The sequence below is a fragment of the Argiope bruennichi genome, chromosome X2 (assembly GCF_947563725.1).
Source record: "Argiope bruennichi chromosome X2, qqArgBrue1.1, whole genome shotgun sequence".
NCBI lineage: Eukaryota > Metazoa > Arthropoda > Arachnida > Araneae > Araneidae > Argiope > Argiope bruennichi.
The window spans coordinates 109,249,612-109,393,790 of NC_079163.1; the positions used below are offsets into that span (position 1 = coordinate 109,249,612).

Genomic DNA, 144,179 nt, shown 5'->3' on the forward strand with positions numbered 1-144,179 from the left:
TTTTCAAACCCTTCCAATAGTGAAATGTGATTGCCTTAAAACCAGTTTTTATATACAGTGAAACGTGACATGGAGCTGAATCCTGTTGAAATATAAATTGTTCATTATCTGGGAAAAGATCATATGAGGGAGACAACTTTAGACATTATTATTTCATTTATGTATTTATGAGCATTTAAATTTCCATTAATCACATAAATTCTCCCCATGTCTATAGTCATCATATATCCCAGATAATAATACTAATTTGGTGTTTGAAGGAAGGTGTAATGCAATCAGGAAGGAAATCTATCATCCTCATTACATATTTACCAAATAGTGAGATATTGATCTCGTCACTCCAAATCACATTGTTCCATTGTTTTGCTGTCTTAATTAACATGGGTTTTGTCCAGTTTAATCTGTTCAGTGTTTGTATAGGATTAAAATTTCTTTTTTGTAGAATCCATTTACATTTAAACCAGATTCCTATAACCCTCATCAAATGATTCCCGCACTCAACTTCAAATTACATTTCAACATTTCACTTTCTTTGCTTCGATTCGACTTTCTTCTATCACCCTTTCTTGCCTTCATTAATTTGATTTTGTAGTTACTGAGTTTCCTCATAATTCTTTAAAAATTTAGAAATACCGTCTTTAGTGAGATTTTCACAAATTTCTTTTTAATTGAAGTTTTTTTAATGTAATATAAAACTTTATATCATTTTTTGAGTGACCAGTCAACTCTTTGCGTCATTTTTTTTTTGACATTTCAACTGCTCACAAAATGAAAGAATACAAAAAAGTATCCCACTCGATAACAATCACAAAAACACGAAATATCTATTTTCAGTTCCAAAACATGGCATCAGTTATTGAATTCTGCTAATGTTCATTCACTACATTCAAATGAAAAAAAAATTATCTCTTATCAATTGAAGCAAATTCTTCTTCTTTCTTTTGGTTGTTTTGCTATAACTTCAAAACAAAAACAACTCTTTTGAGGGGGTTACATTCTTGGTTAAATTATTTTTAAATGGCTTATAGCTTTATGGTATTACTGTAAATACTGTTGCTGCTATGAATCATTGAATCGACATTGAACTGAATAATAAAATGCTTACTCAGTTTTGTTGCATGAGCAAAAAAACACCAAATTAAATGTTTTTTTTTTAATTATTTAAAAGAAAAAAATGTCAATATTAGTGCTAAAATTAATCCCTTGCCGATTCAGAGAGAAAGAAATTAACTGCTTTTATTCATTATAAATTATGCATTTCTTTATCAATATATATGCTATTCCTATCATCACTGCGTACATAAATAAACATGCAATGATACACCATTTTATTTTACAAGCATACAAAAAAGTAATGCATTTCCTTCACTGATAAATATAAATCATTTCCTTTCATGCTTTGCCAGCAACTTACTGTCCTGTGCAAATGCTTTTTGTTTGCCAAAGATTTCATTGTATGAAGTCATGTATGCAGTATGTATACGTGTTATAGGTGTGAAAAGTCACTTTATATATTCATTCATATCTCTAATTTCCTTTATTTTCTTTTATTCCAGAAAATATAGAGTTCGTTATCCATAAATTATTAAGAGAAATAATTCATCAGAGTGTTTGTAAAATTCATTATTGAAATTCTACAAAATTTTATTACAAAATAAAATTCCCAATGGAATTTTTTTTTTTTACTTTTATTTCATGATTTTTGTTGCTGATGAATTTTTATAATATATTTTTATATTACAACAAATTATAAAACTATATTTGTTTCAAGGAATGCATGTTCAGTAACATTTCATTGTCAAATAAAAAGTTGTTGGTATTTTGAAATTTGTGAATGCGCCCCTAAATGCATCGTTTTAAGAGCCATACAGATAGCTTAATGCAAAGGAGAAACTACTCGCAAGTATGAGTTTAAATGTTGCATGTCGCCATAAAACAGTCTTATCCTTAGATTTATGTCAAAACGTAAAGTGTGTTGCAATTTTAAAATTCTAATTTTGTAATTTTTTAACTTAATAAAAATCACTTTTCAATTTTTTAAAATATTTTTCTTTTATCTTAACATAGAAAGTTCTTAAGAAATTTTTAAAGATGTTTCTCTTTTATCTTTATTCATTTCAAATCCGTCGGTCCTTGCATCTGAAGCAAATGGAAGATGCAAACTCTGGTTACAACACTCGTACAAATGTTTATTTTGCGAGTTGTATCGTTATCAATATAGTCAAATCATTTTCCAGCATTTTCCTTGTATTCGTAAATAAATGAATTGTGTAATTCTTGAATTCTTGTATTTTATTCTGAATTAAAATATTTTCGTGTCTTAAATTTTTAAAGTAAAAAAGGCCATTTTATTAAATATTGAAATGAATAAACTCCTTCTATCACTAGAAACATTTTAAAAATCAAAATAAGAATATCAATTGAACCGGAGAATTCTCAAAAATTGCTGATAATTTTAAATTATTAATATTTGTTATATGAGGTATTTTAAATTTTTTTTCAATTACTGGAGTACAAGGGGATCGGCTTTAATGAATGTTTTAAGGCAATCAGTTAAGTAGTTAATATTTCATTCATTAAAAATATAAGAATAAACCAATTATAGAGTTGGTTTTGATGTAAACTAATATTTTATTACTAAATTTTTTCTTTTAGCGTACCTTCTAGAATTTTGCTAATGTGTTCTGACAATATTTTTGCTCTTCAAAATCTTCTACATATATTCAATTATTTATAAAATTTGAAGTAATTTATAAAAAGATTGAAAAATGCTCGAAAATGAAATTGATATTATTGAAAAGGTAAAATTTTGAATTTTTAGATGATATAAAAATATTTCTTTTGGAATAATTTCCTCCGAATTATTGCGAAAATCCTGCAAAATTTTGATTTGTTTCTAGTTAATTAAATTTTGAACTTTCAAAAGTTAAAAATATTCTTTCTCTTGTCTTAAATAACAAATGTGCAAAGTTTGGTTATATTCGGCCATGTTTCTTAAGTATATATATATATATATATACACTGGTGGACAAAATTAAGAGATGGAAGACATTTTCCCAAATATCTCAAAAAATACTGAATATAAATAAATGAAATTTGGTATGGATATAGCTTATACCATGATAATAAAGTATGCAAAACAAAAATGAAAGTGCCATTCACTGGAAAGACCTATTGTTAATAAATCCAATGTAGTCTGAACTTAAGGATAAAAGATGACAATAAAAGTGAGGCTTGTACAGTGTGTGTTGCCTCTAGTATGGTGTATGGTCACCCCTGACAGACAGACAGCATGCACAACGAGTATGCATGCTGTTAATAAGGGAGTTAAGGAGGGGTTGTGGAAGACCCTCCCATTCTTCCACCAGAGCAATTTTTAACTCTAGAATGGTTCTGGGGGAAGGTTGGCGCATCGCTATAGCTCTCCCAAAAGCATCCTAAGCATGTTCAATAGGATTCAGGTCAGGGGATTTGGCTGGCCAATCCATTCGTTGAATGTCCTCGCTTTCCAGATACTCATCAACCATGAGAGCCCTATGTGGTCGCGCATTGTCGTCCATAAAAATGAACTCAGGGCCAACAGCCCCCCTGAAAAGACGCACATAGGGCTCTAGAGCCTCCTGCCTGTACCTCTGGACATTCACGGAATCATTGTCAAACACATGGAGCGGTGGGCGGGTATCTTGCATGATCCCTGCCCAAACCATGAGTCCTCCACCAGCATAATGGTCCCTTTCGATAGTGTTGCTGGGATGGTATCGGGTTCCAGGTTCCCTCCATATCAATAACTGTCCAGAATCAGGTTGTAGACTGAATCTGGACTCATCGGTGAAGAGAACATTAGCCCATTGAAGCTGTGTCCAATTCTGATGTTGTCTGCACCATTCTGCACGCGCTCTTTTGTGGGAAGGAGTGAGTGGGATGCAAATAGCGGGCTTCCTGGCATACAGCCCTCTTTCGTGGAGTCTTCTGGAAACTGTCTTACTCGAAATTGATGTTCCTGTAGCAGCCGCGAGGTCCCTAGACAATTGAGTGGCTGTAGCGTCCTCTGGCGCTTAGCTGAAACGAACAAATACCGGTCGTCATTGGCCGTTGTAGCCCTCGGGCGACCTTGTCCTGGTCGTCTGCATACTGTCCTACTAGTTTTAAATTGACTCCACAAATTGGAAATGATGCTTGGTGTTATATCCAATTCCCTAGCAAACTGAGCTTGGGACTGACCTGCCTCAAGTATACCCACAATTCACCACCTCATACCGTCGTCTAAACGATGATGTTCACTCATTTCACCTAAAAACCAGCAAGAAACAACACGATTATTCAAAAAATGCACTAAAATCTGCAACTGTGTTGAAGAGTGGAATGAGATGAACAGCTCGATGTGGACTTTTATACCTCCTGCTGGCTTAGCAACGCCCACAAGAATACGTAAACTTATCTCAGGGCCAATAGCGCTACAGTGACCATATATGGCAATCAACTGTCCAGGTTTTGTGCGGTATTTTTAGAGAAATGTGCGAAATTGCTTTCCATCTCTTAATTTTGTCCACCAGTATATATATATATATATATATATATATATATATATATATATATATATATATATATATATATATATAGCCATTATGATTTTTATTTGCATTAAGGGTATATTTTTTTTTTTCAGATTTCCGTTCGTTTCCAGCTCATATATCTTCAATTCTAGGAAGTAAGGAAAGCAAGTTTCAGAAAGTTAACAGATCTCGTAAAGTCATAAATTGTTGAAATAAATTTAAAAAAATAGTAAGAAGAACTCTAAATAATACATTAATGATTTTTGTAACGAAAAATTCATGCAATCATAACATTTTTAGAAAACTTAAAACAAAAGGTTGCTAAACTAGATTTAATTTCCTGCTTTATAATTTATGGGAAATAAATAATCCATAACCAAGCAACTGTTAAAAATTTAGATATTCTAGAATACAAATTCCAAGGAAATATTTCCTTTGAAATTTAAAAATTTATTTTGGTAAACTAAAAGGTATCAGTTGTTGAATTTTATAAAAGAAAAATATTCAAAAAACGAGATATAAAAATTGTAAGATTTTCATTTAACATTACTTTCCAGGAGCTAATTAGAGATTTGTTTCATGAAACAAAATTTTATTAATTACGAAAAATAAATATTTTCAAAAATTTGTTTCTTTCATGAACAGTAAATATATATATATATATATATTTTCATTTAAAAATATGTAACTAACTAGAAACTTTGACTTAAATTGTCAGTGGCATTTTGAAAAAGATGAGAAAAGAATTCCCTCAAGCCAAGAGAATGATTAATAAAGATATTAAATAAAAATTGACAAAGATTATAATCTTCCTTTAAGCAATAATTATTCAAAATATGCTTATGTATAGGGTTTCTCCTCTTACCATGATCCAATAGCTAATTTGTAAACCGTTAGAACTAAGAACATATTTACAGCTGGGAAAATGATTTAAATTATGGGAAGAATTATATTTTACGTTGTTCATGTCGATAAATTTCTGAAAATGTTAGGAGTTCGAACTTTTTATACGGACCCATGGTTCTACCAGTCACAAGTAGTAAAAAACAAAGTTGTTGATACTTTTAGAAATATGATAAGAAAATTCGCATCGTTTTATGACTAAAATCGATATGTTAATGGCTGTTTGATTTTATAGGGGTTGCATACAAATCTACTTTACGGAATAATTTGAAAAACTAACACAATCGTGCATAATTACAGCTTTCAAATGATTTCTTAAGATCTTTCTTAAACTGCGGATTTAGATTCAAAATTCGTCTAAAATAGAGATTTTCAATGCTTTATAAATCAATCAGTTTTAATTGCAGGTATCATTTTTCGTTTAAAATGTTACAGTTTGTTTATTTAAAATGGTACAGTGCAAAATTGTTTGATTAATTATAATGTTACTACACACATACTCCTATGTATGTATAATATAGTATAGTGAACATTATTTTTAAAATGGGAAAGTGTTAAAAAAATAGTTGAACATGCATTCAGCGATTCTTTAATACATAGTAATTATGTAAACTGATTCCTTTTTCAGGGGCATGATCAAAGATGTAACTAATGTATAATTGCAGTATTTTATTAAAATTGCTCTTGTAATAATATTTCTCCGCATTCCTTAAAAAGCTGAAACTTAGACGAAATGGGTCTGGGTTGAAACTAGAAAATTCCCTGGTAAATTGTACTTTCGGGCAAGGAAATGGATGGCTTCCATAACCAACCTAATGATATTTCAAGTAGAGGAAAACTGCAAGCACTGAAAATGATGAAATTTGGGAAAAGAAATTTTCAATTGACTTAAGTATCCTTTTAAGATCGTGTCTCGTTATTTTTGATGAAAAAGTCTCAGATTTGTATAGTGATAAATTCTACCTAAAATTCTAAGAGATTTAGGTATAATTTATATATATTTTTTTTCTTTGAGAGCACTGAGTATTACAAGTTTGCAGGAAAAAGTAAGCAGGGGAAGATTGTTTCTTTGGATTATTACATTGAAAAGAATTCAAATATTAAATTTGGTAAAACATTTCACTAATTGGATAATTTTTCTTTCTTTATGAAACGAAAACAAAAATGTGAGGCTAAGAGTTGAAATGAGTCAGGTGTTGTCATTTATTTTTATACAGAATTTACTATTACCACTCCCAGTAAAGAAGATTTAAACTCGTTCTGGATTTCCTTTCGCAGCAGAAATTTCGCCAAATCACTTTTTTAGCGTTTAGTGCCCTCTAGTAGAAAGGAAATCAAATATCATGCGCAACAGTTCATTCTAATTTAGGAAAAAGCTTCCCCTGTTCTAACAGCTGAACCACTAAACACAGAGATCGTTCGAAACGACCAATCATTTTGAGAGGAGTGGTTTGTAAGGAAGCGCACTTTCCCCGCAAACGAGAGGGCGCTCCCGTAACTCGGCAGCACCTCAAAGAATTGGGGGGCTAAGTAGAAGGCGGAAAAATCAGTCGCACCGCTCAACTTCGTCAACAGCAGTCGACTCTTGTGATCGTTCTGTTAAATGGTCTGTACCATTCTTAACTGAGCGCGATGTTGAAAAAACTTCCTCGCACAGTACTTTGTACTTTGTTGCTTTATGTCTATGTGTTTCCGTTCACGACGACCAAGGGTCAGTCTGAGAAAGGGGAATCCAAATTGTTATCAAGTTTGAGAAACTTGGATAACTTTCACACCGAAAAAAGTTTGAGAGTCAATCCCTTTCTCTATCACCGCGCTCGTCATAGTAAGAGGCGGAATCGGGAAGCGAAAAAACCGAATAAAGTTTTGCAATATTTGCGTTATTCACCAGAAAATTCGAGACAACGAAAAGCGCTGGCAATTGATGATTATACTTGGCCAGTTAAACGAGTGGCCGAAATAAAAGGAGACATAATTTTAGGCGGACTCATGATGGTTCATGAGAGAGAAGATGAAAAAATATGTGGCCCCATCATGCCTCAAGGCGGAATTCAAGCACTCGAATGTATGTTATATACTTTGGACTGGATCAACAATAATAACTTTATACCCGGTGTAAAACTGGGATCTTATGTCTTGGACGATTGCGACAAAGACACCTACGGCTTGGAACAAGCAGTGGACTTTATCAAAGGTATGCATTTTATTAATTAACTTAATTATTGCTTTAACTGCAATTTATGTTTTATATCAGAGTTTTTATTTATATTTATTTTTTGATGTCATTTATTCACGTCCAGCCTTCTTTAGAAGAAAAGATTTTATTGCTACGTTTAAGTAACGGAAATTGTTTCTTTCACTGAAATGCACATTATAAGAAAAAAACAGTATTTTATGGTAAACTATCCGAAGTCCATTGTGATATTTTTATCGCAGTAGTATTATCCTGACAATGTTTTCGGAAGGGAAAAAGGCAATTCCTTTAAGTTGAAAGAAAAAAAAAAGGAAAGTAATAATTAAAATATTGCTTGCGATACACTGCTCTCTCAGCTGTGTTTGGCTCCCTTATAATATGTCAAAATTTGGACTTGCGATCGTTTACCTGCTACTTTTTAACATATTTGTGAAAAAGTTTTAACAGCATTTTTTTCTTCAGTTAATTTTCAGTTTTAAATTTAATAAATTTGGTATAGATATCCATTTGATGTCTGAATCTTTAATTTAGAAAACTTGGTTTATTTTAGTTATATAAAGTTAAAAATAAGCCTAGGTTGAACAAGACAGGGAATTAGATGAATATTATTGGTTTATACTTCAGCTCTTTTCATTACTTGTTGCTTTACGTTGTTTGATTTAAAAGTTTTCTAGATGATGCTAAATCTTATTTTAAACTGTTCTTCTCAGAGCATTTTTGTTTTAAATATTTTTTATGATAAACGAAATTGTTCATAACAATTTTTGTAGCGTTATTTATGCATCAGACATATTGTGATAATTAAGTAATAAAATCAGGTTGAGGAAAAAAAGATGATTTTTTTCAATTAACGTTTTTAATCATCAGATACAAGCATAAAATGAAACGAAAAAATCTGATTTGTTTTGTGATATCAAAGTGGCATTAAGTTAACATAATTAGGATTGTAGATTCTTTCCATTATCTAAGTAGAATTTTTGGAAAATGATGATTGGAGTCTTGGAGTTGAGATTACTTAATTATATATATATATATATTACAGGTTGTTTCTTATTTGAACCGATTTACTCGAGATTATTTTTTTTTTTTTTCAATAAACAATATTTATTTAACTTTATTATAATTGATAATATTTGATTTCCTTTCTAAAAATCTTAAAAGTATATTAATATATACAGAAAATTTTAAAATTGGAAAATTAATTTTAAATTCATATGATTTCTATAAAAACTTTTAAGTAGGAGAAAAATCGAATGTTCAGTTCTTTTTTATTATTATTATTAAATTCTTAAGAGGTAAATACGTAAAAACTGAATTTTATGAAGCTGTTCAAATATTTTCTTCATGTTTTGTTAATTTTTTAGTATATTAAGATTAGCGGTCGATACAATTGAAAATTACAAAGAATTTTTATTATTTTACTTAAATTAATTGTTCTTTCTGTTTTGATGAATTATATGACTTAATTCATCGGACAATATGTATCCGTTCTTATTTTTATTCATTTTTCATAATAATTAATTTATAATTGTGGTATTAAAGTAATTCGTAATAAAGGAAAAAATTTTTTAAAAACATTTTTCACTTTTTTTATTTTTTTAGTTATAACATATGAGCGTCAGAATCTCTACAACTGATGAAATTAAAAAATAGAATTTACATTTACATAGAACTTATTACTTAAAATTATTTACTACATAAAACACAGTTATTAATAACTTTTATTATTTTAAACCTTTTTCAAAAATGGTAGCTTTTGGAATTTTCAAAACAGAACGTATTTTATTATTTGCTTAATCTTGGACATATTTTTTATAAATTCTGGTTCTAATTAATTATCTTAATAATTAATTAAGATAAATGTTTGACTTCTAACATAAGAAATCATAAAGATGAGTCTGCTGTAAAAATATACATTAGCAATATCATACTACTTCTTATCTCTCTATTCAATGACATTTTGCGTTCATTTGTTGTCACTACGCAGCAACAAACTCGAGTTGGAGATCTGGAGATCTGTGGAGCATCAGAACCCAGATCTTGCCAGCTGGAAAAATCTTGGGATCTTTCTAGATGACAATAACTGTATCTGATATCCATTTCAAAAGATTTTTTTCTGTCTCTTCGCTTCTATGTTTCCTTCATTAAGACGATTTTTTTTAACATTTATTTTCAAATTTAACATATTCTCATTCGATAAAAAAAAAATGAAGCTTTTCTCGAACTGGTATTCTTATACGTTATGGAAAAGTTTCATTTTATCGATTAATTCCATGAGTGTTTTTATTAACGTTTAAATGATATTTCATGTTCGGTGAAGGAATCGTTTTCATTTTTATATACTGAAGTGAGCTTTGTTAATAATAATTATTAATTCCCAAATAATGTATTGTTATTAATTTTGTTAGTAATAATTTAATTTGTTAACGATATATTTGCTCTCTTATCATGATTTTGAAAAATATACTATATAATTTCATAATGTTTTTAAATATTAATAATCAAATGGTAATTGTTTCCTACTCTATCATATTGAATATTATCATAAACTTGATTTGCTTTATAAACAACTTTTTATATAATATATTTTTGTTATATTTTTCGATAAAATTATATTTTAAAATTGCATTACAAGATATTACATATAATAGTAGAGACCTACAAAATTGTTAGCTATAAGTTGTATCATTTGCATATTACTCCGTTGCCGGAGAATTGTCTAAATGAGATTACTATGCCACATTTGCGTTGAATGATGAATTGCGTAATTGAAGTTATATTTTAAGATATGCATTTAATTATGTGTAAATAAAATGAATATCCCTTAAAAACAACCAAAAATGATGCAGCAAATTTTATTTTCTACTGCAATGTAGACTATATTGTTTATTAATGTGAGTTGATACGGCAAGCAAAATGATAAGAAAAATGGCAGATGCAATAAGGTATTTGAAAAATGGTAGATGCAGAATGGCAGATGAAAGATGGCGGTTGTAGAATACTAGATGAAAGATGGCGTATGTAGAATACTAGATGAAAGATGGCGGATGTAGAATACTAGAGGAAAGATGGCGGATGTAGAATACTAGAGGAAAGATGGCGGCGGATGTAGAATACTAGAGGAAAGATGGCGGATGTAGAATACTAGAGGAAAGATGGCGGCGGATGTAGAATACTAGAGGAAAGATGGCGGATGTAGAATATTAGAGGAAAGATGGCGGCGGATGTAGAATAATATATATAAAATGGCGTAGCAATGCAGATATGCTGATGCATGACAGCATTCTGTAGAGATAAGACAATGGATAGAGATGATTTTTTCTTTATATTTCCTTCAATTTCTTGATGAACAACAAACACTGTGCTGGTGACAGTTAGGTACCCGATACAGATTCATAAAGCAATTATTTCCCGAGCTTTATGAATCAAAATGTCTTGTATAAATTAACTCAGGTATTAGAGACAAAAAACCTCCAATCAACGATATCTAGTATCTTAAAAAATAATCGTATTTGCTATAAAGTATTTTTATCTATCACAGACGTCCTATAGAGCTATGCATTGTACATTAAGTTCTTAACTCACAGAGTAAATTTTAAAAGAAATTTAATTATTCATTTCATTTAAAGAAAATATAATAATTTTTTTATATTTATATAAATTTATTGCTTAAAAATTTTAAATTATTTCGTTAAATTTATAATATGCATTAAAAAAATATATGATCTATTGGCAAAGGGGAGATTTCATTTTTACTTTTTAAGTCAATGAAACATTTGCAGACGTCCTATAGAGCTATGCATTATTGGTTAAGTTCGTAGCCCACAGAGAAAATTTAAATTGATAAATTTAATTATTTTTATTTTTTAAATAAATTATAATAAATTTATTTTTAACTAAACTTATTATTTTCAAGCAACAAATTTAAATAAATAATTTGAAGTTATTTCGTTAAATGTACTATCTGCATTTATAATACATATATATATATATACATATATGGTCTATTGGCAAAGAAGATATTAATTCTTTACTTTCAAGTCAATGAAAAAATAATCTGTAATCTTTGTATCAGTTGCCTTTTATTATTAATCAATGAAGTTATCTTATATGAAATTATATTGTTGGGAAAAAGAATAAAATTCTTTTTTGAATGATTAGATGTCGAACTTACTGTCCCGCTTATAGAAGGATGGCACCAAATTTTGTTAGACAATATAGAGAGAAGTTTAAGTAGTGCAGCTTCTATTCTAGTAGCATTTTTAATTTCAGATATCCGCCCCGATAAAGGAGAAGATTTTACAATCAGTATAGAGTTTTAAAAATTCTGAGGCATTTAAAAACTTCTACAAACGTTGACAGGTTACAAGTAATATTTGGATGAAGTATTGTCGCTCAGGAATCGGTGTTTTGTAGATGAGGAATAAGGAGAAGAATTGAATTGAAATATCTAGAATCTATTTATTCTCTGTTGCACTGTTTCTTTTGTGGAGCCCTGAGAAAAACAGACGCTTTGCAATAGATTCATGGAGTACTTGAACTCGAGTGTTCTAAACCACCAGATATAGCTATTGTTTGGAAGAAAGAGTTATAACAATTCAACAGCCTAATAAGCATGGAAATGTCTTTAAAATGTAAATAAGTTCATAAATGAGTTGATTTATTGAAATACAGAAAAACTGCTTGAAGAAAGTGCAATGCTGACTTAATAAGATTTATTAGCAATTTCATTTTCACAGAGAGACGTGTTGGTATGGTGGGATATCAAGTTATAAAGGTTGTAGTTGCAAAACATTCTTCCGGGCCTACTACCATTTTTTGGTTGTTTGCGTCACACATTCCGATTTCTTTAATAACAGCATTTTCGCTTTTATCCTAGTTTTTGAAAAATCTTGTTCAAATTTTTTTGTGTAATTTGTTCTTACTAGCTGTAAGTCCTTTAAAATTGAAGTATTTCAAACAAACAATGGCTTGTTTCCAATTTGTGTTTGAAGTTTTCTGTTTTCTTTTTATTTATTTATTATTAATATTTATTTTTATTTTTTATTTAATTAATTAATTATTTTATTTTATTTATTTTTTTCATTTTATATATGTATTTTATATTTTAATAATTATTTTTTGTATAGTTTCTGAGTGTTTTTTTTTATGCAGTTACCCAGAAGGAAACTGCAAAAGGGGTCTTGATATAGATTTGAAGACATGCATTTCGTTCTTTACTCTTAATTCAGAATCCGAATTAATAATGGGATAGTTTTGTTTTTGCTTCTTTGAAGTTACGTTTACTTTATTGTATACAACCTTTTGAATTCTAAGTTACACCAAGGTGGATATTCCATTGTTCCATACCCACAACTGAAGCACCTTAAAAATGAGGATGTGAAGCTTACAGATGGTGGCGGGTTCTCGCATCTCTGTTGAGTAAAACTAGGTACAGGATCGAGTCACCTATGCAATGATGTTGGGAATTAAATCTTACAGATGGGTTGTGGCTGTGTCGATGATGGACATTATCACGAAACTATATTTTCACCTTAGTGCTATCTTTATTCAGTGACCCCGGATGCTACAGAAGGATTCATACATAACCAAACTATTTTATTTTGTTACTGATTATTACTTGCAACAATATTAAACCTCTAACATTTTATAACTTGATTTAAAATGGAAGTAAGTCTCCCGAGATATTTATGCTTTGCTTAGTCTACAAATACACCAATTACTAATATGATATGAAAACAACTTTACAACAAAATTCCCTTCTACTCTATGAGAAAGTCAATCCAGTAATTTTGAGAATATTTCTGATCATTTTGATCTATCTCGAATTCTATATTCCATCATTTCAGAAATGATTTAGGGGAATCCGAACTCTGAGCAAGCCATTCGAATTTCTCCAGACCCATTTCAGCAAACTGGCTCCTATGCACAAAGAATGAGCTGTGCAGGCTATTACAAGGCGCAGACCTTTGCCCCCATAGCTTCATAAAACATGTTTTTTTTTCTACAATTTAAAATTTTAAATTCCGTAAATTTCACTTATACTTTATTTGATGAAAATACAAATAATAATTATGGCTTTCATTCAATCAATATTTAACATTTACATCCCTTTTCATTTATATTCTCTCAAAAATATGAGAAAATTTTAACTAATAATCACAAATTAAATGAATTATTTAATAGAATTAAATAATTCATTTAATTTTAAATGCTTTATATTAGTTAGAAAATTCTAAAAACTTGTATTTGCTGAAAAAGACAGTTTCATTCAGCTATTAAAGAAAAAAGAAATTGAAAGCATATCATCTTAATTTTTTGTTTATTTAGGTGAGATATTTCTTCGATCTGATACAGAACATACAACAATATATTTAAAGATTTAAAAGAATTTAGCAAAAGTTTAATGTATATCGTTTCTGAATTGCACTAAATATAATTAAAAATTTATTACATTTATTTTATGAATAGCATTTGAATTTAAAGGCATGATTAATCTATCTTGATCCAAATCCATTTATTTTGACCATAAATGGATTTGGACCAAGATAGATTAATTTAAACTAATTGCTTGTTGAGGGATTATTCACTCAGATATTGATAATTAATAAATTTTATGCAATTCCTAAGTTTATGTTTTAGTTTCTTAATTTTTAATGTTTGCCACTGGAGCAGTGAATGCTTTCTCTCACGATATTTAGACATTTCAAATAAATTACATTCAAGTTTACGCTATATTCATTAAATTCTGAATTTTTCATTTGAAAAGTTTTAAAATTTTATTTTTTTTATTTGAAATTTTTTTATTAAAATTAAATTTTGAATTTTTCATTTGAAAAGTTTTAAAAATTGAATTTTTTATTTGAATTTTTTTATTAAAATTAAATTCTGAATTTTTTATTTGAAATTTTTTTATTAAAATTAAATTCTGAATTTTTTATTTGAAATTTTTTTTATTAAAATTAAATTCTGAATTTTTCATTTGAAAAGTTTTAAAAATTGAATTTTTTATTTGAAAATTTTTTTATTAAAATTAAATGTTGAATTTTTCATTTGAAAAATTTTAAACCATAATATGATATTAAATTATTAATAAAGATTAAATTAGTAGTAATCTCAAATTAAACATTTTTAATTCTATAATTTTCACAAAATAGTCCATTGCTTTTATATGAGAAATTGAATTGTTATTTAAAAAACTACTAATTTCAACCTACTCTAATTACCCATTTTTCAAATTAAATCCAATTCTTTTAAAATCCATTATGAATATGAAATAACAATTAAATTTCTTTAAGAATTTTTTTAAAGAATAAATAATTCTAATTGATCGCTGCATAAAATGAAATATCGGGCACTTTTCAAATCCTTATTTTCTGAAATGTCAACATTTTGTCAACGTCATATCCATTGAATTCAAAATTTTAAGCCGTGCTTTCTGTACAATTCATTTTTATCACTGTAATGGATATAATATTTTAAAGCAAGAATTAGTTAAGCATTCTCAAAATGAATATATGATGAATGTTTGAATATGCAGAAATATTTCAACTTCTCTCAAAATATTTGAAGCAAATAATTGTTATTGTAGAAAATTGTTTTATTCAATAAAACGCTTACATTTTCCTAATATATTCTATCTTAATTTAACACATAGGTCTTCATGGTGACCAACATCTGATTATTTAAGTAGCAATATGGGGGAGGGGTCATAAGTAACGGGTAAAATAGAGTGATCTTTGAGCTATCTTTCAACGCTGTCTGTCACACTTTTTGAGTATAATATAAAGAGGGCCCTTCTACATATTGCTGTGATTTGGCCTAATAATATTATTTGAAAGAAACATAATATTTGTAATAAACTGTTTCTATTAACCGTATATAAAAAAAGCTTTAAATATTATTAAAAAGGGTACCAAAATATTAAAATACAAATTATGCTTATATCTTCTCACAGAATAAGCATGAAAACGAATAGTCATTTCTTAACGAATTTATACAAAATCCTATAGCAATCAATGTGTTAAATACCGTATTCACTGAATTATACAGATTTTACAGTTGATACTTTACTCTCTCTGTTTATTAACAATTCGCTTGTGATTAATAGTTAAGATTTTTTTATGCATTTCAATTTCAATATTAAATATTTTAACAGAGCTTTATTCTACACAATGGAATTGTTATTTCTACGTATTTTGCGTCCAATTGCGTGAAGTAAATACTGTACAATAGACACTGTACAATACACACTGTACAATACGGTTTAATAACATGTATGAGAACACTGTACAAAGTAAATTGGAAAAAAAAGTATTTTTCTGGAAACCCTCTTATCTGACATATTGGGGACGAACACTGGTGTTTTTGAAATTATTTTTCACACTGCACTTCCACCTTTTTTTTTTATTATTTCATTCGTTTTTTATAAGCTAAATCTTTCAGCCTGCGCTGATCTTGAAAGTATTTGTGATTACTTATATTGTTTTTTTTATCTCATCTATTGACATATTTTTGGGACATGAGACCCACTTTCAGCAACATCAATCAACAAAATGGGTCTTGTGATGACCGGTATGAACAAGGGTTTTTTTTTTCTTTTTTAAATGTAATTATAGTTGTCTTTTTCAGATTATCAGCACCTTTCAGCTTTTCTTATTCTACTTCCGTGACTGATCAATACAAAATTTAAAAAAACAGCATAGTCTACCCTTTGAATCCAGAATATTTTATATTACTTGAATTTTCTTCAAAAATTACCCTTATTCAAGATTAATTACCAAAAATGACAGATTATTTTCACCAAAAGATTAACAAACTCCAATAAACTTTATCTGAGGAATAAATAAAATGATTTCCACTGCTAATCGAAAAGATTATGAAACTATTATTACATAAAAAAATTTATTAAAAAGCATTTAATAATCTGTTAATAAAAATAAATGATTGGTTTGAAACTAAGATATCAAAGTCCAAAGAAAAGTATTTACAATTTTGACTTTAATTATAATCACCTATCAAATCATCAGTTTTTTAGCGAAATTAATGATGTTGCTGATATATAGGAATTAATGCACAGATTGATATAACAGATTATTTACTGTAATTTATGCACTGCAATAAATTTTTCTGAAAATTTGAAAATATTCTTATTTTTCAAACCACTAGAATCCTTCCTATTTCCAACCTTTTTAATTAGTAGTCGTCTTTTTATTTAATATAAGATGCAAAATGTATGTCCAGATAATAAAAATACCATTCATTATTTTCTATGATAATATTCAAAAATTATTGCACATTATCTTTGGTTCTTCTAAACTATATTGTTTCTAAACAAGGGTTGCGGTCTTACAATTAATTCTTACCAGGACTTTTTTTAAATAAAATTTTAATACATTTCATGCTCATTTTTAATTGATTCATTTCAATTGTTTCTTATTTAAAAATACTCCTTTCCTCTTATAAATTCTTTATAAATTATTTGTTTTACTAAAATAATGATCCTTTAGTGATTTATATAAGTTATTTCAACATTATCATCCAGCATATCTAAAATAACTTTAATTTCCAAAATATAGTCAACATTTTTGTAAATCACAAAAAAGAGGGGAAAAAATCCACAGGCTTTATAATGGAAAGGAAGAGTTACAAAAACTGTCCCTACAATACGATTTGTCGTAGAATTCTAATAACTTAGGAATACTTACATTGAGATTTCATTTCAATTTTTCCATATTATTTATTGTATGATTCGTCAATAGCGGTAAATATTTTAAGTTTAAACATTTGGAAAAGATGTAGGGAAAAAAAATAGTATCCTATTTGAATTTTCCATCAATCCGAATTTATTTATGAAAAATGCCAGTTTTAGTAGTTTTTATTCATTTGTTAGTTTAATACAATTTTGCAATGAAATTTCGAAACTACTTTTCAAAGAAAACATTCCTATCGATTCAAGTTAAATTATTTAAATTGCTTGAAAAGGGCTTGAATATTTTTTCCATCATGCGTATACCATAAGAATTTGAATTAGATACTTGTACAAAGAAAAAGACTTAAAAGCACAGAGTTTGACTTGCATGTCTAACATACTAATTAACATCATTTTCAAATTATATTTATTATCCCCATAAAATGTGTAGATTCGAATGAATTAAAAAGTATCTTTAATGATATCTTTTTCACTAGTTTTGGCATAGAAATATATTTGAACAAGATAAAGCAAAAGTTAATTACAGGTTTAGAAAAATTTTCTGGGAAATTTCAATGAGTTTGAAGATAAGGCCCTCATGTTTCACCCTATCAATAATGGTGTAATACGAAGCACGCCTTATGCTAAGGGGAATAACTTTTAAAATAAGATTGTGGTTTAGACCTTTATTTATAATACTTGCAACTTTCTAGAGCTGACAATTGCAGACATCATTAACATAGCATAATAGAATGAGATTCCCTGGAGGAGAAAAAGGGTGGTTAAAAGAAAATTAGAAACAAAATTTGCAATGAAAATCCAAGCAATTTATGATGAAATCTAAATGAGAGTAATTATACCATCTCCTCGGAAAATTCCAGGCCAAAGTAAATATCAAATAGAAATGACATTTTTTAAAGGTATAATTTCCTGCTTATTTGTCACAGAAAAGTCGACCTCTTAGTTCAAGATAAATTTTAACAGGCTTTATACATATTAAATTCATAATAACCAACTTATTCGTCACAGAAAATCGACATCTTAATTCCAGGTGAGTTTTAATGTTTGCAACAAATGGCTTGTTTTTTAAAGTAGTACCGTTTCAAAATTCAAAACACTCAACTGTTCTTTTTTTTCATTCGATTTACAATGATATGAAAACTTGTACTATAATCTACTTTTGAACATACATTATTTCCATCAAAATAATAGTTTGTTGTATCGTACAATAAAAGTTTGAATTGAATTCTTATAGAAATCTAAACCCAGATTTGATAACTACTGCAACTCGGATGTTTTGAGATCATCATCATTGTTTCAGTACTGACAACTAAGATGCTTTTTATAAGTGCAGGAACAAGTGGTAATTACTCCGGGCTATATCAAATCTGTACGGAGGGAGAAAAAATAGTTTCCAATCAATTGATAAGATAATATCTTGGATATTATTAGTTGTATGTATAGGGTATTAGCTGTATGCATGTAGCTGTATATTAGCTATATATATGTAACGTTCGTACCCATCCAAAATTTGCGGTCAATTGTGTCAGAGGTACAGAAATTACCTCTGACACAAAAAAGGTATAAATGTTTCTTTGAGGATATAAGAAATGCGTAGCACAATATCAATCAAGAGCTTATCTCAATGAAAAAAAAAACAAGTGATTGAAACTAAAGAAAGTTTAATTAACTATCAAAAATCGATTTTCGAATTAATGAACTTGTTATTTTCTTCTTTTCTTTTTCTTTTTTTTAAAAGTACTTTTAATCCTTTGAGTAGTTTAGAAATATGCTTCGTTTCTGAAATGCTATAAACAATAAGAAATTGTTCCTATTATAAAGTATTCAGAGATGAAATTAGAATTATTCGAGTTAATTAGTAATGAATAATACAAAATTGTTTCTGAAATTTACATATTTAGAAATAAATAAATTTATTTCCGATAGCATAAAATGCAAAATACCCATTGGTTTTCTAATAATTTTTAATACTAATGTATCTAACTATTCAGCGATTTAGATTTGCAAAAGAACAAAAATTTGGCTTATAAATTCCTACTGAACTAAGCTTTCTTGATAAGTATATTTTATCAAGCAGACACTCGAATTCTTGATACCTCTTGGCACTAAGAATGTTTTCTGTCCTTATTATTGACAGATAAACATAACTTGTTCTGATCTTTGCCATTTGAGATGCTAGGTTTATAGGCGTCCTAGCTGAGTGATGTCAGAAACCTTAATTAGTATTACATATTTCGTAAGAAATGTGAGTATAAAATCACCTTCGAATAGTCATAAATGAATAAAATAATTGCTACTCAGGCAAATGTTGAGGTTTTAAAAATATATTTTTTTTTTTTTCCGTTAGTTAGAAAAAATTCTACATATTTGTTTTTCCCTCTTGTCCCTTATTTGCAACCATCCACAATAAAAGTATTTTTAAAAAAAGGCATTAAAATCAAAATATATCTGATGAATTCAACTTTTTCCACTTTTTTATTATCAACTATCGCAACAACATTAAATACAATTTAATGATCATTCTGTGAGTTGTTCTTAATACAAACTATTTTCCTTCAAACTTCGAGTGCTTCAAATGTTTAGTAGTACAAAATCCAAGGAAAGCATTGTGTTTTACTGAAACATTACAACATGGGCATATTACATAAGGGAGCAACCATGTGAGTGATTAAAGAATAGCTTTTGAGCAAGTTATACGCAACACTAACTCCCAGTGTCATCAGCATAGGATGAAATTACACCAGGGCAACATACTTCGAGGGAGCTAATTATTCACTGAAACAGCGATGGCACTGTTTGAGAGAATGTTGCTTTTTTAATGAGAATCTAGTATCACAGGAATATAAATAGGCAGAAATACCTTTATTAGCAATATCAGTTTAAATAAGTTAAGAAGCTTACGAATATTTGAAGTTTAATCAGTGATGGTTTCCCATGATTTTGCTCAGCAGTTTATTTATGTAACTTTAGCGATATCGAATAAGAAATTTCTTAAGTATGGGTTTATGTCGTTCTATAAATAGTGAATAACATTTATTAAGGGCTAAGACAATAATGATAACTACAACACTCATTCTTATTAAAATACAACATTAGCATTTTACCTCTCTAGCATTGGCAGGAATTTGCGTTTGTTTCATTTTTTAAATGTCAAATAAACTATATTTCTGACCTGAAAAGGCTTATGCATTTCTCCGATGATATTATTTTAGGGTTTTCTACTTTTATCTTCAAATGTTTTGCAAAAAAAGAAAAAAAATTATAGTGCGTAATGATTAATTCATCAAATATAGATCCGATTACATGTAAGTGAAGTAATGCCTTCAATATCAAAATGGGACTGAAAGGCAGTTTTAATATATTTAATAACATTATCGTGTCGTGCGGGATAATTTGTTCTAGACAATATCACAATTACTTTAAGCTCCATCTCACATGGATTGGATTGGATTGGATTGTAATTTGGCATTTTATGGCACAAAAGCCGGTGTCGGCTATGCTGTCCCAAACACAAGGTTAAAATATGAAACAATTTAAGAAGACTAAAATAAGTAATGTAAATTACTATTAATCGAAAATTTTAAATAATGCTGTAGCTTTTCTTTAAGAAATCAAATGAAGCCCTACTGTTATAAAGCGTTAAAAAAAACATTGAGAATCTCAAAAACAGTAAACACATGAGTTAAAACCTAAGTTAGAGGTAAGATACCTATATTTCTTAGCAAAAGAAACAAATTTGGTTGGGGTCTTTCCCCCACTAAGTCTTTCAAGTCTAAAATGGTTGTTTTAAAATAGGCTAGTTCCCATCTCACATGGGAACTAGCCAGTTACATGACGGTGAAATAAATATGAGAATTACTTGAAGAAGGTGGGGAAGAAATAAACGTGGGACTTACGTAGCCAAAAATAACTTCTCTATTATTTACGGAATTCAAAAGAAAAAATATTAAAAAAAATGATGTTGCCAACAATTTTTAAAATATACAATAACAAAGGTTAATGTTGCCACCACTTTTTAAAATATTAATTAAACAAAAATTATTTAGAATAAAATACCAAACGACTATTTAGCAAATTAAATATATATGAAATAATTAAATTATTACCATTTAACTAAAACTTTAAAGGAACAATCAAATAATGAGGAAAACAGATATTTCTACACGACACAGCTGCAGTGCTGGTGAAAGCGAGAGTGATCAAGACTCCATTTCTGCTCACTTATAAATGTTTACACAAAAACCGTTACGTAGTGGAGAGCCGCCGCACTCGAATATTCATTTAAAAAGACGTCATTTTACGTCCTGAATGATTCTTCATTCTTTTAAAATCTGCTTTAACGCGCTTGTAATATTTATATATATGGTTAGATTATTGAGTCATGAATTTTTTTTAATTAGTATATATTTCTTTAAAAAATAATTATAAGGAAATATTTAAATTGAATCTATTTTTATTAAATGTAATTTTATATTATCCTATCATAGAACTACTCCAAATTATTTTATCATAAGGTTAGCAATGCACAATTTTGAAATGTAATGCAAAATAGTTCGATACGTCTGAAACATCTGTTTATGACCGAATAAAATATTAGAAATATGATTATTAAGTGATAAAACCACATTCTACAAAAAATTATTTGTAAGGCGTCCCTCATAAAACTTCGCAGCAGTTATTTTTCTGTATCTTCTCATATCAAAGGAAGCGGCAATAATATAATGAAGAGGTGAATTAAGAGAGAGAATTCTGATATTGAGTTAGAGGGGACTATGAGTACATATAAACAATCACAATTTCGTCATAATAAATACACATGTATTATACATTTAACTCCAAAATAAAATAAATTGCACTTACATCTGCATTAAGTAATTGTAATGCTGTTTACGGAAATTAAGTCTTAGATGAAATTTAATAGCACTAAACTTCTTATACAACATAATTTATATCTAAAAATATCTAAGCAATTAAGGATAAAAAATATTGTTATCCTTAATTAATAATTTATATATAAAATTCTTCACGCTGTAAAAAAAATTAATTAACAAAGTTCGATTATTTTTTAAAGGAAACATTTATTTTTATTCTCAACATATAAAACATTAGAATTAAGAAAACTTTTAATAAATTTAGCTATGCGAACTGGTTAAATACAAAATCCTAAAAAAACTGAATTTCTATCTCATAAATTTAAATTCATTTTTTTTAATTCCCACTGAAATATACTTCATTAATTCCACACGAAATATTCTAAAAATTGCATGCATTTTTCAGCATTTAATGTACCGTGGCTAATTAAAACCAAGAAGTCTTCTAAATTATTATTTAAAAAATATGGAAGAGAAAAAAAATGTCTATGAATTTTATTTTTATATAGGTGATCTCAATGGTGAAAAAGTGAATCCTGATAAGGGGAAAAGTAAATCCTGTCCAAAATCCTCAAAGGGGAAAAAGTAAATCCTGTCCAAAATCCTCAAAGGGGAAAAAGTGAATCCTGATAGATTTTTTATATTATTCGAAATTAGAATGTTCTTTTTAAAGAGCTAGCAAAAACAAACTTTATAGTCATGAAGAAGGAAGCATTCATTTTTTTATGATATGAAATCAACCTTATCCGATTTTATGTTTTCAGGCTTATGTAAATATTTTTACATAATGTTGAATATATCCGCTGTGTCACTATCACAAAAAGCGTGTTTTATGTCATCCAAATATCATTATAAATCGATTTTATCCTTATATGTTTAATAGGATACATAGAATATTTTTTTCTTTCATTAATAGTCAGTCATAATCTAAGGAAAACAACGTCTTTAGAGAGAAATATTTATTCAGATTACGTTATGCATCTGCTAATGTTGTTTTCAATTTTTTGGTACCGAATTGCTATAAAGTCAATTAAACCAATAGGAAACTATAGGAACTATATAAACTATAGGAAAGCTGCGATCGAAGCGAGACACAACGAAAGGTTAAAGTGACTATCAGCAAAAGCTAATATGATTTGTTCTTTGTAAAATAAAATATAGCTCTTTATTGAACCTTAATGCATAAATAAGAGAAATATAGCAATATTTATTAGAATTTTGAAGTTCATTTATACTTTATTCTGTTAAATTTCATTGTTTAGCAATGTTTCCCAGAGTTTTTGAAGTTCTGTGGAATACTTTTTAAAAAGAGATTTTCATGCAAATAAAGGATATTTTGAAAATATAAGAAACTTAAGTAAGATCACAATGGAGCATATGAAAACATAAATAAATTAAGACAAAATAACGAATAGTTTTGAAATTTACAACGAGAAAGATTACCTGAAAGATGTGGTGAATGTGGGTTTCCTTTATTTAGATTAATTTTTTTTTGTCCTAAGGAGATCACTAATGATGCGAAAGCATATTTACGCGTGTTAAACTTGCTTTGCCATAGTTACAATTGAAAAAATGCCTTAAGAATCAATAGCTAAGGATGAAAGTTTAATTAAAATTGTTCCTATCGTGCAGACACATTTATAAAGAAAATCCATATTTTCTTAATTAAACATGTTCAGTGAAATGTGAAAATTTTAATACATGAGCTGCTCAATTTAATCAGCTTTCTATGTAAAAACAATATAATAATGGCATTAAATGTGATAATAATTTAAAGCCAATGCTATTTTTATAATCATTTGAAATACATAGAAACATATAAGTTTGAGTGAGATTTTATTTTAACAATATTTGAAAATTTCCTTTTCCTAATAATAATAATAATAATAATAATAAAAATATTACAAGAATCTTTGTACGAGAAGGAATTATATTAAATTTAATATATTAATGATATTTAATTAAAAATTCTTTAATTTTAATTAATTATTTAATGAATAAATTTTTTTCATTTATGTAAGATTTTACATTATATACGAAGAAATATTTCTAAATTAAAATTCTCCAAAATTAAAATTAATTTGAGATAAAAAGATTTTATAGTTGCTGCAAATATATAACTGCATCAAGTTCCATACTTATAACAGTCCTTAACCAGTTATACAAATTTACCACTTCGCCAGAACAATAACACGAAAGATGATAAATTAATATACATTATTTAAGTGATGATATGTTTCTGTCATTCCCAGACTGGAAAAGAATATTATCAAATCATTCAGTGTTCCCACATCATATAAAAATTTATATCGGAAGTTCAAACAGAGATTGTGGTAAAAATTACAAAAATAAATAAAGTTATTACTCATATCCAGAAGTTTGCCTTAAGTAGACATTTTTATGTTTTCTGGCGTAACGTTTATCCATACATTTGAGAGTATACAATAGAAAATATCAATTATATCCATATGGGGGGGTGCAAAATCCTCAATTATGATTAAATAATACATTAAGACAGTTAAAGTTTGAAAGAAAAGTACACAATCATTATTATTTTATCTCATCCACATAAAAATTCGATGGTCTGATAATAGAGTGTTAACTTCGGAACCAAAGGGGATGGGATTCAATATAACTGAAAATCCATTGTGCATACAAATGTGATGCACATTAATCTCCTCGAAGGTGGTTAATCTTCGTCCCTTCTAATACAGTGCAATAAGTTTGGAGAGAGAGAGTTACTGGCTCAAATGGGATCTGATTATTGTACTGAATGCCTATACATGTATATGACTAAAAATTAAAATTTATTTTGTTCCGGTTTTATAAGGACTTCATTGCTAGGTTGCTATGGATTAAGAGGATAAAATTTTAGAATCTAGCCTTCTACTCGGAATACAGAAAACAGAAGAAATATATAGCCTCACTACAATACGAGAAAAACCTCATTCATCGGTAAATCAGTTCTTGAAAAGAAGCATTTTTTGGAGAAATATATGTTCTAAAAATATGAATTTCAGTATGACCCCTGTAATGTTAAAAATATTTCAAAAAATAATATTTTTGAAAATAAACTTAACATTTAGTTTCTCTATTACATTTTCTTGTTAAAATGTTGAAAGTTTTGTCTTATATATAAAATTGAGAAACATATGATTTAAAAATATATATTAGTTTGTAATAATATTTATCAAAAGTAATAAATTAGATTGCAACTGCATAGAATGAATATATTCACATAAGTTGAATACTTTCAACAAAAGCAGATTTTCCAAAATTTGGTCTTTGGGGTGCTCGTTTCTTTATTTTTATCATGCACACTTTTATGTATTTAATTGAATTTGAAGGAAATATATTAGATGCTTTTGAAAATTCATAATATACAAGTAGGCATCTAAATAAGCTGAGATTGGCATTTAAAATGAAAGTACTCCTTCAAAAAATGTTTAAAGCAAATGTAATTTTAGTAAGTTGTCATTTAAAGTCTGCCCATAATGTATACTATGTATTTAAAATAGTTACTTTTATACTAATTCACATGTGATTTGCTTATTATGTTACAGAATTTCCAATTCATTTCTAGACCTTGTCCCCAATTGTGAAGGAACATATCTATCAGTGGAATTACACTCTAAAATAATTATTAGATCACCATATCAACGGATTGCGAACATTAAAGAAGTCATGTTCTTAATATAATTTAATAAATAAGCAATATTAGACGTTTTGATTACTATTGGCATATATATCCCTTTCGTAAACATTAAAAAGCTTAACTGATTTGTATAAAAACGAACTACGCAAACATTATTAATTAGCATCTGTAAGCTGAAAAGTAAAGAAAAATCTAAGTAAAAAAAGCTGAAAGAATAAAATAATTTATAACTCAGAAAGAAAAGGTTATTTTAAAATTCCACTAATATAAAATGCATTCAATTATAAAAACGTAAAAATATTTCATACATCACATTTTTTTTAAAAAAAAGTTCGCTGAATATAACAGGTAAAATCGTATATCATTTTTTCCCTTAAAATTGCTTTGTTTTGAAAAACTTATATTGTACCAAGTTTAAATTCTTAGGATAACATTAGTCAAATTATTGACATTTTTTGCGATTGTTGATCAGTAAAACTGGTTTAAAAAGTGAAGAGGAAATATTTTTCAATATGTACGACGGAAAGTAGCATTACGAAAAATATTTTTAAAAATTATTGCACACATATATGCATTAGTCATCTTTTCATAAATGTCAAAATTTAATGGCTCATCTAAGGTTCGTGTAACCTTGCTTATTGGAAGGGGTTTAGTAATGGAGGTACAGTGTTCACTTGGTAAATAAGTAATTTTTCAATATTTTGACATCCTATCGTTTAAATTTTTTTTCTTTCGATTCATTAATTTATTATTTGTTTTGATCATACAAATTTTAGTTAATTCTAGCCTTTTCCTTGTTATCTATTAGCTTTGCAGGAAAGTCAACGTTTCTAGTTAATGTTTAACACTGTAATAGAGAGCAGCATTTTAAGCGATTCTTGGGACTTACCACCGATGAAGTTACTAAATTGTCATCATTCCTCCATTCCTTCATAAAATCATTCTACTAATAATTGTGAAAATTGTATTATTTTATAAAATATATTTTATCAAAATACTATAAACTAGTTGTTCAGCACATTGATATTTAATTGCTAATTAACTAGAAATCAATAGTTGAGACGACGAAATTCCTCTTTACGGCAATTTCTTTGACAAACACTTTTTATGTAGGGCAGCTGTAATATACCTTTTTAATGGTTGGAGTTATCTGTAGTTGAAATAATGAAACTAATAAAAATATTCTTCCATTTATGATTCCTACAAGTTTCTATTGGTTAAAATATTTATTCAATCCTATGACAGTCTAATCTACAGTCTAATATTTTTTTTATTAAACTTTACTTCCATTCCTATCGTGTACGACATTGCTAATGTTGATTTCTACCAATAAGTTGTTAAAAATTTTAGTATTTTTTAAGAGAAAAGTGATATTTGAATCTATTGATATCTGATACTCTTTCCATCATGAAATTATTCTTAGATATTTGGGAAAATGATGCATAGTTTCTGATTTAGTCGATTATTTCTACAATATTAGAAAGTACAGCGTTGGACGATATTGCACGTTGTCATATTATTTAATATTCAACACTAATATACAATATTGCGAATATTGTTTTGTATCATATTGTAAACTGGGGATACAAGAGCGTTCCTTAATAAGATTATTTTGTATAGTAGTTATTAGGGTACTTTATTTATATATTTTTATGGATTTGAAAAGATATAAAATGCTCAAAACATTAACTTTGAGTTATTAGGGAAATGTTGAGGTATAGAAACTTAATTTTATATGCATGAACAAATGAATCAATTATTTTTCTAACAAAAGTTCTTAATATACAATGCAAAAATTCTTCAATAGAAGTTTAAATTTCAGTATTTAGTATACCTTTGGACTCTAGATTTGTTGTGCGTATGTGTCATTTAAGTAAGAGAAATCTCAAATTTAATTTTATTTAATAAAGAAATAAAAAATATTTTGGGAATTTTAGTGAAGAGATAATTATATTATGATTTTTTTTATTATTTAGGAGTTTATTACAAATTTAATTTTATCTTCAAATTATGGCCATTATTTTCAAGATATTTTATAAGTTAAAGCAATTTATTTAAACTTTACTTAAATTTCATACATTGAATGAATCTGATATTCTTAACATAATTAAAAAGGATTGCTTCTTTTAATGGAACATACAATTTTCTAAACGGCGAAGTGTTAATTTTTTCTCAACTTACAACTATTCTGAATTAAACGCAATTAAATTTTATTGACTAACTGAAAACAGCTTGAGTTTACTGGTTCTTAATTCTCATTAGTAAATTTTATTTTTGAATGAAAAGTACTAATGCGTTAAACAATCTTGATAAATTTAAATTAATGATTATTTTAAAAGTACTTTTTATAATATACAAAATATTTTTCATTACAAATATTTAAGTGAAAAATATATAAATATGTAAAAAACTTAAGATAAAAAAATATTTCTCGTCGATAAAATAGAAGTTGTCTCACCTAAGGCTACGTTAGTTTCTTTTTATCTAATACTTACATAACTAATATTTAATCATTTAAATGTATTGTGAAGGTATTTCAAAATTACTTTTTAAGTTTAGTGAAATGATAATAAGTAATAATATGTATTTCTTGGTAGGAAAGAGATTGCATGTGCAATAAGAAGAGTAGGGTAAATTAATATTTTAATTTATGAATTGTTTCTGCTCATATATTACTAGGTTTCTAAAATATTTCGCATAATCTAAATGAAAGTTAAATATTCTAAAGTTATTGCACCTTAAATTCCATTCATTTTTTCAAACTTGTTTGATTTACAATTTGTCAAATCTCTTCAAGACTTATTTAATCAATAATATATCACAGAATATTTATTTTCTCATTTATAAATTAAAATAATTGCTATTTTTCAAAAGAATAAGATTTCATTGAATCTCATACTTTTCATAAAATTGAATCATTCATTTCATTGAATCTCATACTTTTCATAAAATTGAATCATTCATTTCATTGAATCTCATATCCATTTGCTTCATTGAATTTCATACCCTTATCTACATATACAAACGTTTCATCCGTAAACGCTTTGATAGTATTACTCTGAAATAGATGTCCATATTTAAAAACATTACTAAATACTATATTAACAGTGGATGAAAAATGTAAGTCCTCATATATGTTAAATGAGAAAAAAAATAATAATAACCAATATCAACCAATAAAATTTTCTAAGAATTTCTTTTCTTTGTACAGTTAATTTAAGTAAATAGTATATCAAGGTGTTTCTTAATATAATTTTCTTGTAATTTAAGAGCGGATAGAAAACAATTTCTTTGCCATGCTATCTTTTTTAGGTTTACCTACGTTTTGCCGATTTTTATGTTCCATTTAAATTAAAAAATTAAAAAGGATTGCTATTTGGGACTTAACACCTGGGGTTTTAATACATAAATATATTCTTTACTTCTACGATAAGAGACGAAAAAAATGTTTTGGTATTAAAAATAGTTGGAAAAAGTGTAAATTATTTCCTGTTCTAAATTACACCTCAATATTCTTAATTGATTCTCTACAAATTTTGAAACATTTTTAAACCTTCTTTTCAGTCAATCGTTTTTATAACTCCTGAAAAAATATTAATTGATGATAATAATATAATTAATTGTAATTATGCATATGGTATGCCGTATAAAAAATAATTAACTTCAATGCCTTTTTTTAATATGCCTCTAATATTTTATAACTCATATAATATTATTCATATACAAAACATTACGTAGTCGATAAAATATAATATTTAGACTGTTCTGTGAATTGAATTTAAATTTAAGCAAATTTGCCTTTTTTTATTGCATTTAAGTATTGACACGTATATCCGTAAAATTTATACATTGTAACTTAATTTCTTCTAAATGGGAATTTAAAAAGGATACGAATTAAGTTTATATCAAGAAATGTGTAAATAAATGTCCAAGTGCATTAAAAATAGATTAATAGAAATTCAAAAATGGCCTAAGTTAAATATATCAAATAAACAACAAATTAATCGCAGTAATTCACCGGTAACAAGGTTTTAAAAATCAAATTTTTAAAGGAGACGCAAGCTTAGCTGGGCAGAAACGTCGCCGTAGCACGCTTTTTCTAAAGCCTTTCTCCAACAAGAACATTTTCAATGCAAATTCTTGTAATAGTGTATTACAGTTTATAGCAAGTATAACGATTTGTCCTGCTTCCTATTGTATTATTTAATATAAAATTAACTATATAACTGAGTGATTACAGATAGTTTTACAATATTCGTATTTCATAATTTCTCTCGCTTCTAACACATTTTAATAGTGTTTCAGATTACACACTTCTATATGAAAATAATTTTATTACTTAAGATAAATATAATTATTAGATCAGTTCAGAAAATTTATAATCTACAAGTAATTCCGCTTAAGATTATATAGCCGCTGGGAAGTATCTAAAGAAAATATTACAGTGAAATCTTTAATAATCAAGAGTTAAAGTTATGACTGTTTTGAAAATTGATAATTTTCCAGTTAATGATTCCATAAAGTGTGATCATAATAATTATGGATGCAAATAAAAATTGCTTATCAAAAATATAAACTTCTAATATCCACAACTTATTTAAAATTATTAAAATATAAATTCAGTCACTTTAAATGCATTAGAAAGGGCTTTATAGAAAATGAACGTTTGGATATTGAACAAAAACATTACATATTTCCATTCTCATACATATCACTACATCAGTACGTTGTGATAAATTTTTGAATTAATAAAATAATTAAAAACTGAGTTCGTCTTTACGTCTTCAATTAAACAAGAAAAGAATGAATGCAATTGACAGGATCAATTAATTTATTTAATTATTAATCAATTAATTAATCAAAAATAAGTAATTCTGCTTAATATTCTTATCAAGCTTGAATTGTCTGAGAATAATTAATAAATATAATAGCCTAGATTATTTATTAACTATCTATGTAATGTGTAATTCGTTAAAGAGAATTTTGAATAAGGATGCCAATACTTCAAAAGAATTATACTCCAAATGATTATACTCCAATCATCATAGCTTGGATTTCAACTGTAAATAATATTTTATTTATTCAAATGCACATATGGAATTCTGCTCTCGTTCAATCTTCCGATACAACAGTCTGGACTTTGAATCCTGTTGAAATATTTGAATTTCAGCTTTTTATTGTCTAGGCTCATCAAAGGCTGTTCATATAAATTATTATCGAATTTAGCATCTTTGAATTTATATTAATTTGTCTTGAATATAAATTATTTGTCTCATATAGACAGTATTTACTACCATAAATTGAAATGTTTATTACCATATATTTAAAATAAAATTAAACAGTTACTTATTTGCCTCAGTGTTTGCACATTACTATGCTCTAAATTACTAAGGCACAAGCTAAATAAGAAGTCTATATATAACTTGATATTCTTTATTACAATAAAACTAAGAGGTATAATTCATACATAAATATTCAAATATAATTAATATACTTTACTCTGAAAAACTATGTTAAAAATCATTGCTAAACTGTGAATATTATCTCTATTTATACCTTAAATAGATCAAAAATATTTTGGCGATTCAAGAAAAGCCTCAGAAAAAGAAACTCAAAATTTAAAAGGACAGATTTATTTGGAGGGTGGGAGTGAATAAAGCCAATATTTCAAAGCAGACTTAACATTTAAAAAAATAAAAGGCGAAAGTAAGAATTATATTTTTTAAAAAATGTGGCTTTTATTTTTCGACATATATTTGATTAATCATGAATTATTAGTCAGCTAGAAAATTGATTCAGTTTCTGCGTCAGCTCTCAGCAAAGTCAGACACAATGGTACTTGTGAGTGAATAGCAATTAAATTCCAAAAGAATTCGCTTAATTTAGATGTTTACATTACTGCAATGCCAGGGTCTTCCATCATGGTCAGTCATCTATAAAGTCCTTTCTACCCTTATAATTATCTGCCCATAGAAACACATTGACAAGAAGTACCGATTCTAGTTGTCCGTTCTTTTCGGTCGAACTATTCGAGGTTCTCGGCAGCGAAAACAAGATCCGAATAAACCAGAAACCAATCTCGACTGCTCTATTTAGATTAGATAAGACACAACTAGTAAACCAGGTTTACTTGCATTGATGTATGAACGGGAATACGAGGCCTAAAATAATGAATAAATTCTGAATAATCACAATTAAAGCTATTGAGTAGTTAAAGAATATATTAATTATCTAAATTCTAGAAAAATCAATTTCATCTTTGGGTAAAAGACAAAATAAAAATAATAATTAAAAATTGGTTTTCAATAATTGTTATGTCAAACGTTATTGTGCAAAAGCTAAAACTATTCTTGAAATATTTCTTAAAAAATATTTAATTCCAGGTTAGAAATAAATCTGAAGAATCATTTCTTATTTAAGAAAGGCTCAAGATTTACTCTTTTATTACGGCATTGATTATTTTATTTCAGCATTTGTTAGTTTAAAAAATATTACTTTAACGAACTATGTCCTTATTGTTTCTTTAATTATTATGTAGCTTAGCTATAATCAAGAGTAAACTTCAATTACGATTTCTAAATCCTAAATTATAACGGAATTGTTTGGAAAAAATTTATATTTGTACAAAAAAAAAAGGAAAAATATTTAGAAGCCATATTTTTATTTAAATATATTTAATATTTATTGAAAACAATTTTGCAATCGTAATTTTTATAATATGAAGTATATGTGAGTAATATAGTCACACTTATTTCCAAAATTATTTTCTATTATTATTTACTAAAATTTAGATGGTTATGGCAATGTTGAAAAGTGAGAAACACGAAGCTATTAGCACTATCTGTCTTCTTTAAGTTTTAAGTGCACTTAAGAATTTTTGCTTTTAATTTCTCAAAACATCTTTCATTTCAATGTAATAAGGCATAAGTCAAGTGAAAGTAATTCAGCCATTTTTTTAAAAAAATTCTCAATAAAATTTATTTTAACCATGTAGAAAAGCAATGATAAAAAGACATTTTATTATTTTTATTAGGATATTTTATTTATTTCCATTGGAAACTATTTAAATGTAAAAAATGGAGTACTCAGAAATCAAAAACGTTCCAAAGCGCTCTCAAAAATCAGACGATCAAAAAGTTTGAAAACAACGCCAAAATCATGTGAAATTGGGCATAATAAGTATTTAAATTAAAAGTTTTAGAATTTTGAAAGGATATCAGCATGAAAGTATTACAGCCACTAGCAGTCTTATTATTTTTCTGCGGGTAAGTTTAAGAAATTTCTTGTGATTCATGCAAGAAACAAACATTAAAATAAAATCATCATATTTTATCAAGCAACTTTTAAAGTCCTTTGAAGTTCAACAGTTTATTACATTTATACAATACAATTTCTGCGCGAAAAAAGGCATCAAATAAAAAAGAAGAGTGACCATTTTAGAAAACAATCTGGAAACAGGTGAAAATAACGCCTGTATCCCTTTTGATATTTATGGGTTGTATCTTAATATGTAAAGAGCTTTTCTGTTAACAATTCTAACTCTCCCTCGAAATCTGAATCATATACTCTTAAAGTGGAAATACTCTGCCTAGTCTAGATAGATTAAAACTATTCATTCACATTAGTGATTAAAATATAATTTTAAATTTTAACTTTCTGGTCGAAAACATTAGCATATTAAAGCAGCATTTGTTAAAAATGGGCTTAACTTTAACTATAAAACAAATTATAAAGTAATTCTGTTTTCAGTACATCAGATAAAATATTCTTAAATTACAAAATAATTATAATCTCGTACAACCAGATTTGGCAAAATAAATTTTATGTAAGCATCATTTTACAATACTATACGGCATTCTGCGATACTCTCATAAAGGAATCAAAATATTCGAAATTATAAAAGAAATATGATTTACATGCCTAATATAGACCAGTCTAACATCAGGAATCTCAATTTATTATTTACTTGATTTTTGCGTCGCAAAGGATATGAGGATCTGATTTCTTTTAATAGCAATTCCTTTAACTAATTAGAATTCTTTAAGTTGTGGTTATGAAATTATTCACCGTGGATGGCATTTCGGATGCCTTTCCATTAATTAGTCTTTTTTAAAACAATTAATTAATTGTCGGTTGCCTTGTATTGCTTCTTGTTTATTCAAACCCTTTTAAATATTTTTCGTGATATTTATCAAGACTTTTAAGAAAAAACTGTTGTTATCGGATTACATTATTATTTCTTGGAAATGACTTTGGATAATTAATCAACGTATTCATTCAGACATATTTTTAAGGTTAACGAACTTCACAAATCTTGCTTTTGAATTTAAGAAAATACATAATAGTTGTTATTCTTATTAGACTTTTTTTCTATCTATCATAAAAAAAAAACTCCTTAGAATGTTACAGTATTCAAACAAATGTCCTTAATTAAATCTTATTATTTATTTTCTTCTTCATTCCGGTTTTACGCATTGAATTTTAAATGAATGAATGCAAAGCATTTTTTTTTAATTTTAAAAATTTCTGCAAAATATTCTATTATTCATATACTACCGGAATAAAAATTGGAAAAAAAATCAGCTGGCGTCATAAACTAAATGAACTTGTCGCCTTTTGCTGCTATTATCCCCTTAATTACTTTCTCTCAACAAAGTTATTAATATCTGCAAACATACATGCTCAAACAAACACCTTATCGTTTCAGACATGTGATAGATATTTGATTGGAGCAATGCTTCAGTTTCTTGAATCACTGATATTACGAAACTGTCAAGAAAGTTTGAAAAGTATTGTGTGATACGAAATTCTTGTAACAGTAGGGAAATGAAATATTTGAAGGTCTATGTCTGATATGGAAGAAGTTTACGTTGCTATTTTATTTTCAAATGTTTCTAATTTCTGGACGTTCCTTGCTTTAGAAATTATATATTTAAAAGTCCATATCTTAGCAGTGTTAAACTTTTAATTTATTTAATCTGAAATTTATTTCTCATCAAAAATTTTAATACTAATCATAGGACTTAATACTAGCTATTCTAAGGTCTATAACAATATCTTCAAAGCCATTATTTTTTGTTTATTAAATTTAATTTCTATTCCGCTAACGATGCTAAAAAGTAAGAAACAATTATAGGAACCCTAAATGAGTCTTTACAAGAGGGAATTATATAAACTGCTTCGTTTGAGAAAGCAAAGTATCTGCTAAAAGCATAAAGTACAGTAAACTGAACCTTTATTTGAAATCCATTTGCTGCTTTTATTATTAGAAACATCTCTTTTCATTCCTTATAATTAGTTATTTCTAATTACGAGCGACCGTAGTTCGACGTTCCTATTATTTGGTAACAAGAAATAATAAATTGACTATACATTATTCATAATGAATAGGATTAATGGGCTTAATATTAAACTTATTATATATGATTCAAAGTTTTATGTTCGCCGTTTCGTCTTTATTCCTAAATTGTGAAACATTCAGGAATAGTCGAGAAAATATTGCAATTCAACACTTAGTGGAGAAGAAACAAGCAAATCAAATCCAGTTATCTATTCTTAGAAATGAATTAGGTTTTACTCTTATTATGTGGAAATGAAATTTATTGAATTCTATAATTACTCTCATTCATTCATTAGCAGAACAAAGGGCTTATTTTATTTAACTCAAGTACATACTCCGATGCAAAAATTTCAATGATGACAGGAAATATTTTTTAATTGATTCATTGATTATTAAAGAAAGAGTGATTATAAACTAACAAGGCTCAAACAGTTTTTCTGCATCTTGAATTAATTTCAAATTCTAGATAAGGCATAGTTTCCTAAAAATATTTCTAAGGAAAATGCAAAATTCGGACTTGTAAAATCAATAGACAATGGTAAAGAGTATTCTATTGATGGCTGAAAAATATAACAAAATAATATATACTTAGGGTTGTTAATTAGTTTGAGAACTAAGGTACCCAGCTGTGCTTTCAAATGTATCTGCATATCCATTCGGTGCATTCCAGCTGCAGCGGCTTGTATGCTTTATTTTGATTTTGCTGTACTCCGCTATTTTTTATCCTTATTTTCATTCGTTTTTTTTTCTTTTTTAGTATTAATTATGTTCTTATGTGAGAATAATTAGTAATTATAAACTTCGATATTTTCCTAAGTAAGATTACTTAAATTTAGCTGCTAACTTTAATCATGAAATAGCTCTTTTCATTTTGTTAAATAGAAATAGTCCACACCAGCAATTAGCTACTAAATGTAAGGCTTGTCTTTGGTCATCTAAAATCCGTCGAATGCAACAGGCTTTCTTTTCATTTATTTTTGTATTTCGTACAGCAACACTGTTTGTGTTTTTCAGAACTGCCAGTGACCGAAATTTGCATAGCCATAAAATCGGTGCCGACTGTTTTTACTGCACCAATCAAAAGTACACATTTTATCTTACCAAATATTTATTTATGAGTTTTTAGGAAATATTACAATAAAATTAAAAGTGTTTAAAGAATAATATTTGTTGTTTGCAGTTATTTAAAATCTCTAGTTCTTCCAAAATGAACCTAAGCCATAAGACTTTTTATTAATGAAAACATAAAATTATATTAAATTATTAAAGAATAAGAATAGTTAATCTTTGCTGAATATCGCAGCCTCATGCTCAAATGACATCTGGAATCAATAAATATTGATTACTGAAAAACACTTCTCATTTGAAATATTCTCAGGAAACTTTCCTAAATAAACAAAAAAACATTTTCATGCTTCATTAATAATTAAGGACAAATTAACTTTTTGTTTCTCAATATTAATCTCGGAATTTAATGCCTACCATGACTGATATATTCTTTCTGGAAAATTATAAATACGCTCATCTTTCTTATAAAGTTGGTAAAATATTGTTATGATGATTGAAAGAACTATATCTATGGATAGACATTAGAATATGATCTTTGAAACAATTTAAACTATTGGGATTAAAACTGATGAAGTGATCATCGTGTATAAGAAACCAATTTTATACTGGTATATCTTAATTTTAAAGATATGCATCAGGTTTATTATTTTACATTACTTGAAAAATTTCATATACCTACTCAAGATCCTGATTCTACGAAATCTGAACAGAAAAACATTAATTTGTCTTTAAATTATATTATTATATTATTTTTATTAATTATATTATTATAATATATATTATTTTTATTAAATTCTGTCTTCTTATAACAGGAAATACTAAACACTCCTTTTATATAGTAAATTATTTCATTAGAAATATCTAATAAATTAATATGCAAAATAGTAATAATTTTACTAAAGTTATAGATGCATTAAAAATAATAATAATATTTTAACAATAGAGATAATGGAATGTCTTAGATTAGAAAAAATTATTTATCTGTAAAAGCTAAATTTAAAATTGTGAATTTTAAGTACATAATAACAAAATCTACAATTTAAATGCTTTGAATATTATTAGTTTACTTTAATAATGAAATTAATGAACTCAGTAATAAGGAATTAAATCTTTCTGTCGTATTTACTGAAACTTTTTTCACAATCCGTTTAATTTTTCTAAAATAAAAATAAATAAATAAATAAGGATTAATTTAATGATAATATTTCGAGGCTTTTCTTATGTTCTGAAAACTTTCCATCCCATGGTCTCAAAAATTTTAAAAAAGAAATGGAACTTTTTATACGTCTCATGTTTAATGAAGTACTTCAAATAATGTAAGAATAAACTATAAAAATACCCAAAACTATTAATTGAAACGAGCCTAACTTAAGAAATTGAAACATTAAATTTGTTCAAAATATATTTTTTGGTATTTTAAAAAATATTCAATTATATTTAGGAGTTATTATAAAAGAATCCTTTTACAGTTTAAAAAAAGCTTAAGAATGTTTTTTTTTTTTTTTTTTGAAAAAAAGAGATAAGAGTTCCTGTAAGTTTGCTTTAGAACTAAATAAAAGACTTCTAAGCTGAATGACAAAAAATTGCGATAAATATATTTTGTACATTTCAAAATATCTTATTTCTTACCTTTTTTTAAAAAAAAAAATATTTTTATCATAATCCTTAAGCACTCAAAATCCCAAGAGGTGTCGCTTCAGCTTATCGTTGTGAATTTTTCAAGCGGTCAGTTCTTTTTAAAAAAATATTATATGCACTTTACATGGAAATGCTTTCTTTACAAGTTTTGTGAATATCACATATGGGCTTTCACTGATTTCCCCCCCCCTCGATCTGATTTATTTTACTTTATATGACTAAAATTACTTTTTAGCTTATATTTAAATTATTACGAATTAAAAAGTTTTGAAATACTTAAAAGTATATAATTTTGGGATTCTTTTTCAGGCTAAAGATAGTTTTACTTACGGAAAAGCCAAACATTTAGGAAGTAATTGATTCGAATGTGTTTCCATTTGAATTTATTATTCTGTATTTTGAAGGAAATTTTTAAAACATAGTGTTTTAGTAAAAATCATACCTTAATTAAAATATATTAAAAAGAAACAATGAAACGAATTTAAATAATTTACTCTAAGTAGAAGGTAAGGCTTATTCTGATGGAATTATATGTTATCAAATTTGTAATCCATTCCATTTTTGCAAAACATGAAAAAATGTGTTGTAAATCAACAAAAACAATAAGAAAGTAGATTATTTTACATTTTTGAAACATATTCAGATCAACATAACTAATTAAAATCTAAATTATTTTTAACTAATAATAAATATGACTCGGATATTAGCCAATGAAATACTTTTTTTTGCCATTTTCTAAATTCTCTAAAAAGTAAGCTCAATGTTTTCGTTTTCATTTAATTCAATGAATTCTGTTGTATGAAGGAACTTACTAATCTTTTTTTTTTAGTTTTACTAACACCGTCAATAGCCACGTGATCTGAAGATGTTTAGTAATTCGACAAAATAGAAGATGTCACAATAGCTTGGAAGTACAAGAGAACGCTTTCAGATAATTCGGCGAGAATGTCGGATTGAAAGACATTTGTTACGTGCTAACTAAAAGATAAAAGAACTGTGACATTATCAATGGTTATATTATATTCCATTCGTCATAGAATTTGTTACAATTTTTTAATGAAATTTTAATATTAATATAACTTTACAGCACAAAACTTAGTTCTTTAAAGATATTGTATAAAATATTTTATAGATCTAAAAAATACATAAAAAAGAGATTTAGGCTGAGTTCCTTTGATTATTTTCGAAGCACATTTGAAAGTTCATAATTGAAATAATTTATACTTTATTTATATTTTAAACCTTAAAAATAACATGAAAAAGGGTTTTTTTTAAATTTTTTCCTTCTTTTACTGAATAATAATAAGAGCAATTAATTGCTGTTGATATAGAATTATTTTCTGACATTTCAAATTATAAATATAAAAATTTTCAGACATTTTTTCAAGTATAAATAAGAACCTAAAATATGATATTTCATTCTCTTTTAACAGTTAGGAATGGAAATGAGTGGTACAAAACAAAATGAAACTTCAAATTACTATTCAATTATAATTTAAGTAGAATTCGAATGTCAGGAAAATGAACTTAAAAAAAAAACAATTTCTTCTTTTCTAACTGCAATAATGAACCTTAAATTTAATTCATTTACTTATCGAAAGTGTTAAGATAAGGTGGTAACTAAGCTTATGAAATAATATACAAGTACACATATAAGCATTCAAAAAAATATTAAATTCAATTCAAATACAGAATAAACAGAATTATCTCTTTGAAATGCATATAAATATTGTTAAGACACTAATTTTGTTAACATAATAAATTCCTTTTTTTGTACTGAAAAGACGAATTTATATCATATTACGAAACTGAAAAATAATTTTAAACGATTGAATAATTGACTAAAAATAATGGTGGAAGGATTCTATAAGGAAGATATCAATAAACTAGTTGCTAATTGAGATAAATGTTTTAATTGTTAAAAAATTATGTAGAAAAATAAAGAATTTCATGTAGTAAGAAAGTAAATGATTCCTTGATTATTTTTGATACTTGCTTGACCTTTTTCACAAAACAGACCTCATTAAAAAAAACTTTAGAACTGATTAATTCATTACTTATTTTAGGAAAATATTTACGATGAAAATTCACGTACAATATATAGGCTAAAAAAATAAAAAAAAAGTGTTATTCAATCTTTTATTTAGTGCTATGTTGTTGAAGTGCTAACGAAGAAAGATAGGAAGTAATTTATTCTAGAAATGAATGTAATTTATCAAAAAATTCATATAACACATAAGAGAATTCTCTAAATGAATTAATAATTATCAAAAATTCATCCACTCAAAGTTTGCTGCATATTTTACGAAAAACAGCTATTACAAATATTTGCACGAAACGCCAATTCGCAACTGCATGAATTAAGATTATTCTTGCATAATAATTTCAGTTACGAGACATTGAAAGAAACAGAAACCTCCATTAAAAATAAGTTTAATTGAATTCTAGAAGCTGAGTGATAGTCATAGCCTCCTCGTCTATTAACTCAATAGCAGTCATGAATATTTTCTGAGATAATCAACCATATAATTTGTCTGAAATGAGAAAACACTTCCTCTTCCACCGTTTTCTGAATGTAATTAGCTACTTTAGTCCACAACTTATAATAGGTAAATGAAATTTCAACCGAGTAAAGGTAATTTTTAAATACAAAATTTTGTGGCTTTGCTTAATGTAAAAGTCTGAAACAAAAAGTTTACCAAAAAGTTGTGCATATAATATTTATTAAAGTACGATTAGTGCTTAAATTAAAAAGAAAAGAGCAAATTAATATTTCATATAGTAAGTCATGAAAGAAAAAAAAAAACACATCTTCAAGCGTGCTGAAAATATTTTTTCTTCAACTGTCTATGATAAATGTTAAAACCTGATTTGATTTTAGATTTATTTTTTTAATGAAGAAATAAATGAATTTGGAATTCACATTTACGTTTGTGAATACATTATCCTGTCTATCTGATTTAAATCCTGACTTTTAAATGGACGATGATATGTGACTGATCTTAAATATACTTAATATATTATATTAAATATATAATAATAAAATGTGTATTATTATATATCAAGTTTTTGATATACTTTATACATGATGCAAGTCATCAAGTCTCTTTTCACAGAAATTCATTTTTTCTTATAATTAATAAATATTCCGATGTGTATTCTATTTCATTTGAATTCTTTTCATTCATTTTCTTTTTCGAAATTTATGCATTAATAATCTAAAAAAGAAAAAGCATAGGTCTGAATAATGCAAGAAAATTTGTAAAGGAATCGGGGAAACCTTCGCAGCTATGCTACGAGACAGGAAATGTATTTTCTGTATCATCCAGTCAAACATGACTTTATTTCATTACCATTTCAATTGCACTTTTTATTATTAAATAACATTTTGACATTTTTCATAACATCTTTTCTTGCCTTTCCTCCCTAAACACTTACTATGAGGGTATTTTTGTACCACATCAAGCGGAGTGGCTGCAATAAATGATGGTAACCTGATCAGAAAACGAGTCAGGCCCTCAGGAGGGTTATTTATATTTACCCTACGAGAAGATAAAAATATAGTGGGGCTAAAAAAATTGTTCCTCAGGTGCAGATTGTCAAAAATTTTCTTCAAATCAATTTGGACAGATGAACCGATGATGCAGTTTCTGTTTCCTGCGCGATACTTTCGAAATGCTCGATAGGAAGCGAGATGGGTTTCTAAATTTAAAAGTAATAACAGATAAGGGAATAAACATTCCTCTGGCAAGAAAATAATCCTAGGGGATTTGTGAAAAGAGTTTTTCTTCCAATAGATTATTCCAATAGAATATGGGAAAATGTCAGATTACAGTGGTCTACAGCCAAATAAATTCAGAAATCAAAATAGTCAATATGATTAATTCGGAGATCCTGAGCAAATGTAAACTATAACAATTGCGATTTAACTCTAGATTTCAAAACTGCAAAAATAAATGTTCCCGAACTACTTTTAGATAAAAAGAATAAAATAAGGTCAAAAAACAGAAGCCATACTTTGAATTTAAATTAATTGCGTACTAAAATGCATGAAACTAGATTGCTATTAATCGCCGTGTGTAAGCTGATTCTTATAACATCCCACAAAAATATATAAATATTCAGTCATAATAACGTCAAATATACGTTGTTGTTTATTCATAGCTTTCTATCAGTAATGAAATTATGCAAGAATTTATCAATTTTATTCAACAAATTCAATATAAAATTCATTACGGCCTGAAAAGAGCGGCAACTGTTTAAATACAATTAGAAACTCCGGAAATTGGGCTGCCTTCAAAATTTGTCTGCTAACTTGTCCGGAATGGCGAGATGAAATGATTTTCCATCTGTTGCCAATACGAAAGTTACTTTTCATTTCATTATAATTCTCTGCGAAGTGTTAAAATAACAAATCTAACAAGAATGGTGAAAACAGTTTAAAACTGTACTCGTTTTAATTAGCATAATCGAATCAAGGATTTACAAGCTGCTTTGATGCGTAGAAGCAAGACTGGGTAAACATCATCAAAATTATTTACTTAATTGTTCATGACTTCTTATTTTTTGTATCATTATGCTATTTTAGAAATTACAAAATGTATAAAATGCTTAAAAAAATGAGAAGTAATCATTTATTTCTTATACATATCACAGTCATTAAAAAAAACATTTTTTTGCTAAGAGTCAAAATTTTTAAAAAAACGACAATTTTCTTGCTTAGTTACTAATAAATGCAGAAATATAATAATTCATGAAAATACTAAACTAACTATTAGTGCATTTCCTTTTAAACCTTTTCAACTAGGCTTAAATATAAATATTCTAAAATTACTTCTGTCGGAACGCGAATTTTTGTTGAAATCATTTCTCAGTTCATCTATACTAAAATTCCTTTTATTCCTTATTATCCTTGAAAGTTATCAAATAATGCGGAAATGCTTAATATTTGAAAATTAATTTTGGAGACGAATATAAAATTTAAAAGCAAAAATTAGTTTAATGAAATAAATTTATGATTAGAAATTTTACTTTAATCTTAAATTTAAATGGCTTCTTAGTATTTGTAGACACAAAGAACACATTACTAAACAACATAGTTCAGAAGCTTGTTTGAAATATAAATGTTGTACTTGATATCATTCCTTATTTGTTAAGTATTTTTATTTTTATTTTATTGTAGACATATCATTTATTATAAGCTAAACGCTTAATTAGAATTTAGAAAATATTCTTGAAGGAATGCCTTTTTCCAAAAAATTAGTTTGTCTGCATTTTTTAAACAATAGAAATTAGGGAATATTATATAGTTAGAAAGTCAATAAAACTTTTAACGCATGTATCATCAATCTTGAAGAAAAAAAAAGAAATCCAAATATGAAACAATTTTGCTCCTTTACAGTAATTAGATTTTCTTTTTAACGAGTTTATTTTCTTATAAAGTGTTATAAATTTCTTCTCGCTTTATAATTGATTAAAAAATTAGAATATGATTATGAAAATTATATTATACTTTCAACGAAATCATATCATATTTCATCTTTAATAGATATTTAAAATCCCAAAAATTAAAACGCTCATTAATGGCGATGCTTTCATAAAACTCAGAGTAATGGAAATAATGAATAAATAAGAAGTTAGAGTATTTAAAATTCATATTTATTTTTATTTTATCACTCGAACAAAATCAAAGGAATATTGATCATTTTTGGTTTATCTGTTTATTTTATAGTTGCACGCTTTCTCTGTGTAATAAAATAATATAAGAATTGAAAAGTTAATGTTTTGGAAAAAAATAAAATTAAAAAAAATACGGTTCATAAATCATATAACATATAAAAACTTTTAGAATAGCCTTTTAAATATAAGAAATCGTGGCAACTTTAAAATGTAAGTACATATATTATTTTAACTCTTTTGAATTAATGAAAAGAAGTCCATCAAAATATATTATCAGGTTTAGTAATGGTAGGAATCGTAACTAATGAATGCTTTTGATGCACATGATGGATCTGTTTTAAAATTAACATTCTTCGAATATATAAGGATTTCATTTTGAATGAATTTAAATGTAGGAAAAAAGACAAAAGCAAGTATTTTCTTCCTTCTAATAAAATAACAAATTACACCATTTTTAAAGAAGAAACATTTTAATGTTTAAGTCAAAAACATGTATTATAGTATTCTTTGGAAATATGTTAACTGAATGATTAAAATGATAACTTTTCGATTGTAATTTGGAATGTAATTAATTTTTTCAAGATTCTTGATTTATTAAAGAATGAACACACTCCGTATAAAGTAGCCCTCGAAATAGGGTGATAAATCCACTTATATCCTTACTGAACATAAATTTCTGCAATGTCGCAAATCAATGAGAAATCTGACGTCCTCAGGAGCAGATAATCGTTAAAACATACCGATGGGTTGAAAAAATTATTGATACAGAATAGTAAAGACTTTGACCTTTTAAGGTATATTTATAGTAATTTGGGATAAAAAGAAATACATCGAATTCGAAATTTTCTCAAGTGGAAATCTATGGATTTCTGGCATTCTCTCCCATTCAGCAGAAAAGATCAGTCTTAAGAAAATTAATGATCCACAAAAGATTTATTTTACGTCAGAAAGTTCCATATTTCCTATCTTATCATTTGTTTTTCTTTCAGTTCCATGTGCTTGGTTCTCTCTATAGATGTTATTGGATATCATTTAATATCAAAAATATTTTATTATGCGCATACAAATATAGTTGACACATTAGTTTGACAAAGTTTCTTCCCATTTTCTCCCAATATCGGTAGTAATTTTCGAAACTTAATCCAATTCTGTCCAATCCAAATACATTTTCTAATTGGTTATAATTATCTGAACATAGTTCAAAAGAAAAATAATAGTTGGGCCGTTTCATTTTTGAGAAAATAATTATTCTTTAAAGGAAGTATTAAATATTGCCGTAGAAAGATGAAAGTATTAAATTTGCATTAGATATAAAATTTGCAAGAGTATATTTACTTCTATATAATATCAAATGCTTTTTTATAAATTTATTAAAATTAAAAATAATTACCTACATCGATCAACCACATCAAGCAATTAATTTATATAATTATAAATAATACTTCAATTGTTTACATGAAATTATTTCAGCATTATCACTATTGCTCAATTTACAACATATTAAACTTTGGGAAGTAAATTATATTACCAATGAATTAAAAGTCTAAAATATAACTATGGAAACTTAATAAGAAAGTCAAACAATATACTTGATACTATCAGATAACCACAATTGATTATGTAAATAACATGACATGCAATTTGAATACAAAATAGTAAGCGTTTAAAGTGTATTTTAGCCTTTTTGTGAAGTTTAAGATACTTTAATGATCTTTAAAAGGTTGCAGGGCAGATAACTGTCTTAATGCATAGTAATAATCCAGGAATTAATTCAATATAATATAGAATTTTATTATGAAAACAGTGAACAGCGGACAGTATTATGCAATTGTTAACTAGTTCTGAAGATTTTTTTGTGAAATTTCCAAACGGTGTATGCATAAGAATCGATTTAAAAGACAATTTTTATTTTGAAGCGCAGAAATATATAAAATGTGTTTGAAAATAAATTATAGGTGCATAACCTTCAAATCATAAGCCGAGATGTTAGAGAAATTCCTATTCATATAGGCCGATACAGTTGAATACTTTACCCTTGTGCTATTGTTTAACCCCATTTCAAAGACAGACTTTATTCTGCATTTTCATAAAGGATTTTTATTGAATTTTTCGAAAATGGGGAGGACGTTACAAAGTGAGAAAATTATTGAATGAATTAAAAACAAAAGAATAGGTATTTTCAGCATTAGAATAATAATACGCTATTAATACAATGGCAATTTGCATATTTTTATTATTTTAAGAAACGATTCTGAAATTAGAAAGAAGAGCGAGATATATAAAATTAGAGAAAAATATTAAAAGAAGCTGAATTTCAATTTAAGGGAATATAGGACCTTTAATACTTCAATATTTTTAAAGTTATTTTCATGATTTCATTTGATAGCCGAAACCCTTTTAGATATTTTTTGATATTGCATATGTGTATACGTTAATTATTTTGAAAGATATAGTCAGAAATGTGAAGGTCATTGTTGACTTTTCACTCAGAAACGTTTACTTCCAATATTACGTTTTCACAGCCTGTGCGCAGGATTAAACAATATGAAATTTTCCAAGTATGCTTATACATACATAAAGATGCTTACACATACAAAATCAAAGGATTATTATGTATACTTTTTTTCAGTGCTTGCTAATATGCTAAAAATATTTTCTTTTAAAAATAAAATATGTTTTAATACCATAAAAAGCAAAATAACTTCAGTAAATCTATTAAAACATTTATCACTTTGCTTGCTTATTTTGTTCTTTGGGAGTAAATTGGTGTAATATTTGTTAATATAAGTTGAGTCTTCTTTTTGAATGAGAAAAATATTTCTAGACAAATATTCTCTGAAAATTTTTGCCGCTTCCATAGATTTGATATCATCGAGTTGGATAAAGTCCAACAGATATTTAAACAATTTTATTTATGTTATTGCATTAACAAAGAATCTAAAAATAAGTTCTTAGAACCAAAATAGTTTAATTTCATTTATTATTGCTTCATTGTTTATGAATAAGGTATTACTCATATACTGTCACATATTATTGTCTTTAAAATGGCCTTACGGGCTTTCAAATTAAAAAGTGTAATAATATAATATTGCAGGTGTAGAAATTGATATAAATCTTTTTTTTTTCATTCCAGGCTCTATGAGCAACATTGATGAAGGATCATACCGTTGCCCAGATGGATCTGCTCCTATGATCAGACACAAAAAAATTTCAGGAGTTCTTGGAGCCGCATCATCTGTTACTTCCATTCAAGTAGCAAATTTGCTAAGACTTTTTAAAATACCACAGGTAATGCAACTTTCCTCCATTTTCCTAAAACAATTAAAAATGGGGCTACTCATGCTTATTAGTACAAATACAAATTTAACTATTTAATATTATTCTTATATCTGCATTCTCAATTAGTTCCATTTAAATTCAGATGATCTTGCATTTTTTTTCAATATAAGTCATTTGAAATTCTAAATTTTTGGAGCTCTTAATGGTGCAAAAAGGCAAATAATTCTCACCTATTATAAATTTAAAATTAATCCACTATTATAAATTAAAATAATTTAGGTAATTTAATGAATATAATTAAATCACCAAAAATTAAACTTAAGTTAAAAAACTAAAAATAATTTTATATAGTTATCATCTTTGAATTTTTCATATTTCACGATCAGGAAAGAAATATGTCTCTGTACTTTTTTTAATAACTAGTAATTATGAGAAGAAAGTACCTAATTGTGAAATATTTCCTCATAAGAGTAGAGATAATGCAGATTAGTTTCACATCAATTAGAAATTGAATATATTTGAATTATCCTTATTTCGAGACCAAGAACTAAATATAAAGCATTTTATTTTAGAATTTAAAATTAGTGAAGAAAAGTAACTGAATTATGATATATTTTTTTTCTATAAAGTAAAGAATTAAATTAAAAAAATCATGTTGTGAAAACACCATGAATGCCGAGCCATTGATAGACGGGGAATCCCAGCTTAACCCTTAACTGGGGAGGTGAAATTTTAGGACTTAACTGGGGAGATGCTGTCTACGAGAGCGCATTTCATTTACATTCAAATTAAATTTTCTAATGAATGTATTAGTATGAAAAACTGCTAATATATTTTGCAGATATTTTTCTTGATATATAGATATGTTTTAGAAATTTTTCAAAATACATTATCATTGAAAAAAGTAAATGCGTTGGAACATGCATTTTCTTCTCAAATTAAATGTTGCAATAAATAATATTCTTGAAAAAACACATTACTTTTTACTTTTTAAATCATATTTAAATCTTACAGTATATGAAAGTATATAGAAGATAATATAATGCAAAATTCAACAATTATATGAAAAATAAAAAAATTAACAATGGGTAAAATAGGCCCTTTTTTCTATCGACGTGTGACTTTCATAGCACAGTTTTCTAGGGCATTTTAAACATACAGGTTAAGAACTAGTATAAAAACCAACCTATAAATTCTGTATATATATCTCTTGATATATTAATATATTTTATAAATTTTTCAAAATACAGTTTCACTAGCAAAATGAATTTTGTCTGAGCATACATATCAGAATTAGATGAATGCGAACTTTCATTGAAAAACTCTTCTGTACAATTATCCTTATCATTTAAATCACTTTCTGCTTCATTTAAAAGTATCTGGAGCACTACTTTATAAAGAAGATTAGTAGGTTGAATGATATTTCCGGCCCAAGTATTAGCGCCATCTGTTAAACCTTGTTTATAACTGGGACTCTAACTGGGAGGTGCCGTCTTAGAGACCGCGCTTAAAGAAATAACTGAATTATTTTAAAAAGCATCCACTGAAATCGGTTGAAAATGTGCACGTGTATTGAAGGTCACAAAACAGGGAGCTACAGGGTCAATCCATTCAAATGAGCTAAAAATAGAATAGGGGTGACCGAAAATCCATCGCTAGCGGTCTCACAGACCGCACGTCCCCAGTTAAGGGTTAAGTTGTTTATTTTGTAGATAATTAGATTTATTAAAATAATTTTTGAAGAAGAATTTTCGAAAAATGCCTCATTTTGATTTACTAGAATTAATAGCTTGTCGTGCAATTGACAGATACGTAAAGGGTGACTTACGAAGATAAGTGATCATTCCCTTTTATGCGTCTCATAATGTAATCTACTGACTACGGGAAGAATCTGAACTGGCCCTTTTCTTAGAAGATCAGATCATGGTTGTACACTTACTATAAAAACACAAGCTGTAGTTTGTTATCGTTTTTTAACAGCCTGTCGACAAAAGATCAGTTTAGTTGTATTAAAATCCCATTTTAAAGCAACACTAGGGCTATTATGGGACAAACCTTGTAATTTTGAATCGCAGTTAGATGACGAGATGATACCTGAGCTGGCACCCGCATCTCCAAACATTCATACCATACCAGCGGGAGGACATCTGGCTCCGACAGATTTAAAATGCACATACCCCCTTATACGACGGTTCTTCGGTGGATTCTGATCTCGAACATGGAACCTTGGTTCTTGAAGAACAGACCTTACCACCAAGCCACCGCGGGCGCTTGGTAACACAAGACAAATAAACAGAGATTTTTTTCCGATTAAAGGATGAGAATTGTCGAAACAAATGCAAAGACATCGCTTTCATCACTATGGAACGTATACTTATGGAATGCAAATTGCATGAAACACACATTCTCTTCTATGTCTCCTTAATCGCAGAAACATCGTAAGATTAAGAGAAACTCGAAGAATGAACATCACACTTTGGATAGCAGGCAGAAGCATCAAATTTTCTTCGCAAGACGTGTCAAGATTTTGTTTTGTATCAGTTTATCTCGTATATCCAAATGGAGATAACAGAATGGTATGAAAAATAATATGTTGTGGAAGGAAGGTCACGAAGTCAACGCTTTGCTCTGACAGTCTGCATCGAATTAAATACTTAGATGAATATACGGATGTATATTGTATCCAAAGTAATAATTTGACGGATGGTATTTCAGAGAAAAGTAACTTTAATCTTTTGTTACATTTCCTGCTGGCGTCATCGTCGGTATTTTCATTTCAGTGGACAACAACTCTCGATGTTACAGAGCTTTTCTATATGAAGAATGGATATTCAAACAGGAGGGGGGAGGGTCGAGCTTATGAAATATTTATACAACACGAGACTAAAAGAGCCTGTATAAGAAGCTGAATGGGGATGGGTTAATTTTCAGCCGTGATCTCGTCTGACAATTCGAATGTAAAATAATATATTTGTAAAGAAATGGGGAAAATGCCTCAACATTTACATGCAAATTCAAAGATAATTTTCAGTATTCAGCTATTTTAGCTATTAGGAAAGACAATAAACCCTAATTATATGATATTTCTACTGAAAAGTAAGTGATCCTTTCATTTTTTGAGCAGTGTTATTTCCGTTAGTGTATAGAGATGAGAGAAATTCAGAAACACAAAGTAAATATTTTTTTTTGATAGAACTGCTTAGCATCTGAAATTTGAATGTCAAACATCTGTCATATTCTTTTAAACACTTACATATCCGATTATTTGCAAAGGCATTTTATTCGGCATTGGTAAATATTTTCTACTAGTATAAAAACAAAATTTGCTATCAATTTTTAATACTATATTGGTTTTGTTCCTTTACTTTCCATATAACATCATTTGCAAATCGTTGAAATAAATAAAATCAGAAAATAATTAGAAAAGAGACTTAAATGTTGAAAATTATTTCGAAATAACGTTTAAATAATAATTTGATGCCAGAAACGGAGCAAAAGTCATGGCATCCTGAGATATATAAATTAAAAAAAAATATTTAGTGAAACCTTCGTTAAATCTCAGAAGAGTAATGTGCATATATTATTGCAAGCAACAATTTTTTGTAATATTTTGAATGTAATTTCATAATCACTTTTTTTTTTATGCCCATAGTTTATTTAAATTAAACTTAATATTTTCAGTGATGTAACTGTGCAAAATTTGATTCCAATCTTTCTTATTACATTGTAAATAAGGCCAAGAATCAGATTTCTTATGGGGTAAAATACACCCTATTAGTAGCATATTTCACAAATATTTTAGAAGAATAATACTTTAAAAATAGCCATTTCAATCCATTATGCATTAATTTTTTAAGGAGATGATATAATGCACAATATTATGAAAGTGCTTTTATACAATTAATATTAGTCAATTAATCAGCGAATTGATTTTCCTCAAGTTTAAACTCAAATTTAATTACTCTTAATCCTTTGTGAAAAGCCTGAATTTGGTCAAGAGTCAAATATAAACTTACCGCGAGAAGGGAAGTGAACGCATACTATTTAATGACATTTGACTTAAAGTTTTTAACGTTATATGGAATCAATCATTCCAAAGGAGGTAGATGCAAGGATTCCATTTCTCTCTTGTAAATTTGACCGGCATCTATATGACATATATTTAAATATTTAAAGTAAGTAATAATAATAAACGAGGCTAGTTTGAAAAAGACTCAAGAGAATTCTTTCAGTCTGTTTTCTGTTCAGACAGATGCCAGATGATTCTTTTAGTAAAAATAAAATATTAGAAACATTTATTCACAAAAGCAACGGAAATACAAAAAAAATATAATAAATTGCATAAATGCCAGGCTATAATCATCAATCCTAAATTATCAAATCCAATAAAATAAGAAGAGAGTTTTAGATATATTTCTGTGTAATTATTGGAAGATATATCATTAATAAATCTCTGTTACACCTTACTTCGTAAGATAAGCGTTAGCTATCATTTTAAGGTCGACACTTTTGACTCGAGCACTAGTATCACTCAATTGAACTATGTAAGCTGCAATGGTCTTTTTCTCCTTTTTGAAGAAAAGCAGAGACCTTATATTTTGCATACATAAAATAGCTTTTTTTAAAGGAAAGAAGTGAAGTTACCAAAGAAAAAAAAACAGCTTACGTATTTCTATGAATACACTATCTTTGTGAAATAAAAAAAAGCAATTTTTTATTGTCTTTGGAGAATAATTCATACCCTTACGTCCCCCCATTTATTAATTCCATGCATCATGGGTATACCTCAACAAATGTTATTTTTTTTCTAATCATTAATAATAAACATGATAAAAAAAAATTAAAAAACAACAGGTGATACAGCACACCGATAAGGAACTCTCTTTTTCGGTGTTATATTATTCACTTTGAAAAAAATGTACTACAAAATAGATAGTATGTACAAATGATTTTTAACACTGTAGAATGAAAATTTGTTATGTTGTATTTCAAACTGGAATGCAATTACATTCAAAATTGTGCTTTTTTTTTTCTCTGTAAACACATTTTTCAAAAACGAATCTTTCGCTATTAAAACTGAATGAATGCATTTCTCCGTCTGTAGAATCCTGAATCATTGTTTTTCACATTTAAACTTTGGAAACATTCCTCAGCCTTACACATAAATGTGCAAAACTTATCTCCAAACCAGTATTTATAACCAGTGCTCCCTATTAAACTTTTTAACATGATAGGCCAATGGATTAAAGTTACCTCCATCGCCGCAAAGTTATCTCGGATTATGGAGCTCATCAAGGCTAATTTTTATACAACTAGTAAAATAGTATGCCAAAACATCTTTTCTTTCAAATTCAGCAATCAGAATGGACGCTTCTTAAAAATTATACAAAGAATTTCTCTTTCTAAATTAATTCAAAAATAGCATTTTCTTGTTGTCAATAAGACTGTTTTTTTAGTTTTAGATAATACAAAACTTTCTTACATAGCTCCTTTAAATAAAATAGACATATCACCAAAATAAAACAGAACGTTTTTTGCCGTGTAAATTCAGAAGCGATATACACACGATGAAATATGAAACGACTTATAGATTTTTTTATACCAAATTTGAACAAAGGGATTCACTTAAACCGTGTTAGGGATAATAAAAGACAAAAATGTAATATTGTTACCCAAACCATCTCTTGTAAATATCTGTTTTATACACAGCTAGTTTTATATTCATTGCTTGTATCCATGCAAAGAACATTAGAAAAACATTTTCAACTTCAAAATGTAATACCTTTCGCATGAATCTGGAATTCAAAATTGTTCAGAAAGAAACAATGTTATATTTCGTGCTGGAAACAATTGAAATTCTCAAAACCTACTTAAATTCTTTATTTTAAATTTTATTACACTTTGTGACGTCATATAAAACTGAAAGTATTGCTTTCATTCTTGACTATTTTGTTGACAGCCAGATAATAAATAACATCTTTTCTTTGATTTAGTTTAACAGAATGCAGATACTCACAAAAACTTGTGCACAAAACGTTGAGACGCTAACAGGATTGGAAAAGGATTAGAGGCTATGAAAAGTGGGGGATAAGAATCCTTATGCAATCAAATTTGCAATACGTGCAATACAATTACGAACTAAAAAACAGTATGTAGTAGCTAATTCTATGTAATATAGAAACATGATTTTTTTTAATTTAATTTTTTTATTTAGGATTAAGTATAATTTGTATTGCATTTTTTGATTAGCTGCATATAAGAGGGATTTTCCCCTCAGCTATCTGACATCGTTACGAATTACTTTTTCTTGGCTAAAGATTAACAGAATTTTATATTTCATGATATACAACAACGTTTTCTACAAATATTTATTTCAGAAAATAAAATCCATATTTTAAGATTTCAGTGAAATTAGAATTATAGATGGATGGTACACAATATTATACATTTTTATCTTACATTTATGATTTAGTAATTCAAAGTTATATCCAAAATCCTAATTTTGTATTGCTTAATTAATTTGATAAATTTTCAATATCATTTAGAAACATCTAAACTATTGGGATTAAAAGAATACATTTATTGAATCCTGGAAGATATTTTCAAACTAAGTGTATCGCGGTACAGCAGTTCAAGTTACGTCATGCAATAAAAACACAAAAAACAATATTTATATGGCAACAAAATCAATACAAGATCATTTAATTAAAATTTGCTCTGTCATTCTCAAGAAATGAATTGAATATAATGAGTTTGATTTTAAATATGTGTTCAGCTGAGATTCTAAATATTAAGGGAAGATAAATTTTCAACTAATAAAATACAAAAGTGTGCATTCAGAATAAATGCTAATGTTGAAAATAAGATTTCCATGATGGTCCAATAATACTTAAATAACACGAAACCTGATAAATAGCACAGATATAAGAAGTATATAATTACTCAGATTTATCTAAGAAATTGATTTAAGACATAATTGATTGAATATTCCAACATCCACCTTATTATATCGAAAACAAATGTTTTAGAAGATAATAAACGACTAATATTTCTAAATGTGTTATCACACTAATGCTAAATATTCTGTTTTTCCGTTGATTTTTAATGATTTGAATGTATCAAAGTAATTAAACGTATTTCAGTGATATACAAATCGAAAGATCTGTAACAATGATTTTTTCTTTATTTTTTATTTTATTTATTAATATAAATTATTATTAATATAAAGCAAATAATTATATTAATATAATATAATTATTTGCTTTATATTTATAAAATTATGCGTAACATGCACAACAGTAGTTTATAAAATCTCAGAAAATTTAGTATAAACTATGTGCAAATAGTTGATTATTAAAAATTTTACAGAAATGACTAGCATATTTTCTCACTAAAGAAAATTCGCTTCAAATTCGCTAATTTTTATAACAAAAACTCTCTGCAGTTTATTAATGACTGTGTTTAATTTAAAAAAATGAATAATGTATTTATTTAAATAATTGTCATGTTTTCATACAAAAAAGAAAGAGGCTATATATCAAATCAATTTCTTATATATATATATATATATATATATACAAAAAGATCCATTTTTCAACTTTACGGATTTACACGAGAAGACTTAGCATGCTATTCATTTTCTAGTTAAGAAAAACTTTTACTTAATATTAGCAATATAAAACAATTTTTAAACATGGACTGAAGTATTTCAATTTCTTATTCTGTTCAAATCGTATACTAGTCAGTTTTGTCTGATCTTGGACCATATAGCTTGAATGTTTAATTCTCGGTATAATAATATATTCTTAAAAATAATTCAATTTTACAATAAAAAGCATATACATCACTTAATAATAAGCATATATGACTTAATAATACGATTAACAACGACATCCTTTAATTCATTCACGCTTTTAAATTAATCTCATGGAATCCATCAAAGAAATACATAGCAGAAACTGTAGGTGGGAAGATTCTTAAATAAACATTGCACTATCAAATTTAATAGCCCAGGCTCTGTTTAGAGCTGCATAATAAATGTCAATTTTTACAATTATTAATTTGTAATAATAAGACAAGGTGCAAAACCTTTTGAATTTCATTTGCTCACTTTCTAATATTCACGTATGAATATGAAAATTCTTCTTCGTATGGCATTGTGTACAGTTCAATTAACACCATCCCGTCATGGCACTTAATTAAGTTTTCTGCATTAAATGTAAATTAGCTTTATTCACGCTCATCATTTCGCAGAGTTTTAATTAAGCTTTTTTGGAGGGTACAACCTTCCTCCCACTTATTCTTCAGCGAATTATGCGAAACATTCTTCTCGGCACCAAAGTTCATTACCAATCGCAATCATTTCATTAAAGGACAAAATTTTGTGCTTTGAAGTTTAATGGACCATTAAAGACATCCTTCTTTAGCAGAAACCAAGAATCACTGGTGTCATTTTTTCACATACCTTTCATAACAGCATATTTCAAACAAATTTCGTTTATAAAAATTTCTTTTTAAAGAAAGCTAGACATTTTACTGTCATTTCGAGATTCTAGCTTTCTTCCGAAGTAATACTGGCAAGAACAAAGTGTCGAGGAGAAGTTATTCGCTTATGAATTTCTAATTATATTCTGTAATGAATCCATAATTGAATTTTAATCATCGAATAACGAGATTTGTTTCTTTCATAAATTAAATTAGAAATAGAAATGGCACAACGAACAAAGAATATTCCAACAACTTCGAAGTGCAAAGGAAATTATTTATTGCACAAGGAAATTATGTTATGTTAATTATTAAGAGTTACTAACTAGCCGACTCTTTTCAGTTACTATAAAATCCAAGTACCAAACTTATCAATCAGATGTTAAAACATTTTGCAATTTCTTCTGTGGCTAAATTAGCAAATCAAGTCACATGTTGCGATATTTAAAATTCGCATTCCTTTGAACATGTACTGTACCCTTTATATATATATATATATATATTTGAAAAATTCACTGGAAAAAAGAATCTACTGCAACGACCATTCTTTGCGTTCACAACCAGTTCCAACAGTTTAAAAGTTATCCAATTGCATTAAAAAAGGACTTGCTTCTATATCGATTTAAGATTAAACTTTAGAACATAATTTTATAAAGTTCAGATCAGAAGATAAGAACTTTGGAAAATGAATTACATTATAAAGTAGTATTATCTGACTTATTGCCCAAATCTTGAAATTACTATATTTCAGTATAAAACTATCATAAATAGAAGTGTAGATATAAAATATTATCAATCAGATTCATCTTTCTCTACATAAAATATGAAAAACTTTCTCACATTAAATTGATTAGTAAATAAAGTCATACACAGTTATAAGTTATATGCTAAATATGTTATAAAATGAAAGCACTGTATAAGTTTGTATAATCGTTAAGTACTAACGAATCACTAAGAAGGCACTCTTCTTCAAAATATTTTGTTATTTTTTAGGCTTACACATAGAAGTAATTATACATTTCGGTATATAAATTTTAGTTATCGAGTTATTTCTTTTTTGAAGGTTCTAATATTGAGATGCCTATTTCATTTAAAATAACAACATTGTCGACCTAATTTTTTATAATATAAATTAATACTTTGACTTAAAATATTATTTTTATTTTTGACTTTTTTTCCCATTGATTAATAAATAAAGAATAAAAAATTCATATTGCAACATTTCTTTCGACAATTGATCGCCAATTAAAATTTTACAAAAAATTAAAAAATATTCCGTAAAATTAGATTTATTTAGTGAAATGTAACATTAAATAGTGAGATAAAACAGTTAATGATGAACATAAAATAGGAAAAACTAAACTATTCTAAGCATCAATTTAAACTCCATGCTTGTAAGTATTTATATTAGAGAGAATAGAAAAAAAAACTCTCAAATAAGTTTAACCATCATAACCTAGTAATGTAGCAATCAAGACCAATTTTGATCGACAATTTGAATTACATAATGCTGTATATCAAAAATGTCGGCATTCATTTCTACGAAATGTGACAGCGTGCAAGGAAAGGGAATAAACTTTTCGACAATAATAAGTTTCGAACGGACCTAAATGTTTACTGCATGACCATTTTTTATCACTGAAGACATGAATTGACATTTCTGAAAGTATGAGGAATATGTTTCATTGGAAATCTCACAAATTTAAAATGTTTATATTTATGTACGTACCATTTATATAAATTTACAGTTGAAAATATACATATATTTTCATATTGCATTTTGCATATTTAATATTTATCTCTTAAATATTAATTCTCAAAATGAAGAAAAATTCAGATGAATTTTATATATTGTCTATGTGATATAAATTTTCTGCATACTGCAATATTCTAAGATATCTTTTTAAATAATGCATTAAAAATAAGTTTGAGCAAAACATGTTGACAATATAACAATTTCAAATAATAAAAACATCTGCGTTGAAAAGCATTGGGAGATTCTAACATAAGAATATTTTAACACATGAAACGCAATTAATTAAATATTATAGATTTATATAAGTCATTTTTGAATTTTACAGAATTTGGGTATTTGCATAGTCTATTTATATAAACGTTGCATTTTAAAGTAGCATTAGGGCTATTTTGGGGTACCACGTAATTTTGAACAGCAGACAGATAGCGAAATCGACATTTGAACTGGTACCCCATCTTACAACTTCCCCATCACACCAGTGGGATTACATTCGGCCCCCAACAAACAAAGCTTACTACGGTTCTTTGGTAGAATTGGGTCTCGAAACCAGTCTTCACCATTGAACCACCACAGCCCATTGGAAAATACCTTTGTTTGGAAAAAAAATATTAAAAATGTGACAAATTAAAAATGTTCGTAAAAATTATTCTTTTTGAATTCAAATATTTTCACATTGACACCATCTAAGTGATGATTGTTCCTGAATAAGAAGTTTCAAACATTTAAACTAATTCTCAAAATAAAAATTTAATAAAATCACAATATAATATTTCTTGAAGTTTGAAAATCATTTTTAATTTTGGTGGATTACTTAAAAGCTATGCAATTTTAATAATAAATCCGCCATATTAAAACATTGTTGCCTAAATGCTAAATACGATTATTATAACTTTCAAACGATTTAATTTGTAGTCATGCAATATTGAACAATAGCTTTAAACTTTAGCGTATTGTAAAATGTTGAGTGCTAATTTTAAACTATAATTATGTCCCAAGTTTGTTTTGCTGAGACATTTTAATTTATTTGTTTTTATATAAACTTGCTGAAAATTAATATATCTTTAAGAATATTTTCATCACATTGAGATGCTTTTCCTCTTTTCCTTCTATGAAATAATTCATTTAGTACTTAAATGACGGCTTGTAAAGTACCGTCGTTTAAACGACGGCATCAAGTTAGGAATTTCTAATAAACTATACAGAAATGCAGAATGAAAGTAATATTATCTTACCATTTCTTACAGTTCTATGATCTCTGATGTAATCAAAAATTTAAAAATATATTTTACCAAGAGTCAATAGCTGATTTTTTTTTAAATTTTAAGCTTACTTAATGTGTTATTTAATTTACTTTTATAGGTGAGTTTTTTTTCTACAAGTCCGGAGCTCAGCAACAAAAACCGTTTCGAATACTTTCTCCGAACGGTTCCGTCTGATACAAATCAAGCTGATGCTATGGTGCAGATAATTACCCATCTGAACTGGACATATGTCTCAATATTATATGAAGAATCAGCCTATGGAATACAGGTTAGTAAATATCTTTTAATACATTTTTTTAAATAGAAAATAAGTTTTTTTTCCAGGAAGGTTAAGAAAGCTCTTTTAGAATATTTTAGATTCCCAGCAATAAGAGTACGAGTGCGAATTTTCAGTAAAGGTAAGCATGAATTTCTTCCATATTTGTGAGTTGTTCTTGCTTAAATATGTTTGATTGTCAGCATATAAGCAAATTTTAGTAAACAATTTATAATTTTAGAATTTTGGATCATATATGCCACTTTCTGATCCAAAGCAAAGTAATTTACCATCATTTCTCAAGTACTTGTTGCTAAACTATAATGTCTCTCCTGATATTATGCTGAGTATCCCCTCTAATAATGGGCTTATAAGCAAGTTCTACATCATTAGAATGGCTTTTGCGAAAGAAGCTTTCTATGACGTAAAGATTTATATTTTACTTTTTTTCATTCAGTAAATGTAATACATAAATTACTATTAAACTTAAATATGACAAATATAGTTGATGTAGTAGACATTTTTTCAAGTTTCACATCTTTCATTAATAATTTTATTTCACCTTCAAGTGAAGCCTTTTAAGTTCTAAGATGCTTTATCTTTTAAATTGTGTTTCTTTTCAAAATGAATGGATCAGAATCTGTTGATAAAATTATGACAATCTGTCTGTAATTTAAAGTTTCATGAAGCCATCTCTTCATTAAATTTAGAACTTCATTTTCTTTTAAACATTTATTTTCAATTGATATAAATTTCATTATTATGAGCAAAAAACGGGATTGAACTATTTTAATTTGTCTAAAATTAACGGGTAAGTATTCTTATCAGCAAGCATAATTCATATTTTTAGCCTTAATGCACAGGTAAGTATGTTTGCTCTGAATGGTGGTAGGTAGATATATTTACCACCTCTAATGTCCTAAAATAATCAGTTAACGATGAAAATATGTTTCCTATGTTATTAGATTAGTTAATCGTAACCACCCCCTCCAAAAAAAATTCTGCAGGTATCCCAGCGATATAATTTAAAAGAGTTAATTGACTTAACAATAAGGCTTGTTAGTCGCTTTTGAATTTTTATTCTTTTTTACGGTTGCATATCTTCCGAGGTCAAATAATATCAACCAAGACGTGATAATGTATGATTTCAATTTTCTTATGCCCTTGATTCTCTATAACACGGAATTCAACTGTAAAAATCTAAAATAGCAATATTCATAACTCGGTTATATCTCATCAATTAATAACAAATTGGCCAGTTTTAATCGAAGAATGGGACTACTTTTGCTTAAATTGTTAACGAGGGAAAATATTTTAATAAATATAAATAATATGCAGGAAAACTGTATAAAAGTTTAAATTTTTATTTATTTATATTTTTTTTTCTACTCAAAGTAACATACAATTCTTTATATCGTTTAAACTATTCTTCTACTTGTTTAGATACATTTAGATAAAAAAATCTGATGAAATATTTAATTACTTTATTAACTAACAATATTTATACACATAAGATTTAATAATTGTCAACTTTTGAACAATAAAGAACTTGACACGTCCATGATACGAAATTTTATAATTTTTTAAGAAAGTCTGTTATTTTCGTGTTTGAAATATTCAAATCATCTAAGGATTAAAATTGAAACCATAAAAACAATATTTTAAGAGACACTGAAATTTAAGCGATTATCTCTGTGACGTTTATTGGTGTAACTTCATTATAATATCTTTGAAAGTATATCGATTCCGATAATTTTTCTATTAAAGATCAACTGCCCAAAAAATTTCGAAGCTTGGGTGGGCACATCATCTTTGATGTTCAAGAATAAAGATGCTTACTTTATAGATGTTTCTTAAAATTGAAAACAATAGATTTTACACTGTAGCACCTCAAAAGAAAATGAAAAGTTCTTGATGTATCAATAATTATGAAGTTTAATGATTAGGAATCCATCTTCATGAAGAATTCATTTTTTTTTCTTTAAATCATATTATACGCTAATTATTTTAATTTATATTTAAATATGTTTATTCTAATCTTAATTTAAAGTAATTATTATTCATAAACTGGTCAACGGTTAAGGATAAAAAATGAAATGACAAATTAAGACTAAATCAATAGAATTTTTTTTACATCAGAAGATTCATTATATTTCTTCTATTATTCATAACTAGCCGGCTTTGGCAACTAATTATTGACTTTAATGGTTTTTATAAATTTCGATTTTTGACGTTTAGTCTGTTAAAGATTAATATGGAATACATTGATTTGATACGACTAGAAAACTTCAAACGAATTATACTGAAATTTAAAAAGGTGTACATATTACGCAATAAAAGTAGAAGAGAAAATTTTATTGCTAATTAATGATTGGCAAAAGCGCACGAATGAGTGTTTTGACGGATAAGTTTGAATTCCATTATGACATATAAAAATATCAATTCAGGTTTTGTATCAAATTAAATTAAAAATATTATTAAAATTAAGAGAAAAATTATAATAATGTTACTTATTTATTACATTAAGATATTTATTACATTTACTTATAACAATTTATAATTATTTATTTTTATTGGTTACTAATAGTAAGTCATTTTTTCTTACTTCTTTATTACTTCTTGAAATTTACTTTTGACTACCATCCAAGTTGAAAATGATTCTATTTTGAGCATGAAACCTTATTTTTTATTTTGGAAAACAATAAATTTTTTCTAGTTTTTCTTCCTCTAACAAAATCGTTGAAAAAGTTTGTTATAGAGATAATATGTAGGAAAAGAAAACGTAACAAAGAAAACTTTTCTTTTCATTTACTCCTTGATTATTTTTCAAAAAGAAATTTCAGTTAAAAAAAGGGAAAATCTTAGAGATTTCATGCAGAATAAACAACTATTAAATGCTCATTTTAAAGAAGTGTCAACATCGTAAGGATATGGTTTATCCTCCTTTTAGAAAGTAAACTGATTGTGAAAACATAGTCTAAACTTGTGAAGACAGGCCATCAATGGTTTTTGTCCTAATATAATTGATAAATTTGATAAATTAATTTTGATAAATTTATATTGATTGATATTTAATATTTATTGAATATTTGATAATATGATATTGATAAATTTAGCCCGATATACCAGTATCACCGTAAGTGGCATTTGTGTGATGAATTTCCTGTCTTTTGAATCATATCTAATAAAAATAGAAACTGATAAATTAGTGAGTCTATCACGCTGAATAAATTGTATAATTTTTGAAATTTCTCATATGAATTAATTTTATTTCTCGACTTCCTATTTCACTACAAATGTCTTAAATTTCGATAAATATATGTAATTAATTATGAAAAAAAATTATTGAATTTTTATTTTAAATTATTAGTAAATTTGTTACAATAAAAATTATTTTTGAATTTAATATTATTATTTGTATTAATATTTCATTAATTTCGAAAATAAAAAATAATCAAGAAAGAAATAAACAGATAGGGATAAAAACAAGAATCAACGTACAATGTTCGATTAAATAACCTGATTTCTAAATATTTGGTAAATGTTAAAATGCGATAATAATTTGGAAAAAAAATTTCTACTATTGTGGTGCTGTCAATATGACGGTGTTCGTAGCGAAATAGCATTAGTTCGGCTTACATGGGCACTTTAAAAAGGGAAATTATTCTAACTAAGCCAAACCCGATTACTTGATTCGAATATTTTTCATTTACTATTTAAAGAATTACAAGAGGTCTACTTTGCCACTTAGAGCAGACCAATCATTACAAGGAATTTTTTCTAAGAGGCAATTGCTCTGCAACTTGAAGTCTCCTCAGTCAGTTCACCACCCGGTCCGGTACACTAAGACCAATTTTCAGTCAATTAAGCTCGAAATGCGATTTCGGTGCATTTGCTAATTTATTATTCTAAAACATATTAACATTTTAAAATTCAATACCATTATATAAAAATGCATACATACCAAGAAAAATAATTTAACCATACATATGTAAATGTAAAAGCAATTTAATTACAATACGTTTCATAAATAAACGATCTATTTCAGCTGTCAGGTTACATTTAACAAATATATCAGTTAAAATTTCTAAATTATTTTTAACTTTAAGCATCTGACATTTAGTTAATAAATTAATATAGCTAAGCTGTTAATTTTCATTATTTTGAAGAAAATCCATACTTGAATAACATCAAATTACGGTGTCAATTTAAACACACACACACTATAAATATATATATCGGAAATTACCCAGTAATTTATTTACTGTAATTAAATTCAAGATTATGAATAATTAATTCGTCAAATATTTGTGATTAATTAATTTGAAACCTTTTTCTTTTTCTTTCATTATTCATTAATTAAATGGTTTAAGCATTAATAACTTACAATAATAAATATTATTATAAATTAAAAAAAATAAATTCGATGAAAATTCGCTCTTTATTTTTTTTTAACTTCAAAATCCATATTAAGTGCCGAACAGTATAAATTAATAAAATGTACTGAAAAGCTAAGTAATAATAATTTTGTAGTAATTCAGACGCCTCATACGAAAATAATATCACTTTTTATGGTAAATAAAAAATAAATATTAGTAATTAAATCAAATGTTACAAAAATATGCAGTTTGGGTTACGAGACATAGCTTTTCTTGTTAACAAATTCTGTCATTTTTATCTACTTTGAACGCAATGTATTTTTATACCTGTATATTTACATAATTATTTTAAGCTCATAGCTAATAAAAAAGAACTAAACTTTCGCATTAATTCTTTTATATAGCTATGAAACTCTGAAAGCATGGTCAGGTACATTCATTCGTAAACTAGGAACGAAATGTTTTCGTAAATCTGTAATTAAATTCCAGACTTTTCCTTAAAATGGGAGATGATTTCAATTACATACTTGTAAAATATTTTCAGCTTACTCCACAGGTTTTAAATAATGCATCCGTATCTAAACTGGAAGCATTAAATAAAAAAAATGCTTCGCATTTAAGCGAAATTAATCCCGTGTTCCTACAGAAACAGAATACAAATTGAGACAAAATATTCCTACGAAAAGGAAAATCAGATTTAAAGATATCATACGAATCTGGAATTTAAATAAAATGGAAACTTTTACCTAACGGTGTATTTACGGTTAGATAACTTTTGTTTTTTACAAGCCAAATGGAGGCAGTACTTTCTTTGAATTCTGAGCACATTGATTTTTCTTTGCTTAAAGGCTCTTTCTAAAATCGAAATTAGGCAAAAAATCGGCTTTTCCTTTCTCTATATAAAGGCTGAACCATATTTTTACTTACCTCATATTGGAAAATAATTTTCTAGAAGGAAAGGGAGATGAAGTGATTTGATTATTTCTCACTACGGATGTAAGAGAAGATAAAAGATGAAAAAAAAATTGTGACTCAATTGTAAAAAGTCAAATGCAAACAAGAAAGGTCCATGGAAAATATTTTCTATTTATTTCATTTTATGTATACATGCACAGAGGAAGCGCTAAAAATAATTTTTTGAGACATCTCATTTTATAAACGCTCAAAATGTAGCAAAAAATAAAATTAGTAAAAAAAATCGTCAAAATTCGTCTGCTTAAACTAAAAAAATACTGAAAGAGATCGTTTAAATGTACAAATGACATAACGCTTTGTTATTAAATCTAGATTTTTGGAGTTTAACCTATTACACAATACACAAAATTAATAATAAAAAAATAATAAAAATAATAAAAAAATATTTAAAATCCAGTAAATATAATAAAAATAATAAGAAACTCAAAGTAATTAGAAGAGCCGTTTTCCAGAAATAACTATAACAGCTATAAAATGAAACATTTAGCAAAAATCATAAGCGTTTTCATAGAAATCAGATCTTTGTGGATATTGTTTCCCGGATTTGCATTCCTATATTCTCAACGTATTTTATTTAGGCATTCTGAATATAATTTATCATGCAAGCATGCAATATAAATAAAATGCTTGTACTGTTTGATTTTCAAGACGGATAAGTAATTTTTGTTCTCCTGATGGGTTGGAGCTGAGAAATACAAAGGCATAGTTTAATTTAAAGAAGACTACGTGAAATGATGTAAAAAATAACAAATACCAGGCTATTAGATATTTTAATATGATCCAGTTTTATAACAAAGTTTATTTTATTCGCTTTACACGCATTTTACAGCTCCGAAAAAGTTAAATTTTTTAAGCTTTCTTTATCCCACTTTCTAATTACAATAGCTCATTTCGGGTTTTACAAAGAATCGAGCTATTCCTGTTTGGTGAGAATACCTATGCTTTGGAGCAGAGAAATTAAATATAAATTATTTCGGTTCTGTAACAAACTCACCTTTCAAATCAGTTTAGAAACCAGTAAAGAAATGTGACCCTCATGAGACGTATATTCAGGCAGCGACCATTAAATATAATAATAGCCAAATAAATCAATTATATTGATCACTGCTTTTGTGAAAACGAGCCTGATTATTCTACGTACACAAATGCTAAAAGTTAAGCATAATTCATAAAATTCGAAAAAAAAAAAGAAATGCGAGTAAATAGAGGTGAATTTGTTCGAAATAATTTATGGATAATCACCTATTGAAATTGGAACTTTCTCTTAATGCAAAACATTTCAGTTGACAACTTCATGCGGAAAACACCTGTACATGTCGGAACGTGAATAAACGGACCGAATCGGCATAAAGATTTCAAACATATAACGTGCAATTCATGCTTGAAGGGATTTTCTTAACGACTAAACAGAGCAAATGATGGCACAAAGTCGACATTTTTGCAAAATAAAGAATCGTTGGAATCACAAAATCCGGGTGATCACAAACCAAAGTGTTTCAATTCTGAATACATGTTCTGAATATTCGAAGCAACCAAAGATCCATACCAGGCTGGCTACAACCTTTCGCCAAGTCCGAAAATTAATCGTGATGCGAACTAATTATTTTTATTTTATAAATCGAAACTCCATGTTCAAGAAAGAATATACACTAAGTTTATGTGCGATAAGCCAAATAGTCTTCCCAGTAGAGAACAGAAAAAACTTCACGTTTACTTACGGAATAAGAAAGATGATTGAAATAAAAGTTTGAGATTACTTCAAGAAGTTCAGTAACACCTCAAGAAGAGCTTAAATCTGCCGCAATGACGAAGGTTAAGAATGTTTTGTCTAAATAAGTTCAATGAACTTTTAAGTGGTGTTAATAAAACAATGCGTTGAATTTCATGAAAAAAATAGAATGAAACTAGAGTTTTTGAAATTTCTTCATGGATTATCCATAGAATTAAGAGAACAAGGAAGAAATTTCAACTCTGAGGACAATGACTTTAAAATAATTTTTAAACTGTCTCATGGCTGCTTCACTTTCAGCTATTTACAGCTTAAAGAATAAAGAAATATTAATAGAAACATGGTGCCAACCCCCCCCCCCCTTTATTTTGTAAATTTTATATTTAGAACATTAAGCCATCAAATCTAGAGTATACATTCGGTAGAATTATGATATTTCTTTGGATAATATATATTGATTCTACAGTGTGAGTTGTATTCAAACTTTTAATTTCTTTTAATAACTTTTGGATTGGCGAAAATATTATTCCCTTTTATTATTGAAAAGGAAGGATAAAAATATAAGAAATGGAATCCTCAGAATTCAACTTGCTGTCTGATACTGATTCAAGCGTTTGTTTTCTTACTCTTGACACAAGTAATGCATGACCTTTTTGACGCTAAGAATTTCTATCAACTTTTTGTAAATTTAATTTTTCATATGGCAACAAACATAGAAATCACAAGGTTAATGGCCAATATAATTCGCTAGAAATGCGACCGATATAATTCATAGCTTTGGGCCTAAGTCCTAATTCGAATTCCAGGTTCACTGCTTATAGCTTAGAAGGTCGCGGGGAGGAGTTTAAGAGGTTGATTTACAAAAGACGGCGCTGCTTACCTGAGGGCTATTAACCAAATGTATAATCGGACATTCTTTGAGAAATGTACGCTTAACCCGAGAGTCTCTAACGAGCAAAGACTCGCGTATTCGATCAATTACATCAATTACAATTAACGAAAAAGTAAGGTAATTTCTCTGTGATATCCAGGCGTCCCAGTCACCCATCTTAAATTCTTCGAACGGGCATTTGAGGAGTTTCAATTGTGATAGAATTAAAAATGCGGTGCAAAATGTGTTCAACAAATGGTGCTTCAAATCATTTCATAATCTACAGAGAAAATTTTTAAAAAACAGCTTCGAAAAAGAAAAAAAAATTATTTAATTTTGATAAAATAATAAAAAAATCTATTAACAAATCCTTTTTAAGCTTTCCCATGATTTATGAAAAAGTTTTAATTCTTGAAACTCTAGAGTAGTTATCATTTACAAACTGAAAACTACGCATATTTTAATACACAATTTATGGTAATGAATCAATGAAAAAATTGCTCTCTTTAATATATATCTTTCCCCAGTGAATAATTCAAATATCTAAGATTGATGCATACTTTGGATATTTTTCTGTACTAAAAATAGACATATGAACCCTTTTCTTTTAGAATGATATCATTAAATATCAATCCATAAAAATTCTGCTTATTATACCCAAAAATCCATATTTTATCAATAATATATATTGAATTTCTCTATTTCCCTAAAGGTAGAGTCAAAATATGCCATTCAAAACTGTTAGATGCCAGTAGAAATTCAGCGTAATTTTTCTGAAAGACTCCTTTGTATTAAATAATATTATGCTACCACAAGCTTGCCATTAGAGTGTATTGGCAGTTAGGGCTGCGTTCATTTGTCTGCGTGACCCGCTTGCTTCCGAAGTTCTGTCACTAAAAATATCTTAATTGAGTTTAAGGTCTTTACGCTTGGCATAAATGCATTATTAATGGTTACTGACATCAAACCAAACGCTCTTGTATCAACCAAATTCTCTATGCGATGATCTGACGACTCACACGCAAGATGTAGATTGAGATGTTTATCCAAGATGATTAATGTACCGTTACATAGTTTTCTGAATATTTTGAAAATTTTCTTCTTTAATAAAAGTTTCAGTGGTTGGTGGATATTGCATTCATAAGATTTCGAAGTTCTGGTATAAAGTCAAGTTTTTCTCAGTTACGTGAAAATGAATGCATATATTCGTATGTCTTTTACTTCGCATTAAATAAAAAAAAATATTAAACCTCGAATTTTGCTTATAATAAAAATGCAATAATTTGCATTTAGATTAAACATATAATCGTTCTAAACAATCTAAAAGCTCAACTATTAAACAAATGAATTAAACGAATTTATGAGCAATTATAATTAGTTACTAACGCATGTTTATTGAGAAAGAAATATATTGTACAATCTAAGGAAACGGTCCGATGTTTAAGAGCTAAGCCTCTTCAATGGTTTCATGGCCCCTTACTTAAATGAAACAGTTGTTTAAACACTTTATTTTCTACTAACATTATATGTCTTCCCTTTTTTGTTAATTCTCGAAATATCAAAAAGTTTACGTTTTTAAATAAAATAAAAATAGGTTTAGCAGAATGTTATATTTTTCAAAACATTACATTTATTTTTCAGAAGTATTAGAAATATTTCTTAAAAAAATTAGTATAAAGAATGAAATCGGAAAATGAAATTTGTTTTTAAATGAAATACTCCCTTTTATAAAGGTTTCCAACATAAATGTAATTCAAATTGAAACAACTAATGTTTATTTTTAACTACAAAAGTGAAATATTGCATACTTAAAAATATTGAAGATTAAAATTTCTATCTTTCTCTATCTTGTTATTCTGCAAGCAAGTTTCTAGGTTTCCTTTTAAAAGTAAATCGAGATTTGCTCTATTATCATGTTATGATGTTTTTCTTTGGAAAATATCTCATATTTATTAGTATTTATAAAACTGATTTTTAAAAGTGAATGAATAATATTCGTCTGAAATACTAAACACATAAAAATCTTCTTATCTTTATTCAAGAATTTGTTTTCTTAACCTAATAAATGATTTTTGAGCAGACAGATATATAAATAATGTAAAACATTTATGAAACTGCATTATGGTGTAGTTAAGACCCCGGTTATTATTAATTAGTACAAATTGAAGAATGTATCATTGTTTGGTAGCGTGTCTTTTTATACTTAAGCAATTTTTTTTTCTATATTACTTTAATTTCATTTTCCTTTAAACATCTCATAATTTTTCTGTTTCTCTTTCTTCAGAAGTTTGATAAAGAAAGGAAAATGTGAATAAAAAAAGGAAAGAAAATACGAATAAAATTACGATACTTAAATTGAAAAAATATTTTTAAAAAATCAACTCTAAGTAGAATATGCACTATAAGATTTTTAAAATATTCCACTAAAAATTTGAAAAAAAGGAAAAATTATAAGAGATTATTTTTTTTATATTTTAAGAAAATAAAAAAAAATTCAAACATTTTAAATTGTGATTTTAATAACTCAAAATTTGTATGTTTGTTATTTCTTTCATTTTACTAGTGAATTTTCTCCTCTTTTCTATTATTAATCCATTATCTGAATCGCCCGAAAACTCCTTATCATAATTCAATAACTTATTATTTATCTTAAATATTTTAACGCTAGTCTTCATTCTTAAGCTAAGCAATAATTTCTTGTCTAGGGAAAAAGAGAAAAACATCAATAAAAGTTGCCATGATAATGTAAAGAATAGTGTAGACGCCCTGTACATGTAAAATGGAATGTGGTTAAACTTAAAATATTCCTTTTCGAAATAAAGTCATGTTTGTAGAAGTGGAAAGAAAATGACAGTGTTTATATGAAAGCGGAATCTCGACTGAAAGCATTTCAGAACGTGAGTAAGAAATAATGCAGGAAAAAAAAAGAATATTTTTCTATTATTTTATCAATTCTTTTCTTTTATTTCCCCTTAATATTTTCTTAAATATTTCTTTTTCTTATATATACATATAATGGAAACAGTACATTCATATGCATTTATCACTCTTCTGCATTACATATCTTAATAAATGTGCATCGCGACTATAAATGCATTATCACATGGTGATGATGTAATTATAATTGCATCATGATTCATTTTTTAAACTTTTGGAGTTATTTGTTTTCCCTTACGATGAAATACACTTAAGCAGATATTTTACATTCTTACATCCTACAGTTGTTTCTGAATTTCCCTTCGATATAAACTGATTCATAATTTACCTTAAATATGAAATGGCTTAATATTCATTTATTGATAGTATTTTTATTTTTAAATCCAGACGCAATTATGATCATAGTCCAAAACACTACTAGACTTTTAAGACTATAAATATATGGATTTTTAACTTTTCATCTAATGTCTTTCTGTGTTAAGTGATGAGGAAAATAAGTAAAAAATAATCGAATATATTGTAAGGTAATTAATATAAATGACATTTTATAACATATCATTAGTTCGATTCTCAAAGGAAAATTTAATAGGATTAATTTTCGACTTGATGGTTCCTATAACCTTTATTGATCCTAATTGCATACTATCCATTCAAAAGATATAAGCATAATAAAAGTCCTAGCCTTTTGGGCTTCTTTTAAGAGCTATAATGTAAATTATTTCATAGCCTTTGCTGTTTCAATCTCTGATGATATTATTTAAATAAATGATCTGGAGAAAATGTGAGTAATATTAATTAGAAATTCCAGGCACGTTTATTATCATAGGTACAATCGAAGTCCATGGAAATATTTTTTTGCAAGTATTCAAGATTTTAAATATTTCGCTATCATTTGTTTTTGCTAAGATATATTTAAGGATTTTTGCTAAGATGTGATTTGTGGATATTGTTAAGATTTGATTTAAAGATTCTGTTTAGTTGGATTATTTGTATCGAATAGGAATAACTGTAATGCTAAAAATATTGTTTAAGCAAATAATTTTAAAAATATTGATTTGAATATTTTGTTGTTATAAACAAAAAATACGCTTTTACTTGTTAGTGAAATGATATTTGCTCACACATTAACTTTTCTAAATAATATGCTAAGAAATTTATTTCATAAAAATAAAAACCATGTCTCTCCTGAACACAGCTTGCATTTTACAGACCATGTTGTCGAGATGGGATCGAATAACATCTGCCACACACTTTAACAATTCTTGGAAATGAGTGTCGCCATTCTGCCAGCAACTTTTAATTCGGTATTGCCATCATTCCAGGCCATAATTTATTTTCTTTAATAACGGTAGATGTCACACTAAAGAGTGCCACAATTTTTGAAGCATTTTATCTTGTTTCTGTCCAGCTTGAAAGCGAACTATCTTTAATTTGATGATAAGGAACAATTAAAGTTGCGGCATAATAGTCGTGTATCAAGCTGAAAGGAGCTACCCAAAATTTAAAAAATTCTTAATTTTTTCATTACATGTACATTATTATAATTCAATATAATATTCTAAGGCTATAAGTGTTCAATAATTTTGATCCATTAGGTTAAATACAACAAAAAATTTTAAGTGAATAAATTGATTTCTTTTTACATTTTATCATATCCTCAAAATCCATGAATACTTGCCTTTAAACTAAGATAGGAAAACGGAGAAAACGAGTTGGGTCGATTCAGTTGCTGAATTAAATTATCATCGGACTTTATAATTTGAGAAGTCAAATGATAGAACGAAATGGAATCAATAGCTCATGTTAGATAAAGATTTTTCCAACAAAATTTTCTGAAATTAGTTATATAAATGTTCTTTCTTTTGATTTTCACTCTTAATTGATCGTCAGAATTAAAAGAATTTTATTTAAAGAACCGATTTTGAATTCACTAGGCAAATTTATAAGCACAATTAATCTTGAAATTGCGTGTTTACTTCTTTATCTTTCATTTCAGTTAAAGAAACGAACTTTATCCAATTATGTTCAAATACAAATCGATTAATATGACTTAAGCATTATGAATCTGAAAGAAAAGAATTAAAAAAAACTATGAAATATTAGAAGCCAGATTACAAATATTTAAGGTTTGATTTTCAAATATTTCGAAATCTTATTAAGTTATAATTGTTCTAACTCAGGAAACACTCAGAAGAGAATCATTTATTTACAAACTTTGTCCTCAAATAAACAGTAGAACAAATACAAACAAGTTAAAATATTCTTTAGCTAAATTTTCGAGGTTTTCACAAAGCAACGATTTTTATACAGATTGAGGAATAGCACTTAAACACTTGTATTTAAATGAATGTCTGTCAAGCATGCAAACTCTGTTTTATTTAAATCTTAGCAGTTTATATTTCGGAACATGACAAAAGTATTCTAATTAAAATGTCGAAAGAAAATAGAATAAATATTGAAAGTAAAAAAAAAATATCAAAGATGAAAATCTGTCTGTAATATAGCAGTGTTGATGATTCATATATTCTAATTTATCTCAAAAAAAATGCTGGGCTGTATTAGAAACGTCGATTCTTTGTTAGGTAGCACTTTGTATAATAATAAAACTGTTTCGCTCAGATATCGCCATTTATCTCGGATAACAATTCCTAATTATGAGGATATTTCTGTAAAACATGACACAGTATCAAAATTCGCTATCTGCCGAATAGATTAGATAGCGTACTCAAATTTTTTTAAAGAAATCCCTTTTTTGTTGTAACATTTTTTAATAATTAGAATTATTCAAAATGCCTGTATCATTGCACTTGAACTTCAGACTATTTCCCGAAAACAGGAAAAAAAGAAAATTATCTTTATTTGCTGCACTGAAGTATTGTATTCTTACAATGTATTAATATTCATAAAGAAAATTCTCTGAATTTTAATTAGCGCCAGAGAACTGTTATCAAATGAAGAAAAAAAAAAACATAGTTTCAATTAAGTAGTTGAACGAGTTCGTGGTGTAATAAAAAATATTTTAAAACAAGATTTTAGGATCAATCAGATGTGCAGAAACCAGTCGTTTTTACATAGAATATAGGATCGCAAGTGTAAGGAGTGATTTTTGAAATTTAATTAAGTAAAACAAAAGAACATTCAAGAAACGCAGTGCAATACAGATTTAATAAAATGCAAATTTGCAATAATACAGCAGCTCATCTGTATAAATCAGACCATGCAAAGCGTGTACTACTTCGGTCAGAAATACCTCTAAATCTTACTTTAACCAAAGATTGTTTGCTGATTCTGATTCTTATTTAACATCGTCATAACTGTTATACCACGTAAGATCTATATATAAAAAACGCTAATGCATGTGGAGCAGTAATCGCTTTTATTACTTATCGTCGAATGTCAGTATTGAAATTTAAACCAACCATATAAGAATTTTAGACTGATTCAATGAATGTTCTTGAAGTTGCATTGAATTACAGGTTTAGCGTAGCTAATTTAACAGGACTGTGAAATGTTATTAGAAATGTTCGGGAGACGGCTCGTCGTGTCACCAAAAAGTACATTCAGTTAGAGGAAAAACGATATAAAAGTAATCAAGGAAAAAGCTTCAAATAGAAAGTTTAATGAAGCGCAAATACAGACATTAACGTCGCCAGATTCCCAATAGTTCTGGCTATTACTCGTTTGACAATTACAATGAAGATTGATATCCGTATCTTTCAAAATAATTATCTTACAAAAATAGTCCTTGTACTATCTTAACACTTCATAAAGACCTTCTTAATGATATCAATATATTTACGTAGAATTTTCCCATTAATATTTCGCATATAGTTCTTTTTATACAATCTAATAAGTATTATAAAAATTTAACAAATTCAGCTTTATTTTTATAAGGGTGATAAAGACAGCGTTAGTTATTTAATAATTGTGTACATGATATTATGAAAATTTAATAAAAATTCATGTCTCTGGAACTAGCTTCTATGTTCATTTCTTCCAGGCATTTACAGTTTTGGAAGACCTTCTAACAAGACAAAACATCTGCATAGCAGTTAAAGAAAAACTAACAAAGGATTCTGGAGTTGCTGGAGATGAATATTACGATAGAATCGTCAGAAGACTCAGGACTAAGAAGTACGCCAAAGGTAAAATATATTTTAATGCTAAATTCACAAATGATATGATCAAGAGTTTATTCAACTAATATTAAGAATGTTACTACTTAGAATTTAATAAAAACAGTTTTCATGAATACAATATTATTGCTGTACTAACAAGCAGTAGTACTAACAAGTGGAGAGTTTATTTTTTTCCTCATTTTAGTCTCCATTTATAATTTGTTATAAATATTATGCAGCGCCTTATCTTTGTTACTGGAAATCCGTGGTTTATACTTGATTTCATGAATGATCCAATGTGTATATTGACTTAGAGTGTGTTAAATCTTTCGAGAGTCAAAAATTCTTCTGCTGAAGAGGCATAAGACTAAAAAGGGGTAAAGGGTCTGGCTTAGAAATTATCCTCGTCATCTGACCACTATTCAAAGTTATGTGGTTCGTTCAAACTGCATGCCTTCAAATGTACAAGTTAATTCAGAAATTCACCCAAATGATAAATATAACACCCAAAATTGATATTTCCCTCATACCCTGCCAGATGGTGCTAATTTTTTGGAATCAACATTTAATGAATCAACTAATTAATAGTTATTAAATTAATACATTGTCATCGAGAATAAACAAGTATACAACATTTAAAAACTAATTCATCAAGTAGTAAATGATAAATCGATTAACAAATACAATTTTTACAAATATGAACTAATAGAAATCGAATATATTAAAATATATTTTAATTCTTCTAGTATATCATTTTCCGTTAAGCGTTGCATACCCGGGTAGTTATCAAATCAGATTCTCTAAAAATTTAACATTACTCGCGTACACCTATTCTTTTTTAGAATATGAGAAGAGTGAGGGTCCAAAAATTTTAATACGTCGATTGTGTTATGCGTTCTCTTCAAAAGAAAGCCACCATGCTAATATCCGCAATGTGGAGATCAAATTATTAATCCAAACAGAACTGATTATTCTATCACATTAACTGCTTCGCATTCAACAAGATTATATCAGGTGGTAAGCAATTTTATTAAATAAAATTTTTTTGCTTAGTACGGGAAGTGGATAGACTTGAGTCGGAATAAAGCAGTAAACGCCAATGTTGATTCAGCAGCTGGTCTATTTTTATTTTCATGTTGATTTTTTTAATGAATTGAGATGTTAGTTTATATTTATCCCCATTTTAATTTTTTTGAAAGGGTGGGAGGACAAATTGCCCATTTTCAGATTTAACTGGTGTTATTAGGGCTATATTTCGCAAAACTGGCATACAGGCAAAAAGCTTTCATACTGATTTAGAAAATAAAATCGCTGGCTGGAAGGAAGATATGATCTTAAACATCGTCATTTATAGTTATTAAAACCAATGAAGAACTTTAGTATAATTGGAAAAATTGAACTGACCTGCATGCTAAGAAATGCCACTTGTTGTTAGCTCAAATTATGAGACTAACTTATCTCAAAAGATCATCCAAAAAGTCATTTATCACTTGAATAATTTCTGTTATGGTGCTGGAGATCCATTAAAAGATGGAAGGTTTGTGGGAAACTTCAAAAATTACTGCGGTTCTAATAAGAACAAGATAATAATTTTGCCATCAACCAATCGAAATTTATCATCATAGGCCTAACAAGTCAACGATTCAGTTTACACAAAACAAATAACAAGAAAAGTTTAAAAAGGACAAGTAATAGTAGCTCTCTCGATCTGGGAAAAATATTAAATTCCGGTCAATCAGTTGTCATAATGGATAGTGATAGTCACTACAGTCCAGCTGGCATAGTGGATAGTGATATGTTATAATAGTATTCCTCTCTCGAAATCGAAGGTCGGTTATGATTCGACTGGAAGAGTAAGATAGAACCTGATCGTCCGTCCGTATCGAGTTTTATACTCTAGATGAGTGTGGAAAGGAACGTCAATGGTTTAAAGAGGAATGCTGAAAGCCTATGTACCGTTGCAATTCGGTTTTATTCATGCATGTCAAGGATTGTGCATTCTCGGCAAGATCCTGTAAGGTCCATATGATTATTGAAGAGGTCGATGTGCAATGTATCAACAAATGTGAGTTGTTGGAACCAAATGCGAGTGTTTGGCTTGATTAGAAGCAGGAACAGGCTGAAAACTTTGGATGTTATTCTTTAACGGGTGAATTCATAAACTGTAAAGTTATTTTTTCCATGCGCGAAAGTTTCCAGAAAAATACACGGGATCACTATAAAATAGCTCAGTAAGAAAAAACTTGTCTCTTTCAGACTTTCTCGGATATCCAGTATGACCATTAGCAGAATACTCATCCAATGTAAGGTGAAAAGGTAGCAGCATCTAACAGAATCTTTCAACTGCCAAGGAAATCTCTTTATTATGTGATTTGAACCCGATGTCATTTGGATCTGCTATGAACTTAAAAATCAAGCAAAAGTATGAATTAATTCCTTCTCAAATTGTGATCTGAGATTTGAAGTTATAATTTCAGGCACTCCAAGCCTTGTATTCCAGGTTTTAAAATATGTTTCAACACATGTTTCAGCTTTCATATCCGACATCGGGAAAACTTCCGATTATCTTGAAAATCTGCCGACACATGCACGGCAGTCAGTATAAATAGATAAATGGTGGTAATTGCCTTCTATGTCGATATGGATATGACTGAATCAAGCTGAAGTCCGAATGGAGACTTGAAATGCCTCGATATTTTATTTTTTGGTAAAAAATGTAGTTGCTAGTAAAAAATGTAGTTTGTAGTAGAGAAGTGGATGTAATCTTCTTGTAAGAAAGGCCAGATAAAATTGTTCTTATTTATTTTAGTCATGTGTTTCTCTCCGAGATTAGATAGATAATTAATGAAATCTATCAAAAACAATTGTTCTAATAGTTTCTGGAGTGTAAGGGCGAATGGTTTCAGTTGAAACATCAGGCATCGAATCTGATCCACACTGAAGTTTAATATATTTAAATTTCAATCCTGAACCACTTTCCACTAAAGATTTAAGACTTTTATAGAACTGCTGTGTTTTAACTATAGTTTCATATTCAATTTTAGCTATCAAGTGAACACGAGTAAAAGCATCAACAACTGTGTTGAAATCACCTGAAACGTATATGATATCGGTCAAAACTGAGCCATAAATTCTAAGTATCAAGTTTGACAAAGAGACAAATTTTCTGCTTCTTGAAAGCAAACGTAAAGTGATTTGCTTTCACAGTACTTTCTTAACTGTCTACCTTCAAGAAAATGTCGAAAATGATGATCAGCACAATAGATTGCAAGTAATTATCAATCACTATAAATGTTTTCAGTTAGAGTTAACTTACGAGACAAAATGCAAGTTATTGAAGACTGCTATCAGCATGTTAGTTCAAAACAGCACTATAGCAAGATCCATCAATCATAAAAGACGATTTCGTATCGTCTTTTTGATGTGAAAGAAAAATATCATTAACAAACATACTTTTACACCCTTCAAATGAATCAAGAGTTGTCCAATGTGCTGGAATTTTATCTCGGACGTGATCAGGAACGAGATTTGGATTTTCTGTGTCTGCTACTATTACGTAATATGTAGGCAATCGTTGAGCCTGCTTTGATAATTCCTCATTTTCTGTTTCTAGCGCATTTGGTTGATAGCTAAACACTACAGTACAAGCTGCTGTTTCACTAATTTTATCATCCTCATGATTTTGATAATTTCTTCAAATCATTATCAGAAACAGGCAATATGGTAATTGTCTCTGGTAAAAGTTGCAAGAAATTTGTAGTCATTAATACGACCATTATTCAATTTTTTCATCTGCATTAAAAGTTGGGTTGAAACTTCATCCCTTTTGTTGCAAGTATTATAAAGGGGCTTTAAGTTTAACATGTTCGGTATCAGCATAATTATTTTATTTTTTTGATCGTATGTGGGGAATGTTTAGAGAAACGGAATGACTTTATTTACTTACATAAACATCGCAATCCAAAACAAAAGTTACAGAAACACTTAATGTTTTCCGATTAACGAAAATTAACGAATTCCTAATGATTAACGGAGAATCTATCCATGAAATTGAGATACAGAATTACATTTCCAAATGTAACATGACCCGACTCAAGACATGTACTACTTTCTTTACAATATTTATTCATAACATTAAACAACAAGAGCTGGATCAAAACGAAAGTGAAAAAAATATTCAGAATGAAGGAAGTATGCCTGACATTTAAAATTTATGGTATTCATTTTTGCAGGACGAGGCTGTAAACATTATTAAAATCAGTGAGGAACCTCCTATTCACATGTATTTTATCCCAAAATTCAGAGCAATTACCGATTAAATGTAATAGAAATTAATGTTCGGAAAATGTAAAGTACTAAATTTAGGACAATTCCTAAAATTAAAACTAAATTAGAATATTACGTTTGAGTAGAGGTGTTAATGTATAAATTGATACATTTTTCGCAAGTAAAGTAAGAGACCAAATTCTTGAAAGTTAAATAGAATAAATAAAATTTGTCTTATTTGTGAAACTACTCAGCAAAAGAAATTCAAAAACTAGGGGATGGATACTGTTTGGCCTATCTTCAAGGTGAAAACTAAGAAAAGAGAAGTTAGAGTTATGAGAAGTCGATACCAGGTAACTGTGAGATTTGAGGAAAGAACATCTAAAAGATTGATGAATAGTCTAAGGTATTTGCAAATAATTTCTACTACATCCTTAGCTATTCAGTTGAAATAATTTATTTGCCGACGTATGGATAAAGAAATTCAGCGGCTTTTTAAAAATTTCATTTATATATTTTTAATTCTTTCACTATAAGTTTTAAAATATAAAATTCAGATAAAAATGGTAATTAGCTTGTAGTAACATTCGCATATTAATTATCAATTTCATTTTATCATAGGAATTAAAATTTACATAAAAATTTTCCAACAGTTAATTCGAATAGAACTACGAGAAACAAATATGAAATCATAGAAGCATATTACTCTCAAAATAAAAGTTTGGTTGTAATTAAAAAAAATTTGATATATTGGTCTTAATATAATATGGGGTGCAATCATTTTATTACATTAGAATCTTTCAGAAATAAAATACACCCTTTCAAATAAGTACTTTGTATCTTTTGCATATGATTTTATTTTTCAAAACCCTCGCATTTACAAATCTATTTCTCCCATAATAAAATTTGGGTAAAGCATGCATTATGATCTGAATGAAATAAATAGAATTGTAAATCGAGTATGCATTAGCTTTCTTTAAATAAAGAAACTTTATTAAGTATCTGTAAGTTATACTAAGATTGTAATTGAAATTCTTTTTTTATATTCTTAAATTGAAAGTGAGAATCATTTTGAAAAATCATTTCTGAACGAAGGAATTTCATTTCAATATGGGAGAGAGAAAGCATGAAGTCGTTTTTTTTAATAAAAATATTCATTATTAACTATTGAATAAAGTAATGCAAGAGTTAGATTGCCTAAATTTTTCTAAAAAGGGATACGTGTACTAAGTTGAATAAAGTTTCAATTCCTCGTTTAAAATAAAAATAGAATTTTATTCACTTGACGATTTTTTTAACTGCTTGGATGTTTATACAATCCGAAATTAAGAATTCCTTAGAAAAAACATTGGAGAAATTTGAATAAAATTCCATACAAGTTAGCAAGACTATATTGAAAAATAAAAAAAAATCTTTGTACGAAAAATAAATTACTTTATCGCTTTAGTTAATCAGTTTCTGCTACATATTTTAACTCTTAAGTTACTTCAGCAAACTCTAATTGTTATATTTGATAAAATGTTAAGTCTCTTTTAGTTCCAGCTTGCTCTACTCTCAGTTAAATTATGATTTTATAAAAGGTAGGGATGCATTTAAGATTTAATTTTTTTCTATGGTTTAAAAAATTTAAACCAGCAAAGATGTTAGTATTCTGCTGATATTTCAAAGTAGCGTGAATTACTTTTATTGCTTGTTACGTTAAGGCTTTTTCCAGTAAAGTCCTGTATCGTTACTTCAAACTTTTATCACCAGAAATGAGTAAATATTTTGTAGAATTTAAAGCAATTTCTTATTTATTCTTCTTAAATTAACAAAATTTTAAGAGCAGCAGGAATAGTGATTAAATATCTCATCTGTTGCAGCTGAAATATTTCATTTGTTGCTTCAATAAAATTATAGATATTCGGTATAACTTTTCTAAAAATTCAGACTATAAGCAATCAGAAATATTATTTATATACATTTTATACATAATTTTCAATTCCATCTGAGCACCCATTTACAAAATTTTGGCGCATCATGCATTATCACTTTTGAAAGAGCAGTCATAATCGAGGACTAACTGTCTTCTATGATCCCGTAATATGAAAACCGACATTTTGTTGCATTGAAAAATCGATATATTTCAATAACAAGCAAAAATTCACAAACAAGGCATTCCATTTGAACAAAAGTATTATAAAAATATATGTTTATAAAGCTTAAATAGCTGTTAATATTCTGTAAGTCAAACGCTTCAGCAGAAAGCACATTGATGAGCTAGTAATTGTTGAGTCGAACAAAATTTATGATTTTTTGAATGGTTATTTCTGATTTTCTAATTCTAATATCTAAGAATACATAAGCGTTGTGAGATTTAAAAGAAAGACATTTTTAACAAATACTATAAAATTTGTATAGCTTAACTAAGAATATTTTAATTTTACCAGATGCATTTCATATGGGAAAAAAATGAAGATTAGAGTCACAATATAAGACGAATTTTATCTTTGAATAGTTTGAACTAGTATATAAAATAAAACGCATGATTTTAGCATTAAACTCTCAATTCAAAATTCACTAAGGGTAATCAAAATATGAGAAAAAAAATGTCATTTCAAAAAATATCAATGTATATAATAATAATAAATTGCTATTTTAGGAGAAAAACTATTGAAAAACTAGCAGCGACAGTCTGTTGAAAAAACAGAGATAAAATAATTTTTTCCAAGACTTCGGATGAATTTCGATGATTTTTGCAGCAATCCTTTTTTCTGGAAATAATTTCTTATGCATGATTTTATGAGGCAATTATGAACGTTCAATTCCGTAACAATATATCTTATATTTCATAATCATATTATATGAGGAATGCAAGTACTTCTTACAGTATTCTTAACAATAGCATTCTAGTAATAATTTATGCAGAAATTCACTGCGTTTTGCTACTAATACGAGGACTGGTTTGGATGAAATTAATATCGTCATTGCTTGATTATTTTGTAAGTACAACACCTTCATTATTTACTATGAAGTTAGTAGATATTCACGTAATATGCATTAACTATTCTTTTCAGATTTAATTTCGGAATCCATTGCGCATGTCAAATAGGAAAAAGGAAATGATGCCACATCTCAGCTTAATATAACACGCAATTAAATGGTAGGTAACATACCTCATGAAGCGATCCCACTAACTTTTGATTATTTATTAGATTAGATTAATTTTTTTGAAGCTATAATAAGGTTCTTTGAGGAAGGATATCATAAATTTCATAAGTGGTCAGATGACAAGTACGACACTTCAAATGATACTTCTATCCATTGTTTTTCGTATAAACCCCGGAAGAATGTTAGACTCTGATGGCTTCAACTAGTATCAGGTAACTTCAAATAAATTTAACAATAGCTAAAAAAACAAAAAAAAAATACTAAGAAAATTTCAGGATAAATCTTCTAACATCAAAAAATGCCACATTTTCAAGTATAATTTATAACTGGTGATAACGAAATTGCGAGTATAGAAAAATATCGTGTTAATGAATGTGTCTGTTGATTAGTGTCGTAAAATTTGATTTTTAGAACGATACCTTCCTTTCCACCAAAAACTAACCGTCTGTGTTTAGACAGAAGCGAAACTTGTGAAAGACGATTGGGAGATTAAAATGAATTATTCCATATCTCCAATTATTTTTTTTAATATTTTCTCAAAAAATTTATACAGTAAAAAAGCTATCTGTATTTTTCATTTCACTTAAAGAACTTAGGAGTCACTTTACAAAATTGGCAGTCATCTTGATTTATCAGAGGGTATTTATTACCCATAAAAGGAAAATAATTATTTAGATCATTCTGATCTAGATAACTCCCAACTTTTACTTATTTTTTTTAATTTACTTATTTTAAACAACCATAGATTATTTTAAAGCTGAAATGTATAGACTTCGAATATTTTATGATTTTTCTACGAAATTACGAATACACTATGTAGTTTATTAGAAATAACGGAATTTTAGTATCCATATTATTCTCATTCTGGTAAGTAGTCACAAAGGAGGTACCTCCTCCCTGATTAATCATCAGGGTTAAAGTGAATGATTATCTTCACAACTGAAAAATGGTAGGCCACCATTGGCCATGGATAGGATTGGCCATTACCCCTGTTATAGGAGGTCCATACTGTCGTCGGACTGAAGGTAAGTCGACACCATAATAATTCTTGACTCTCCAGGGAAGGGACAACCACCCACCATACTGGAGGCTTCACAACTTCATATTTAGAGTTGTTCTTTGGTGGTAGTAATTCTGGTAAGTAATATTAATAAATTATAAACATTAATTATAATAAAATGACACCAATTGGGGAGTCAATAACAGCAAAAAAAAACCAGTAAAGTATGTGAACCACTTTTTTTAAACATTTGATATGCATTAATTTGAATTTATTTTAGTAAGTAAAGGCATAGGGTCATATTGATATTACTTTTCCTTGTTCTAGCAAACGCTTTCCCTTTACTTTTTCAAATGCTGCAAGGCCCTTTTTTGTTCGAATCTGTAAGGAATAATATTCATGGAAAAGAATCAATCCCAGATTTTTTTTTCTTTCCCATAAAAATGCATTTTTCTGTGGAAGGGAGTAACATGCGTTAGCAAATGTATCAAGAGATTTGAATGAATAACCGTATTGGAAGTTGTTCGGAAGGGAATAAATGTTTCTCGTTGCTCTTTATATTTTGCCATTCGGTAATTGGTGGTTATTTCATGTTTGCCGTTTTGTGTTGTAGAAACTTAATTCCAGTTTGAAAATCTTCTATATATGCAATTGAAACACTTTAATAATTCCACACTTGAGGGAAATAAATTCTTTACTTCTTTTGGAATACATATAAAGTGATTCTTCTGCGATTTTTTTCTTCTTCGTGGACATTTTTATTTATTTTATATGGTAATCAGTTTCCGTTTCTATAAAATCTTGCTTAGCAATTCCTTTTTTATACATACAAAGTCTTTGATTTTATTGTAATGATTGACGAATGTTTTTTTTTTATTTCGCGAATTAAACATATACACTTACTTGCGAATAAATATTACATTGAAATCAGAAAGTGATTTTGAACTTTTTATATTTTTAAAATTAAAACGACGCCTAAAATGGTTTGGAATTCAAAATTTCCCGGAAATCAATTCGTTAATGCTTCTAATTTTTTAGTATCCCAGTGTTTCAATATATCTACATATGAAGTCATTGTCTTCAAATTATATTTACTATGAAATACTTAGAGAATCAATTTAAAATTTTAATACTCTTTCTTGGTATTGAAACCTGAAATACTAAAGCCTTGGTACTAACACTTAACTATTGAAAAATAATAATTCTATCTTTCATTTAAATTTATGGAATTCAAAGCGTTACTGTAATAAAAATATAGGGTTGATACTATAATAATTTTATAGCAATTTAATTTTTTGCATAATTTATTGCAGAAAAGAACTAGATAAATTGCAAATAAACATCAACACTGTAAAAGTCAGCTAAATTCTTATAAATTTTAAAATTAATAAATAGATGAAGGCACGGAGGATAATGGGGATAAAGGAGGGATACCTCGTTTTCAGAATAGCATTTTCATATGAACGTTGCATATTGTTCCTTCGAGAGGACGGATTTCCGCTCATGTTTATTAGAAATGATTAAAGTTACTAAATGATAATTGCGAATGTGACTTTTTTACACGGTACTTTTTTTTTCATGGTAATTTTTTACTACAACAAATCATTTCTTTTTTTCGCTTATCAAGCTGAATTTAGCGTTTTATTGGAAGTAAATTTTCTTTTAAATAGCAAAAATTATTTTTTATAAAAGCATCCATAGCAAGCCTTCCGCAAATTATATCAAAAGACATCATTCGTTTATACCAAGAGAAAGTGAAACTTGAAAAAAAGATATGAACATTACTTTAATATTTTTTGTAACCTTCAAAAAGAGCAACTAATTTTATTGAAAGTTTCTGCTGTAAACACATCAATATAAGACGAAAAAACTCGCATCATTTCTCATTTATTTGTAATCTATTATCGGGGCAATTAATTTGTAATCTATTATCGGAGCAATGTTTCAAATATAGCAAGACAATGTCTACGGCAAGATTAATGATCTCACTAAGTGTTACGAGAATATGAAACATTAATGGCTGCTTGATATAATAGTTGATCCATAGATTAAAATATTTGCAAATATAAACTAAAATATATTAAACACAATCCTCAAATTTAGTCATTTTGAGCTGCAATTCAAAATGGAATTGTTTCAATTACATAATCGTTTATTTAACAATGGAAATTATATATACTAAGATGTTAGTTTCTATGTCAGTTATCACTTATAAATTTCAACTTTATTAAAATCTCACTCTTCATAGTTTCCCTTTCCTTTACTGAAGGAAACTTGCTAAGATATTTTCTGCTGAATTGGGTCTCATTTTTAAACAAACTCATTGTTTCTGTAGCGAGTAAAAGTGGCAGAATAAATGCATTTTTATCAATACACATTGTAAAAATAATCAATAAGAAAAATGTTTCCAAGTTATCGAAAAAGAACAAAAACTTCTAATAAACTATGATAAAATTCATCCCTCGAAAAAGTTCTCTTGAATTTCCTGTTTCATATTTTTCTTAGATAAAGCTCTTATCTCTAAACAAAAATATAAACTCAAAGGAAATATGAAAAAAACTATTGAATAACGTATAATAAATCGAAATGATGTCACCGTTCTTTTTTTTTCGAATTCTTTTTTAGTAAAATTTAATTTTGCAGTTTATTCATTTCCTTAAAATATTCTGTTCTGAAAATAAATAAAATACAGAATCAATTTTAGAACTATGAGTTCAAGATTTAATTCAAAATTTGAGTTTTTTGTTCACTGTTTAGAGGAATTTTTTATTGGCTGAAATTTTTCATTTAAATTTAAGTACTGGTTCTGTATTGATCAGGATGAAGTACATCTTATTAAGATGGTTGAAAACTGCAATACAAGTCTTCCTCACTACACTAGATATATGATTCGCCAACTGAAAATTATTTTACTTTTTTCTCAACTTAGAATTTTGAAAAGATTCTAATCTCTTTCATTAACATTCAGATAAAAAAGATTTTTTTTGAATTTTTTTTATATAGTTGTAACTAGTATTCACTGAATACTATTTCTTCAAAAACGGAAAAAAAGAAAAGAAAACGTTTTAATTTTTTAAATGGTAAAGATACCATGTTTTAATTCGAATTCAATTAAATTAATTCGAATAAATTAGTTTTAGTGAAATAACGCGCATTTTTTCAAGGAGTAAAAACGCATATTCTTGTGTTTTGTGTTATACTGATGATATGAAGGTATTTAATTAAAACAATGTAAAGATAAGATTAAGATGTAAAGATAAGATTATGTAAAGATAAGATTATCCTCTTCAAAGATAAAGGAAAACATTTAACATTAACAGGAATAAATCACTACTCTTACTGGTAAAGAATATATATATAAAAAAACCCTTAAAAGTGTCTAAAATATATTTAACCTGTAACTGGAGACATGAATTTCCTCACACTCCATTTCGGAAACACAATACGTTCTAGAAATCATGTAATTACCAGAAAAATTTAAAATATTAATGTTAAAAATGCTAAATGTTACATTATTAAATTTTGGAAAGATGTTATAAGAAAAATCTAAACAATCTTTTAATGAGTATTTACTTCGTTTAGATATTGCGGAATTGCACTAATGTTAATAACTATTAGAATATAACAAACAAAAATGAAGAATACAATATTTTAAAATATTATTTTACGAATATTTTATTTTTATTTTTTTGCTTTATTCAAATTTAAATGCAGCAATGCAGAACAATAGACCCATAAAGCCACGTAATTCCGCTATATCCAAATCAGGCAAATCTTACTTCTCTTGATATCTATATTTTTGCCTAATTGCAGTAAATTTACCATTTTATATTTTACAATGATAAGCAACATGTCGTGGAGAAAAATTAGGTCCAGGTTTCATTTTCAGTCAGCTACAGCCGTTGAAAATTAAGACAAATTCCGAGCAGCTTCAAAACAATGTTGTGCTAAGGTGAGGCATCTGGAAATGTGAACTCACTAACGGCTTCTTGCACCATTTGAAACTATTTTTTCCTTACTCATAGAAATAATTTTTCATGTGAACCATGTTATTTTCCTCTTCTACAGAATCTCGTCCGAATTTTCTTCACATTCTTGTTCACTTTTTATTTCATGATCTCTTATAATCATTTCTGCATCGCTACTATCAGAATTATCGTCCGATATCTCGCATTCTTCAAATCACTTCATTGCAGTTTTATCAAAATCTGGATCACATGGCCGATTTTGTTTTTCTTGGAAGGTCCTAGTTGTGTATTATTCATTTCTTTTTAAACAAAAATATGGTATTTTAGACGAAGGAAGCAAATTTCAATACGAAATATGTAGAAATTAACTGGTGCGTTATATATTTTTCCAATTATAGTTTCAGCGACTTCGGGTCAATGACTCCACAAATTATAACAAAAACATTGAAAAAGAATAACTCGATTATATCCACGTGTTCATCCTTAGAGTTTTACCAACATGTTGCTAAAAGAACAAGTTGATGGTTCTGAGGGAATGATTGTATTCAAGGACAAAATCCACGTGATAATCAAAGCTAACGAACAACGCGGAGCCATTTTGACTCCCGTTCCCAGTTACGGGTTAATTAAATATTATATATATATATATATATATATATATATATATACACGAAAAACTCTTATTTGAAATAAATTCACTTGTTTTGAAAAATATGCTAAAAATGCCGATGTGTAAGTGAAAAAAAGTAAAAAAGAACCATTCAGAAAAAAATATCCAAGCCTATATAAGAATACCTTTTTTCTTACAGTTTCAATTACCCTGCTTCTTTGTTCATTTTTCAATACAGATTTACTCTTTCGAATAATGAAATGTAAGCAGCAAGCAAAACTTCATAATATATACTGGAGAACTTTTTCTGAATTAAAGATAAGTTTTCTTCTTTGAATTCAAAGCATGCGTATGCATATATATGGCGAGCCAAAAAAATACCAAAAATTTATTTCATGTAGCTGCACTGCGAAAAATTTACGAATTGGTAAAAAATGAAACATGGGAAAATCTTTATACAATTGATTGATATTTTGTGCTACGGCATGAGATTAAATTGGAGTAAAAAATGGCGAAAATTGAGCAATTTGCATTAATTTTTAAAAAATTTAAAATTGCTGTTTATCTGTATATTATAGAAAAAATTATCAAGAATTCGACTTTTAAGATTAATAATATTTCTGTTATCAAATTATTCTATGTCTTTCGGTTGCTCATTCACTAATAAATTAACAAAAAATATGTAAATAACTTCAGTATCCAATTTTAGTTCCTAATTATCATCTTAACCTTCATGCATCAATTGGTCGATTAATTGCAATAGCTAGATGAATATACATAGTTAATTAAACTATTTTCATGAGGACATTAACATGTTTCCAAAATATGGAACAAACAGCTCATAGCTACTTTAATTGCTCGAATCGTGAAAAATCTATTTGTTTTTTCCAATAATGATTCATTTGTAGAAAATTATCGTCTTAAATTAAAAGATTTATATCATGAGGAAATTAATTTTCTTCGATTGGATAACTGAATTCCTTGATTCATAAATATTCATTATATTTAAAGTGAAGAAGGTTCATCATTCATGCAATTTTTTTATGACTTATTCTTGATTTTAAAACAGTATCAAGACACCTGCTTCGATAAATGAAACAAAACGTCAAGTCCTAACTAAAATAACTCTACAAATAAACATCTTTAAAATGTTTCATTAATGATTAAATCAAGGTAAACTACGTGGAATTTTTTATACTTCTGCATTATGATAGTAACATCAATAATAAATTCCTCTTACACATCTTCGATTTTCACTTCTTTTTTTCATCAGAAATGCTTGCAGGCCTCGCGCTAGAAAAGTGTTGGTGCACAACATACTTATACGAAACATACTTATAAGGAAAATGAAACGTGAGATTTTTCCTCCTTTAAGAATGAGATTTTGCGCAAGACTTTTATAAAAAAAGATCTCCCCACTCCATCATTTCTAATTCAACACTCAATTTTCAATTGCCGTCAAGGATCAATTAGTAGTATAAAATCAATTCGAATGCAGAAAATGCCATTTAATAAATCCCCATAAATAAAATTTAGAATGATAAATTAGCTAGAAAAAGAAGTTATTGCTAATAGAAAGAAGCTTAATTTTTTTTGAAATATTGATTTAAAATAAATGTAACGAAATAATTGCTTTTTCATCTCATTGGCTATAACAAGACATTGATTTCTTTAAAATCTGTATTCAGATTTTTAATAACTTCTTATTAATTATTTTCATATTATATTGATAATATTAAATTACAGCCTCTTTATATGAAGTAAAATATGATATTTAGCTGTGTAGCTTATTTTCTCTACACGTTAAGGTTCCATCATAAAGAGTCACCTTGAAATTCAACAATCTAGACAGGAGCCATTAAAGGCAATCAAAGAACTGGTAACTTACCCGTGACTAATTAAGAAAACATTATTCTGACAAGGGAATTAGGAGACAGTGGATCAATGAAGGAATAGATCACTAAGTCTTGAAAGCAATTCATTATAGAAATCATTCCTTAACTACACAACCATAGTAATAAAAGTTTCCTACAAAAATAGCATGACCATTTGGAGTAACATTTCAAACAAACGTATACTAAATGATTAAGTTTTTAGAAAAAAAAAACATTTTTGGACTTAAGATCCGTGTTTGTTGAAAAGAATTTTAAATCTAAATTGTGCCTGAATTGTAAAACAAGCTATACTTTTCATCTAAAAAATGTATTATATGTGTACTATTTCTATATTGAAATGATTCTTATTTTATTTTTTTTAAAATAAATAATGGTTAAAGCAAATAATTAAATATTTAAGGATACAAAACATACTTCCAACTAATCCCCAATGTCATCATTAGCTTGTTGAAAAAAACAGAAAGAAAGAAAAATGGCAAATAAAAAGATGAATTTTCATATAGCATATAACTATAATCCTCATTATTTTTAAACTTATTTTTTATATGAGCGACTCTATGTATTGACAGGACTTGTAGACCATAGGAAAGCAGATTACTTGCTGCGAAATATTCGAGGGAAAATTTACAAAATGATATAAAAAAAACATTCCTCCTGTGTGAGCATTGCTTCGAAATTTATTCCCATTAAGAAGTTGATATTCTCCGAATTTCTTAGCTTCCTATGTAATTTAAAAGATAGTTTGAAAGCATACTTGTCAAATAATAAAAGCACCAAGGACAAATAGAGCAGTCTTACTTAAACTGATAAATAGTATTTTATTTCTTCATTTGTTTTCTTTTCAACAGATTCCTTCAAATAGCTTTTTACAATTGGCATGTTTGTTGGACATATAGATGGTAATAATGTACCGTAGTTTTATCAAAATTTAAGAGCTAAAATATAATCGATTTTAGCATTTGCAATACTTTTTTTTAAGTATAAATAATTTTTGCATTCTTCTAAAATATTTTTCGAATATGAATTAAAAATATACGAAAAGGATACGGTACCCAAAACAGCTTCTTGTACTCTATCTTGGTAAATATTTATTCTAAATGTTCGATTTTCATCAATAGATAATAAGTGTGTCTAATTGAATCGGAAAAAGAATTAATTCCTTTATCTTCAATTAGAACATCGTTGTTATTTTCAGAAATTCGGATTTCTAATAAGCAAAATCCCTTGTTTCCATTTCAAAAAACTATATGCCTTATTGGAAGCATGTTATATTATTTTTGAATTAAAAAGAAGCATATCTTATTCAGATATATAATAAAGCGAGACCAAAAATTATAATTATTTTTTGAAAATTATTTATTAATTCTTTTTAAAAATCTTGTTATTGAAGCATCTAATGAAATTTAACCAGAACTGTATTTCTATACATTAATTTTGAGTAGTTGATTGATTTTAATTCATAGATATTTATATTACATTTTTGAAGTAAATTCTAAAAGTGTTTTAATAAATAATTTTCTAAAACTTAAAATAATATAATGAAAAAATCAGAAATTTAATTAAAATAAAAGATAAATGCACTGCTTATATGTTAGTTTTGAATAAGTTAAATGATTTAAGAACTTGTTACGATATTTTGCACATTGTAGAGAATCTTAGCTACTTAAAATTAAAAGCTAACTCGCGAAATGAATGTAATACATTTTAATTATTGTTTCAAATTGATCTTAACAGTTACTCAAAATTGAAACTCTTAGCGCAATCACTTAAGCAGAAAAAAGTGCATAATATTTAACAAAAAGAGAAAATTAATGCTCACTTGATAAACATCAAATGAACCTCGCCACTTTTATATTGGAATCCATTGCGAATATTACAGAGGTGTCGTAGCGTAGAGTAAAGCAATGTGCAGTTCACTGAACAATGGCACGGTCCATTGCATTTTCCATGTGGTTTGGGATCTATAAAAAGTATAGGCTATATAAAAATAGAATATATTTTCTTTATCTCAGAAATTTATGAAATGTGATGAAACATGAATGGTAGAAGTAGACACTACTATTATGTGCTAGATTGTCTTCTAGTTAACATTAAATTCTTGAAAAAACAGTTGACTGAAAAAAATACACCTAGTTCCTTTGTAATTTTTTTGACATATGAATTTAAGAATAAATTTATCCCCAGTATCTTAAAACAAAAGAAGAAAAAAACGCATTTAGAATTTATTTGTCAACACTTTCAATCTACTTCTATAGTTCATTTTCACTTAAGAGAGCAGAAAAATCTTTGTAGCTTAGAGTTTTGAAATTTTAATCGAATTATTTCATTTTTCCTTATCTTAGAAACATTATTTCGGGTTTCGTCTGGAAGCATTTACTATTCGTCCCAAAGATATCTATTTCTCATTCATTTGATGGTTTCTAACAAGAAAACTTTCTTCGGTGAATTTAGTGACAAATAAAAATTATTGCAACACTGACAGAAAAGTTATATCACTGAATACCGTGTCTATAGAAATTGGGGTTTTTTTCCCGATAAACTCTTTAAATTAATCTGCATCAAAGCAAGCTATTATCGAAGCTCAAAACACAGTTTCCGATGACCCATGAAGTTTTCCGGTTGCAGGTAACTTTTATTTTGGTCATAATAAATCACCTTTCTTTTTCCTACAACAACAGGTAGGAAGCTATCTCAACTAAATATAGCTATATTTTAAAGCTGTCTTGTCGGATTGAACAAATTTCACACTTATTTCTTTGATTAAGAATTTTAAATTCAAGATTACATTGTGGCGAAAAGAAAAAAAAATTACACGTTTAGATACAATTTAAAAATAATAATTTTGTTAAAACTATTAGTGTGCATTATCCCTTCTTTCAAACAATTTTTTGATACGTGAATGTAATTTTATTTAATTCTTAATCTTCATATATTCATAAATTTAAAAACATTTATATCAGAATCTTCACTATTAATTATCAGATATTTTGATAATTTTCAATAATGAATAATTCCTATGATGTAATTTTTATTTCAAATGATCTCTTAAGCATAATAATTGCATTAGGCAGCTTAATAATCGAACTAGTTTCTAGACCGATTATTCTAGGAATAGTTCAGGCATATAGATTCACCGACACCCTTACCGTGTCATAAAAATGTGAGGCCGTTTGAACTAGAAGAAATATTTAAAGTACACCAAGTTAGTTAAAACATATTTCACACCATGAAATCTCGAATTCATTATTTCTATGTCTTAAAGTTGAATTAGTATCACCCTGCACTATGATTTCAAACAAATTAAAAAAGACATGTTAAGCAATTTCTGTCAGATTTGTAAGTCTGATCCAGGTAAGATATTTGTGGGTAATATTGGCTTTCAATTGAATATTATGATAGCTACTGTAATGTTGAGAAATGAAAAACATGTTTTATTAGTGCCATTTGTTCTCTTTAAGATTAAAAAAAATGTTTTCACTTTTAAATCCAAAATTTCGTAGAATAACTTTTTTGAAAGAAATAGGGCCAGTGAAGACAATTCAGTCATTTTTCTCAATAAATCTGTTTTTACTGAATTTTTTTAAACCAAGCAAAACAAAGTAATCATAAAACACAAATTAATTAATTACTTTTATAAATATAACTTATTTATTTCTGTTTGAAATTTTTCCATTTAAAAGAAAGAAAGAAAAATTCTTGTTTTCTTTAAAGATTGAAACCGCATGTTTCTATGTTATTGCTCTCCGAATTCTGTTGCATTTCTAAAATGATTACCCTCTACAATATTCAGAGCTTCTCATATTAATTTTTGGCATTTGTGTATTTGGATATTTTGTTTAAAAAAATCGTATATATTTTGATTCGATTCTCCGAGTTTCAGAAAAAAATTGGGGAAACATAAAGCTGGGATTATTGAAAAACAGTTGATGCTAGATCAAAGAACATGGATACATGTATTGAATAGAATCCTTATTTGTAAAAGAGATTGTAGCGTTTTCTTCAATTTTATGCATAAGAAGGAATTTGGAATATTTTTAAACAAGCAAATATTGTCTTACACGCTCAGTTTCATTTACTTTCACAAGTGTAACCATATCTTGCATAAATAAATTGCTACAAATCAAATATTCCCGCATTTTTTTGATGAAATGCACCAATCTATCTATGTAATAAAATATTGTATTTTTAAGACAGTTCCGCTTTTTATCGAAAAACATGTTTTCTCTTCAATTACATTTTAAAAAGAAAAGAATATACTACTTAAAGTTGATAAAACTAAATTCGGTATTAAATCGTGTTTTCTCCATTTCCTGTCAGTCTTCTATATTTAAATTCCATATTTTGTATAGGCTAAAGGGAAAATGTGAATAAATTTAAGTTTCCTGTTTCAAAACATTGAATCCGAAATTCAATTTCGATGCCTTTCACTTTTTAGAAAGAAGTTCTTTTGACTATACAGATACGTATGCTTGAATTTTGATACCTTTAAAGAGCTACATATTATTCACATGGGATGGAGACTAAAATATGTTGTGATTGATTAGTTTTGTATGTGTTGATGGTTTTGAATCAACTAATGCGCCAAGACCGGAAAAAGGAATACCATATTAGTGAGAAGTATTATAATTTTTTTCGTGATAAAATATAAAAAATATCTAGATTTGATTCTGGATCTCATTATTTATCCACCATATCAGCATTAAAAAAAAACGATTTTTCGTAAATTTATCGAGCCCTAATTCCAAGCTAATTATATATTTTTAATAGAATCGAAACTCTACTTGTGACTTTTAGAACTATGCCATCAGGCCATATTTTTCAAGCTCTCTACCACTACTTTGCAAAAACACAAAGAAGGGAAGTTATTGATATCGTTATTGCTATATCACTATGTTCAAAATAGATCTATGAGGTTTAATGCAGTAAAATCCTTATGGGATTTCTAGGTAGAATATCATTATAAAGAATCAAATTATATCTACTACAATGCCGTGTTAATAATTTACAAATAAACTTCAATACTTTACTTTCAACAAGTTTGTAAAAGGAAACTTTCCTTTAGATGAATCTTTATAGTTAATATTTCTAACTATCATGATTATTTAAATTTATTGTTTTGTTTGAAGAATAAGGATAAATAATTTTATTTATAACAATTATTAACATTCTAAAAATGAGTTTCAATAAGAATTATTATTCATTTAAAAAACTAAAATGAATAATTTAAATTAATTAATAAATATCAGGATCCTGAAAAAACTGACAAGTGTCTCAAATTTTTTACTTTTCTATATACTTATTTCGCTATTTATTTGAAGTTTCCAATTTCTTTGCCAACATATTGCTGTTTTCCATTTGTAAGAATTTCTATTGACTCTCATGTAATTTAGCAAAGATAATATTATTCCATAAGCTTTTGAATTAGAATATCAATCTGAAATCCTGTGAATTATTGTATAGAAAGTGTTTATTCAAGTTTATTTCTTTAAGTAAATAAAAGGTAAAATTTGATCAAATATTTTGACCCTAAATCTCGCATTTTTTTATTTAGCAAGAGAAAATATATAATCTATATAAAAAGCATATATAAGAATATAGGAAAAGTATCAATTCAAATAATCTTTCAGACCTGATTTGAAATTCATTTCAAAAAATAAAGCCAATTTTGCTATGTTTGTAAATTATACAATCTAACTGGACAGAAAGCCCTTTATTCTGAAAGGTCATTTGCTCTCAGTCAAACAGGCTATCGTTCACAATTTGAAGTTTCATTTTTGTCAATGTATGTCGCTAAGACCAACATGTACAAGAGTTCTAAAAATAAGAAAGTTAATAAGAGTTCTAAAATACTTTCAGTTGACATGAACTCGAACACACCACAAAAGGTGTTATTCCTTACTTCCCAATAGTCTTTTCAATTTGTCACGTGCGAAGAAGCATTTCTGTAATTTGATGAAAGATTTGTCTATAGTAGATTCGAAAGACCTCCTGCGTCTGAAGAGAATGTGTAACAACAACAATTACTTTACAGTTTACAATAGAAAGAAATCAGCAAACTAAAGGAGTAGGTACTAAAAATTCTTCGGCAGATAGTATATTATGTATTTAGAAAACGACTATTTTTCATACAGGTGGTTGAAATAATTTTCCTATCACAATGCCAGATACGCTTTCAAGAATATAGGCTAATTTTATCTAGAACAAATATCACGAGGAATTCTCTTGACAGTCGTATTAAAACTTTAGGAAATAAAAATTTTAACATAACAATGTTACCTTGTCATCAATTAAAATTATTGATTAAGCAAGATTACTTTTGTCCTTTTTTTATCTAAATATAGGTCCTTAAGGTAGAATTATCTTTTTGTTACCTCCCTAGATATGAGTCCGGAAAATGAATAGCTCTGTTACAAATTTCTTATTGCAGATAGCCAGTACTTATTGATTGTAATCGTTTTTCCTGTACTTGTATTCAATATATATGTGAAAAATATTCGGTAAATTACTACAAGTTGAGTCAAGAATGCTAGAAAGCAAAGTTTTATTAGGCGATCAAGCATACCTCTTGGCGTTTCTACCGTGCGAAAGACAAAGTATAACTATATATTAGCAAAAAAACATATTTCATTAGCTTTAAATCATTCTGGCCACATCTGAGAAATTTGATGCTGCTACTTGCTAGGAACTATTGAACAAAAACTAGTAATCCATCGAAATTACTTTCTCAACACGCAAATGAATGTTGGTATTGAATTATATATTCATTTATTCAAGTAAGAGCGAACATTTTGTTCGCCATTTACGCATTAATACAATTAAAAATTCTGTTTTATTAATCAAATCACCAGTCAAAAAAATAAATGTTTACAAATTAAATAATAACGTCAATGAATAAATAAAGGCAAATTAGCTTTAAAAACTTTAACCAAGATATGTTATGAATGCACCGGAAAAAATTTTCATGGAAAACAAAATTACGGATAAAACTAATACAGGAAAATAAATTTGTCAAAAGTTAGGATGAGAATATGTGCGTGTGATTCTATTCAGAAAAATAGAATCACACGCACATTATAAGTTTGACGTCGATTCCTCTAATAAAATTAAAATCATATTGCAAAGAAAATATTTATCTATGGAATACACATATATTTAAGCTAATTTCATCATTTTATTTGCTATACTGGTTCTGTTTATTTTATTTTACTTTTTATTTATTTATTTTTTGTTCTGAAGATGAGTAATCTAATCGAAAAATGTTGCGTGCATGTCTTCATTTTTTTTTAAGGAACTGACTCGTACTGTAAAACCAACTTAACCACTTTTTACGAAAAAATCGGTTTAAAATAATGCTAGAATCTTTCAGTTAGTACATTTTAACGATCTAAAATAAAACTATAAATGAGGCAATACATTTTTCAAAATGTTATAAATTATTTTTTTCATTGCTAGTATATCGTCTTTTTAAATGATCTAGAGCAGCTTGGAATAAAATACGGATTCTTGTCTAAAGTAAGAAAAAATGTCTAGAAATTTTTATTCGAGGGCTTTTTTTGAACGTCTGTCCAAATGCATTATATTTTCTTTTTGGAAAATTACCTAAATGCAATCTCATTCGTATTAAAAGACATTAGAGAACCAGGTTATTTGCTTTCAATGCCATTTATTACTTCAACGTAATCTGCTCCATTCTAAAAGACATTCAACGGTATTATGTGAATTCAGAACAATTTATGGTGAGACAGGAAAGCGGGATACTATTTTTAAGCTGAGAAAACTAAATGTAAGAATTTTTACGAAAGCTAAATTTTGTAATATACATAAATTTAGACAATATTTACATTTCATGGTAGCTAAACATGTATGAAGCATGAAAAAAAACTTATATATATATATAATGCAGTTGCCATACCAGGAATTTCTAAAATACCTTTCTTCAAGACAATAGTGCTTTCCATCAGAATCGGATTTCCAATTATACAGACTATCCAGCTGCCTAGGGCCACTAGATTAAGAAGGGGCAGCAAGTAGGTTTATTAAAATCTTTATTTTCCTGGTTGCCAATTAAATAAGTTAACAAAAAGTAAAGCTCTATGAATATATAAAAAATTTAACTTAAAATAAATCCTTAACATGTTAAATATGTGTTGAAATGAGATACTAAATTGACCATATTATTAAAAGAGGTCTCATAGTGGACACTGCCTAGAACCGCAAAATACTTAATTCCGCAATTGCTTTTCAGATTATGAATGATATAACTAGCTCGACTATAAAACAGACGAATTATAGATATGTACCATTAGTACAGGTTCAATACATAATACGATTGAATAAATATCGTAAAATATCTTCAGACATTACTTATTAGTTTTTGAATAATATCAGAAAATCATTCATCCAGTTTTGACTCTAAAAATCTGATATGGTTCAATTAATCAATGAAGTAATTTTTAGAACTGTTAATTAATTCGATTATAATTATTTTTCATAACACTTAATGTTGTTATAATAAAATCACGCATGAATATCAATTACTAATTAATTCTTAATAATGAACAATTCTCTCGATTAATGAATAGGATTTTTTAAAATTTTTAAAAATAAATTATATGTTTTATTTTTTTAAATAAATATTCATTTTGTATTTATCAATAAAAATTCAGATTGTGTTTGACTTTTAATTGAAGACATTTCTTGCATTTATCTACAGTAATAATAACAGATATCGGTTATCAGCTTTCATCAGTTATGTGTTCTTTCTCTCCTTTTTTATGGAAATTTGTCTAAGATCGATTATCCTTGAAGGTGTGATTTTTATAAAAATTTCAAATCTATTAACCTTACTGCTGTGCGAATTCCATTCAAAGAGTACTTTTCTGTCCTATTCATGCTTCTTCAAATTATCATTAAAACATACAATAGATGTCAATATAAATATTTCATGCATCACTGCTTTGTATTTTTTCCTGGGGTCATTGGTTGCCAGTATACATGTTTGCTGTCTGAACAAGAGATTTTAATATAAGTATACACTGTCAAATAAATTCAGAGGCGAAACAGCCCACTAATTGATGAATCAGACTTTCTCATTTTTAATTACTCACTAATTTAATAACATTGTCACCCAAATGGCAGTTCCTTATATCCCATTTGATAAATAATTTAGTTTCATTGTGACGATTTTTTTGTATCAAATTTAATATTTTTTAAGCATTATTTATTGTGGCCAAGATTTTGATATTTCATGACGATTATTTCAAATCTTGGAAGTATCTGAATTGTATATGTAATTTGTATTATGCTGAACCACAGAAAAGGCTTAGTGCACTATTTCTAGAAAAAGTGGCAGCGTTTAGAAAGAAATTTGTTTTACTTTACATTGATTAATCAATTAAAAATAATATAACTTTAAAATTACTATTGTATTGAAATTAAATTCCTGTTATTCTAAAATTTCTCCTGTTCCATTCTGAATTTTGCATTTATAATCAGAATGGAAAGAAATTTTCACCCGATTAATTGATAATAAATTAGTTTTATACTAATGAAATTTCCAATGATAAATAGTGATGAGGTAAATAGAATTTGAAAATAATTTTAAAAATGTATTCCGACCCGTAAATCAGATAGAAATCAAAACAAATACAAATATAAAGTACTTTTTTTTTCTTTTGCAATTTGAGAACAAGTTGCAGCACAGTAAAAATAACTAATTTAAACTAAAAAAAATGTATAACATGTTTCAACTTTCAGTATACGAATCATTAGACGAAAGGAAAATGACATCGCGATTCATACATTTTCTTAAATGTATTATCTGTCTGGTATTTTAATATGCCAACGATACCCCCCCCTCCCCCTCTCTTGCAACTTATTAACAGACAGTGGCGAAGAGAAATAACTGTAATGGGCGCCACCACCAGACTTCAAACCAATACTTGGCGGTGATCTTGGAAATCCAGAAGATTTGAGTAATTTCTATATAAAGCAATGGCTTTAGTAGTAATAAGCCGTATAAAATTCCATTTTATATCTTGTATTTTATTTTATCTTTATAAATATTTACTTCACAAACCCCTTGTCCTGTTTTGTGAATCAACTAAAGGATTTTACCTGACTACTTAATATTTCAAGACAAATATATGAATGTCAAGAAGTCAATGATAAAAAAATATGGACTATATAAGAGAATTTAGAGTTACATCGTCAATCGAAATTCACTACAATGCAGTACAATTGAAACACTCTGATTCAAAAAGTAAGCATTTGCAATTTTTGCCAGAAAAATTAACTACAAAAATTATTTAAGATTATATGAAGTTAAGAATTCAATTTAATTAGGAAACTTTTAAATCGGTATTTTACTTTATCCACGAATGTAGATGTCTCAACATTTTCGTGTGGGTGTCGTTTTAAACGGTTGTTTTGAAACTTTAAGATATTAAAATACTAATGTGGTTCACTCGTTTTAAATAACTCTTTGTGAATAATTAATCTAAAGTAGTTATTTAAGATTTTGTTGAATAAATGAATAGTTCTGATGGAAAGGTTCTAAATCAAATTATGAATGTACCGAAACCAGTTTGGTTCTATAACATAAACTCCAAAATTCACTTTTGAGAAATTCAGTAAAGTAGCATGTCAGATTGGAAAGATTTATATAAGTAAATTTCATAGAAAATTTCATGACTTCTCTTTCAAATACGAAAATAACAAGTTTATTTCCAGTTAGGAATGTTAGTCTGAAGCAGTGAAATTATAACAGTTAACGATAGATAAAAATCATTTGAATTTGAAGATTTATATAAGTAAATTTCATAGAAAATTTCATGACTTCTATTTGGAATACGAAAATATAAAATTAAGTTTATTTCCAGTTAGGAAAATTTGTCAAAAGCAGTAAAATTATGACAGTTAACGATAGATAAAAAAAATTTATATGTACTAGAGAAATTTATTGAAGCAGAATTATGCAATCCAATGAGCTTCCGAATTTATTATATATATTTCAAATTGATAGCATACTTGCATACCTTAAATTGAGGTTGTTTTGCCAATTTTACGAAACATCATAATAGTCTTTTCCTGCAAGCAGCAACAGTTAATCTGGAATATTAGAGAAGTGTCAAGCAATTTCCTATCCGATTTAGCTTCGCCTAATAAATGATAAATTGTGTTGATATTGCAGGCTAAGACAGGAAAATTAATCGTCAGGTTGCGAAAGCTATTCATCCAGAACATATCCCTTCAGCAAATCGAATACAGCATTAACCTACTGTTGGGCGAGGGGATTACTGCAGACGAATTACATTATATAGTATATTGAGTCAAATAGCTAGTGAAGGCATAACTATACTCAGAGCTTCTGTTCCGAAGTTAGGATGATTCTTGACTTTGCAAAAATACTCAAAATTTTTCTGCTTGATTATTTTTATATAAAAGTCATATATATATATATATATATAAAAGTTCTTGTCCAGAAAATTAAGACAAATAAAAAAGTATGTACCTTCGATAAATTTGCGGTTAGCTGGAAACTGCTTTAATCTCTTTATTTAATAAGGAAAAAGTTTTTTGAAGTTTGCGCACCTTTTCTAGCCGATGTTTTAGATGGGGGGGGGGAGGCGGTCTCAAAAGTGGACTGTTTTACGGACTGTTTCAATTTTTTCAAGTTGAATACTGAATCAGAGCATTTTTCATTCTAATGCAACCTCATTTTTGAAATTAAGTGCAATGGTTACTGTACAATACGTTTGTTTATCTTTCTACAATAAGTTTGAATGTCTTTCTTTTTTTAGCAATTTGGACAAAAATGACATTATGTGCTTTCAACTTCAGTTTTTGTAATTTTTTTCAATTATGTTGAAGTATCAAATCATATAACTGGCTCTATTTTTGAACTCAACAACTACTACCTACAACAATTATTGCTTACTTTCGCTTACCAGCCTGCGAATAAAGCACATACCAATTTTACGATTATTGAAAAAAACAAACAATATTGTCTATCCAATGGAGTTAGAAAAAAAATCGCAATATTATTTATTAAAAGTATACAGAATACAATGAAAAGGAGATAAAATGTTTTAATTCATGAAAATATTATTTTTTGCTTAAAAAATATTAAAACTTATTTCGGTTTGGTACGTTCGGTTGGCTTAAACTGAAAAAATTATTCTAACTTTGAAAAGACCATCAGCATCTTCACCCAAAATACTTCAACAGCTTCATCATCAGGTAAGATTGCATGATCATCTTAATTTGGTTCATTTGTCAATGCCATTGGGCACAATGGAGAATTTATGAAACAAAAAGGATATAAATCCTTCAGCAAGGAAGTCTTCTGAATTTTAATTCAAATCCAATATGGCAATAGCGTTAGTAGAATTTTTATATAGGAAATTTGGAAAAATACTAAAATGGCTTGCTTTGCGTACATTTGCATCATTTACTATCTAGACATTCTAATCGACAGGCTGGTTTGCCGAGAATATTAGTTGTTCCTGGTTTCAATAAAATTGCCTATACTTAGCTTAATATTCACGACTTCTAACTGCAATAAACATTCAGTTCGTAACGTTCTGAAACCGTACCATGTTCTGTTTACTGTGACCATGTATCTCCGTAGTCAAATGAATTCAAGTGACATTATCGATGCCTAAAAGGTGTAATTGTTTTGCCTATTAAAATCTAACTGAAAGTGGTCATGTGTTATGTTGTAATGTCCCGCTCTTTTTTAATTTTGATGCAAATAACAGAGTAATATATTAAATTACGTTCCAGGAAAGGATAGAAACATTTGGAAAGAAAAAAAATGGTTTTTTTTAAACTTAAATTTCAGAAATAACAATCGAAAATAAAGACAACCATTTTATGAAAGTCACACAGCCCCAGTCTTCACAACTTTAAAACAACTAAAAACTATTTAAGACTGCTAACTCATATAAGATTTAATACTCGTTAGTATTTAACACTGCTAACTCGTTAAGATTTAGAAATTTTCAAATGCAGAAAAAGTGCCATTCAAGATAAGTAACACTGATGTATTTTTGTAAAACTCAATTTTTGATAATATTTACATTATTTAATAAGTATGCGTTTTGTTAGTTCAAATTGGAAATGAATAAAATTTTCAATTAGGAAAAAGCGATAGAGTTTCTTTTCTTCGTGCTTTAACAATGCAAATAATGCGCTATTTAAAATGTGATGAAGAAACTGAAATGAAATGTGTTTCATAGCAAGACGGGAAAGCATTGCCGTAATAATAATCAAAATTAATTTTGAAAAATTGTTTGAATCATCACTCAAATTATTGGATAATATCACTAGAAAACTAATTCTTCAATTTTTTAGACTGTAAAAAAATTAGCTTTGTATAATAATAATATCAGCAGTTTTTTTAGAAAAATATTCCAGATCTTTGCATAATTTTCAATTAAATTAATTCATATCAGAATTTTTTAAAATCTTTTTTTTTATATTCTCTACCTTTCAAAGTATATAGGCTTCAAATTTCACAGCCGAATGACCAAAAGTTTGTCTTTTAGATGGTCAAAAGATAAGTAAGCAAACATACATACTTTCATATTTTTTGTTGGTAGAATTTCCCGTGTCATATTTGGTCTAAATCTGCGAATTTGGTCTAAATCTAATAATGATATATGTCTTAATTATTATCTTAATTATCTCTCTGATACGAAATAAAGTCAATATTCGAATTTTCTGTTTGATACGTTTTGAAAATTCACATATTATCATTATCACAAATTGATTGTTCTCCGGGAAATGATTATGGGCAAATCAACTTGTGTATCAACGTATAGAATATTTCGTCATTACAGTTTGATATTCAGTCAGAAAAGTTGGACATGCAAGCAGCAGATTTAACTCATTAAACGAAAGATGAGTGGTAAAGGGTCTCTGAAAAAACTCTACAGTAACTGATGTATTTGTGTATTTCAAAAATAGATCAATTCATAAGACCTCTGGGAATTTTTTTTGTTTAATTTATGAAAATTTTATAAACCACTTGGAATGGTATTTTCGAAGTTGTCTCGCATACCTCTAATAAATGTACTTGTGCCTTACTAAACACAATGCCATTAGAGAGCATTAATTGCGATGGAATCTGTTAGAGTGTGATTTCTATTGATAAATCGCTGGGATGCGATTAATTACTAGAAGCACTAGAAAACCGAAATTAAAGCACTAGAAAACCGAAGACCTGTATTTTGGAAACTTCTTTTCCTACATATGAAAACCACAACTTGGCACAGAACTATAATTGTAGTCACGAAATCACATATCTAGTTTCATATATTTAAAACATTGTGATTTTGAGTTATCGAGGTTACAGGATTGACCAACAGACGATCAATTTCTTGATGGATTTGGTTTCAAATTTGATACATATCTATACTTTAGATGTTAATTCTGTGTGTATTATTTTATTCATCTTGCCCTCTTCCTTTAGTTGTTATTGCGTTAAATTGTATTCAAACAGCCAGTCAGACAGACTTCATCGGAATGTATTTCACTTCAATTTGTCAAAATTTGATAAAAATCTACAAGATGCCATTAACCCAATTTCATCCATTTACCTAAAAACATTTTTGAATTATCATGTTCAGCTACAAACAGAAGGACGGATATACATAGTTCCAAAAGTAGTTCCATAGTTTTTCAGACTCAGGCAGGCCTGAAATGTGGAGATTAGTTAAAATCTCGAGTTGGCATTACTTGATGATTTTGGTACATTCTTTTTGTAAATTTTGTACACGAGAAAGTAAAAAAGAACAACTTTTAAAATGTTGTTCATATTTATTGTTTAAGACATTCTCAATGATTTTATTACTCTTACATAAATTGAGAACTTCTGCTAGACTCCCGTAGGTCCGCAAAACTTTGTTATTGATTAATCCTTTAACTGTTTTGATCAGACGTCGCACTTGCTACGAATTACCCCCTTATATTTAAAGTTAATAATTTCACATATACTATAATTTAAATTTAAAAAAAACACCTCGAGAAATCTTGAAAATTTCAAGTTTTCCAATGATTTGCTGTAGAATGGATAAAACAAAAACATTTTCAAAATAGAAAGAGCCAGCTAATTAGAGAGCAAATAAATAAATAAAATAAATCAGAAAAGTTGTTAACAGAGGTTAAATTGAATATTGTCGATAAAACGGGTAGTTCCTTCGTAAAATTTGGCTCCATCTCAAACACGTTTATTTGAAGTGACGAGTTAATTTGAAGATGTGGTTATTTTATGGTCAATCTAATGTAATTATTTGCTATGAAATCAATATCTACAAAGGTATATTCTTTTCTTCCCTTGTAGGTGTCATAATATTTGGATCTGACCAAGAAGTTGCTGGTGTAATGCGCGCAGTGCGCAGAAATAATGCTACTGGATTATTTTCATGGATTGGCAGCGATGGCTGGAGTGCAAGATCTTTGGTTTTCGAGGGTAATGAGAGGGAAGTTGAAGGAACTATATCTGTTCAACCACAAGCGCATCCATTGCCTGGTTTTGACGATTATTTTTTGAAATTGACTGTTCAAAATAATCAACGGAATCCGTGGTTTACAGAATTTTGGGAGGACTATTTTAATTGCAAATGGCCCAATAGTTTAAACACACCTTATAATCAAGGGCGTGAACCATGTACTGGAAAAGAAAAACTGTCATTCGATAATGGATACGAGCCTGAAAGACAACTGCAGTTTGTCAGTGATGCAGTCCTTACTTTCGCATATGCAATCCGGGCGATGCATCGAGATTTGTGCGGTGGAACTTCTGGTCTTTGCCCAGAAATGGATCCCCCTGATGGACAAGTGCTACTCAGTTATATGAAAAGTGTATCATTCAAAGGTAAGGAATACGTTTACTTTTCTTTATTCAACTGACTGCTGAAAGCATGAATTAAAAAACGTTTTAAGGGGTTATGAAATCTCTAACAGCAATAAAGTAACTCAAAAGTAAGCAATGTGCGATTATGTGATGTAACAAATGCTTAAATGTTTTGAAACGTCTTTCTACTAGAGTCGCATAAAACATGTCGTCACCTAAATATCAAATCAGGGTAAAGGTTTTAATCATTGCAAAACTATATATAAAGTAAATAAAATTTTTAACCACAAAAGCAGCTACCTGGTATTGTAAAGGCATCCATAGGAATAATGAATGATCACGCACTAAAATTAAAGCAAAATGACCCCCATTACGGCCTAACTCATATGCTCACTATACACGAAGGTGTACGAATCTACATCATCTGCTTACTTATAAGTCAAATACTCATCCTTTTATCTGAGGTATCTGCCAGTGCGGGACACCAAATTCCTAAGCTAGTTGGACGTGAATTTCGATTGCACATAATGATTTAAAAATACTAAGCAACTCATAAAAAAGAAAGGATACGATAATTTACTTCCAATCAATTCAGCTAGAAAATCAAACAATGTGATTAACTTCTGGGCATACTTGATTTATCATTTAATCTCGTAAAATACAGGTCGACATTGAGAGATTGAAAAATGTGAAACAAAAATGATTTTTACACTCATGATTCTGAATTTTTAATAACTCTTCATTAAATTTTCAAACAAAATTATGAAAAGTATAAAAGTAATTTAAAAAAGATTAATAAAGGAAAACCGTGTAAATTTAAAAACAATAATCATTAAAAAATACCGATATTTTCTCTGGGGTTAAATTTATTGATCTTCCATCAGAATGAAATAACTCATTGAATTTTATTTTTTGCTGAATATCATACGTAAAAATTTTAATATCCACGGGACTCTCTATGACTGATATAAAGTAGAAAATAAAGAACAATGTTAAAAAAAATTATGACATTTCAACCCTTTCAATCTTTCAGTGTCCACTCCATAGGACACTATTTTTTTAAAAATTATAACTGAGATACCAGACATTAAAAATAAATCATACCACATAGTGTTTTGATTTTGCATGATTTTGTACATTGAATTTGTCTAGGCATACTTGGAAAGAAAATTTCACAATGATTTGATGAACTATACTTTAAAGTTCTCCCGTTAAGCTCTGAAAAATATTTATGAGATGATGGCATTTAAAGTACAAAACTGCATGTCCAATTTTTATATCCTCGGAGATAACCTTTAAAAAAGACCAGAGGTATATGTTTTTTTCCAGTTTAAATAGTTTTGTCCTTGTTTATTCCCCTATAAGTTTCAACTATTACTTTCTTTGTGTATTTGTTAGATAACGCATCACGATGTCTACCTGAAAAGAAGAGATATTTTAATATTTATTAACCTGGATCCAATCCTACTACTATTAATACTTTTTTTATCTGTGCTGAAAAATATGCATAAAACACTTACCACAATTTGCAGAATTTCTTCTGTAATCTCATTTTTGAATGAAGTTTCCAAATGAAAGAATTAAGGTCTTGCTGGTTTTCTGGGTTCTACATTCTAAACAGTTTTTCAACGATGTTAGATTAAATAAGGCCTTGAATATCTGATATAAATAATCCATTATAGCTTTAAAACTCAATTTCCATTCAAAAAATATTTAAGTTTTACAGGAGTGTTTATCCCATAGGACAAAAGTGATAATAAGAATCTGGCAATACCAATCTATCTGTCTGTTAAGATCTATACCTCCAAAATACCTTCAAATGTCCTTTCTCATTACGAACAAGTCATTTTAAAGGTATTGCTATAGAAAAAAGTAAGGATTTTTCAAAGTTATTTTCCAATTACTTTTATAGAAAGTACATGCCTTGTGTTGATAGCAGGAACACTTTTTCTCTTTCTTATTATTTTAAATTCCCTGGTTGTTATTTCGTTATTTCAACTGTCACAAGATATTCGAAAAATCAAGAGTAACCATACGTTGCATTTTAAATTGATTTATAATTCTTAAAGAATTTTCTACAATATAAAATACATGTTTACAGAAGATCATATTTTATTTCTGGTGACTAGGATGTTTTCATTTCCATCTACCCTTATATTTTCGAAACAATGCTTTTCTGATTACATCAGATTTAACTTCTTGTCCCCATCCTTTTCCAATGTAATGATTTCCTTGAAATCTTCTCTTCTTTGGCCTTTTTAATCGCTTACCTTTCTGTCATTGGTTCCTTTGTTTAAACAAAAATGTAATAAACCAAATTTATTTATTTTAATAAATACTCAAATCTTTTAGGTGCAATTTTGCATCTAAGAACACCAGATATAATTGTCTATAATGTTTAACAATGGCTTTATATGATTTATCGCCAATTATTGGTTATGGTTCCATAGATGAAAAAAAAATGTATCCGATTTCACTAAATGCATATTGGTTAGAGCTATCCACAAGATATTAGTGAGATTTAAGTTAGGGCTTTTGTATTTGCAATATATATTGGTTTGGAACTGATATTTCAAAGGTGACTTATATGGATAGCTGTATCATCTTGTTAGTTTATCCTATCCTTAACTCTTTTGTGAGTTACATTGGTCAATGTTGGTCATTGACAACAACTTTTCTAGCTAAATTACTCAACCAACTTATGCATTCCATCAATTAGACATGAAAATATCTTCTTTCTCAATTCAATAATTCAACTGCATATTTTCCAAAATTAATTCTAAATGTCATTAACTATGCTTTTAATTGAATATAAGATTAGAATTCATAAAGCTAATATTCGGATGCCTTTCTACATTTTTGTACTCTTTTCTTCAATGACTAAAGGAATGAAAAGTTTCAGTTATGAAATTGATTCTTAAACTTCTGTTTTCTAGTCTCCTAAGTAATGAGTTGGATCAAAAGTAAAACTGTTCTGGGACAACATTTTTCTTGCAAAAAGTCAAATTTCGCTCTTTGCGCTATTACCCCCCCCCCCTCTCTCTCACATACACACACTTAAACTTACACTCATAGAAAATGCATTAATTTGTTGAAATTTATTCATATTGATATTTTTTTAACATGATATCGTTGTTTAATATTTCAGATTCATTTTTTCTAATAATTAAATGTTTTCTACGCAGTATATTTACATCGCTAGGAATCAAAATAAAAGGCGAAGAATATTTATCTCAAAAATATAAAAGTTTATATACATATAAGGTGATTTGAATTTTTTTTCACCTTTAATCAAACAGAACCGTTAGCTCTGCCTTTTACCTTATTTTTTTTGTTGTTTACCTGAACATTAACTTTAGCGTGAATTTCTTAGTGAATTATTCTGAAAACTTACATTTATTATAAAGCAGTAAATTACTTCCATATTAAAAGAATTTCTACCAAATTTAATCTGAATTTACAGCCTCGATTTCTATTCTTTCTTTAAAAATTCTTTGTAATGTCGATTTTAATTACAAATATTACATTAGGTAATATTTAAATATCCATTGTTGTATGACTTTTTCAAAATTGGCAAAAACATCACTTAAGTGACGCTCATAATTTAAAGAATTTTCATTTCTGATGTACTTTCTTCAAATCTACTAATGACATGTTAATGGAATCACATATGTGTAGAGTTTGGTTTCACACACGCACACACATACGCATTCATAATGGTATAGGGGCAAAAAACTCATCAACCAAAAAAAAATCGAAAAAAAGATTAAATTACTAAACATAAAACAGTTTAATGGCATTTCTGGTCTTTTTTCATTTATGCAACTCTTATCGGTTGAATTTCTGTTGAGAGTAGAAGTGTATGAACCGCTATTAATGACGAGATTGTTGATCCAATAAGGATATTTTTAGTTCCAAGATGCATTTGGGAGTGTAAAAGTGATATAAACTTCCGAAAACATCTTACATTGACCATAAAGGGGTAAAGTGTGGAGATATATTAGGCCAATTCATCCAACAGGTATTCTCATTTTTTCAGAAAACGCTGATAAGATCATCCCTATATAAATTATCTATATGGTCTATAAATATGAAATCAGGGCCAACTGAACTCTTGAAATGGTAAATACTGGAATATAAAATGTCTCTCCTATATTTAATAAATGCCATAAAACCACTACCAGAGAACAAAAGCTCTGTGGAAGCCACTCAATTTGAAACCTTCCCGAAATCATCTTATCACTGCTGCGATAGAGTTAACAACACTTTCTTTGGGAGTGGAATGTAAATGTAACTTTATTTTTCTAAAGTTCTCTCTTAAGTTAGCTTTGGAAACATTAATCCTTGAAATTCGACCAATTGCGACCACATAAAATCACGGCATAGCCGAACATTATTAATCTTGTTACGCTTTACTGTAATGACAAGTACCGATCTTCGCTAGCTGCCTATTTATTGACTGATTCATCTGTTTTTCTTAATCTGTGGACTTATTTTTGAATAAATCTGAATATCAGTTTCAAGTTTCTAGCAATTTGTGCCTGAGGCTATCTTTTTCTAGTCCTCCATTCCTTTTGTATCATTATGTGGGTACGCATTTTAACCCTTAACTGGGGAGGTGAAATTTTAGGACTTAACTGGGGAGGTGCGGTCTACGAGACCGCATTTCATTTACACTCAAATTAAATTTTCTAGGGAATGTATTAGTATGAAAAACTGCCAATACATTTTGCAGATATTTTTTCTTGATATATAGATATGTTTTAGAATTTTTTCAAAATATATTATCATTGAAAAAAGAAAATGCGATGGAACATGCATTTTCTTCTCAAATTACATGTTATAATAAATAATATTCTTGAAAAAAAATATTACTTTTTACTTTTTAAATCATATTTATTTTTACAGTATATGAAGGTATAAAGAAGACAATATAATGTAAAATTCAACAATTATATGAAAAAAAATGACAATGGGTAAAATTGGCCCTTTTTTATCGGTTTGTGTGACTTTCATAGCACGGTTTCTTTAAACATACAGGTTAAGAACTAGTATAAAAATCAACCTATATATCTTGAATATATATCTCTTGGTACATTCATACATTTTATAAATTTTTCAAAATACATTATCACTAGAAAAATTATTTATGTTTGAACATACATATCAGAATCAGTTGAATGCGAACTTTCATCCAAAAACTCTTCTGTACAATTATCCTTATCACTAAAATCACTTTCTGCTTCATTTAAAAGTGTCTGTAGCACTGCTTCATAATAGGATCGGTAAATTGGATGATATTTCGGGGCCCAAGTTTTAGCGCCATCTGCTAAGCCTTGTTTATCACTAGGACACTAAGAGGGAGGTGCTGTCTTAGAAACAGCGGTCAAAGAAATAACTGAATTATTTTAAAAAACATCCGCTGAAATCGGTTGAAAAAGTGCACGTGTATTGAGGGTTACAAAACAGGAAGCTTCAGGGCCAATCTATTCAAATGAGCTAAAAATAGAATAGGAGTGACCGAAAATCCATCGCTAGCGGTCTCACAGACAAAACGTCCCCAATTAAGTGTTAACTGCTTGGCTTTGAATTTCATCGAAGGTTGCAGATATAAAATATGCCATAAATGATATAGATGAATGCGGCAGTAAGTCTTGGAAATTGACTGCACTTTTTTACAAAGCTTTCTTCTATAAATTCACCTTTTATACGAACAAGTACACTTATGTATTCGGCACTAAAGATTCACATCGTTATAAAGAAAAGTTTAATAACTTGCATAATATGTTTCGGAAAACATGAAAAAATGTCAAAAATGTTCTAATTTTAACTCCGGAATAGCTAAAATAACATTAATTCATTAATGTCATTTAAAGGGTTTTTTTTTTGAAAATTAAATACAGAGTTTGTCGTTTAAAACAAAATGATGCCAAATGTTATGATTCTGCCATGTATTGTAGAATATGCAGTAAAAGCTATATTTTTTGCTTCGGCACTTTTTTTGTATACAAGATTGTAGTGAATTTGATTACCTTGTACTGTCATTTGAAATCGTTCAATCTGCGATGTAATTTCTTTATGTACTTCCCAGTACCTATACTAATTCAAACCTTGATATATTTTTTAGGTTTAAATGGAGAAGAATTTGAATTTTCAGAAAATGGAGATGGGCCAGCACGCTATAACATTATTCACTTTAAACAAGTGACCCCAGGAAATTTTAAGTGGATTTGTGTTGGAAAATATGAAAATGGAAAATTACAGATGAATTTTTCGGAGGTACAGTTTCGCTTAGAAGAACCTAAGATGCCAATATCTGTTTGTAGTTTGCCTTGCAATGCAGGAGAAGTCAGAAAATACTTAGAAGGGGAGAGCTGCTGCTGGCATTGCTTACGATGCTCGAAATATCAAGTTTTGCTTTCAGATTCCATGTGCTTTGAATGTCCTTTTGGATCGATCCCTAATGAAAATCGCACTTGGTGCCTGGAAATCCCTCTCAGATATCTTCATATACACAGCGGGTGGGCAATTGGGGCAGTAGTATTCTCAACGGTTGGTATTATGTCTACTTTGATCGCTATATTTGTATTCATCAAACATAATGACACTCCAGTCGTCAAAGCGTCTGGACGAGAGCTCAGCTATGTTCTACTTTTTGGAATCCTCACGTGCTTCGGGATGACTTTCATACTAATACAAAAACCTACGGATTTTATGTGTGGTGTACAGCAAACAGGCATTAGTATGTGTTTCACCATTGTCTATAGTGCTTTGCTCACGAAAACCAACAGAATATCTCGCATTTTTAAAGCTGGTGTTCAAACAGTGAACCGTCCAAGATTCATCAGCCCCTTTTCCCAATTGTTTATCTGCTTTTGCATAACTATAGTGCAAGTGGTGATTTCTGCAGTGTGGTTGAATATCTCACCTCCTAATGCAATTCACTACTTTCGTTCAAGAGAAGAAAACCATCTGGTGTGTGCTGCAGCAGTGGATGCAACTTACATGGTTGCTTTTGCTTACCCAATGCTTTTAATAATAATATGTACTGTGTACGCTCTCCTTACAAGAAAAATTCCAGAAGCCTTCAATGAGTCCAAATATATAGGATTCACAATGTACACAACTTGCATAATATGGTTGGCATTCATTCCTATATATTTTACTACTACATCCCACGTTGAAATAAACGTTTTCATGATGGCTACTACTGTGAGCCTCAGTGCTTCGACTGCACTTTTATGTCTATTCTCACACAAAGTATACATCATTATGGCTCACCCAGAAAAAAATGTGCGCATGCCATTGATGAATATAGCCAAGTACAACAACCCTACAACTCCAAGCCACAGAACGAATCCCGCAATAATGTCAGATGGTAAGTAGAATTATTCATTTTTCCCCTTAGCTAGATATGCAGCGGCTACGATAACTGAATATACATCTTTTGGTACCCTTTTAAAGGTCTGCAAAAATAATGTTAAAGCTAATTTTAAATTTGATATTTTCAGATATAATAAATGAAACATAAAAAGTTATGAATTAGCAATATTAATATAATTATTCTGTTCTATGCTGTAAATCTCTATTCCTCAAAAATGTCATACACCATTTAAAAATGCGATACAGCAGCCCTAATTTTTATAAAAAATTAAAATATTTGTCTTATCATGTTTATTATGGATTTTCAAGTTAAAATAAAATATTCTACCATGAAAAATGATTTTTAGAACTATTCTTTTCAAAAGTCTTTCCGAAAAAAAAAAATAGAAAGCCAGAAATTAGACTTTTAAATGTTTGAAAATGGCCAATCATTTTTGGAAATTCCCCAAATATTTTTTAATAATGGATTTGCTTAAAGTTTTAACTAATTTTTTAAAATGTTTATTAAACTTCTTATAAATTTGAATGAGCAAACAAACAAATGGAACTATAATTAAAGAAACACAGAGTGTATCTGCATACTTTTAGAACGATTTCAATAAAGAATATTAAAAGAAGCAAATTTTTCGGATTAAAAATTTCGGGCAACAGCTTAGAATTAGAAATGAGAAAAATCATCTGCTACTTTTAAATTTATTCTTCTCTTAAAATGCCGCATGTAAACAAGCTATGGATTGAAGGATGCGTTTTTAAGCTTTCCTAAGAGAAATATTCCAATTCCATTGTTCTAAAATGTTTTGAAATGTATGGTATTAAAATTTTTAAGTACAAAATAAACAAGACTATTAATAAGCATACTTATTAATCAGAACAGGAAAAACCATGAATCATTACTTTTACATGGAAAGAAGAATCTAAAGGAGCAACTGAAAAAGACACACATTGTTTCAAATATTTTAAAGGGTTAATCGCTGCTAATGAGACAAGATCCATCGATGTAAAACTCAATTGCTTACAGACCTTTTTTAACATATTCCTACGAAGTCCTCTGATGTTTTACTAATGAAATATTGAGTCTTTGTTCTGCTTTTATAAATGCATTTCCTCCACAATTAATGGATTTTGGAAAGTGATAAAAAAATGGAAATCAATACCCCTTAAAATTTTATGAAAAGCCCATCTATCTTGGAAATAACAATTCAGACTTATTGTCCAGAAAAAGGGCTGCTTGATTGGACATTTTTAAAAAAAAGTCTTTACATTCTGAACTTGAAGGACTTCGAAATCATTTGATGAATGATAAAACACGCTTTATAATTTGAAGATTGCCAAACTGTACGAAAGCTACCAAATAAAAGAAGAAATTACAAATCTCTTAACTGTAGCTTACTGCATTTTAGTCGCAATTCCAAAGAAATAACTTTTCTTAACAGTTAAGTAATTAATCTAACATAAAAATAACTTTTAATAGTTTTTTTTTAATTTGTAATTTTATAAAACTTGATTAAATTTAAGTTGGAAGATAAAAGAAAGAATTATCTCAATTAAGAGGTAGCAAATGCATAATTATATTAAAAAAATCATATTTTTTTAATCAAAATATTTTTACATAGATTATTGATTCTTATTGAAAAACTTAAATAATGACTCAAAATTTTCTTTCCCTTTCTTCCTAATTATTTTTTAAATTCTTACAAAATAAATACCTTGTTTGGAACAAGTATTTTTCATGTAATTTTTATCTAGCTTGGAACATTCTAACGCGCTGATTTTCGAGTAGTTACAAATAAATTGAAATGAATGCTAAGAACGAAACTTTACAAATGATAAATTATTTAAATATTTTTAAAAAAATGAAACGTCTCAACTGTCTCAGACTTTGGGTTTGAGAATTTCATAAACTATAATCTACAGTGTAACTGATTCTCAAATACCCGTGTTGTTGTAATTTTTGCCCATCAGCCTATATTTGAAATAAATTAAAAGTCAGAAAATGCAATATTTATCCTTTTCAAATTTTCCTTATAATATTTGCTCATTAAGTTATTATGCCTATAGATAATAAAAAATCCGTTTCGTATTTGATTTCATATTTCTTAGAAATTTGCTATCTAAATGTCAAAATTGTATTTTCTTCTCTTAATGTATTTAGCTCATAAAAAACTCGGCTGTCATTTGTGACACAGGATTTGCGACACAGCATACACTCAGCATGAAGAGCTTTATTAATAATAAGCTAAAAAAATATTTTTCATGTAATTTCATTGATGAGAACTCAAAACTCTAACTCATATACTTTAAAGATATCTTTGCCGAGCCATTTACGCGAATTAACATCTCATGAGACTAAATAGAATAAATAAAAGAAATTAAATTCTTTGGCAAGAGTCGATTGAAATATTAAGTGGGAACCCTCGTCATTCTCGACGATTGATTACTAAGCAACGCAACTGGTTATTCGAACAGCTCTAACAAGTTAGCATCGAATCGATTGCGAGGCTATTTGATTTATGATCCCTGTGATGTAAAGAAATGTTAACGAGCGCCTGAGCAGATACCGTGCTACTATGGCATCATTCAGAGCAAATCACTTAAGGTTCAGCCGGATTTCCAAATATCAAATTACAGAATGCACATCGATCAGAAGTTGCTGTGGATTTCAGTTGGCAATTAAGAGAAGAATTTAATTTGGAATTTTGCTATATATTTTTTTGCCATAGAAATGTATTATTTTTTTTCTTAACTGTTCATGGCCATAAAAGAATCATTTCAGAAATGAACCAAACAGGAATCTTTAGATTTAATAAATAAGAACGTTATATAATCCAAATTATTTGGAGATACATCAACTTTCCGACAAAGCAAAATTTTATAAATTATCCCTTTTTGTTGATTTATTGAATATATTATAGATTAGGGAAGAGAAAATGCTGTTAATTTTTTTATATTAAAAGCATACATAAATTCAATAAATTTTCTCAGCAATTTTATGAATCATCTTTATGCTAAAAAATAATTTAATTCACCAAATTTCATTGCTAAGTTTTTGATTTTTTGATTTAGAAAATGAATGATGCGTAGTTTAAAATCATGAAACACTTCAAACTCATCCCGTGCCCATTAAAATATGACATAAAGTTTTTATTCAAGATTTTTAAATAGATATTTCAATTCTAGTTCCGTTTAAAATCACCGAACTTACAAATTTTGTTTCAAATCTAGAATTATTTTAGATATCTTTTAAAATTCGAAGAAATAAGAATTAAGTAAGAAGTCATAATATTCATAAATGATTCATTTATAAAAGTTTTTTTAATACTTCGTGTGCAATAAAGGACGAAAATATCGGAATTTTTTTTAAAGTATGATGTTATTTTAAATGAGGAAGATCTCATAAAATTTCATAATGAGAAAATGAAAAAATAATGATTAAAATTGTTACATAATAGTGCATAATATCTATAAAAACTGCTTACATTGAGAGAAGGAATATAAACATCAATCAATTCTTTTCTTAAGCGATTTCTGGTAATTTGAATCTTGAAAAAATTTAAATTGGAAAATTACAATTTCGGTCAATTTTTAATATTTTGAATTTCCCTTGTATCTTTAAAGGAGCATTTTTTAGTTTCTTGTACATTAAAATATCTTTGGGATTGGTATTAAGCAAAAAGTATAAATCAATCGACATTATTAAATAAAACATCATTTGTTAATAAATTTGATTGATAATTAATAATTTGAATTTATATTTTGATTGAACAGCTAATTAATGCAGGACACTTCTTTTTGGTTGCTAAAAGAAATTGAATTAACTAGTACATCGTTTTTTTAAAAAAATATTTCAAGGACTTAACATTAATTTTCTTTCCATCAACATAGTAAAATATGTCAAAGGAATGAAATAGTACTCTCGCGCCCAAAGTCAGAGGTCTATGTCTTTTTATATTTTAAATATTTTTAGTGTCTATTCCTTTTACATGATTTTTGAAAGAATATCACGAATCCTTATGCTCTAGAAAACAACATCTAATTTTTCACACGGATCACCAAGAATTACAAAATTTATTACACCTAATACTTTGAAAATTTAAAAATTTATCAATAAATGAATCATTAAATTTACATCAATAGCACCAGCAAAATTTTGGTAAGCCATTAATTTCTCATGGAAACCACGATATCATTTAAGCATTCATGCAAAGTTTGAAACACAATAAACAGTCTTTAGAAAATTTGAGTAATCAACACTTATCATTAAAAGGTTTAATATTTAGTTTTTCCCCTAGAATATTATCAAAACTGAACGTAGACAACAGGCTAAATATTTCATTTTAAATTAAAAAAAGTAATTATTTTTAAATTTAAAACGGCCTCACGAATATGAAGGGAAGTAACATTTACTTATAGTAAAGCAATTATGTTGTATAGAAACAAGTTACAGTGCCAATAACGGCAAAATAAGGAAGTTACGAAAAATCACTAAAGAAAATTAATGGCCAAAAAAGTTCGATTAAAAATATATGCTCTCTCAAATTAAAAACACAGGAAAAAGTTTTATAAAGTTATCTGTAAAACTGGCGTAGATATTTGATATTAAAATGAACTTTCTATAACAAAAAAAGAGTTCACTCTAAAATTGAAAACAGTTGTACCCGATATCTTCCAAAGAGCGTGTTTTTCAGAATTCGTATTATTATTTTTGCTTACTTTCTTCGTTGCTTACATTTCACTTCGCCGTTGCTTAACTCAGAAAAGCCAAATAATAGCAAATAATATATTTTTCAATTTTAGGACGAAAATTTTTTCAAATCATGGAAAGTTCATAATTTCAATCGCAAATATGTCCGCCATTTTTATATAGGAAACCATGAAAAATGTGTCTTTGTTTTTATTATGACATAGCATACATTATTCTAAATGGACATTTTGGCTGATCTCCTTTATTTCTGTAACTTCAATTTTTCGTCCCTGGGATGCTGTATTTTTTAAAAAAATAGATGCAGTACTGTCATTTCATTGCAGGTACACGTTATCTTCTTGGCCTATTTTATAGATCACTCTGTGTGTACAAAATATTTTGATTTTTCTAAACCCGTAAAAATTCATCTCTTAGACTCAAATTTGTGCATTTAGTTTTTTCACTTTATTTTTTTTATTCGATTTCTGAATTATCTTTGTATTGAAGTAGTTGTAATTTCTGTTTCAATTTCTCAAATTTCAGTTTCTGTTGACACAAGTGATCATGACGGGGCTCTTGTAGTATATGATCGCTCCCAATGCCGAAACTGCGGAACTCAGACTACACAAAATGTTACCACTGCTACAGTGTTGCACGATGCAGAAGGTGAGGAGCAACTGCAGATGGTCCGATGCGTGAGTTGCACTATCTCGGGAGAGAATGGAAACTCTTCATCTGCGGTAGAGTTATAAAGGATGAAGTTTATGGAATTTGACTTTCATATTCTTCCTGATAACAAGAACTGAAAGTTTTAAGAAATACATCACCAAATTTTAAGTTATACCTAGTAAAATTTCATACGTACCAAGGATTTGTCCCAAAGATACATTATTTGTCGAAAACATTTTTAATCGATGAAGATGACTATTGAAAAATGTTCAAGAAAACAACTTAGTTATCATTTTATCCTCAGAATCTCAGTAAAAGAATGGTGAGTTTTCTGGAGTTATAGAAAACACACAAGTATAGTTGTTCCCAAAAACAAGCGCCAAAGCTTATTCATGTACACAATGGTGTATCAAATACAATTTCACGATTCTCTTATATGTAATGATTCGATGCAATGATGCTGTATCTATCTATATATCTACTTATCTCTATATATATCTATCTATATCTCTCTATATATAAATGTATATGTGTCTTTAATGTATGTATTCCATGTATGTTAAGTAATATTTATCTTAAGGAAAGATAAATGATTGAAATAAGGATTAATACATCGTTATGTATATATTTACAGCTGTTTCTATCGAAGAAAGCATTCTAAAATCTCAAATAACTGCAATAAGCTTTTATTGTAGTATTAAATTGCGCTATATTATACTACTCACAAACAATTTTTCATCACGTCATTACTAAAAAAACAAATAAGGACAGAAAATAAAAAAATCATGAGCTTTTATAAAAGCCAAAGGATTTAAAATTTTAAATAAAATATTTTCAAAAAAAAATAATAAAAATATCAGTTAAAAAGTATCAAGTTGTGAAAATTTAAGTTTTAAGATTATTTTTCTTTCGTTTCAATAACACAGTTATTTCATATGAAAGATTTCTGAAAGACTGATATCTCTAATAAATTTGAAGATTTCTTTTTTCTCATTGTTAATATTAACTCAAGATAAGGACATTTTATTCAATTTACCTTGCCTTGATAATCGGCGTACTTCTATGTTTAAGCCAAATAAATTATTTAAAACAACCCATTATATTGTATGATATCAAAAATGTCTTAAAATCAAGTAAAATGAATCATTGTAATGTAAGAACATCTAGAAGAATAAAATAAAATTATATTAATTTCCAAAATGGCATATAAAATGCAATTATGATCACAGGTTTCTTAAAAATAAATTTCGTCTTCACCCATCTATTATGAAATAAAGATTTTTGCATGACGATCAAAAATAATAAACTTTAAAGTATCGTTTAAAACAAAAGTTAGGATGTCAAAATGAAAATGGTTCATTTTTAAGCAATTGAAAAATATTTATCACAAAAGAAATAAAGAAAAAATCAAATATTTTCTCAAATTGATTCACATTACAAATAAATTCACTAGTCAGTTCCAAATGCTTACATTTTAGAAAAATTAAAAAAAAAATGTCCTCTAAGTTATATAACATTTGCTTCTTAGAAGAAAATCCAAAGTTTTTCGACGTAGATAGATACAAAAGTCTTTGGTTCGAAACATATTTCAAAATTATGCTAAAAATATCTGGGGCAACCGAAAAGGCTCCTGATAAAAAGAAGTCAATCTACATGTAGTCAATTTGTAGCAGGTTGACATTTAGTTATCATATTGAATAACGTGCAACAGCAATAATGGGGAAATGGTTAGCTAGTGTCCAGCGACATGACAACACTCATCACTGCACTTTTTTGCACATAAATTATTTTGGCACTTCAACCCATCCAAAATCATAACAGACATTTTATTAATCATTATATATCATATATCAAATATGAATTTTTAATTTTATCATACTGAATTTTTACAAAAAAAAGTATCACATTTCTAACACCTAAGTAGAAAAAGTTTTGCGTATAAAATTAATGGCGAAAACAATAATTAAAATTACTAATTATTATTGAAAAAAATAATTTTCCATCCGAATATCCCTTCATAAATCAGTTTAAATCAATAATATCTTTAAATATTTTTTTAATCAAATATGACAAAGGCTTTGTGTCTTTTGTAATAAAGGTATCAATATTTAATGTAAGTTTTGATTTCGAAATTAAATAATTAATATTTCGCTACAGAATTTGAGTATTAATAACAATATAGTGGGTTGATTACAATTTTATTATTGTGTTCAGTTCAAGAACGCATAATCCAGATTTTACTAAGGAACAACATTTCTACAGAAATGAAAAGATTTTTTTAAAATCCATTCGAATTTCGAAATTAAAGTTGAATAAATTCACATCATTAAAAAAATTCTTGAAGAATTACACAAAAAGAAGACATACCTAAAATCATCATTTTATAAATTAGAAGACTTTAGTACATGAACGGAATTAATTAGAATAACTTTTAAAATATAGCTGAAAAGAAGGTATTATTTAGAATAAAAAGATGGTTTTAATTTTATCAACTAACATAGATATACCATCTACTCATATTAAAAACAGGCCATTGTTTTTATTTCATACATTTTAAATCTCATGACTTTCAATACATTTCAGTATTTTTATATGCCCATAGATTCGATGATTTTCAATACTTGAAGCTTAACATCTTTTTAATTCCATCTGGAAATAGAGTAATTAAAAAAGCATTCATCAAGTTGTAATATTTTCAACGCATGCACTCTTTTACTTTTTCATCCATTTAAAGATAATTAACTTGCAAGAAAAATGGTATTTTCATTAAGTGCTCATCCAATAATTTGTATTTCTCGTAAGGAGAAAACATTTTCATGTCACTTTAATGCAGTAGCTAATTAAATGTGTAAATGTTATATTTCGTTTTTAGCATATGTATTTTATTGATAATTTGCAGATCTGTTTAATATATCGGATGAGCTACAAATCAAAATTGAAGTGATATATGCATTTCGCATTTTTTATGGCATGCACATTAGAAGAAATTAAGTAAAATTTCGAAAATTACGTATCAGATAAAAAATTCGTGCGATTAAATTTGGTTTCACATCCGAATTCGATGCTTTGTTGGCTCTTGATTTAATAAAACTTTTTTTTTTGTTATTATCAATAGATTACAAGATGACATTTAATTTAAACAACAGATGAAAAATTTGTGCAAAATAAGCATTTTAAATTTTTATTTAACGTTTAGAAACTGAATGTGGTGATGAAAATTTTTTGGAGATTCAGCAATCACTCAAACATAGTTAATTTTTCTTTAAGTTCCTCCCAAAAGCAAGCAATGAAAGCTCATTACTGTACATAATCGTGTATCAAGTACAATTTCTCTACTGTTTCATTTGTAATGATGCTATATTTTCTATGTAATCATGATATATCTATCTATGTATATGTATATGTATATGTATCTTAAATGTAAATATTCCATGTATGTTATCTTAAGGAAAGATAACTAATTTACGTAAGGATTAATATTCTTTTCTGTATATATTCTCAGCAGTACTTATATTTTCCAGTTTCTAGAGACGATAACATTCCATTTGCTAAAGTGACTATAATATGATTATGTTGTAATTATATTTTGTACTATATTATGCCATTCATAAATTCTATTAATTAAGGTGCTAATGAAAAAATGGAATTCATCATGAGCCAAATTGATTACAGGTTCTTGAAAATAGATTTTCTCCCTTTATGAGATAAAGCGTTTTACTTGAATTAAAAATTACTTAATTAGCTTCAAATGTTACAATAGCAAACTAAAAACGATTTATTCTCAAACAATTAAAAATATTTATTACAAAATAAGCAAAGAACAAAAATCAAAATCTTTATCAAATTGATTCACATTAAACTTAAATTCCTAACCAGTTCTCAATGAAGAGGAGAAGATTTTTTAAAAATGTTTTCTTATAGAAGAAATTCAAAAAAATGTATTTTCTACATTATCCAGAATTTCCAGTGACTTATAAAAAAATCATAAGTTTTCTGATGTTATTAAATACAAAAATCTTGTGAATTTCGAAATTAAATAATTTATCTTTCACTGTTTAATCTCAGTCATAATATTATTTTAATGGGATAATTACAATTTCGCTAAGATATGATTTTTTTTCAGTTTAATTTACATTTCATTAATAAGCAAAATTCCTACAGAAAAGAAAAGATTTGTCTAAATTCCTTTCAGATTTCGATAATAGAAACGTAATTAAAAAAAAATGCTTAAAAGTTATACAAAAAGAAAACAAACATAAAATCAGCAATTTAAATATTTTAAAAAAAGCATAATTAAGGCGATATAAATGGAATAGTTAATAACAGAGTAGAAATAAAGGAATTTTTAGAAAGAAATATGGTTTTAATTTCATTCGTTAACGTTGGTCCAATTTTATTAGAAACTGTGCATTGTTTTTATTTCATGCATTTATTTTTCATGAATTTTAAAAGTTTCTGAATTTTCGAGAACAATGGTTTTGAATACCTGAAGCTAAGCAGCTTTCTAATTCTATCTAAAAATGAAATGAATGAATAAAAACATTCATCAAGTTGTAAGTTTTCAAAAGGTATGTTTTCTGTAACTTTTCATCGATTTAAAGATGATAAACGTTGAATTAAATGGCATTTTAAATAAGTATTCAACCAGAACTTTGTATTTTCGCATAAGGAGAAAAATAATTTGGTGTTCACTTTTCTGTCACTAATAACTAATTGTCTAAATATATATTAAGTCTTTAGCATGTATATTTAATATATAATCAAAAAAATTATTTAACGCATCGAGTGAAATGTTAAAATAAAATTTAAGTTTTATAATTCATTTAATTTTATAGATGAATGTTTATTAACTTGAGTGAATTTATAAATGTTCATGACACTTAAATATCACCTTTAAATAAATGCTTAAGTGTTATATTCCGTATTTGGCATATCGATTTTATATCTAATTTGCATATTCTAATAATTCTAATTCTAATTTGCATACATTTTTTTAAATGAGTGTAGAATAACTTTAGTCATGAATGAATTAATAAACGTTTAAATCAAGTATTACTATTAACTAAATATATAAGTATTATATTCCATTTTTAGCATGTAGATTTTATATTGATTAGTATAATCTATATATAATATAATTATATTATATATAAATATATATAATATAATTCATTCAAGCGTTGAGTGACATTGTAAAATAAAATCTAAGTCGGATAATGTATTTACATTTTTTTTAATAAATGTGTTGGAGTTTGAGTTATAAAAGTACGTGATTTAATTGCTAAACGTTGATGTCAATTAAGTCTCTCTGTAATTAAATATATAAGTGTCCGTCGTTAGCATATAGATTGTATTTGTAATGTGCGAATTCAATCATTGCGCTGAGTGAAATTCTAAAATAAAATATAAATCGGTGAATGCATTCACTTTTTTATTTAAATTAGAGTATTTGTACTTGAGTCATAAAGAACTTGAGTGAATTGATTAACATACATTTATCACTTTAGTGTCACTGCTAACTAAATGCATAAGTGTTATATTCTTTTGCATGCAGATTTTATTTAGAAATGGCAAATTTATTCCATGTGCTGTGTGAAATGTTAAAATAAAATTTAAGTTGATTAATGTGTTTACTTTTTTAAATGTATGTAATTTGAACTCGAGTCCTAAAGAACTTGAGTGAACTGATAAATGTTCATGTCACTTATATCTCAGAGCTAACTAAATGTATAAGTGTTATATTCCCTTTTTAGCATGTAGATTTTATTTATAATTAATAAATTCATTCAATGCGTTGGATGAAATGTTGAAATAAAATTTAAGTTGGATAATGCAATCTTTTTAAATAAGTGTGTTGAAACTTGAGTCATGAAATAGCGTGACTGAATGGATAAACATTAATATCACTTAATTGTCTGTGTTAACTAAATGTATTAGTGTTGCATTCCGTCGTTAGAATGTAGATTAATTATTTAGAATTTGCAAATTGCGTTGAGTGAAATTTTAACATAAAGTTTAAATTGGAGAATGGATTTACTTTTTTTTAATGACAGTATTTGCACTTGAGTCATAAAGCACTTGAGGAATTTATTAACGCTTATTTATCACTTAAATGTCACTGTTAACTAAATATATAAGTGTTATAATCCTTTGCATGCCGATTTTATTTAGAAATGACAAATTTATTCAACGCAATGTGTGAAATGTTAAAATAAAATTTAAGTTGGATATTGTGTTTGCACTTTTACATAAGTGTAGAAGTATTTTTGTCATAAAAGAAATTTATTGGATAAATAAACTTTCATATCATCTAAGAGTCACAGCTAACTAAATGTATAAATGTTGCATCCCATCATTAGCATGGAAAGTTTTTTTTTATTTGCAAATTTTTTTAATGTATGTAGTGAAATGTTAAAGCAAAATTTAATTGATATGATACATTTACTATTTTTAAGTTTGTAAAGGATATATTGAACTGAATTTGAGAGGCTACATATCATATAAAAATAATAACGCAATCAGACGTTATTTAATATCTTGTGTCCATGCTATCCTGTCGGATGGATTTTTATTTCTTACAAATTTTCTGTTTTTACTAATAGATAACAAAATAATTTTTAACACAAAAATATTCTGAAAAGTGTGCAATAGCTGTTTGCAGGAGATCACCGTAAATAATCACCAAAAAATTGGAGCTTTATTTTTTATTTTAATATAATTTATATATTTTTGTATCCTACAAATACTTACAAAAATGTAATATTTTTCTTTATAGATTATTTGGTTATTTTATTATGATTATACGGTTTAAGCACTTCTTTATGAATCTCATGCATAAAACGATTAACAATCAAGAAATTTGTTAAACATTTCAATTAAGTGTTAATCCAATGTTTTGTGTTTCTGGAACGGAGAAAGACTTTCAGGCCACTTTATTGTTACTGATAATTAAATGTGCAAAAGTTATATTCCGTATTTAGCATGTAGATTTTATTTATAATTGGCAAATTTTTACAATTTATTGTATGATATCTTAAAATGAATTTTAAATCAGAGAATGCATTTAATAATTTTGAATATTAGAGACGCAATTTGAGCAATGGTTCAAACACAACATATCAGATGAAAATAATGGTGCAATTAGATGTTTTTTCACATGTTGTGTCGATGCTTTGTTGGTTCTTGATTTTATAATAAAAAATTTACCATTAATAGAGTACAAAATGATTTCGCACAAAAAAATCCTAAGAAAAATCACTATTTGTATAAACTGTCATATCACTGTTTCCAAAACAATGGAGTTGGAACTTTACAGTTTTTCTTAACATGTTTTATATATCTGTATTTACATAAATATAATTCATTAGTTTATGGCCATTGTATTAGGACTAATACATTCACGATCTTCTATATTTACATTTTGGAATGCAGACTACTTCGAATTCTTTTCACAAATTTCATGTATGATGTGATACTCCAAGCAGTAAGAAAATTATTGTTTCAAATTAGTTTGGTTTGCAGGAGTAAAAGCATTTCGGCATCTGATTAAACAGGGTTAAAACAAAAATCAATATTCTTGTGAATTATTATTTTATAATTAAGATCGTATTTGCCTATTATCTATTTGGGCGTAAAACACGTCTTGCTTATTCAGTGCAACTAAGGCAAGATTAACTATCTTAGGGTATCTCAAGTAAGCTGTCTTCGCCCCACATAGCTATTTGGAGTAACATGAATGATAGCCGCCATGACATTAACAGGGTAATTATAGGAGAAGGGATATATAGGTCAGTTCCTCCCGGGAGAATTACGTACCATCAACGGAGTGGAGTTTGCTCAAACCCATACCATTACCAAATCCTCAGGTAGAACAAAACCTGATGATTTATCCTGCGTCTTCTTGTCCATGCACTAGTGATGCCCACAACCATGATAGTTATTTAAAGGAAGTCTATAGAATGGCTCTGAAATTATTAAATCGGACATTTATTTACCTTTGTGATAAAGCGTATAGTTTGAAACTTCTATTCATATTGGCCATAGCTTCGAAGTAGCTTACATCAGAGATAAACATTTTCGCGTGTTCGTGAAAATAGTAGTATGCAAGGAGGTAATAAAAATAAGACTTTTGCAATCACCTCATGATAAAACTTAATATCTTTTTATCAAAATTCTGAACTGATCCTAATAAAATTGCCAAAAAGTGTACGTAGAATATTTGATGAATCAAAACGAATGATACATTTTAAGGTAAAGTCCTTTTGTGTTCTGTTACTTCAATTACAGCTATGTCAGGTTCTTAATAGAAATGAAAGCTGGAGACATTTGTTATGCACTTGCATGTTGTATTTGATTAAAAATCTTGTGAATGTTGTGAAAACTGCGAATAAAAACACTCATAAAAACTAACAAAAAATATAAATGTTTAATGTTAAGATGAAGTCATGTTGTTTTATTATTACTTAATTTTTCGTTTTACCTTATCGCACGTATATCTTTAGCCCATATCACATTTCTGTGGCCATATCACATTCAGGTGTTAGATAGAGATGAAAACTGAAGACATCTGTTATGCACTTGAATGTTATGTTTGAATTAAAATCTTGTGTATGTTGTGAAAACTGTGTTTGAAAATAATTATAGAAAGCAACAAAAAAAAAATAAATGTTTAATGCTAAGATGAAGTCATGTTGTTTTATCATTACTTAATTTTCCGTTTTACCTTATCGCATGTATATCTGTAGCCCTTATCACATTTCTGTCAGATGTTAGATAGAGACGAAAACTGAAGACATCTGTTATGCACTTGAATGTTGTATTTGATTTAAAATCTTGTGTATGTTGTGAAAACTGTGTTTGAAAATAATTATAGAAAGCAACAAAAAATATAAATGTTTAATGTTAAGATAAAGTGCTGCTGTTTTATCATTACTTAATGTTCCGTTTATCTTATCACATGTATATCTGTAACCTTAATGATAGTTCGGTCAGGTGCAAGATAAAGATGAAAACTGAAGATTTCTGTTACGCACTTGCATGTTGTATTTGATTTAAAATCTTGTGATTGTTGTGAAAACTGTGAATAAAAATACTAATGGAAAGCAACAAAAAATATAAATGTTTAATGCTAAGATGAAGTCATGTTGTTTTATCATTACTTAATTTTTCGTTTTACCTTATCGCATGTATATATGTAGCCCTTATCACATTTCTGTCAGGTGTTAGATAGAGATGAAAACTGAAGACATCTGTTATGCACTTGAATGTTGTATTTGAATTAAAATCTTGTGTATGTTGTGAAAACTGTGTTTAAAAATAATTATAGAAAACTACAAAAAATATAAATGTTTAATGTTAAGATAAAGTGCTGCTGTTTTATCATTACTTAATGTTCCGTTTATCTTATCACATGTATATCTGTAACCTTAATGATAGTTCGGTCAGGTGCAAGATAAAGATGAAAACTGAAGATTTCTGTTACGCACTTGAATGTTGTATTTGATTTAAAATCTTGTGTATGTTGTGAAAAATGTTTTTAAAAATAATAATAAAAAAAGAAAAATAATAATAAATGTTTAATGGTAAGATGAAGTCCTGCTGTTTTATCATTGCTTAATTTTCCATTTTTCTTATTACATGTACATCTGTAATCCTAATCATATTTCGGTCAGCTGCAAGATAAAGATGAAAACTGAAGATTTATGTTACGCACTTTCATGTTGTATTTGATTTGAAATCTTGTGAATGTTTTAAAATCTGTGTATGAAAATATGGATGGAAACAACAAAAAAAGTAGATATTTAATGTTAAGAATGCTGTTTGTCCTTTTTCAGTTTTATCTTATCGCATGCTTATCTGTAGCCCTAATCACAGTTCTGTCTGGAGCTAGATAAAGATGAAAACTGAACATTTCTGTTACGCACTTGCATGTTGTATTTGATTAGAAATCTTGTGAATGTTTTGAAATTTATGTATACAAAAACTGATAAAAAAAAACCAAAAAAAGTATATGTTTAATATTAAGAATGTTGTTTTTTCTGTTATATCTTATCGCATGTATATCTGTAACTCTAATCACAGTTCTGTCAAAAGCTTGACAGAGGTGGATATTGATGATCGTTGTTGTGTACTTGTACGTTTTCGATGTATTGTGGATATTGATGATCGTTGTTGTGTACTTGTACGTTTTCGATGTATTGTGGATATTGTGAAAACTGTATATAGAATTAGTGAAGGGAAAAACATGTTTCATGTTATGACGAACTGATATTGTTTTATCATTGTTTGACTTTCAGTTTCAAATTATTGCATGCATATCTGTAACTATAAACACAATTCTGTCAGTATCTTGACAAGGTTGGAAATTCAAGTTTTTTTTTTTTTTTTTTTTTTTTTTTTTTTTTTTTTTTTATGTACTTATATATACTTATATATTGTATTGTAAAAAAAGGCACTAAAAAGGATGCAACTTTGAACAAGTAGTCTTCTGTTGAAATGTAAACTAATAAATACAATTTCTTTTATTTTTTCAGACTTAATTATTGATGTGATTAGTAACAGCTGTGCACACACATCTTACACGTTATTGGTTATTATGACTTTTAAAATTGTGTGTATTTGAAAAGATACGTATTTATAATAAGTGGATAATTATAAATGTGGCACTTGATGTTTAAATGTTTGCATGCCTTTTGTGTATGTAACTTGCTTTTATTAACATAGTAAAAGTGTATGTATTGTGTGAAATATGATGTGACTTAATTTTTTTTTAATTTAGAAAAAAATTTTAAAAAATGTATATCTTTTAATTTTTAATTTAGCTTCGATTTCACTAATATCTATCAATCTGATTTGAGAGTTTTTCTGAAATATTATTATTTCGGATCATGGAAATTTACAAATTAATACTAATCCAAAAGTTTGTGTAAAAATTTGTTTTCTTTCTGTACATTTAACTTGTTTTTACTAAAATGAGAGCTATGTGTGTATTGTTTGTAATGTGATGTAGTTTTGTTTTGTATCAGAAAAATTCAGAATATGTATCTCGTTTAGTATTTATCATGAATTTTACCAATACCAAATAATCTAATTTCTAATATTTTCTAAAATATTAATGATATTATGGATTCTGAATGATTTCCAATGAATTTTGCGAAACTTTATGTTTAAACTTTTGTATTTCTTGTATGTATCTTGCATTTATGTTGTAGTAATAAATGTGTAGGTGTTGTGTTGTGTTTTGTAAAATGTGTTATGGTTTGTTTTTTTTAACAGAGAAATTATGGACATGTTTTCGCTTCATATTTAATTTATAATAGATTTTCCTAATAACATTCAATCCAATTTATAAATTTTTTTAAAATATTAATTTTCTTGCATCTCAACCGCCGAAATTTTTTAATACTAAGAATTAAAAATAAAAATAATTCAATTAATATATGTATGATATTTAGAATCGCTTTTTTTATCAAAGAATGTGAAAATATTTTTTTTTACAATACAATTTTCTTCTTTTTCACAAAACATTCAGCCTTTCACTTTACAATTTTTCAACTAAGCGTATTAAATAATTGGTGGAATTCTCCTCAATATATACTGTCAAAGAATTTTTTATCGTCTTTCAAATAGGAAGCAGTGTTATACAAAGTTATTTCTAATGAATAAACTAAAAAGAATAACTTTAATATAAATACAAACAACGTGATTGAACTTGGGAAGACATTCACAATCTTTACAACTTTTAAACATTTAGAATATTTTATTTTTGATACTAATATTTGAAAAATTTAAGAATTATTTACGCCAAGTTTGATCATTGTTTTTTTTAATATTTGTATACTTAATTAATTCTGTTTATGTATGAAATTTTTGAGTGTTTCTTAAAAAAATAGAATATTACAAAACAGAAAAAAATTTTAAAATGTTAATTTTTTTTAATTTATCATTTCTATTATTCGTTAAATTGGTAAAAATCTGTTTAGTTAACTTAGATGCCAAAGATTGATTTAAACAGAATCTACAGATTATTATATATTTCAAATCAAAAATAATTGTTCCTAAATGCCTTTGTTAACATCTCATGCTTAGGTGTACCTAAAAATGAAGTCTATTAAGTTGAAAAAATTACACATCAATTTTTTTAGCAATCCGGTTGTTTTCTTTTTAGTACATACTTTTATTTGTTTTCATGTGTTTCAGGTGTGTAGAGATGGACTATTGTAATTTGTTTTCTACTCATTTACTGATGCGCCAGATTGTACGCGAATAGTTAAAAATATGTTGGAATACATTGAAAATATAAAATAATACAATATTTCTATATATTCTCAGCTTAGTTATCAGTTAATTGGTTAAATTCATGAATCAGTAGATAGATTAAATTGATGCTGTTCGCCTGGCACCATATGATAGTTAATCCGAGGAAAAAATGATTTCAACATTTATAATTACTTACAGCAAGTCAAAGGATACAAAGTATAGTATCTATAATTAAATATATAATAATTAAAATAAAGAATATTTCTTTTTTTATTTTATTCTTCTATTCTGAAAATATCTAATAAATCTAAAATCTAAATATTAAAATAAAAAATACTTTTTTAACTCGCAAATAAAATGTGGGATTTTTATAAACCACTTTCAGAAAATTTATTTTAAGTAAACACCGCTTAAAATTAAGTTATTCTTTTTCATATTCCTAATCATTTTTAAAATAAAATAGTCCACTGTATGAAGTTCACGAAGCTGCATACAGGCAGAAAAATTAATGTAGTTAACATTAAATCGGAAAAAATTTGGAAGTGAGTAATTTCTTTTTGGGTAAACAGTCAAGCAATATTTTGAAACATGATCATTTATACTTTATTGTATTCAAGTTATGCTATTATATCGCATTTAATTTAATTATTGTGGGACAAAATAATAATTTTAATAATTCATAGATTATTTTTTAGATGAAAATGTTCAAGTTTGCTAAAATCTCTTCAAATATAAATAATGCTACTGCTTTCATTTACATTTTAAAATATCTACGTTCATTTAAATTTTAAAATCTGCTCACATTGTAGGATTGAAGGTTGTTAAATGTAAATAGAACTTTGAAAAAAAAATATTCCTTCTATCTTCAGTTCCTGAATTATAACCCTTCCTAAGAAAATCTCTAAAACAAGTTAACTTTCTTTGTTGTTTTAGTGATTCCATAGTGGCATAACCCTGTGATTCTGTGAATAATATATGATAAATATAAGTCTTTTATGTAAATCCGCTCAAATTCAAGGAATCGCAGTGGATTTGAAATACCTGTGTACCAGAAAAAGAGAAAAGCTTTTTATGAAATGAAATAGTAATTATTACATAGATTTGCACGAGAGCTTCTCAAAAAAAGAGTATACAAGAAATATACGTTAAAATATAGTTTCCACTGTAAGAATACTTGTGCAATTAAAATTATTGAACGGAATGATTTTGAATTCATATACCCACTGTAGAAGCATAGGGAAGTAAATTCCGGAAATAAAGTAGTATAAATGTCGAGGATAATAAAGATTTTAGGGCTTTGGAACCGAAAGCAGTTAAATATATTCAATGATCCACGAAAAAAGCATTATTCCAAGTTTCATTAATATTTATATAATGAAAACAATGAAAATACAGAAATGAATGGCAATGTAAAATTCAGAGAAAATAATGTTATATTAATCAATTTTAGGGCCCTCTGGATCAAGGCAACATTTTTAATGTATTTCACCATTAACCAATCAGGTGCAAACATCATGCACCATGTGTAAGACATTTTCTACCATTTCGAGTAAACTGTCACTTATGTTCTTTATAAAAGAACATTAGTTTCCACTCCACCATTATGTCTGAGGAATTCAAGGTACCTCCAAAGCTAAAAGGGGCCACATGGACCAGACATTCCATCTAAAAATATTGGCCGATTACTTTCTCATTACCGAAATTTTGTCGTAAAAGGTTTTTTACTGCATGAAGGATATACTTCCGATCTATATTTTGGGTAAGCATTTGTTACAATTTAATATACAAATAACAAATTTCTGCCGATATTCTTCCCCAGTACCTCTAATGGTAACTAAATTTTCAGGAGCGCTATGTCCTGATAGGAATTCGATAGTGGAATCACATCACTCAAGTTTCTTTTTCAAGATGCAGTGGTACTTGAATATCGGAATGCGGTGCTCAGATGGCTAAATTCGGTAGTTATGGGTTTTGAATAACCCAATTTGTGAATATCTCTATAGCAGTATTGCATTCTTTAGAGAAAAACACGCTTACCTCTGAATAAAATATCTTCAGCTAAGGTGAGTCGCATACACAAAAGCATACTACATGCGAGCTTTCCCCTTTAAAAAAAGAATGAATGACATTGCCTTGACGTATGCACTAAGATATTTGCATAAACTTCATAGATTGCATAATCATTTTAGACAATGCGTGGCAGCTGAATCAAAATTGGCAAATTTCGGTACTAATGTCGGCTTGCCAAAGCAATTTTTGGTACTAATTTTTTTTTTTGTAATTAATCTTTCAATGCCTTTTTTAATCGGCTTTTGGCTTATTTAGTGTTAGAAGCACATGCTTTTAAACAAGAAAAAGGATTTTATGACCACTTAGTGCATTCTCCAATAACACCACACTGTTTAATATTAGCAAACACCATTATTATTACTGAGTCTAACATTTTTGATATCTATATTGGTTCTTTCTTATCATAATTTGAAATTGAGATATCACTCTATACCAATTAAATTTTAATTGCAGAACCTAATATATTCTTATCATAATCTAATGAAATCTATTTTTTTCCTTCAAACCAACATTTTGAGGTTCAAAATTCTGCCTCAAGTTTCTAGACGCATCTTGTTTTCCGAAGTTTTCCAAAGAATGGTCAAACTAATAAACAAACGCACACATCTGGAATTGTAATGACAAGAAACTTGCATTAAAACCGAAGCAATTTGAAATTAATGAAAAACATATGGTAATACAAAAAAATCAATTCTAAAATATTAAACACATTAGCACTTAGCATACTCATAAAAGCATTTAGATAGACCTTTTCCAATACTTATTAATACCAATTTTGCCAAAATTTCATTGGAGTTCAGTTTTTTATACAATGCCATAGTTTTACCATTTTATTTATCATGAATTTAAAAAAAAATCTTGTATATGAATAAAAATTTCAATAACACTGCAGTTTCACGAATTCGGTTTTAATGATTATAGAGTAAAAGACGCAAAAATGGAAGATATTAAATTAGAAGTAACTATAGAACAACCCCATATAAGAATGCTAAAACAAGTGTATCGGAAACTAATAATAACAATTAAAAAGGAGTTTTAACAAACAATCAAATGAAATCGAAATTAAATGTAATTGATAATGATACCATAAGCAAACCATCAAGCACGGGATACGAAAATCTTCATATAAATGGGTAGAGGATGTTTCAGGCACATAAACGAATCAGATTCACATTGGAATTCGTGACTGGAAATACCCCTCAAATGAGTTTCTTGCAGAAAGAACAAAATGAAATTGCAGAATCTACAAGTCAATATGGCAGACGAAATATGTTTAAATGATCAGTGAATTCTTTAAAAGCACCCTGCATTTCGCAGATAATTGCAATTGTGATTTATTCTTTATATCTGACTGAGAGAATTGACAGTTTTCTTAACTAACGTCTTCTTCTTCTAATTTACAACATGCCGTATGTTTCCTGTCGGAATCGCAGAAAAGCAATTTGGAATCGGAATTTCAAATAACTTGCACTGAATTCAACTACATCGCCCTCTAGACATTGGTCGGCATTTCGCTCCTTTGGCGTTTCCTACTTTCCCAAACAATATGAAAAATGAATCTTCATTTACCCCTTGTATGTATCATATTTAAGGAACAATACAGAAAATGTAAAATTTCGTGAAATATTTAATAAAATTCATATATACATCACTTCAATATATCATTAATCTATTATTTAACCAGTTTAATATGGCGTATCATTTAACCAATATTTTACAGTATCATTCTTATCCAGTAATCATACTGGAAATTAGTTTCCTAAAAACTTATGTTGTCATTTGTAAAAGAATTGAAATATGATGAAATGCTTTAATTGTGAGTAGCTCATCAATATATTAAATTTAGATGTCAAATTTATAAAAATATAATAATTCAAATCTTCATTTTCATTGTTTTGTCTTACATTCCATCTTTGCGAGCTTCAACATTTTGAAAAGTTTTGTGTTTCGTTATTTTGAGCTATCTCATATACAAAATATACAATGAAAAAGTATGGCAATCGCCAAAATCTTCGGAATCGAAATTTTGACGGACCTCAACGTTTCAGACTTTTTTGAGTTCGGAAACAAAATTTCGTAAAAAAAAAAACCCATCCAAAATATATATTCGGTTTTTTTATACATATATATTAGTCTCTTCTCAGTGAATAATCGCGAAAGATTGCACTCTCATAGGCTCTTTCGTGACTATTGTTCACCAATGGCATATGATTAATGATGAGCCTTTATTACAGAATATTAGTGAAAGTTGTGAAGCTACCACTTCCGCTGATTTAATACGTAAACTTGTTAACGTTTACTTTTGGAGCTACTGTTACTTTTAAAATAAGTATCTCGGCTTGTACTTACGAAATCAACATCAGTAACACATTTGCTTTCCATTTCGCGGTCGATGTTATACTACTAAAAAGAGGTGTTGATTATTTGAATGAATAAGTGATGAATAGAGTGCAAAATGAGAAACATGTGAAATAAATAAATAACCCAAAGAAGCAGAAAACCGAAGCATATTTTTGTCATCTATTGTTCGTTCATAGATGATTTTGAAAAAGAAAAGAAATAAAGTAAATGGAAAGAAATGAAAGCGTCGTGCAGAAATTTTTCTCAGTTCTAAGAATTCCCTACAGAGAAACACAGAGAAATATATCATCATTTTACCAAAATTGAAAAAAGGGAAATATTCTAGCTAAAAAAAATGTAAACATTTCTGATTATTTATTCTGTTTCCGCTTAGTAACTATACTCAGATTCATGTGTTTTTCTACTTACTAGAAGTCGGTAAAACTTTTTTCAATTTTAAAGTATACATACAATTTTGAAGTATACAATCTGTATTCCAATGTCTTTTACAAGTTTATTATATTCTGTTAATACGCAGGTAAAGGAATTTCCACATCGATGAAAAGTGAAATATATAACTGCTTTGTGCATTAAAAGAACATTTATATAATTAATAAATTTAACTGATTTTCACTGACAATAAAAACGAAGCAACTTAATGAAATTAATTTTTATAAAAGCTCTCTCTTAGAAAAAGAAACTTATAGTTTTTATTAATAATGATTTGGAGTTAATAAAACACCTTGTGTTGATCAGGAATCAGTTTCATATTAAATCGAAAGGTAAATATCTAGATCTTATTATTTGTAAAATTTCCAATAAATAGAAGGGACACAATACTTCAGCAATCAAACAACATATTAAAAGGATTGAAAAAAAATTGGAATTGAAAAAAAATCTAAAAAGTTCTATAATTTTTAGAGACTTTCTGCGGTTGTATTTTTAATACCAAATATTAGCTGATATCCATATCAATGAAAACATGCCATTATAAATGATTGAATTGATTGACATATTAATGAATCATTACTACTTCCTTTCCTTGATTTTGTTAAATGCTTCTTATCAGATCGTTTGAAATTTCCCAAAATACCTTCAAATTCCTTATAACTTTCATAAGCAGTTAAACGTCCATGACTGATTCTTATAACTTACTCACTGATATATATATATATACTTATTCACTGATATATTTATTAAATAGAAAAGAATATAAATAAAGGAAAAATACAACAAATGGAATTTAAATTATTTGGAGCAACACGCATTAGATTTTTGTTAAAGATATTTCAATGCACTTAAAATATTGAATTAAGACAGAAATGTTAATAATTCTCATTGATTTTAAATTTTAAATGAATTACTTTTTCTTGAATTTACTATGTGGTCGACATTATTTGTGCAATTTTATCATCATATATGAAGTATATGATTTATGCAATTTTGAATCCAAGTGAAAATCCTTTAATGCAACTATTTAATGCTCAAATAGAATTTTAATGATGTTTCCCCTTTATTCTTATCTATTATCATAAAAATTCTTTAAAATTTCCCTAAAACGATGTAAACGATTATTTTTATCTTCGTTATTTTTTAAAGGAAGACAAATTTTTACACGTTTTCAGTTATAGTGCTTCTTAACTAATACTAAACACTTTATAATTATTCAATGAGCTCCATTTTAGTCTCATTTAAAATTGGCTCATTTAAAATGAAATCTTCCTAAGTTATATCAATTTTTAAATATAAATAAATTAATTAATTTTTAAAAAGTTAAATCATTTTTTTTTCTTCATTACAGTGTGGAATTAAACCAATGTAATTTGATTTTATACTTAAACAAGCAGCTATGATAAAGTCGTTTATTCTTATTTGGAGCATTTTATACGAATCGAACTATTTTAAGAAAATTTTTCAGCATTTCATACAATTTCAGCCATAAAATCTCATATTTTTTGCAATATAAAGCCAAAATATTTCCGGAGTACCTTTCAGCAAACATAAACTTGGCTAAAAACAGCTGTTAAAGGTCCTTAAATACCATACTCTGCAGCACGTAAATAACATATCAACCCTCTTCATACCTGTCTGGAAAGCACTAAAAGAGCATGATCTATATAAAATGTTTGGTAGACATGCATTAGATAACGCTTACGCAGGAACTATTGACTTTTTTCTGGTGAATCTTCCCAAGAACTTTTGGAGAAGATATACGAACTTATGAAAGTTAGAAAAGCACTTATCTTGATTTATTTATCTGATAGCAAGCAGATAAACATCTGCTTTTTACTTGGTTAGAGAGATTAGTGACAACAGTTTTGATTTATAAATATATTAAAAATATATTTACAAGTTATATGAAGAAAATATTTCATCCGAATTAATCTCTAGCATTTCTCGTACTTAAAAAATTTTATTTTATTAAAATTTAATTCTTAGATGAAAATTCATGTCAATAAACAAAGTAAATATGCCGCTCGTAAATGTTTCAAATTTCTCTTAAACTCAATCAAACCTTTCAAACTTGAAAAACTAAATTTAGGCTTGAAGAAATATAAAATAAATGATAAAGACATGCATTAAATAAAGTTTATATATGTTACTAAGAGTTAGTTATAAATTGAATATTCAAAAAAATTTATTGGGGCTTAAAAGGTTTTTTCATAATGCTTTTCGTACTAATTAATATTTTTAAACTAATCATCTTTCATTGCTCATTTATAAAACCAATGAGAAATTTCAGATTAGTTATTACATCTCCAAATTTCATTAAAATTAACTAATTCAATAAAACTAACTAACTAACTCAAATGATATTGGTATTTCTGATAGTTCTAATTTAAAACCAATCAGTAGATTCATTTCCAAACTCAAAATGGCGTTTTTATCATTATTTATTAATATTATACTTTTACTTAAATATTTTATTAATATTATACTCATTATTATTATATGACTTAATTAAGTAATAATTTATTATCTCTTAATTAATTTTCTGTATAAAACATAAAATATCAATTTGATTTCATAATAATCAAAATTTCTCTTCTTGCCTCATATAATAAGAAAAATAATAAGGTGAATTAGTTCTGAAAACTTGTACAAACTTTAACCTATACCACTATATTGCAAAGACAAAATGAATTGTTTTTCCCATATAGAACCAACATTTGATAGTGCCTTAATTCGTCAGTTTTAAAATAGAAGAGGTTTTACTGCAGTTTATACTTTTTTATTCATCGGTAAAGCCATATTTTTCTAACTTCATATAAAGTTATCTGCACATCTACATCCAGCTTACCAAGATGGATAAATGATTAAATGCATAAAATCTTTATTTGGTTATTTTCTCGAAACACTTAATAAGAATAAAAAGTTAAGAAATGGGAACCTGTAAGCCTACAAAAGAGAAGTAGAAGTAAAGCTAAAAATAGTTAGAAGAAAAACTGAACGAAAAAGCTGAAACATAGTTTATTAAGAAAATAGTTTACATAAGTTTAATTTCTGAATGCGAAGAAAATAATTAAATAAATTTATAATGTTTCGTTTTCAAAAAGTATGAACTAGACATATTGGACATTGGTTTACAGTCAGTAATTATCGAATTTATAAGCTTCTTTTTTTTCAGATTTTGTTTAATTAATTTGATAATATTTGAATTGTGTCTGTGACAGAATTGCATATATCAACACAAATGATAACATGGTAAACATTTGTAGCAAAAGTTTCTGGCCTAAGATAACAGATAAATGAAATCTAAAAATATACTTTAAAACAAAGATGTTTCTAAAATAAAATCAAGTGCTCTTAATATGTAAATTATTGTACGACAACGTGTTTCCTCTCTTTTTATCACTATCTATGATTGGTGGCCTTCATAAGAAAACAATTTATTAAGAATTACATGATATAATATAATCAAAACGATGATTGAAACTATCTAAGAAAAGGCTATTACTTCTAACAGGCATGCTTAGTTTTATTTTGGGAAAGAGAACTACAAGCATTAGTACAGAGGTACAAAAAAAATTAAGACAAATAAATAACAAATAAATTTAGGACAACTGCAAATTTTAATTAAGAGACAGTCGTGATCTGAAAATAATTGTCTCTATTAAGAGCAACCCATGTTCAGACTTTTCATAAAGAAGTATGCTCTGCTATAGGAGATGGGTCAGTTTACTATTGGTACCATCATTTTTGTATCCCTATAGGCAACGAGAAACTTTGTTCTGTTTCGAACTCATCTCCATGACTCAAATACTATTCTCCAGGTTATACATTGCCATATAAGGAAGTTACAAGATATAAAAACTAACTGCATTTTTGTGCTATTCAAATTAAGATTATCCATCAGCATCGATTAAAATATTATTACGCTGCTGATCATTCGGCAATAAATTTATTTCATCACTGAGACAATATTCTTACAAACATCTAAGAGAACAATCGGTGAAACAATATTTAATTAAATTTAAATTTCCTTAACTTTTCTTTCCGTGTTTCGCATTTATTAGAAAAATACAGAAATTAATACAAAAAAATTGTTCTAACCATTTAAACATTATTACAAAAACAAATTCAGTTAAATTGAAAGTAAATATTTATGAGTTGTATTCTTAAATAAAACGTTTGTTTAATTTAACGATGGAAGCATACAATATTTATCTATAGTAAATTAACAGTATCAAGAAACGTTTAAGAATATTTCCTTACAAAAGTATCTAATGTGCCTCTTTTGTAAAATGTATTTAATTTCATTCAACTTTAAGGACTTGGGTGTAAAGTACTTTAATAAAATGGCATACTTAAAACTATTTTGATCAAACTCTAATCTTGAAAATATGAGACTGCTTCTAACAGTGCCTTAAACATTAGTTTTCAGATTTTAGATTTTAAAACCATTAAATTCAGATGTTGGTGAGAACTTAAATGTCACTTGAATCCTTGCATTTTGCTGTTTGAATAAAGTCATGTTAATACTGAATTTCAGTGGCCGCCCTTGAGGGTTGCAAGTTTAACTAATTGTATTGTTATGCCTGATTCTGAATTTTTAACTACAATATAGAAAACTGAAAGGAAATTTTTATGCTGGGAGGATATACAATTGCGATAAATCGGATAAAAAATCACCATAAAGACATCAATATTTTTGGCAAAACAATTGATTAGTTATGAAAATAGATGGTTTCACCCCAGTAAGATTGAAACAGTGGTATGTTTCTGCAGTGACAGATCCGCCTTCCATCTATACAGATGGTTCGAAAATGAATGAACAAGTTGGTGTGGCTTTTTGTGTTTTTGAGGGCAAATGCAAAATTGAAGAGTTTCAGTATAGGCTTGAAAATCAGTGTTCAATTTTTCAAGCAGAGCGTTTTGCAATATAGCAAGCTTTAAGTTGGAAAAACCATAATAAACCGTATTTGCATTATCATCTATTCACGGGCAGCCTTAGTGTATTAAAGGCTGTTTAAAAATTCAACCCAAAAAATACTTCAGTAGAAGATGTTATAAGTTTGATAGATGATAATATCTCATTACACTAAGTTAAAGCCCACATTGGCATCAAAGGTAATGAACTATTTGATCTGGCTGCTAAAGCTGCTTCACTTAAACCTGCAATAGACTATCACCTTGGAGAATCTGAAAGAACAATCAAAACTCGTCTTCGTAAAATTCTCATCGATGAATGGCAATCAAGATGGGAAAATAATGAAAAAGGCCGCTTTAATTTCAGTATCTTTTCTCAGGTAAAAAGAAATAGATGTATTGACAGTAAATATTTATCTCAATTAATTACAAACCATGGACTTGGTCCGCATTATCTTAAAAGATTCAGTTTGAGAAATTGTAGTTGTAGATGTGGTAATGATTATGATGACATTCCACACTATATTTTCCATTGCCCTATTCTTCATCATTTGAGAAAATGTATTAAACCTCAACTAAATATTTCCCAAATTCTATCAAATAATAAATTGACTTTAGAAGCTCAAACTATCTTGGATTTCCTAAATCAGAATGAAAACAGGATTTTCCAAATTGAATAATAATTTATCCTAGTTTGTCCAGCACTGTTGAAAGTGGACAGTATCTAGAGAGTATGAGAGAAAAAATGCAAAAGAACTCTATCTGGTCTTTTGTTCCGGATCATGGACTCTATCTTAAACTAAGCCACTGTATATATTTATTTTTTCATTTATTTACTTATTTTTTTCATTTGTTTATTTATATTTTTCTCTTGGCTTTACTTTTTCTGTTTTCTAAATTTAAACTGCCTATCTTTGGTAAATTTTATTATTTACTAATTAAGTTTCAATGATAATGTTGCTGTGAAATATTATGTAAGCCCCTCTGCTTGAGCTATTTAGATCTGTCCACCTTTTCTTTTTATGCCTGCTCCCGCTTTTTTTTTTTTTTTTTTGTTCCGGTTTTTTTTTTTTTTTTTTTGTTGTTTTTAGCTTCTAGTACACAAGCATATGAAAGATTTTTTTTTGAATAGCTAGTCCTTTGATAGCTATTTAAATTCTATTTTTTATTTTAATTATGATCTTTTTACCGATGTAACGCCACTTTTGGCACACACCTAATTATAATCAGAATACAGCTGCAAAAGTTTTAACCTATAATTAATAAATACAGATTGGAAAGACCTCAAATTTAAATCGTTTATTTAATCTCTTTAAAGGTTTAACATCGTCAGTAAAAGAGCTTAATTAATTATTTAAGCAAATAATAAGCTTTAAATAGTTCAATACTTTCAAAATGTGCTGGCTTTACAGTCTTAAATAAAAATTTTGTTATCTTTACAGCATTTCTATATATACAATATCGATTTAATTCAATTTTCAAGGCCTTAAAATCCTTTTTTAGCAAATAGCTTAACTAAGCATATGACGTTGTTTTATTCAAAACACTTGGAATTCCCAGATTATATACTTCTATTTCACAACTTCATTCTCTTATTTGCGCAAAATGGATTTTTTCCCATTCTAGTAGATATTTTAATTATATTATATTTGGAATAATCCTTGTCTGAGAAGTACTTACAGATTACGAAACCTGATTCAGTTTCAGGGAACGTATCCAAAATTCAGAATTATAAGGTAATATTTTTGCAGTAAGTAAATATTATTTAACTGCCTCCCTCAGAATTCAGTTATTTTAAATCTGTATTCAGGACAAACACTTTCATATTTTTTTAAATACCTGTAAAAATTGAGAAAAATAGATTAAAAGAATCTACATCCTTTTACATACCATAGAAATTGGCATGTATATATATTATGTATTTCTAAATATTAAGGAAAAATCATTGAAATACATTTATGTAGAATTTAATAAATTGACCCACAGGATACAACACATATACTCATGTCCAAAATTAAGGTCACAAACATAAAATCTGCGAAAAATGAAAAACTATTCACTGTGTTGCCACGAAATTTGAAACAAAGGTACATTACAATGGAAGAAAGCACATAGATGCATAACAACATGGAAAAGATTTTAATTGGGAATTAAGAAACAGGGTATATCAAAAAGTGTTACATTAAGAATCAGAGATAAAACATTTTTCTCGGGGAAAACTTGTATAATATGGAGTGTGACCACCGTGTATTGCTATACAGGCTTCCCAACGAGCTTTCATACTGTTTATGAGGGTATCAATAAATGCTTGGGGCAACAAAGCCCATTCTTCCAAAAGCGCGGCTTTTAACTCTTGGAGGGTATTAGGAGGTGGGTTACGCTGTGAAATGGCTCTTTCGAGACCATTCCAAACATGTTCAATAGGACTGATGTCCGGAGAACTCGAGAGCCAGTCCATATGTCGAATATCCTCTTTCTCAAGAAAATCAACAACGATCTGGGCTCTGTGTGGACACGCGTTATTGTCCGTAAACATGAAGTTTGGGCCAAAAGCACCCCGGAACAATCTCACATAGGCTTCAAGGATCTCATCCCTATAGCGATGTGCATTGACAGTACCCGCATCGAAGACGTGCAGTGGTGTACGACTGCCCAACATTATGCTATCCCAGACAAGGATTCCTCTGCCAACAAATCTGTCGATTTCTTTTACGTAGGAGGGATGTTAGCGAGCTCCTCGCTCTCTCTAGATGAAGATTCGACGAGTGTCACTCTGTGTGGTAAATCTCGACTCATCACTGCAAAGAACACGCCCCATTCTTGCTGTGCCCAAGACTGATGTGTTCGGCACCACAACAACTTGGCTTTTCTGTTGGATGCAATCAAAGTGATGCACTCAACTGGTCCTCCGGCATAAAGTATCCTCTCTGCTAGACGTCTGTATACTGTTTGTCTGGAAATTCTTATTCTAGACGCAGCAGCAAGGTCACGAGCAAGTTGAGGAGCCGTTATCAGCCTATGCCGTCGTGCGCGTAAGGCCAAATAGCGATCCTGTGCAGGCGTCGTTGCTCTGTGACGGCCTTGGCCGGCCTTCCTGGTTACAGTACCAGTTGTTTCGAATTGATTCCATAACCTGTATACCACTTTCGGTGCCACTTGTAACCATCGAGCCACCTCCGCTTGAGACTGCCCAGCTTCAAGCCTCTCAACGGCTCTCCATCTCAAGGAATCTTCTAAACGATTATGAGAACTCATTCTCACTGGAAACAGGTTAAATTTTTTGTTTTAATGCAATATTCACAAAATTGCAGGCAAAAATCCCAGATGCCTAAACAGTCTAATTTTAGTAGTTCCTCAAAAACTAATGCTAAACAACATTTTTTCCCACTACAAAGGTTAATATCATATTATACCGGTCCTTCACAATATATAAAATATAATTTGTTTAAATTTTACTGGTAGCCATTTAAAATTACTTTGAAAATCATTTTTGTGACCTTGATTTTGGACATGAGTGTAGTAAGGTATTAAATAACAGGAAAAAATTACGAGATAATTATTGCGTTTTATAAATTAACATATGTATAAAACGAACTAAACAGATGTGGCAGTTTGTTATAGAAAAAATACCCTCAGTATGGTATATGGTCATCCCTAAAAGCAATACAGCATATACATCGATATGTTATAATGTAAATTATGAGGTTTGTCAGTTCCGTAGAAAATGAGAGGCCAAATAGCGATTCGTTTGTTCGTGCAAAACAATTGTAAGTGTGGGAAGGAGAGATATTACAGCTATACATGTTTTTATTGCATTCCAAACGTGCTCGATAGAATTCAGGTTCAGTGATTGAGCTGACCACCCCATGCGCTAAATTGTTTCTTACTGAAAAAGTCATTCACGATGTGAAAGATTTTATGGTCTAGCGTTGTCATTCTGTAGCGGGAAATCGTCATCTATTTCCCCGACATAACGGCACATATGCACATGAAGACTGTTATCTCTATAGGCCTCAGCATTCACAGTTCCACGTGGAAAGACATGATGTTCTATGCGCCCATCCAAAGAGATATCACTCCAAACACAGACATTGCCTACTCCGAATGCATCTCTTTCAAAGATATTTGATGGATGGTAATGGGTCCCAGATTCATTCCAAATAAAATAACGTCTGTCGTCACTTTGGAGACTAAATCTGCACTCCGCCGTAAACAAAACAACCCGCCATTGATCATCTATCTAGTAGACGTGTTAATAAGTCCACCTCAATGTTCCCTTCTATGACGTGACGTGAGCGTCAGGAGAATGCTTGTCCGCCTCGCGTACAGATTACTTTGTCAAGCCCTCTACGCATAGTTGAAGTTGTCACCGTTATTCCAGTGGCTGCAGTAAAGAAGGATCTGAGTTGAGTCGGAGTTGCGGTTCTATTCCTTATTTTCTCATAACTACAAATATTAATCATCGGCACTCGTCATAACAGTTGGAAGTTCTTGCATGTCGAATTTGTGGTTAGAAATTGTTGCCAAAGTCCATGTGGTTCATAGACTTTGAATAAAGAAGAACTCAGATTTAGCCGTCCGGCCACTTCTGTCTGAATTTTTCTTGCCTCTCGAGTCTACATATAGCATTATATCGCTTTTCTTCGAGTAAATGATGCATGCAAATCAATGTACGATTCAGAGATTTTTTATCTCTGAATCATAGCGAAATTTGCAGACCTACTAGAATAAATTTTATACTCTTCCCAAATGATGTATTCCAATGGCAACTCCACAAATTTGCATGCTTCAGTTTTACTCAGCAACTCTTATTTGATAACACATTTTATACAATTTGGCTTATTTTTGAGTGATTTGTCGCTATTTTTGTGATGTTTCCTTAATTTTTGGAAATCAGTGTATATATAGAAAAATTATTGAATGCCTATTAAGATTTACTAATTTTGTACCAATTTTTGCCATTAATTTCTTTATAAACGTTATTTTATAATCTTCATTCAT

At 27.9% G+C, this 144,179-nt stretch overlaps 1 protein-coding gene across 1 annotated transcript; it reads left to right on the forward strand.

The window, feature by feature from the left end:
- Positions 1-7,088: 7,088 nt before the first annotated feature.
- On the forward strand, positions 7,089-117,223 carry LOC129959838 (metabotropic glutamate receptor 4-like). Its single transcript, XM_056072732.1, has 7 exons — positions 7,089-7,650; positions 46,747-46,901; positions 58,492-58,662; positions 73,542-73,686; positions 103,895-104,428; positions 110,535-111,785; positions 117,015-117,223. Exons 1-7 carry the CDS (start codon positions 7,089-7,091, stop codon positions 117,221-117,223), a joined length of 3,027 nt encoding a protein of 1,008 aa, XP_055928707.1.
- Positions 117,224-144,179: the final 26,956 nt, after the last annotated feature.

What these genes read in the sequence shown, in the direction of transcription:
- LOC129959838 (XM_056072732.1), top strand. Translation starts at nt 7,089, where the DNA reads ATGTTGAAAAAACTTCCTCGCACAGTACTTTGTACTTTGTTGCTTTAT. An exon ending in GACTTTTTAAAATACCACAG is followed by an intron (nt 46,902 to 58,491) that starts GTAATGCAACTT and finishes TTACTTTTATAG; the next exon opens with GTGAGTTTTTTTTCTACAAG. An exon ending in GACTAAGAAGTACGCCAAAG is followed by an intron (nt 73,687 to 103,894) that starts GTAAAATATATT and finishes CTTCCCTTGTAG; the next exon opens with GTGTCATAATATTTGGATCT.